Here is a 144,179-nt window from a genome sequence, read left to right as displayed (position 1 = left end):
CTTTGAGACTGGGGAGGCGTTGTACAATGCAACACAGAAATGCTGTGTGTGATGCTCAGCTCTCCTCAGGCTTTGGGTGGGATTTGGGAGGAGCCAGACTGGAAACAGAGCATTTGGGGACAAGCAGTGGAGCTGTGGGGGCTGTGTCCTGAAACACCAGCCACTCAGAGAGGTGTTTCCATCTTCCTCATCCTTGCTGTGGTGCAGTGTCCTTGCAATTTCTGTTTTAAGACATGGCCTAGATGTAATTTGGAAGAATTAAAAATTGGGAAAAAAAAAGCGCCATCCAGGCGCTTCAGAGTAGTAAGCGTAAGTCCTAAACAGGCACTCTTTTTAGTCAGACAGGTTCTGGTTTTGGTTAGATATTCTGAAATAACAGGGTGTGAACTTTGATATTTCCATGTTGTATGGCAAGAAATAACGTGTCTGTAACAGTTTTAATCCTGGGTATTACCTTTCCTCCAAACTTCAGAGATATACTGATATACACACCCTCCCTTCCCGTATGCGGGTGGATAATTAGGAAGAAAAAATCCTGTTGCCTGTATGTTGCTACATGTCCTTCTAAGCAATCCCATTTTCCACAGGGATCACGTGCAGCTGAATTGCAGCCGTTATTTGGTATCCTGCGTGCTTTGCAGTGTGTTGTGCTCATAAAGTGAGACAAATTTCAGTACCTAATAATTTTACACAGGGGAACAAAATGAGAGCTTCAGAGCCCTGTGCCAATACAGGAATGAATAACGTGTCTGACTTTTCTTAGAGGAAAATTCAGGATGGTATAAATTGAATATATTGGATTGAATGATCATGTGGATTATTACCTTTGATTTTTAAAAATATCTTTTCACAATAAAGATAAAACCAACAAATTAAATCCTCTAATTAAAATCCTCTTGGCTGGGGATACGAATAGTATGTAAACGTTTCCATATGTTAGCTACACTTCCAAAATGGGGATACAGAAATGCACAGCCTACACCTCCAAAAGGTAATACTTCTTCCACTACCCTGACGTCAGTCTGGTCCAGCTGTCTGCATCTTCCCACGTCATGCTGCCATGAGTCAGGAAAAAAACCTTAAATCTAAGGCAGTTATAGACAATCTTGTGTAGTCTTTTTTCTTTTTTTTTTTTTTCTCCTCTTTTTAAAAAATTAATTCTTAAATGCCTCTTAAAAGAAAAAAAAAAGAAAAGCCTTGCACCTTCCTCCAGGTGAACAGCAACAACTGATTGAGACAAGACAGTGACAATGCCTCTGTTTCTGCTTTAATATAACTGAGGTTTTGTGACATTAATTGAGTTATTAAGAGTCTTGGACTGAAGGGAGGCTGAAATCTGAGTGTGTAAAAGGAATCCATACAGTGGTTTAAGAGATCAGGAGAAAATTGTATTTGGAGTTACAAAGAAATAATTCCAAAGTATCATCACTGAAATTAATGAGTTTATTTTGGATTCATTCTCTTGGATGTAGGAGGTTGGCAGCAGAAGGGGTAAGAAAGTGTCTTTCTCTGAAATAGAGAGAAAGGAAAGAATACAAGCTAGAAAATTATGCAGAACTTGGTCCTTAAGAAAAACCCTCTCTTTCTATAATGGTTTTTTCCTTACTGGACTTTCTGGGGGAAAAAAAAAAAGTAAAAATTAAGTGGAGTGGTAGAGAGGTGTGTGTGAGGGAGACAGGACTGGTTTGGTTTAAAATTTGAGGTTATTCACGTAGTTTTCTCTGGTAGCATCAAATTAAAAGAAAAGATGAAAAATAAAAAAGATGACAAAGGAGAGGACACCAACCCTGTCTCCAGCAGTCCTCAGCAAGGCGAGTCTTTCTCACAGGGTCAGGCAGCCCCTCGGATCCACTCCCTTTCCTTGTGCCATGTGGCTGTGGATCGTGTACAGGTTAAAGACTAGCCATTCCCAGGTTGGGCTTGGGGTCCCTCTTTTGTTAAAAAGTTCAAACCCTGGTGTGTAGCAAACCCTCTGCCATTACAGGGAATCACAGCAAGTGCAGCCCAATCATTTCATGTGAGTAAATCAGGACAAATTCCCAGAATTACTGTGATTACAGCATGTTCATCTCATGTTACATCCTGGGCTGCAGGGTGGGATGATCCCTGTGCCCTGCTACACATGTAGCTGTGCCTCGCTGAAGTTCCAAAGGTCTGAGGTTCCTGGGGACCATGGTGTCTTTGGGGTGAAGCATCACTTTTTATGCCCCCTGACACCAGGAGATGTTGGATTAAATGTGGATCACGGTGGCTGGAGATGCCAGCTGCAGAGCTGGGTTTGTCCTCTGCCAGGCTCCAGCTTCCATGGTTCCTACAAAATGCTGTTTATCCATCCTCAAATATAATGTACAGCCCAGTTTGACAGTTGGGATACTACTCTTCATGTTGCTGGTGAAGCATTTGTTGATGCAGCCATTCCTGTAACCAATTTGCAATTTCCACACATTTCCACCACAGCACAGGAGATTTACAGAAACAACTGAGTCGTTGGGTCAGTTGGAACATTTCATTGCTGTTTTGGATAACCCCAGGTAGGCTGGGGTGCCTTGTGAGACCATCTGCAACCCATCTTCTGTCTTCAGAAGCTTAAATATAGAAATGCAGTTCCACAAAAAGTCCTTTGTGGGCACAGCACATGCTCCATTGTGATGGGAATTGTAACATTCTTGGGCATGGCTGTGAAGTATTTGCAAGATAACAGTATAGTAGACAGCATTGTTCTATAATTTTTATTCAAGTGTATCCAAATGGCTTTAAAGGAAAAAAGAAAGCACCTGTACAGATATCAACTCTGAATTGGTCAGGCAGTTGGACTAGATGATTGTTGTAGGTCCCTTCCAACTGAAATAGTCTGTTCTCTTCAAAACATCTAGGATTTGATATTGTCATTCAATCCCAGACAGACACAGATGTGTTTGTACTTATTATGGGAATAATATGAAAAAAAATTAGGTCAGTTTTCATTCCTTGCTTTTAAGTGGTGTGTAGTCCCAAATTCTGCCATTATTGTGGCATTATCACAGGTAATGGTGTCATTTGGTGGTCCTGGGTAGGTCACTGAAATGAGGGTAAATAGAACAATCCAACCTTTTCCCTGGCATCAGGCGCTGAATACTGAGTGGAGAAAGTTTCTTTTAAAGGGCTTTGACAAGTATCTGTGTACTCCAGGGGCTTAATTAGAAAGGCATGGTGTGGATGAGCAATAGCTGGTTGTCATTTTGGCAGCAGAATTATTCAGAGGCAACCACTATCAAGAGTAATCAGATGGATGAAGAGCCACTTTGCACCTAGAGCTCATGTGAAGGGGATAAAAAAAATGTTATGCTTCAGCTTAAAGGAAGAGGGAAGCCCCTGGAAGAAATATTCAGCATACAGAGTGCAAGAGGTGGTGACTGGAGCGATGTTGAGTGCATGGGGCTGGATGTTTTGCATGTGGGTTTGCAAACAGATGGGGTCAGGCACCGTTGGTAACTCACCAGCTGAGTAGCTGCACATAGGGAATAACGTTCTTATGTTCAACAGGCAGGAAAAAGGGATGGAAAGCAAGTTAAACTGCTTGCAAAGAATCAACCCATCGTTTATGTAATGGTGAATGGTTATTTTAAAGGTCGGTGAGGGATGTCCTTAGAGCAGGGAGTGGATTATGAGACAGAATTAAATCTTTATATGTATAAAGTCCTGGACAGAAAAAGATAAGCTTTCAAAGCGAGTATGTACAGCTGCTCACACTTGCTCACTAACACTTCCAAAACATGTCCCAGGGGCATTCCCACACAGCATCAAGTGAATTGCTGATTTGGGAGGAAGCCACGTGTCTGAATGGCAGATGTTCAAGTTACCACTCACCCGCTGCCCCCTCGGATGGCAAGGCTGCTGAGGCCTTGCTCTAAATCTGCCCTTCCCTCCCCCTCTTCCAGCCCCCTCACCCACCCCATGCTCGATACAGACGCTTTGATTCATTTTTCATAGATACAACTTCATCACATTAATGTGCATGGTGAGAAAAGACAGAGTTTAGAAATACCTGGTGGATGCTGCCGGGGTAGAAACATCTTCAAGAAGGTGAACCTGGAGCAACTTTGTCCCTGCCATATACCAGGTGATGGGCACAGGGCTGAGCACAGTGCTGGGGGCTGTACATCACTGTTACACCCTCCACATGGTGCAAATTATATTCAAATTAGAGGTGTAAAGTGCTCCTGCTAGTGCCAGTGAAAGGAGGAACAGAGGGTCGCACAGGAGCCCTCTAGGCATGTGCCCACCTGGGAGGGTGGCAAGGGAAGAAGAGCCTGGAGTTGTGTGCCAAAAAAGTCCCTCAGGGCAGGGCAACATGGATAAGCCTTTGCGATGGTACCAGCAGGGTTGTGCTGAATCAGGTGTCCATGAATGTAGCACCTTGGGTAAATTCAAACTGCTTCCTTTCTTCCTCATTGCAATTTTTGTCATGAGATTGAGCTATTAAAATCTTAATACAAAATATGTAATTAGTTTACAGCGTGCTGTATGCTTCTGACCTGTACGATTTTCCTCTCTGTATGCAAACCCCCATACCATGTCCCAGGGTGCCTCTGCATTTATTCAAGGCTCATGAATTCAGGGAAAGACAACTTTTGGTGGAACATCAGTCTGATGGCTCTTGCTCTTCTAAAATGCAGTACAGAAAGAGGCGTTGAAAACACGGGCTTACAAAATTAAACAAAAATTCACAGTATCTCTTTTGCATAATATTTTAATATAAGAGACCACATGAACATCTTGTCCTAGGGAAAGACTGATAAGAGAGTAGAGTCTGGCATTATACTAGGCCTAAGGGAATAGTAGCTGTAAATTAGCGTGACAAAGATAAAGTTGCGTAATGGTTTCCATTCTAATTTGTTTTCAGTTAGCAATTTGTTACAATTTTCAGCTTTTGGGCTGAAATATTCTGGGCTTGTTTTCCACCTGGAAGAAAGCACACATGTGTGTGTATACTTATTTGAGCCAAATATTACTAAGTCATTTCTGCACCTAAGGAGAGATAGGAAACTTTTCTCCCATTATCATTTCTTATAATTCCTTCAATGAATGTTTGATAGAGCAGACACAGCTGGTTTTACACATTGAAATGTGGTGTGGGAATAGCCCTTGCAAAGCAGTGTCTTTCTTTGTTAGAAGGCTGCCATAAATCTGTTATAACATTGTAAGTTTGCAGCGCAGTGAAGTTACTATCAGGGAGCTGAGCTGCAAATGAATTCTGAAGCAAAACTCTTTACTTAAAGGTGTCCACAAAAAGGTCCTGTAGAGAGCAAAAGTAATAAATAATTTGGTTTGCGCTGAGCCTGTGAAGGTTTCAGCTAAGGAAGGCTTGGTATTGATGCCTAATGAAAAGCATAGTAATAAATTTCATTGCTACATATCACTTAGAAACATCTGAGGTGGAGGGAAGAGATTCCTGCAAGAAGCTGAAAAGCTGAGCCCGCATTCCTGAGATTTTATATGGGGTAGCTTGGGGCTGTGACAATATCCTCGCGTGAGCCTTTGCTTTGGTACCTTCCACCGTCTGCAGGATAAGGAGGAGCATTATCTCATCTCCCAAAACTGTCTCGCCGGGGTCGTTCTCTGCTGCATGAGGTAACCTGTGTGCGGGGTGGATGTTGCAATAACGTGGCCAAACATGTCCCACGCATGGGGCCTGATTTCATACAAGCTATTGCTGTTCTTTTTGGTTTCAGAATTTTTTTAAGGTTTTCCTTTATTATTTTTTTTTCAGGTTTGCAAATCCAGCAAGTTCAATCTACCAGAAATCTGGTTTCAGAGTTGCATCAATTGCTCAGGAAACTTTTTTATTATTATTTATATTAGAAAGAGTAACCCCAGGAAATTCTGCCCCAAATCCCCTGTGGCTCTGCTCCTCCTCTGGATGCGTCTCAGGCAGGAGCTGATCTGTAATACCCCAGAGAGGGCAGTCAGATTATGTCCGGCAGACCTATGGCACTGGGCTGGTAATGCCCATTTCTGTCAGTGCCACCCAAAATTTTGCTTTATAACTACCAGTAGCATGTCAGCAAGGATGAAGAGACCTAGAACTGAATTTGATCGCTGGGGTTGGTGATTTTGGATCATGTGGTGCAAGAAGCTGTATGTACACATTTGAACCCCAAAATGCATCTCTCCAGGCCACAGATCCACTGGCACACTTCAGGACAGCTGACTGGAGAGGGTAGGAACATTGACAAAGCCTCCAGTTCTCATGCATGGCAGTTAAAAACCCTTTTGCTGGTAAAAGTGTTCACCAAAAGCCCTGTACAGTATGGATATATAGGCAATGTGCAGAGTGTGTCTGATTTGGGAGGTTTTCCTCCAAAGTCTGGAGCTTCCTTGGTATGCACAACACAGCACATGTTTCTGTCCAGAAAATCTCAGAAAAAAATAAGCTATCCTGGAAGCCAGAGAGGTCATCAGGCAGCTGCTGAATTTCCTTTGGGTGCCTTGCAGTGCTCACGCAGAGCCACAAGCTGGCACAGGGACATACTGCTATTGTGTCTGTCCATGTAAAGAAACATAAAATTGATTTGAATAGCTGCAAACTTCAGTGAGCTTGTCAAAGCGGAAGGACACACAGTGCTGATAACCCCAGCAATGGAGGCTTTCACAAGGATGCTCCAGCCAGCAGGACCCCCCCATCTCCTGGGCTCTGCAGCGCACTGGCTCTGCGTGATGGAAACCTGTGCTGCACCCACAGCCAAGGTTTCCCAACAATGACCTGCTCATTTTATATTTTATTTTAAGCACAGAATTTTTATAAAAAGCACTTGTGTGAGTTAATCTCCCATCTGACTGTTTGGGGACCCACCTCCCCATCCCAGCTGAGCAGTTAGGCTGCGTCTCTTCTTGCCTGTGTCCCTGGCTGCAGCCAAACTGGCATTAACAGTGATCTCCTGCACTGAGGCTCAGCAAGGCACTGAGGGGGTGTGTTGAGCATTAATATAAAGTTAATCTCATTATGCTTCTCTAATAAAATAGATTCATATCTGTACCAGGTATATTTTCTGGTACATCAAAGCCAGTCAGAATTAATTTCATGGGATTATTGTACTCTCAGTGCCATAGTTTTAAACCAAATAGAAGATGTTCAAACGGCGATAGTAAGAATACTGAAAGAGGGTTTGAAAATCAGCCCCTTGTTGCTTGAATTGCATTTAAATGCGGATCTTGACATTTGAGCTGGTGGAATTTTCCAGTGATACGTAAAATTAGATCTTTGTATTTGTTTTTATTTGCTATCTGCCATTCACTGTTTGCCTTGGTTAAGTTTCCAATTTTCCTTTTATACAGTCTCTGCATACTGATTAAACATACTTGGTGGGAACATTCTTGCTTGGTGCCTGGTTTGTAGGAAGATGCCTTGCTAAGCAGGACCTGCACAGATCCCAGACTGTAAATAGCTGCCTTCTCTGGAAACTCGGGATATTTTTTCCCTCTTGAAATCAGGTCCACTGGCAAATATCGCAGTCTAACCAGCACACCAGATACAGCCAGGGTAATGGCTTGAGTGCTTGCTTTAGTGGCTAGAAATGCAGAGCTGGAAGCTGAACTCTTGCCTCTGCTACTGATGGTTTCAGGATTTTCAACATATGACATATCCCCCCTGTGCCCGTTTAGACTAATGGTGATTTGCCTCTGCACACTGTCATGTAAATATCTCATTTAGCTCATTTAGCTTTAACCTTAAAATTCTCAGACAACTCAAAAAGCTGTTTTATCACAGATCATGTCCCTAAACTACTGTTTTGATCTTCAGCACTTCTTTTGCTGTTGCTGAAGGTACTTTTTTTCGTTAGCAGAAACTTTTTATCAGCTCAGAATTTTTGCTGTTTGCTTAAGAAATGAACTCCTAACCCCCACCATAATCTTTTAGTGAAAACGCTGACCAGCAGGGCGAGGAAGGGGATTCTCCCCTTCTGCTCTGCTCTGGTGAGACCCCACCTGCAGTGCTGTGTCCAGCTCTGGGGCCCCCAAAATAAGAAGGACATGGACCTGCTTGAGCAAGTCCAGGGGAGGCCATGAAAGGTCTGCGTCGATGAACAAGGAGCTCCCAGATAAGCTCAAACATAAAAAGGAAGCCTGCAGAGGGTGGAAGCAAGGACGTATAGCCTGGGAGGAATACAGAGAAACTGTTCAAGCATCCAGCAATCAGGTTAGGAAAGCTAAAGCCCTGAGAGAATTAAATCTGACCAGGGATGTCAGGGGCAACAAGAAAAGCTTCTATAGGTACATCAGTGATAAAAGGAAAACAGGGAAGATGTGGGCCCTCTCCAGAAGGAAATGGGAGACCTGGTTACCTGAGATTTGGAGAATGCTGAGGTAGTTAGTTACTTTTCTGCCTCAGCCTGCACCAGCAAGTGCCTCAATCACACTGCTCAAGATGCAGAAGGCAAAGGTGGGGACAGGGACAACGAAGAACTGCTCACTGTAAGAGATCAAGTTCAAGACCATCTAAGGAACCTGAAGTTGCACAAGTCCATGAGACCTGATGAGATACATCTGTGGGTCCTGAGAGAACTGGTGGATGAAGTGGCTAAGTCTCTATCCATCATATTTGAGAAGTTGTGGCAGTCCAGTGAAGTTCCCACTGACTGGAAAAGGGGAAACATAACCCCCATTTTTAAAAAGGGGAAAAGGGAAGAGAAAGATGCAGGGAAGTACAGGTCAGTCAGTGTCACCTCTGTTCCCATCAAGATCATGGAGCAGATCTTCCTGGAAACTATGCTGGGGCACACGGAAAATAAGGAGGTGACTGGTGATAGTCAACATGGCTTCACTAAGGGCAAACTGTGCCTGATAAATTTGGTGGCCTTCTATGATGGGGTTACAGCGTTGGTGGATAAGGGGAGAGCAAACTGGTGTCATCTACCTGGAATTGTGCAAAGCATCTGACACTGTCTCACACGACATCCTTGTCTCTAAATTGGAGAGACATGGGCTTGATGGATGGACCACTCAGTGGATATGGAACTGGCTGGCTGGTTGCGCTCAAAGAGTTGTGGTCAATGGCTCCATGTCCAAGTGGAGACCAGTGATGAGTGGTGTTCATGAGGTCTCAGTGTTGTGACTGACGCTGTTTTAACATCTTTGTTGGCAACATGGACAGTGGGATTGAGTGCACTCTCAGCAAGTTTGCTGACGTCACCAAGCTGTGTGGTGCAGTCGACAGCCTGGAGGGAAGGGATGGTCCAAAGGGACCTGGACAGGCTGGAGAGGTGGGTCCGTGCAAACCTCATGGAGTTCAACAAGGCCAAGTGCAAGGCCCTGCACATGGGTTGGGGCAATCTCAGGCACAAATACAGGCCGGGCAATGAGTGGATTGAGAGCAGCCCTGCAGAGAAGGACTTGGGTGTATTAGTGGATAGAAAACTGACTATGATCCAGCAATGTGTGCTCACAGCCCAGAAAACCAACCATATCCTGGGCTGCATCAAGAGAAGTGTGGCCAGCAGGTTAAGGGACGTGATTCTCCCCCTCTACTCCACTCTCATGAGACCCCACCTGCAGTGCTGTGTCCAGCTCTGGGGCCACCAACATAAGAAAGACAGGGACCTGCTCAAGTGGGTCCAGAGGAGGCCACGAGGATGATCAGGGGCCTGGAGCACCTCCCCTGTGAGGACAGGCTGAGAGAGTTGGGGTTGTTCAGCCTGGAGAAGAGAAGGCTCCAGGGAGACCTTACAGCAGCCTTCCAGTACTTAAAGGGGCTACAGGAAAGGTGGGGAGGAACTCTTGATCAGGGAGTGTAGTGATAGAACAAAGGGTAATGGCTTTGAACTGAAAGAGGGTAGATGTAGATTAGACATAAGGAAGAAATTCTTTACTGTGGGTCTGATGAAGCACTGGAAGAGGTTGCTCAGAGAGGCTGTGGCTGCCCCCTCCCTGGCAGTGCTCAAGGCCAGGTTGGACGGGGCTTTGAACAACCTGGGCTACTGGAAGGTGTCCCTTCCAACCCAAACCACACTATGATTCTATGACACTGCAGGTGCATCCCTGCTCCTGGGTTTAGAAGATCTGTTGGCAGAAGAAAATGAGCTTTGAAGAACAAAAACCCAACTTGATTCAGTTGCAGTTATCTCATGTTCAAAACCCAGAACTATCACAGGAGTTCATCTGATTGATCTCTATAGATTAGATGAAGCTGATTTTGGTTCCAATCCATGTCTACACTGTGGTGACTGGATGTGAAGGCACATCTTGAATATCAAGGATATCCCCAAGTGCTTGTACATTCCAGTGGCTTTCCATTTAATTTGGCTTGTGCTTGCTCATAAACTTGTCCCCTTTCCACTCTGAAAATTAATATTCATGCAGTTTAAGGTTTTATACAGGTTGTGCCATCCATTCCTAAAAATAACACATAAATGTGTTTAATAGAAAGTTAATACGTCATTGTGGAAGGTTACAATTATCCTAATACGTTAGAGGACATGAACCATTTTCATCAACATTTGAAACCAACCCTGAAGACATCACAGTGAGCTATGTTTTCATTCTTAGAGGAGGTCAAATGATGAAATAAGCCACTTGTCTGCCTCAGCAGGTGTCCAGTGTTATGAGGGCTGAGCTGTGGTGGGCAGTAGGGCACTTGCCTGGGTTGGACACAGCACCTGCTCCCAGCTGGGAGACCAATGCTTTCCACAAAACACAGGTTTACGTGAATAAATCAGCAGACTTCGGGCAGGGAGCATGTACCATCTGTAGAAAAGAGCTCCTGGCTCCCACTGAGCAGAGGCAGTGCTAACATGTCTGCACCCAGCTCTCAGTGTGCAATGGGAGATTTGCTTTTCACATCTGTCTCGCCTTTCCACTGCCAGCCATGGAAGTGATTTGGGGAAAATAAATAGCTGGAAGCAAGAATGTAAGGGAGGGGATGAGGTCAGTTGATGAAGAAATGCAACTTTTCATTGCAGAAGACATCAGAAGTAACTTCCTTGCAGGCAGCAGTGCTGAGAAGTGCCTGACATGAGTATTCCCAAGGGCTCTGTGGCTGAGAGTCCTGGTTTCCCAGCTCTGCTTCAGCCAGTCACCCCAGCTGCCACCTTGTGACTGCAACCTGGGATGCAGCATGGAGACATGGCAACAAAGCAGGAAGGGAGCACAAAACAGATGATTTTCTAGTTGTCTTCTTGCAGTTGTTTGTAGAAGAATGGTGCTATTTATACGTTTAGTCAAGAGTGTGCTAAGGAGGTCATCTTGCCATGACAAGGGAGTAACTGTCACATCCACGTGGTAGGACTTTATTCTTGTTCAGCGTAAAGTAGATTTTACTATTTGCTTGATGTTAAAGTACTGCCCTTATAAACCTTAAACATGTACTGAACTTGCTGAAGGGACAGGGGACTGATGGTTTTATGGCTTCAGTCCTTCGAGGCTTTGAATCATGTGTTTTGTAGTGTCCATACAATATAATGAATCTGGGGTCATGAGATTCGTCTAGCACAGGGTATTAGGTCTGTGGAAGGGAGATATACCTGGGACATCTCTCCATGAGCTGGCCTTTCAGGCCACTGTAATGAAACTGATGGTCCAAAAAAGCAGCTGGAAGTTGCGAGGGGAGCTGAAAGTGAGATGCCAACAGCAGTGAGACTGTGTGGATCCTTCACCATGCCACCCCAGAGGAGCAAAGTGTAGCCCAAACTGCACTGCAGTGTAAAAAGACCATAAGGATAGCTAAGGAATGAATGAACCAGTCAGTAATGTCTCCGTACTTGCAAAGTGGTGAAACAACAATTTAAGAAGTGACTAAAGCCACAGGAATGAAAAAGCTGAATATGATGATATGAGAAGGTCCGGTTAGTGCAGGTTGTGAGAAGAGTTTTCAGTGAACTGCTTTAACTGGAAAAGGGTTGTAGGTGAAAAAAAGCTTTGCTCTGTGCATTTCATTAGCTGAGAAAACAAATAGAGGTGAAGGAAAGGAATGAGGTGGAGACTAAACAGGGAGAATATTGTATTGCCTACTAGGATGACTGGCATGGCCTCATAATGCACACAGCCCGAGGTGCTGGCCACCACACCTTGGAGAGGGGGCCCAGATGAGTTACTCTGTAAGGTGAAGGGAGCATCATGGTCATGAGAGAGCTTTTGATTTTCCTTTCAGTGCAGACAAAGAGAAGAAAAAAATTCAGTAAAAATGAAATAGTGAAGAATTTAAAACCAATAGGAAGAATGCCTTCATGCAGCACGAGCCTGGTATGTCACAAATACATACCCCTGCCCCGCAGCCTGGCCCAGCGAGCACGGGATAAAGCAAATCAGGCACTGGACTGAGCACACTTTGTTTGCTCATATTTTGTATTCATTAATTCACTCATTCATTCATGCGCTGCCTTAAGGTGTTGCTAGAGTTAAATCCTGAAAGGGGTACACAAACAAACCCAGCATGCAAAGCACTTCCTCCAAGGGCTGTGCAGCAAGCAAGCCCCCAGGGAATGCTGAGAGGAATGCAGCAATCAGGGCATAACTCACACTGTTAGTGGGTTTTTTTGCCTCTATCTCCTGAAGAGTTTATTTTGGCAACTGTGGAGCGTGAAGAAAAAATCGAATGTTCCAGTTGTAAGTATTGCATATCTTTCCTGATGTGGAGAAAGCTGCCTGGATAGGATAGGACAGGGTCGTTTGCTGAGAGCAATGGATGGAGTCCACAGACGGAAGGACAAGACTTTCCTGCTAAAACCAAGGAAAAACTTTCTTGGATACCCGGCCTAGCTTGACAGCAGACAGAAAATTGCAGACTGATATTTGTAAGTGGAATTAATTCTGGTGGAAGATTTGGGTAGAGCTTGACAGTGAATGTCGATCTATATTCAGTTTCATAAAGGACAGAGTTGTTTTTACAGTGTTCTAACTTACGCATGTCAGAAATATTGCTATAAGATCCTTTGGGAGACAAGGTACAGATGTAGTTTTTTGCAAGGCAGCAAGGTAAGGCTATTGTGGCTTGGGTGATGGTTGACAACAACTATCTACTCACCTACCTATCAGGTGGGAAAAACCTGCAGAACCTGGTACAGCTCCCACCATCCTTAGGTGCTCATAGGGGACAGACTGAAAGCTCAAAAAAAAAGCACAACATCAGAATAATCCTCTTGCCACTGTATTGATTTGCAGAATTGAGCATCTTACAGAGGTCTTTTGAAGAGCTAATCCAAACTAACTTACTTATGGCATTTTGTTGCAAAAGCTTGTGGGAGTGCTGTGTAAGCAGCATTATCTGTTCTTCTGGTTTTGTGTTCCTTTATGTGGCAAAGGAAGTTGAGAAAATGTCTCTGTATCAGCCTCCCTTGCTTGGGCCACAGTAGCAAAGATGACATGGCAGGAAGCATCTGACAGCCACATAGACAGATATCCTCAGTGCCTTTGTGTCCCTTGAGAAGCAGGACGGGCCAGACTATCCTTTGGTGCAGGGACCAAACCATGAGTAAACCCTGGACTGTTTCTTCACCTGGCAATGCACCTCAATACAGCAGCTGCAGGACCTGCATGTCTGCTAAAGTGTGTGCTCCTGCTTTACAGCAGCAGATTAATTTAATGTATTTTCTAGCCATCTAAGTGGCAGGTACCATTGAGATCCTTGAGACCAATTAACCTCAACAAAGGAGTAAAAGGTGGTAGATAGTACAGCACACTGTGGCCAGTCTGTCCATGCTGTAAGTGGTTGCACACTGGAATCTTTGCTCCCCAAAGCTTGTATTGAACCTGAACATGAGCTGAAGTCTGTGCAGTTAAGACAACTAGTGAGCTTCGTCTCGTGTGGGCTTCAGTCTGTGCTGGGTACCACCTGAAACACAGATGTAGGGCCTGACAGAAGGTACAGTGAAGCTAATGAAAATATAGACACCACTGATACCCACTTTTGGTGGGTTTGTTCTGCTTATCTTTCTATGAAACATCTGTTTCTTTTCAACAGTAGTAACAGGGTAGATGTTGTCTTGATCTGTTATTGCAGTTCCTATTTCTGTTATTGTAAGGGCAAACTGTTAATGGCGATCTCTCCTGATCACTGTTGCTATCTGGCACTGACACAAGCAGCAAAACCATTCTCATTTGACTGGCAGATCTACCTGATCTCCATAGTTCACAAAGCAGCTCTGAAAGCTGCTGTGTCCTGGGAATGCCCATGTGCTTGAATTTAGGAGTAAAGGTCTAGAAATGCTGTTGAGAGAAAGTCTTAGTGCTACTTTTTGTGGTCCTAGGCTTTTTTTTTCAACAAGACAAATTCTACAAGCCTCTCCTTATATTTTTTTTCCCCAGTAACTATATTATTTTGGTATGAACTTTACATTTTTCTTTTTCTTGGCAACGATATCATGATACCAATGTCATAAGCAAAGACTTCAGTTGAGAGTCATGAGGAACATGACTCCAGACATTATTCCAGCAGTGGACAGTGAATGGTTAAATATACTTTATTGGCTTATATGTTTTATATCAGAATAACATGTTAACTGCCAAATAACTAATACTCCATGGACTACTACAATTGCACACAAAAGCTATGAGAATGCCTCTGATAAGCTTTATCTTGGTCAGTGTTTATGCAAAGAAAACCACTTCAGATGAATTATTGCAAGTTTCCTCCTTCCCTGATTAAATTATTACATTCATTGTAAATTATATTCCTGCGAATTCTGAACGATTTTTGTTCCTGTGAAAAGGTTTTTCCTCTGTACACTCCATGCACTTCCTATTATTTCATGTCCAGAGAATTTCTTTCCAGTGACTGGGCTCACTCTAAACATATCTGTGGCCTATGCCGAAAACTGATCGTAGTAAATACTCAGATTGTTTCAGCTGTGACTCTGTGTGTGTATTTATCCTGAACTTGGCTGAACATTAATACAGATGAAATGGGGATGGTTTGTTTTTCTGTGACTGCATCCATTCCACGGATATTCCATGTCTCATAGATTTTACTCTAGTTGGGTATTTTATTGAAGTAAGGACTGATGAATGTGCTTTTTTTTAGCAGAATCTGCCAAAATAATAGATCATTGCACACACCCATATATGAAATAAAACCTGTGTTGTAAATAGCACCTGTGATTATCAGAAACAAAAACGTTTTACAAATGTAATTAATTTGTTGCTATTTAATGCTGTCATAATAATGTATGTTTCTATTCCTGATTTTTGCTGATTATAGTGAACACCACAATATTTTGGCTTTGTACAGTACAAGGAAATAGTAAAATGGAAAGCTGTACAATTTCTAAAAGCTGTCATGAAAATACTTCCATTAGTGGGTGGCCAAATAAAAAGATATTTAGTAAACATGAAAACAGGCATATAAGGGCATGCCTGCATGGATGGATGCAAACAGATGTGAGCTTCTCTCTCGCTCTCCAAGTCAACTGGGCACAAGCCAGCTTCATCCAGAAGCCATGAAGCCACGTTCACGAAGCCAAGTGCTGAGCTTAAATATTATACCCTGCCTGTTAGGAGCATGTTTTAGTTCCCCTCAAGTAGCCAGATATCACATGCGAGCATGGAGCAATGCTGAAGCCATCTTGAGTCAAACTGGCTTGGAAGGCAAACAGAGGAGCCCACGTGTGTCTGCACCCATCTGTGTAGACATGCCCCAAGCCAGGCTGGATGAAATGCGGGACCTCGATTAAAACTGATGTTAATTAATTCAATAGGCCAAAATTTTGCCTGCTGTTGGCATGAATCTGTATTGGGCAAGAAGAGTGTTTTTCCACTTCCTTAACAGACAAAATAATAGAGCTTGTGTCTTTGAAGTTGAAGATGACAAAATTGACTTAGATTACTTTGGTTTGAAAACACCTTTCTTTGTGTTTTCATCTCAGGTTGGATGCTTGTCTGGTTCCCATCCCCACAGTGCCTGGACACCCTGTGGCCTTTGATGTACAACTCTAGACACCCCTGAGAGAAGGGAATGTGCTGTTTTTCCCATTGGGTAGACGGGGAACAGAGGTCCAGAGACAAAAGGGCGCTTTCCCAAGTCTACGTGCTTCCTCATGCAGTGGCATCCTGAACCAGAAATCTCCAAGGAGACATTAAGTGTTTCAAGCCTCTTTCAGAAGTTCCCTTTGGGTCTTTGTCATACAGAAAATTTGGTGCCTTTGCCTTTCTAAACTCTGTCTGTAATAAATCATGCTCTGAACTGGCAGCAAGAGGTCAATACAGGCAGGTCCCTCTGCTCCATGGCTACTAGTAAACATGCATGACCAACATGTGGTCTTGTGCCCTGGCCTGTGACAATCCACACAGTTTCAGTGTTAGCAAATGCCTTGGCACATCCAAAGGAACACGTGAGCACAGAGCTGTTCCCAAAACTCATCCTCTTGGGATGAGAAGAACATGCACTCGGACAGCCTATCCTGTGTGCCCAGGGCTGGGGAATGGCCCCTTGCCCTGTTTTATCTGGCCTTTTAAGCATCATATCTCTTTATTTGCAAAATGGTCCCGTGGACTTCCTGGGGAAATGGGGACTCTCCTTGGCCTCACTCTCAGGCGGGGTGGGATGGGATAGGGGCAGGAACGCCACACCGTGGGAAAACATCTAACTTATGAGCCACTTTGGGGGTGAGTGATTTCATACTGATGACCTTCAAGCAGCAAAGCAGGCGGAATTAGTGCAATAAAGTATTAATTAAGAAGGAGGTTGCCATAATGTTACAAAAATATTTCTGTGCTGTTTTTCCACCACTGCTGTCAGGGAAGCTGAACTATCAAGCCATGCGTCCTAGACAGGATTATGCCTTTAGTCATTTGATTATGGGTGTTTGACTTGAGTAAAGCCTTTGACTGGCACAGCTTTTGCAGCAGTATGCAGTGGGAATAGCTGGGATGTGATATAGCAGGGACTCAGATGTTTGAGGACTGTGAAGTTGGCAATCAGGGCATGGGTGTTCATCTCAGGCACCGTGAACGGGTTGTCAGTGCTTTTCAGGTGCAGGGGGGAGGTGTGTTTTCAGGGTGCTTCTTGATTCCCAAGGTAGGCAGATGCACTTTGAAGCAGCTGAGGTGTCTGAGCTGTTCTCATGGTTCCTCCACTTGCCTAAGGACAGGGAATGGGGCTGGGCTTCAAACGATGAGTTGAATCCTGCACTCTTTGAAGTCATTGGCAGAAATTCCCGGTACCAGCTGAGGTCTGTGTGTCTGAAGGAGTCACAGCAGAGCAAAGTGCCTTGTCTCTGCCTGGCCAGTTTAACTGGAGAGCCTGGGACTGCTTGGTCTGGGGGGACCCTATGGGGCACAGAAGCTATGTCGGTCAGACTGAGGTGCAGAGTGCTTCACAGACCTGTGCCCAGAGGCCTCATTAAAACACCCTGTTAGTATTTATTACAACCCATCCTTACTTCTTCCCTTCCTTGAGAGCCTGAGTCCCGGGCTGTATGGACACAGTTTAACAGGCTACAGGCAGGGTTTGTAGAGTTGAAAATTAAAAAAAAATATATATATTTCATAGAAACAGAGTCAGTTGGATCTGGAAACCATGGAAGAGAGAGAAAACATTAACAGCCTCTTGGTATGGGGATGTTTATGTGTGTGTTTGCTCAGCTGTGCTTCTGATAGATAACTCAGGCTTCTACACATGGTACCTGACACAGCCAGAGTGGTGAGATGCAGCTGTCAGAGGAGCTCATGTGTCTGATGGTGGTTGACCTTGACTTCTCATATAGATAAAGTGGCCCTGAATTCTCCACCTGCTCCTTTAGGCTTGTCCTGTGCTCCAGTTTGCATGATCTGGCACAAAGCTATAGGTGTTAATACAAACTCACCAGTGGGCTGCAGCCATGCAGGACTGTGGAGCGTCACAGCTCTGGATATATTGCACTGGCCCAAACATCCAAAATGATTGTAAAAATTCACTTTACTATGTAGTTACTGATGATACCAAGCAAGTACCCCAGATACTGAGCTTGTCCTATGGCTGTCCCCATGCCCTCTAATGTCAACAGTACCAACAAGGTCCAGAAAACCAGAATCAGCTGCTGCCTGCTGCCTTCATTTCTCATGGCTGCAATGACACAAGCTGCCTTGGGTCACTGCTGCCCAGTGTCTGCTCCGACAGCAGCTGTGTGCAGTGCTGCTCCCAAGGAGTGTCTCTGCTTCATCAGCTGAATGGATGGTCCCAGCTGGCTCGAAAGGCAACACCACGGCTCCATAACATGTCCAATTCTTTTTAATTTGTTTCCTATTATGCAAAATATCACGTGTCTCACATTTAGACCAATATAGTAGAGATCTGCAGGACTTCAAAATCTCTGAGGTTGAGCAGCCAGTAATTTGCCCTCTGCTTATTTGACTGCTGTTGCTCTCTGTAGTAGTCTATTCCTCCCCCCCCCCCCCCCCAACAGATTTGCTGCTATCAAAGTCCTGCAGCTGACATATTTCTAATCATCCCCTCATTGCAGTCTATCTTCTGTAAACAATTAATGAACTCTCTTTGGGATTTGGAGTTATTGTGCTAACTTCCTAATTACTTAGCTTTTTTTGGCTCTTTTATTGCTTGGCAAGAAAGATTTAGTGGCCAGAAGACATTAATACGCTTTCTCTCCAAGTTCCCGGGCTTTGGTTAATCACACCAGCTGAAACCTGTTGATATTGGATGATTTCTGGAACTTTATTGTTTGAGTCTTTATAGTATATTTAACAAAGGACCAATAAGCTAGGTGGCAGGCATATTTCTGTGATGGAAATTGCTTTCCCCTTTGGGACAGGATCCAAAGACCACTGAAATGAGTGAGATTCTTTCCACCAACTCAGTGGGTGTTTGCTCTGGTTGCTGACGGAGTGTATCAAGAGGACTGTCACCCAGTCACTTATGGCTGGGAGTTCTTTGCTCTCAGTGTACCCTGAGCTACCTTTGGTCACATGGTGGTCCTGGGAGAGAGCTGATGGTGAAAAACCTGGGTTACTGAGCCTAGATTTCCTCTTGAGGGTTCAGAGGTACCTAATCAATGAGGGCTGTGCTCAGTAATTTTGCTTAAGAAAGCCTTTTCCTTGAGGAACCTCAGTATTTATGTTGTTGTTCTAGACTAACTTGTACAAAACAAAATTATTCTTATTTTTCCTCCTGATGCGATGGTGATTATGAATTACAACTTACACAAAACCAGAACACAGCCATTAGCTAGGTTTGATGCATAAGATTACTCAAGGAATCTCAAAATCGTCTTTGGTTGAGCTCAGATATATCCACCATAACAAACTGACTCAGACTAGCCTGTTTTGACTGTGAACATTGTCCCTCTCCCTTTATCTCCTTGGGTTGTGCCATCATTTTATCTACATGCAGAAAGCTTTCTTTGTTAAACTGGTGAAAATCAGTTACTCATCAGGCTTGGAAGGGGTCTGCTGTCCTGTCCTGGCAGACTGCCACTCCCAGCTAGTCCAGGGCACCATGTTCTTCTGAACTGTGAGGAAAAGGGATTCCTCCCACGATTTTTCAGGCATTTCAATGTCAGCATTACATAACTCATGTACTATTCAAGCCATGTTAGCATTGCTCTTTTTCTTGATTACTTTATATTATAGCGCTAAATCAGCAGATTAGTTTGTTTTCTTTCTCGTTAACTTCCAAGAGCTTGGCTCAATCCTTTATATATGTTAGTGCTCTCATCTGGTCAGAGTTACGGGTCACTGTGTGAATATGTAGGGAAACTGAGCATCCATGCAGTGCACCAGGCACTCTACAGGATGGGATTAATGAATTTTAGGAGGAGAAGGGTGGGGAAAACTCTGAGGTTTGGTGCTCGGATTGCTCACTGGAACTAGATAGTCTTTAAGGTCCTTTCCAACCCATACCATCCTATGATTCATACCACCTTGTTTTAGCACCAGAAAAGGTTCCTTGCCTTAGGACTCTGGTGACTGGGGAACCTTCTTCCTTCAGTGGGAAGAGACAGACCCCTCTAGAGGGAAATTTGTATCTTCAGAGATTGTGTTTGCCTTCTGGAGAAGCCCATCTCTGGCCACTGACCACAGGGGAAACTTAATGAGACCTTTATCACCCTTACCACCTCAGAGAAGTGTCTGCTATTGCCTTTTGATGTTACTTCCTCGTGGATTAGAGGGGTCTGTTATGACTGGAGGCCCAAAACCTGGACTTAAGTCTGGTGCCCACTAGGGATTAATTTGTTCTGTAAATTGGAGAACTGGAGAAAGCAGGAATGCTGTGTTTCCTCCCCCCGCCCCCCACCCTGCCTCCCCGTGCCCAGGCCAATAATTAAATATTCATTTGGGATATGGGAGACTCCCATGATTTTTCTCTGCTTGATGGGACTTGAACTTGCTTTCCCCAAAGAAATGTCCAAATACAGTTCTTAAAGCCTCTCCCAGGCTCTAAAACTTCTAAAGATGTTCCCATTTGTATAAAATAATTACATTGCCACTGGAACAGTCCAGGTCTCTCCCCTACCCAGCTGAAAGCCCTAATAACAGGGTGTAATGATTCAGGAAACCTGCCCACACAATTTGTGGCTTCTGTTTGAAGGTCTGAGATCTCAAAGCTTACCTCCATCAAAAAACCCTCTCAAGCTGGGTTACCAACACCCACCAGGGTCTTTCCATCAAACAATAAGGTGTGTTAAGAGAGGTCCTCTCTTCAAATGCTTGCATCATGGAAAGTTAGGTCCTACTGAGAAGTATTTTATTCAGGGAAGTTGCCTTGCCTGTGGGGACACTGGGAAGCAATCCACAGTGGATGGCACCTGTTTGAGGGAAAGGCTTAAAAAAAAGGGCTGGTGTGGAGGGCAGGCTTTTCCCTAGCTCAGGCTCAGGGAAAAGTGCCTGGGCTCAAGAGTCTCACAAGGGCAAAAAGACCCCACCAGAAAGGTGAACTTCATGTGCTGCAGTTCAGTTTTGATTTTCAAGCTTGCATTCAGTGAGACCACGAGTTTTCCAGACCCTCTGTACCATAGGTTTGCTGCTGAGGACAGCTTGGTGGGCCATGAAGACTTAGGCCCCTTCTGAAGCAAGTATAACATTTCACTCTGAATGAGATTTTCCTATTAGCAGTGATATAAATAAACAGTAAAATTTTTTGTGCAGTCAGTAAGAAGCACTGCATTTCATCGGCATTTGAACAGGGATTCATTAATGTTCGAGTTTTATTTTAACACGTTTTTCTAAGCATTAAAAAAATCCATTCACTTTGCAGTAAAATATTTTATTTTCTGGTTTGGGGGGTTCTATTTTAAACACACACATTGTATGTGAGTTTATATATTTTTATATACATATGTATATGTATATACATAAAATATGTGTAAGTGTGTGTGTGTATTTTATATAATATAGGCCTGTGTGTGTCTATATTATATTTGGCGTGTATCCACTCTGGCCTGACTGCCCTGAGCTTAGAAACTAAACAGTTGCAGGCTTGGCTGGTGCTGGGACAGGGGACCACCTGGGAACCTGGGTGCTGCAGGGACCGGCCAAGGAGTCGTGGTTAAACACATGGTGAATTTTAGACCGCAAAAATTGCATGAGTGGAAAGACTTCATTTGGCATCATTGTTGCTGTTGAGCTGATGGATGGGAGTTTAAAAAAAAAAAAAAATTAAAAAAATCCCTCCTCCTCATGGCTGGGTGTGGTGCCTTAGATGTCTGAACAGCAGAGCCTCCCTACCCTCCGGAGCTTACACTCTGAGGCCTTGAACCTGAAAAAACAAAAACAAATATGTTTAATAGTATGCATGTGAGAACTTGCATAACTGTTTGCAGGTCTGGAGCCCAGGGGGGAGCTCTGCGTAGGGAGCTGGCTAGAGCAAAGCTCACACTGGGCACCCGGGGAGGCTTCAGTGTCACTGTGGGCTGTCCCCCCCACATTTTGTCTTTGTGGCTTGAGCGTGGTGAGAATGCCACTGGTGCTGGCACTGGGGAGGAAAGACATGGCCTTGGAGCTCCTCTTCTTTAAGGACTGAAGCAGGTTTTACTTTTTTATATTTATGTGCATATATGAGTGTGTCTAAAGAGCAGCATGCCCTTGTTTCTTGCCATCTCGTCCCCTCACAGGCACCAGGGGAAGAACATGCAGAAGGGATGAGAGCATCACCCCAGGACGTTCAGCAGAGATTTGAGGGGAGGGTTTACTTTGGTTTACATCACTCCTGGAACCCCTTTTTCTTGGCCTTCCTTACAGATAGGAGTGTGCCTGCACTTAAAGAAGCCCAGGAGACCACAGTACGTGGCTGTGGGACAGCCTGTGAAGGTGCTTGTCCTGACCGGGTTTGGGACGCTGCTCATCACCCCATCACCTCTGCAGTCAGTGGGCTGTGTTCGTGGGGATGCTTTGCAGAGCCGGGATACATCTGCTGTATCTTTGTGAAACCTTTTGCAAAACCTGCCGCCAATACTCCGACAAGGATGATTTCATACCATATAACTCACAACTAGTTATTTATAGCTATAGATATAGCAGGGGCTGGCCCTGGTGCTGTGTCTGGCGGGTTTCACCCCCGGTGCAATGCCTACAAAGGCCCCCGGACAAAAGCAGAGATATGAATAAGGGCCAAGGATCATTACCTTGGGCAACAAAAGCCGTCCCAGAGAACAAAAATAGCACAGAAAGAGCCCACAAAAGGCAGAAAATCCTTCCTTCCTGCCAGCTCCTCTCCAGGCCTTGCCTCCAGCGCAGGGGAGTGCAAGGGCAGGCGATACCCTCGGCGAAGGAGCTGCAACAAAGAGCGCATCAGCACGGCCCCGGCCCCGGGCTACCTTTGCAGCCCCACCATGCCCTTCCCTGAATGCCGCCCCATTGTGCGGGGACACAATGGCGGAGAACCCCACGGTGACACTGAATGAGTTACAATGCCAACATCTGTGTGACAGTTTCTTTGCCGGGTGATGGAGAAGAGGCAATAAATTCCTGATAGGCTGACTTGGGAGAGCAGTCACCCATGGCAGGGCTGGGGCACGCAGGGATGGAGTCGCCTATTTAACGCTGCCGCATGTGTCCCCAGCTCCCTGCCTGTGCCTGGAAACGGGGGGTCAAATGCTGCAGCCCCCCTCTGACAAGGCGCTGGCGAAAGTCAACAGAGAATTAGGGACAGGCAGCAGCCACCGAGTCATTTAGCTCATCTTCTTGTTGCCGTCTGCTCTTTGTTCAGCTTAATGTGAATTGACCCGGCGATTGTTGGACTGTCTAATTCTTCAAGCTGGAGCCTAGATGCCTTCTTCTTGGGTTTTTTTTTGTGGGGTTTTTGTGCTTTTGTTTTAATGGAATGACTTTCTCCAGCTGCCTGTCTCCTCTAAAGGGGTGAAGCAGCCTGCAGGGGCGATAGGAAGGAATGACAAGTTTGAAGTTTGAGGAATGCGGGTTGAAATAAAATTGAATACAACTTATGCCTGGCCAGTGCAGATATTTGAGCTCCCCTCTGCTTGCTCACTTGGATATGGAGCAGCAGGGAATGGATATTTTCTGTTTGAAAAACAGCTACTCGTGACCTTAAAACTGACTGATTCTCCTCTTAATACAGCCTTGCTGCTGCGTGGTATCACCCAGTGACTCCTGCAGCAGGGCCATCCCACCTGGCTGACATACAGCAGCTCTTTGATAAGAATGTAAAATTTTGACTTTGGTATGAGATTGTATTTTCTTTTCCCTCCAAGCGTCCATCTATTCATTATCAAAGATGAGTTGCCTACTAAAATAAGACCTGGCATTTACATTTACCAGTTTCCTGAGGATCTCTTAAGTACATAGAAGTGCTGATTAGCTATCCTGTCACTGATTAATTATCAGAGTTTTAAGAGGCCATGTCTATCTGCACAGCAGCATGATCCCATGTATGTTTAAACATTCTTTCTGCTGCATTATACATCATCCTCTTGGGACTACTCCCTATCTGACTTGGGAAGCGTTACAACTTTCAGCTCTTGTTTTTTGCAAACACCAACCTCTCTTTTAATGGCTGAACCTGTATAAACTTGTGGGTGAGCTAAAGCAAGTTTCCCTTCTGAATTCAAACGTCAGTATTTAGTGATGCGCAAAATTGTTTTTGGCAAAGTTCCTCTCCAGTCAACATGCTATCTCAAGTTAATTATTATAATTTGACCTAAAACTGTTACATGTTCTGGAAACTCTTAGACTGAAGGGAAATCCGTGGAGTTCTTAATCCCTTAGCATGCCACCTAAAACCAGCTAAAAGCTAATGCATTGATCTGTCTTTTGATCTTTTCTCTCTGAGACTATAATAAAACTGCTGATCCATGATACCCTCAATTTGTCAGTAAAAACACTGCATATTTATTTATTTGTTATTATATGGATCTTCAATTCAACTTGGTCTCCCTAAACCTCTTATCTCTTAGTAAAGATGCAAAAAGAATTACATAGGATCCAAAAATAAAAATCACTTCTAAGTCATCATTCATTGATGGAGTTACAGCCAGTAGGACCAGAAGGGCCCATTAGATCATCTAGTCTCATCCCCTATAAAATACAGAGGTCACAGAACTTCACCCGTTTACTTTTGTATTAAGCTCAATACTTTGTGTTTCACTGAATCGTATCTTTCAGAGAAGTATGCAGTCTTAATGTTAACATGTTAAGAGAGACATAATCCCCCTGGGTAAAAGGCTGAGCATGCACAGAAACTAGAAATGGAAAAAAAAAAAAAAATCCCTTCCACTCCTTTCTATTATTGTAAGATTTTATTTTAAATATATTTTCCCTTCTTTCATCTAGTGTCCATAAAATCTTCTGAAATGTGACTTCTTTAATTCCCTTTAATGGCTCCATTATTAAAGGAACTCTGAAAACATCAACTGATATTCAACCTAATTGTATTATATTCTGCTCAGTTTCCTTAAAATGGCCATACCTGTTGTTATTACTCTCATTTTATTCTGCAAGTGCTTATATTTGCTAGTCAGGAGTTGTGATCCCCTGTACTGTACAATGCAAAGGAAAAAGATGATCCTTGCTTTAAACAAGTCATGCTCCATCATTTTTCTCATTCAACTCCCCTAAGTTTCTTTTGTCTTGTTGGTGACTAGATCCTGTCTACCTGTTTTGGATCCATCATGTAGAAACTGGAGAGGACCAAGCCACACACAGCCCATTGTGTCTGAGGGCCTTGTCCAGTTATACCCTAAAAGGTATAACTTGTTCAGTTATGCCTTATGAGGTTTATCCTGTACCTAGGATAGCTGGGTGTAATAGCAGGTTTGCCCCGTCTCGTGTCCCAGAGTGGTGGACAAGCTGCTTTGCCGTCACACATAGCCACGGAGATGACACACTGGCTTTGTCTTGCCTCCTCCCCATACCTAAATCTGTCCCTAGATGTCTCAGAAGAACTGTTTGTTTTAGTGGAGGAAGCTCCTTTTGTCTGCTTGAGTCATTGGACTCTGGAGGACCAGTGTGCTCTCCTGGGCAGGATTTGGTGTTTGGCCTGACTAACATAGCCTCCCACCATGGACCTGCCATGCATTGTGGTGTGAAGTTTACCCTTGGTGTGATGCATTCAGGATAAAAACTCCTTGGAAACAGGGGTTGTCTCCTACTGAGAATATATTTAGGGTGTTTCAGGCTGCCTGGATGTGCTGAACCCATGCAGGAGGTCAGAGTATCAAATCACACACAAAGCACTGCAAAAAGAGCTGAGCTTGGAAAGGTTGGTAAGGATGCAGTCTGGATCATCTGTCATCATGGATGCACTGATGATTTGGTGTCCACACTCAGGCTCAGATCTTTCTCCTGTAAGGTCGTAAGTGTTGGCCTGGGCCCAGGTCTGAGCTTGCATTGCCATATTATATTTCAACTGGCCTCAGGTTGATGGCATGCTTAGACTCTGCTACACCATTTCTCCAAAACTGCTGAGAACTTTTGCTGTGTGGAGAGAAAGCAGTGTTGGCCCAGGGGTAATCATAGGCTTTTTCTCCTCTCCTTCATAGTGTCAGTAATGACCCGTCCAGACCTCTCAGGGGATCCCATTGCCAGCTGTAGGCTGTGGGCAGAGAAGAGTCCGTGTGCCCAGTGTGCCCAGCCTGGCCCTGTTCTGCTGGTCCCCATGGCCAACCTGCCCTGCCCCTGCAGCGACGCTGCCAGCACTGCACAGCTCTTTGTGTGAGCCCTGCATGGTGCCAGGAAGAAGGGTTTTCTTTGGAGGTGGTTTCATTTGTCTCTAAAAACTACTGTTTGCTCCTAAAAGAAGTGGAAATCAGAACTGCTGTAAAAGGCTAAACCCCTGGTACAGTCACTGCCTGCTCTTAGAAACCTGCTTCTCCAGCATCACTTTACAAAGTATTTCAGGAGATTTTCATGTCTGAGGCACTTGAGTCATCTGTTAAAATCACTGGAGGTGAAGAACTGAGGCTGTCTTGTATTTCCCAAAGGGCTGATTTTTAAATTATTTTGATCTGTCCTTTCTTCAGGGCTGAGTGCTGCAACCAGGAGGCTGAAGGCAGCTCTTCCTTTTCTGCTGTGGTTTTTGACTGTCACTTAGCACTTCTTGGCTGCAGAGAGGTCTTGACTCCTGTGCTGGAGGTTTCTCCCTTAGGCTTTTCCTAGGATGGTGGTCAAGGCAGGTTCATGGGAGTAATATCTTTGAGTCCTCTCACCTGAGGAAGGAGCTGATTCAAAGTTTGCTGTTTCTTGGCCCAGTGCCATGGCTGTCATGGTGCTGAGAACTTCCACATCCCCCTCAGGATGATGCATCATGCTGGCACAACCATCTTCAATTGGCCCTGACATGAGATGATGGTGGAAGTCCTTGTTCAGGGGACTTGTCTATTCCAAGTGGATTTGGGCAGGAAATTGCTTTTTCTTGTTTTATCTAAGGAGGAAGTAACTCTGGTCATTCGTAGTAACAAGATTTTGATTAACCACTTAAATATGACGAAAATGTAGTTGATTTTCACCAAATAGGAAATGAAAAACCTGATGTACCTTCAGAGTCGCTGTGTTAATCCAATATTGTGGCAACACAATTACAGTTGCCCCTGCGTGGAGTTGGCACAGCAGGATCCGGATACCCGGGGCACAGAGCTTGGAGAGGAGGGTTAGGAGATCTGGCAGGGCTGTGCAGCAAGGCACGGAAGGCTGTAATGCTTGGGAAACTGTGAGCTAATGTACAGTCTTGGAGGAACAGGCTGGGGTGAAAGCTGAGGTGATGGTAATTAGTGCTGATGTTAATAGTCAGAGAACCATCAGGATTAATATTCTCATAGTTCTGCTCACCCTGTACATGGGTTAAATGTTTCTTCCTGCAACCTGTGGATTGGGATATAGCTCTAGAAATCTGTCCTGGATACCGAGGCATTGGCACTGGCCATTTATTATTTAAAACTCCATTCAGACCTCATTATTATATTTAATAATACTTTAGAGCCATTCAAGGGAACATTCCACTTGATGTGTTGCACTGGATTTGTTGGGATGGGAGGGGAACTATGGTGTGCCTGGGAAACAGGATGGGTATCTGAGCATCCCTATTCACATTGTTCTTGCGGCTGTTAGGTGTCTCTGTGGCTTGGGTTTCAACACATTTGTTTATGCCAAAGACAGAGATGGTTCAAAATACAAAATCTGGTTGCAAGAAGCAAGTTGGGAGCTGGCTTCAAAACTGGCCATTCAGGCACGTCTGCACAGAGGGAGTGTGGATCCAAGGGATGAGAGCTGTTCTTGTCTTAGAATAGGAGCCCTCACAACACTGTCATGAAAATAAATATCTTTATGTTTCTCAGGGATCAGATTAACTGGTCCCTCGTTCCACATTAAATTGAATTTGTACATTCCCCCAGCCTTTTTATTGTGTCTCTTCGGGACTGTATCAGCAGCTGCTTGGGTAAACGCCAAGTGAATGGGACTGTGAAGCCACTTTGCATGGAATAAAAACAAGCCAAGCAAACCCTGAGCTTGAAGCTCTGCTATGGATATTGGTGAGGGACATGAAAAGGTCTAGGCTGGGTGTTCTCTGAGCATGCAGGATCCAAAATGCCAGCTCAGATGCCAAATCAGCTATCGCAGCAGAGACTAATACAAGAAGAGCTTGAGCTCTTGGGAGGTGATTCCTTTCCTCTCTGGCCCTGTCCATCTGGCTCTGGCTCCTTTAGTGGTCTCACTGCTGCTGAACCCAGTTTAGCTCCCACAATAACATCAGCCTCAGGAATCTTAATACAGAAAAGACTCCATGTGGCCACAGCTGCCTCAAACATGATCCTCAGACTTTGTCTGGAGCAGGTGTAAATGCTGGCAGTTGCAAACTCCTTTCCTAAACCCCTTGGCTTTAAAATGTTGCTGTTAGAGGATTGTTTTCTCTTCCCTACCCATAGTATTGCCGCACTGAGCTGCCCCTAGAGCAAGTTCCAACTCCCTCTCCTCACTAGTTCAGCCGTTCTCCTCCTCCAGGGCTTGTCCAGACTTGGCGAGAAGGTGCTAACACACTTGTACTGACACATTTCCAAATGAAAGATGACATATTTTCAACCGAGCAGCTTTATCTTTTCCTGCTAACACCTGCTAAAAAGCAGCTCCTTCTGTCCACACTGGGATTTAAAAACCTGCTCGTTCAAATATTTTAGCTGACATGTTTCAGAAATGCTCTTTTCGCCACTCTTAGGATAGGTAGGACGTAGGGAGCTGTGTTCTCTACCCACCTGTGAACTTGGGGCTAATGACAAAGCCTGGCTGATGTGAATAGTGCAGGATTAGGTTCAAAATGAGTGAAAAGCTCTGTTTGCTTTCACTCAGCATGCGGGTTGGGGTGGGAGAGGAAAGCTTCACAGACCAGGCTGTTAGCTGCAAACACAACCTCCTGCAATTTAACACCTCTTTTCAGCTGAGCTTCCAACGAGAACAATTTGTCTTAACATCTACAGTTCCTCTTCCACTCCTTTCTGATGGTGTCTCCAGCTTTGACTCGTTTCTCCTTGCCCATCTAAGAGTATCTAAACTTAATCAGAAAGATGATTAATTCTTTATTTTCAAAGGAACTGTCATCAAGTACCTCTGGCAAGATGAACTGCCTCCCAAGCCAGTTGGATTGAGCTCCTTCCTCCCGCTTTGTGAGTCAGGTCAGGTCAGGATTACCTGAGGTCTCATCCTGAAAATGCTCCAACCTCATCCACACGTGGAACTACTTGTGTAAGTCAAGGAAGAGCTGTGGGAGTGATGACTGCGGGGCTGGGCTCATGAAGGAATAATCCTTCACTCTTTTCTTCACTAGTTACACAGAAACAAACCAGCAGAACAGCTCTGCTAGCAAAAGGGGCAAGTTAAAGCTCAGTAATGATTCCCTGTCTGGGTTGAATCCTGCCTGCAGTGAGCTCACTTGTAGTGCCTCGATCCTTGGATGTTCATGTTGAATGTGCCAGGTCCCTTCTTGTGTGTAAGGAACAACCTGATGTGGAGATTGGCAGAGTCCTGCCATTAGTTAGTGAATGAATAATGAGATACTCACTGCTTCTCCCGATGTGAAAGGAGTGTAAGATATAAAGCTGGACCCTGGGTCTGAAAATTTAGACAGGACTATGGCAAGATTTACTTCAGGGTAAAATCTAGTAGAACCTATTTGAACCACCCTCCATCTGACAGTACCTCCCAAGCCTTGTGCAGTCCCCCAGATTGAGCAACACCACCTCTTACCTCCTCTCCTTTCACACCGTGTCTCAACCCGCGTCTGCCCAGGACTTGCTTTGCCAAGCCTGGAGCTGTGTAGCACCTCTTTTTGGTGGGAGATCTGCTGAAGATGCTGTGCTGTGCTGGGAGGGGATCCCAGCCAATAGCAAGTCCATGGGGATTGTCACATGTCTCAGGAAAGGTGATGGAAAGATGCTTTGGATAGTGGGGCCAGACAGGGTTATCTGTCATGTTGCTTATCATTGCAAAAAAACCCCAAAATCTGGTGAACACACCTTCTTTAAGGCCACTCCTAGGCTTTTATAGTTGTATGTTCAGTGGTGACAAAAACCCCTTCACTGTGTATAATCTAGAAAGAGGACTTTGCTTCCCAATACATTTACTTGAAGTTACTAGTGTTCAATAACAATAATTTATAATATTAATAGGGACAGGAACAAGGAAAAATACTCCAGTTACAACTACTGTGAGAGCTACCTTGCATTGGCTGGGTTTGTTGGTCTAAGATGTGTTTTCTAAGGTCAAACATTGTCCCCTACAGTTTTTGATGTAAGCAGATAATTCTGTTTGTGACAGCTTTCATAGCTTCAAAGCTAGTTTTCATTCTTCAGAGAAGCAGGACAGAATTTTTTTTAGAATGTTGTCCTAGAATGAAATTTCTGGGTCAAAAAGCTCATTTTTAAAAACATCCACATCATACCACGACACCTATCTTGGTTAGAAATTCCTCAGACTTCCAGAAAATCTTCCCCAAATACACTGCTGAACACAAATGTCTTTGCAGGATGGCTCGGATTTGATGTGATGACACATTTTGACAAAATGGAGATTTTCAGAGTGTTTCCCTTACTTCCTTGAAGTCCCTCTATACACAACGTTTGAAATCTCACTTCACAAACTTCTACTGGGACCACATGGCTCAGTGGTCCCAGTAAAGATCCTTGAGTACATCCCCTCACTAGTTTCACTAATTCCCTCACTGAGAAACTGAACCTCTTCTAAACATAGCTGTGAGGCTGTAAATCCAGTTCAGTCATTAAAAGAGGATCTATTCGCAGAATAGATGCTTTTCCGAGCAGATAAATCTTAGGGGGTTGATTGTGCTCTAGTCAGTGGAGCGAAGCCAGTTTGCCCCAGTTGGCCCCTTTTTTAAAATGAAGTGATGAAAATGGGTCACACAAATGGTAATTGCCTGATGATTTTCATTGCTCTGAGCTCACCGGTTGTTCTGCATGTTTATGATCAAAGTGTGGCCTGGATGGGAATGGTTGGCTGTTTCTCAGGTACATTCCTTTTCCAGTTTTTGCATCTAGCTGGATTGTTAAAGATGCATCTTTGACTATTCACACCACATTTCAGATGAGGATGTAACTAGCAGTTTTTATTTGATGCGAAAAAGAGAAATAATCATGGCGCTTGGATGCAAAAGTCACTGTTTGTTTTGCGATGCACACAGGGATTCCTGTTTTGCAGCAATGATGCGCATATTTCATAGTGTTGTAGACAGCTTCTGTCAATTAATGTGAATTATGGCTCCAGAAGCATTCGTTTACCATAAACCTGCAGTACATTAACTCCTGAGTTTCAACCCCTGCCAGTGGCAAATTCATTGCAATGCAAATAGAAAGAATTTTGAAACTTGTGACTGGAAAGACATTTCTCTTGTGAGACTGCGTTTTTCTGATGCTGTGGGAGAGCCATATTGGTATAGCTCACAACTCTGTTTGGGACACTTTCCATATCAGACTCAGGCTGCAAGCTCCTCCTGGAGCATGAGGCTTCTTCCCCCCCATTCTGTCCCCATCTAGAGAGGGAAATCCCTTACCCTTGGCATGGAAATAGTAGCACAGGATGGTGAACCTGGCCTATCCATTCATATGGAGAACAGCTGAAGGTCAAGGAAAGCCTCTCCTAGCACAACCCAGGATTTCCTCCTAGGACAACCCAAGAGCTCATCTAGGACAACCCCCTAGCTCACTCCTCTCCTTCCTCCCACCTCTGCTCCAGGCTACGTGATCTCATGGCCCCTCCTTGAGCTCTGGGGTTTGCCAGCCCCCTCTCTGAGCTGTTCACTCCTAGCTCCTTTCTTTCAGAGGTAGATTAGTTTTCTGCTGGTCAAGTGTGTTGAATCGGCTCATGGAAGAGTCTGATAGGGAACAGAGCAAGGCTGTGTGGCTAGGAGATGGGAGATGGGGTGCGGGGCTGATGTGATGCCCCAGGGTTTCAAAGATCATGAATTAAATTGGCTTCGTCTTCTGGCATTGCTACCTGGGAAGTCAGGCTTCTTGAGAACTGTGTAAACCTCTTGGTAACATTTGATACCTGTCATGGGGAAAAAGACTTACAGGTGTAAATGAGTTAATTTTAGAGAGCAAAGGGAGATGATTGCCTGCAGGGGCTGTATGCATGCAGATAACCGACAGAGTCTTGTCTTTTAACAGCAAGGAATGCAGGGTTTACTTATTTTTATAGGCAGAAAGAGTTCACAAAGATTTGTAGAGGACTTTCTTTCTTTTTTGGATCTAGAGTTGGGATGCTGGCCTGTAGCAGCATATCCTGTGTCTGTAGGTATTTAGGCAGTGTGCTCAGGCACTGCACTGTGGAGGACAGAGAGATTTTGTGGGGGGGTCCTGAAGCGGTGCTCAGCTGAGCTCCCATCTTCACTCTGCTTCAGGCTCTTTTAGAGTCTTTGGTCCTTTCTCCAGTCCAGCCTGTGTTTCAGTTACCCATCTTTAAAACAAAGGCAAGAGAAATCACTAATCCAGGCATTTCTATGCAGCGTGCAGATGGTCTGCTGAGGGGATCCATAAAAGCACCTAGGCTGGCGGATAAGGCAAAGGTTGAAATGATGGCTAGAAATCTCTCCTGACCACGAGGGAAAGGTAACCTCTGCTGCATGGACTCTTCAGGCTGTTGCTCCAGGATATTTGCAACACCAGTTCTCTGGCTTTTCTCAAGTTAGGACAAATCTTTCTGAAACACTGCTTTTCATGTCTGCTCCATGGCAGAGTTTTTCTGGGAAGCTGGGTAGGAGTCAGTCAGCCAGAGCAGCCATACCAGCTGCTCTGTTCCACTACAGCAGTGCAAAGCAAACCAGAAAAACTGGCTAAGCTGCTAAGGGAAAGCGTTCCCATGGACTAGGGAATCCTCTGGTGGGACAGAGTCAGTGCAGGACCCTTCCCACTGCCAGCACCTGGACTGGATTACAGCTGGGGAAAGTTCCAGTGGTGTCAGTATCCTGACGCATGATAAATGGGCTTATATAGATGTAGATCAGATGACGACAACATCCTTCAGAGACCTGTGATGCTGGCCCTGCGTTGGCAGAGTTGGCTTTGCTTAGTCTGTAGCTTATTGAGTGAAGGTCACACGGTTGTGATGGTCACTGGTTGGGCCTCCAGTGCTGCTCTAATGCTGCTGTGTTGACCGACCTGTGCTGATGTCTTCCACAGCTGAAGAATGGTTTCTTTCCTGCAATAGTGCACTGTTGTGAACTTCTGTTGTGTGAGTTGCAGCGGGTGTGTGTGTATTTTTGACCTAACAGGCACTTTTCACTTGTCCTTGTGTAAGGCGTAAGGAGCAACTCGAGAAAACTTTTTACAGACACATCAAGGTTTGTTAGCTCCTTCAGACTGAGAAACTATTTCTGAGTATGTTGAATATTCAACTAGAGTATTTGCACTTCATCAACTACTTGCTTGCACAGATAGAGTGCCTGTAACCACCAGAGAGGGAGTGTTTGAAAGTAAGAATGCTTTTTAAGTGAGAAAAGTGAGATAGCATTTGCAACTGAAACCTTTACAACATCAGCTTTGAGAAAACATGACCAGAGTGGAAGGAGCAGAGTCTGATGGGAAGCAGGGTGCCTCCAGGTCTGGGGAAGTGCACAGAGAGGAGGGCCATGCTTGTGAAGGCAGTTGTGGCAAGTGCATGGACACAGACTGATCTGGTGTCCAAGAAGGCTTTTGTTGTGGGCATGCCTTGCTAGTTAGCTGGAAACCAATTTCCAAGAGCTCCCCAGACAACCTAGAGCTCCCAGCAATGCCCAGTTCCATACTTTGAACTTTGCTGGGAGTGTGCCGAGCTCCTGCTGATGCCCCTGGCAGGGTGCTCTAGGACTTGTTCCTGTAAGCTGCCATGGCGTAGGACTGCCCCTTCTATGAGGGGTCATATGTACGTCAACACCCACCTACTGGGGTGGGTGTTGACATACATATAACCTCAGAAAGACTTTGATTTGTTTAGTGACCACCGAAACTGTTTCCTTTGCTATGGCTTGTCTGTTGTGGGAGACTGCCTTGTGTTGGAAAGTATATTATCTGACATGCCTTAACTAGCATCATTTTAAATGCTGCTTTGCCCAGCTGTCCTTGCTGCTGCCAAAGGCAAAGTAATATTGAATATTGTGGTGGTGTTGATCTAATCATGCTAACGAATGTATTTTCTAAGATGAACTTTTCCATTGTAGACATAATCTGTAGTTCCAGACAAATAAAAAGTACATAACTGATTAATCTCTAGTTGGTGTCTGTGCTCATTATAGTTGTAATCACCAGCCACTTTTAGAGAACTTTGTTAGAAAGGAGAGCATTCACCCATTTGCCTCAACAACACTGTTAGTGGGAGCAGTAGGGGAATTCAGAGAAAAACTTGCTGCTCCCTCAATTTCTCTTCCAACATCAGGTCAGGTGGGATGCAGGCATTAAGAAGGTGGTGAAGGCCATTGTGGGCATAAAGTGAGGAGCTGAGCAAGGTATGCTCAGCCTCTCATTCCTTGCTTTTGTTGGCCTAACCTTATGCAATGTGTACACTTCTAAGAGACTTCTAGCTTGAGTCAGGAAAGTGGGTTTTGAAGATTGTTTCACCAAACTCTTTCCCTAACCAAGGCCAACATGGGTGCAAAGGCCCCTACATGCATTTGCAGCCTGTACCTGGATGGCAGTTATCAGCTGGTCATCCCAGCTCACAGCTGAAATTCCAGCTTTACCATTCTCGTACCAGGGAAGCCAGAGCGAGCCATGGATAACCAGTCATTGAATTTTACAGAGGAATTACACGATTTATGGAGGTTATTAAACATGGCAGAGATGGAGCTGGAACCAGGTTCAAACAACTCAGTAACAGTTTTTCAGCATTAACTTTGTCCTGCCAGCCAAAACCAGCATATTGGTGATTATGGGAACCACTTCTGAGGGTCACAGGGGAAAAGTGTGCCTGATAAGATGCATGACTTTGCAGGTGGTTTAATAGGGTTTCCCTGCATGTGGAGCTGTTTCAGGGCAGTCGTCGTGATCGCAAAAGGCTTTTCATGGGACAGTCTGGAATTTGAGGGAGAAATGCCCTCGCTCAGCTTCTGGCAGCCACCTGGAGCATTTTAGGAGCTGAAGATGATGAAACAGTTAGTGAGGCAGTCCGGCAAGATCTGAGATACCCACATCACTTATGCATGGATGTACTAATTGGTAGGAGACTGGAGGCAAATTTAAATAAGAACACAGTGCACAATTATGAGAGATTAAATCAGGTTGGATTAATTGAAACTGCAGGAGAGAAGGAAAGAAGAGCACTGCTGCAGCTTGAACAGGTTTTACAGAAACTTTGTCCACCAAACCTCCCTGACACGGAGCATCCAACCAGAGGCAACTCTTGAGTAACCAGCTGGCTTGAAGGTAGCTCCTACAAATGATCCCTTTTGTTTAACACTCAGACCAGTTGGGTAACTCTGCAAAGTGCTAAGTAAAGGGTTTGCTGAAATGTAATTAGAAGGGTCTGGAGGCCAGAGCTGGACCTTTTGGGTGCTGGAGGGTCTGTGCTCTTTGGTGCTGTCTGCAGCCTCGTTTTCTATCTCAGCCTCTGCCAGACCAGCCGTTTGGAGGGCAGGGAGGGGTTGGGTGCCATGCATTTGTGCACTGCACAATGCCATGAGATCTTAGTCTTGTGGTACTTAAAAAAAACAGTGAGACTAAAACCAAGAAGCCCAGAAAAGGCCTTCTGCCCATGTCTGCTCAGACAGACTGTTTTTTGCATCCTGATGACAAAAACACACAGGAACTGCAAACTCAAAATGAAGCTCCAAAGAAGAGAGCTGGGCCATCTGAGAGAAAAAGTTTTAGCAACAAATCCAGCATAACTAGCCACAAAATATTAAAGTATTACTCATTTGCTTTCATATGGCTGAAGATCAAGTGTGAAACACAGGCGTGACTGAAATATGAGCTCTCACAGAGGTTTTAGTGGCCAGTCATCACCACACATCTAAAAGGCTGTTCTACTCCAGGCAATGCCAATGTTAGAGCAAAGGAAAGGGGGTAAGTGCAGTCAAAATGGAACCATTAGCTAGTTTTGCAAAAGTTACAGATATTTTCATGCCTGAAAATTGTCTTTAAAAAAATAATTTTACACTATATTAAATGTGAGTGAAAAGCAGAGTTTGTAACTGTTATATTTGCTTCCTTCCTTTGAAACCTCAGATGCTGGGGTTGTGATATTAAATGTTTAGATTTTATAGCTGTGAAGAAAAGCTGTAAATGGCCCTTGGAAAGTATCCTTCAAATTAAACTATAAGAAGTCAAATAAAAGGAGCTCCAACTGGTGACTTAGACTGAAAAGTAATAAGAATTAAAAGTCCTGCTTCTTTGGACTGGTATTGCAAATATGGGGGGTCTATTAGTATAGAAAACTGCTGTAAACCCCATACCCTGCATTTGTCCAGTACAGCACAGTGTCTTCTTCCATGCTCACCAGAGCAGGACTCTTGCTCTTCCATGCAAATTCAGTCAGATATGGATCACCACCAGGGAGCTAAGGTCAGAGAGTTGTCCTAGTTGGCCAGAATTGAACCCCAAATTCACAGCCCATTTCACAGAAGCCAAGGTGGAGGAAGCATAGGTAGGAATCCATTCCCCGGTCTCTCTCTGAGCACGGATTCACATGAGGGGAGTGTGGTTTCCAGGGTTGCTGTACAGCCACCCAGTCGCTTAGTCCAGTAGTGACCCAAGTAAAAGACCATAAACACTTTTTGAAGCATATTGTGGAGAGTGAATGCCAGGGATTTCACCTTAACTGACTTAGTTAAGCTTCTTTCCTTTTGCACATGGGTTTCCTAAAGTACAGGAGTACTGCTTTGCTCCTCTTCATTCTGCAGTGAGAATAATTTATGAGGCACGCTCTTTCCCTCCCGTTAAATACTTTTTCTTAGCATGTCAAGCGTGTACATTGCTGCTGGCAAAAAACAACCAGACCTGTAGAAAGAGAAATTTCTGAAGAATGTGTGGGGTGTTTGGGTGGAGCATAAATGAGCAGATGTTCCCACAGAACAACAGGGTTTTATGGTGAACGAGCAGAGGTAAAGCCCTGGCTCCAGGGCAGCTGGATGCGTTAGGCGTACTCCAGCGTAAGAGTCACAGATGCAGAAGGACTGCAGGAAAAATAACTGCTGGGATGTGCCCGAACCGTTGAAATGCTGCACATGAGGGTTTCCTGCTGAGGGAGCTGATTGGGGTGGTTGTACATGGGATTTCTGGATAATCTGTGTCCAGTTTGTAGCCTCCCTCAAATGATAGTGTTTGGCTTTCTGAAGCAAACAGTGAGTAATGTGAGGTTTAATGTCAGGCAGAAAAAATGTCTGCAAAAAGAAAAGGCGAGAAGTTTCAAACCTGAGCATTTGAAGATGAGCCAACTAAATCCATGTTAGTTGGCAATAGTAAAATGCCATCTTTTTGGCTTGTAATTCTTATGTTTTTTTAAGGGAGTGGACAGAAAATATGAAATACCTCTGCCACCTTACCCAGGCAAGGTTGAGGAGCCCAGAAGCTAATCACTGCATGCCAGTGTGATCCCCATGCCCCAGCTCCTAGGTCTACTGCTGCAAAGTGTTTCATGTGCAGTCAGATAGTTAACGAAGCTATTGCTTTAGTTTGCACCATTTTGGGATCCTGTGCTCTCAGCCCTTCTGAAAATACTTAGACTTAGCTTCAGTGTCTGTGAACTGTGGTAATTAGCTGGAGAAACTCATCTGTCAAGTTTGACAGCTTTGGCACCATCCTAAAAGATTACACAAGAGATCTGAAAAGCCCCTCTTGTGCCCACACTTGTCACTGGACCCTGTCTACTTCTGTGTACCTGGGAGACATGCCACCAACTCACCCCGTTCCTTGAGCTTGCACTGGTCTTGCTCTACTAAATTTGCAAAAGTCTTTCTTGCCTCAACACCTTTAAGATGTGAAAATAGAGATGTTGATGACTGATTATTTAGCTGTTTAAGTTCCTACTTTCTGCACATTAGATGTCCCACCCAAAATCTGCTTCACTGGTGTCTGAACTTCAAGGTACCTAAGACGAATTGCGTGGGTTATGCTCCTTGAGTGTTACTGAGAGCTTGGTGATATCTGATTTCCTCTGTCTTGGTTGTATCTTGCTCATGCGTGCATTCTACAGAGAAATTTGACAAACGTGCAGCCAGACTAAATTGAGATGTTTTGCCTCATCTGATATTTAATGTGAACCATTGACTCCTTTGAGGCTGGAATTAAGTATTAGATTTCAGTCACTGCAATTAGCGGTCATTTGAAATGATAGTTAAATCCCTTTTTTGAGCCAAACAAATCACTCAGATATTGAGGAAAGAAACACAAACAAAGGTCAGATCAGCATTAGATTTGATCATTTGGAATTATATGCAAAATAAGCTGGAAAGTTTGGAAGGCACAGGGATGTGGAAGATCTGTCCCTTTGAGGCACAGATTCTCATTTCTCAAAGGGAAAAAAAAGCCCCTCTCATCTGAAACCATGGGACTGTGCTTGCCCTGATTGTCTTGCATAGCTGAATCCTGACAGATGATGTGGACTTAGTAAAGGAGTATCTGCAGAACCATTTTCAGGTGCTCCTGCGTTTTCAGGAAGGGGCAGTTGGCTTGATATGTGTCAGCTATGAGGAGCATCCTAGATCAAGAGCCATAAACCAGCTAATTACTGAGTGAATATGAAAAATCAGGTACTGCAGTGCAGACACAGCTTCCCTAGGAGATGCGGAATAGGAAAGGCTGATCCTGTGATGCGCTGTGTGCACTGCTGCACAGGCAGTGAGGGACACTCAGCTCCTCAGTGCCCACCTGCAGAGCAGACAGGAGCTAAAATCAGTGGTGATGGTTTTAGACTCTTATTTGGATGGCAGCATCCATACTGAAACACTTTGCGGTCAGCTAAGTGCCAGTCTTATTTTAGGCATAATTCTCTGCTGCTGAGAGTGTGAAGTGTCCCCTGCAGACCTGGAGGTTGAGGACAAAGCATGGGGCCATAAGGATGGTGAGATGTCAAATTAAATTGTTGTTGTTTTTCCCCTGACAGGATAACCACAGTTTGACTTGTCACCGAACAGCCCCAACTATGGTGTATTTCACAGATCTTGACGACTGCGTGGAGTTATATCAATGTGCAAAACCATCATTGCCAACACTTAAATACTGGGAGGCAACATTACAGCTGAGCATTCAACCCTGACGCTGCATTGCTTGACTGCTTCATTTCTCAACTTTAATGTTGCATAAACAACTGTTTTTCTGCCCTGTTCTACATGCTCACACATGCATGGAGGCTTTACTTCTCCAGTCCCTCCCACACAAGCAAGCCTCCCCTGGCTTTTCTGGAGATTTTGCCTAACAACTGAAATGATGACCTTTTACATGGCTTCTTAAAGTTGACTTCAATGATGAGCATGAGTGTCTCCTTTTTGGAGAGCAGCCCACTTTCCATGGACTCATACTGCTGTTACGTACTTCCCTGTTCATAAAAATCTGTGTGATACACTGATCTGGACAGGGCAAGTATGAGTTAGTACCACCTACATGAGGATTGTGGAGCATTCAGAAAAATTAACTAGCTTTTGGTCAGCCAACCAAAATGATTTCGGATTTTGTAACCTCAGAACCACCCCTTTTGCCAATAATTTCTTGCCCTTTCTCTACCTTGTAAAAATTTCTTAAATTCTATATTTAAGTACAAGGCTGATGGAAAAGTCATGACTTTCTGTGCCAACAGAACGTTGTAATGTTGTAATGAATACAGCACTTACCTTTCTGTTTTCTGAATATCCAATAACAGACTTGCTTTAGAAAACCTAATTCCTGAAAAGGTAATTAAAATCACCCTCAAAGAGTGAAAACTGATAGTGGGGCTTTGTGTGAAATGAACTTGGTATCCAAAGGCTCCCACTGGCTCAGGTTTCTTAACTCCCATTTAGTGTTTAAAAGAAGAAAAAAATATGATCCTCACAAATAAATAACAATTTAGAAGAAAAGTGAAATGTGTTGCACATATCTACTATGGTCTGAGACCTTTTCAATGAAAAATCTCATCACAAACTAATTAGAGGGGGCATAAGAGGAGGTGGAAGAGGTGTATCCAGAATGTTTCATCCCATCTGAGACTTCCACCAGTTCCAGGCAGAATTATGATCTCAGTAGTAAATGTCAATAAAGCTGGTAAGCAATATTTTCTTGCATATTTACCTAATAGTAGGACTCTTCATAGGCTGAAATTGTAGCTAGCAAACATATAGATATAAATATATTTAATAACTATGTATTTGTTAACTAACAGAAAAAAACACTTGCAGAAAAGAGGGGAGTGATGCCCACCTGTCAGCTCCATGTACACCAGGCTGCCCTCTCCACAGACATTGATCTTAGCAGAAACACTGTAATTTTTTTTTGCTATTACTGGGCTGTAGGAGATCCAGAGCTTGGTCAGCTCCACTCACCCAACATAAACATCTTTGCTCAGCCTGTACAAGGAGAGCCGGAAGCTCCTTTGCCTTCCTCACTTGCAGACTGGGAGCCGCACCCCCACCTGGATCTTGGTATTTGTTTAGCATCAGCCTCACAACACGTGTTGCATTTATTATCTGCATTTTTTTCTCTAGAAGTCACTGTGCAGCTCAGGAGCCACGTATGATGGTTCCAGACATTGGTGGCTGCCTTGCCAGAAGAAAGTCCCTGGTCATCAGGGCATATTGCACAGCCTCTCCTTGTCTCTCCTGGGCTATTTAGAAGGTGATAATACCTGCAAAGGCATTACCTAATTTTCAGGCATTTCTGTCATTTCTCCAGTTGGAGTATGAATATTTCCTTGGGTGGCTTGTGAAGGGCTGCTTGGCAGATGGTTTTTATTATTTGGGCGTTTATACACCCCAGGCTGAAGTGATGAGTGTTATTCTAAGGAATGACTTTTTTGAAGAGGGAGACTGCAGGGTTTCATTAAGATGCTCCAATACTGGATTTTCCTCGTGTTCTTCAAGAGTTTGGCCATAAAAGCCTTTGGGAGGTATTTGCATAAGTTTTTCATGTGCAGGCCATAAACCTCCAACAGAAGCATTAGGTAGGAATGTATATACTGATGATGGCGTTTCCACAAACACATTTTACAATGCCCAGATCAATCAGTCCTCCTCCATCTCTTATGTAGGTTAGAGTTGGCTGCATGGTTTCTGTCCAAGGAAAAATAGCCATCAGAAATCTGAATCACCTGTATAACAAGAGCTCTTGAGATGTCATTCAGACTGCCACGATTTTGAAATTCTCATGTGCAGGCTGTAAATGAGTGCCTCTTTCTAACAGCAGCACATTCCCAGTGTGTGACCTCATAAGTACCTAGAAAGGTATTTAATCTTTCTTAAGAAACCAACTGGCAGCTTGGTTCTTTCCCTCATCTTATGAAGATGGCTTAGCTTTTGTCATGTGCCATGTGCCCATCTCTGCTCCTCTCCTTTGGTTTCCATACTACCCTCACCAGCCAAACATCTCAGCACCTTTCTGCTGATGTTTTCAGCAATGTCTATTCAGCTGTTCCCTAAGGGCTCAAGGTCCATGGTCATGTAGTTCTGCTGTAGTTCCCTTGGCTGGACCAGGCAATGTGCAGCAGAGGCCAGACTGGTGTCTGCTAAGGCAAGGCAAACTCCTCACTGACATCAAATGAGAGAAGACATCCCTAGGAGACTGTATTAGGCAAAAACTTAAGACTGGCAGAGAACTAGGAGTCCTCTTAAGCCACAGCCAAACTGAATCAGACACTTTAAAGAGATGCTCAGCCCTTACGGTGGTTCACAGTGAAGAGGTGGTGGGCATCATCCATGTAATGTCAGCACTTGAGTGCATGTTCTTCCCATGTGGAAGATGTGTACGTTTCACTCCAGGACAGGAAGATGATTGTTTTGAGACCCTGCAATGAGCCCCTATGAATGCTCATTGAGTTTATTCATCCAGAATGTCCTCAAGCTCCATCACCGGTGAGTCTGACACCTTCTACAGGACAGAAATGGCTGAGGGAGCTAAGTGCTGCAGAGAAGCACAAGAGAATGAAACCAGATCTCTCTCTCCTGAAATAACAAGAGATTATCTGTCAGTACTACTAAGTAGGTTTAATTCCAGGTTCTCCTTGAAAACAACTTCTGTAAAGTCTAACTAATTTTTACTTTGGGAGAAAATTGTCTGCCTCCTCTATATTACTGGTGTGGAAGTGGAAAAATCGACATTGACTGACTGGAACCAATAAATGGGTTTTCTGCCTTGCTGAGTAGACTAAGTAAGTATCTGATGGAAGGTCAGCACGAAGAGTAATTTCCTGAACATGTTATTTGCTGTATCAGGAAAATAGATACCTGTAGTGCTACCCAGGAAAGACATGAAATAATTTCTCTTGGATTTGGTTCAGGGGTTTTTTGGTAGGACCAGAGCTATCTCACAGAGCAAACATGGTGTCCCCTGGGATTGTGGCAAGATGCTGACTGGGTCCTGGTTGTCTGGGCACCCCTTTCAGGCGTGTGTGAGCATGTCAGGAGCACATGACAGCACTTCACCACAATGCTTCATGCTATGTCTTGTGCAGGCTGTGATCACTTTGTGTTTGCAAAGTTACACTCCAAAGTGGCAGCTTCAGTGACAGCTTGTAGGAATTTGGGTTTTTTGCCCAGCTCTACCATGCTGGCAGAGTCTTCAGGGGTTGTGCTGCATTTTATATTGCCTTTCTCAGCCTTGATTTTCTGCCATCAATACTTCTAGTTTTGCTTCTCTCCTGTCAAGAGGTCTTGAGTCAAAAAGTAACAAGTTTCACCGCCCCTGCTTGCAACCTGCTCTTTAATACAGTCTCTAACATCTGAAGTCTCTGATTACCCTAACATCCAGGTTGACTTTGACTCAGGACAGACCCAAACCTTTGATGTAAGGCAGTAGTACCACCTTCCATCCTTGTCTTAGTCTAGCATGCCTCGAGAGCACGCAGGGGGTGTTAAGGCAGACCCAGAGGCAAGTGTGCATGGCATTTAGCTAAATGCCAGTAATAAAAGCTAGACAGCATGTGTTATCACTGGGGAGGCTGTGTGATGATTATCCACGATGTTATCTTGTTCTACCCAGCATCAGTTTTAGTGTGTGCTGCCTGGTTTTCTGGCCAAATGCATAGGGAGTGCACTACAGTGCATGATGGTGTGGAGGTACCTTTGGCTTCTTGCTTTCATTGCTCAAGTCTGATGCCCAATGACTATTTGAATGTAGCCCTTTGTTGTAAGATGCACCTGACTCTGACCCTTCCCCTTGCTCACCCCTCCCAGCTGGGGTCCTTCTTCCTTGATGGCAAAGCCAGTTTTGTCTGCACTGGCGAGGAACCTGGAGGAAGTCATTGCTGGTGAGTGATGCCTGAAGACTTCGGTCTTTAGCAAAATCATTCCTGGGCCAATCCCACTCACACATTTGGTAAGGTACCTGTCTTTTGCTCGCATACTTTCCTTTCCCATCCCCTGCTTCTGCATGCTGCCAGACCCCCTCAAAAGGGTCTGGGACAGGTGCAATGGTTATGGTCCAGTCTTTGGTGGGCACCAGCCAGGAGACCTGATTACAGAGAGGTGTGTGTGGGCACAAACGTCTCCACAGAGCTCAGAGCTGATTGTATCACCGCCTGCTAGGACACTGACTTCTTTCCTGGTTTTAGGTAATAATCCTGTTGGGGCAGGGCACGATGCTTCTTCTGCTTGACATGTTGCCTACACCTGAGATGCTGTTTGTGAAAAGCACCATGGTGGGAATGAAACAGAGAAATTAATCAGGTGCATGAGAAGGTGAAACCATACTTAGAGCTAGTGTGGCCTAGAAGGTGGAGCATACAGGTAAGAATGACAAATCCCTTCCCTGTCTCTTGGTGAGCCCATGATCCTGGGCCATGAAGCCTTAGAAAGCACTTCATATCCTGGCATCTCCTCTGGCCTTTCCCCCATGTCATCCCATTGCTAGTAGCTCTGAGGGGTTGAGCAGATCCATCATTCACTGTTTATATTCCCTTTTCATGTCAACAGAACCCATGTCTCCACATTCTGTTTCTGGAGGTTATGTAGCCTTTGGGAGGGATGAACTGGCTTGGAGGAGTCCACCAGCAGGAGACGCCTCCTCCAAGAGTTTTAAATGGCACTGGCCACCAGGAAACTTTGCTATTTTAATTCTAGTTGGCATCACTTACTGATACCTGCAGGGCTTCAGCCTTGCCTTCCTTTTGCCAAATCCTCCCTGTCTCACCATGGAGCCATGACCAATGGGAGCACATTAAAAAAAAAAAAATCACAATTTAAGTAATTTGTTTGAATGTTGCTATGAAACAGGTCATGAGGGCGGGTGCAAGGCCCTATTTGTGTAGTCAACCACTGAGGAAAAAAGACATTTTTTTCTGCTTTGAAAAATATCTTTCATGTGGAAAGGGCATATGGTTTGGGTGGAAGGCTGCAGCCACCGAAGGGGAGGATGTGCTGTGGTGGGATGTTCGCTCAGTGACGCAGCCCAGCTGAGCACCTTTGCAAATGTTCCTTAAGATTGTTTTGCACGTTGCTCAAAGCACATCACATGCTGCAGCCAAATATTCATCCTCAGCTAAGAACTGGCTGCATTGTAGGGCAATTAAAGTAAAATATTACCCCTCCTCCCTAACCCACAAGCAAACACTGCTGTGGGTGAAGGTCAGCAGAGGAAGAATGACATCATGAAACCCAAGAGGGAAAGCAAACATCACGCCAGCTCCATGAGTGGGTCAGCAACTGCGCCGGGACAGAGACTTGCCTCTGAGATTTTGACTTCTGTGCTCTCTATGGGCTGGGAGGACTTGTTTTGGGGCAGCTATAAAACACAGGTATGCAACACACCACCTCTAACTGCCGAATGATCCATCCCTCTCCTGCTTTTCAAGTCCTGGTGGCAAATGGTGCACAACATCCTCACCACCCTGCTCCGATGAAGCCATTTGCATGGGAACCAGCTAAAGGTTGTTTAGCTGCACTTCAACTGCAACCCTGGATGGCCAGGGATCATCCAGGGATCATCAAAGTGTGTCCTTAAAGCATGGAAACAACCCATTTCAGGTAGTAAGACATTTCCTCCCACAATGCAGTGCATCTTAATAGTGCTAAAAGAGTGGGGTTTTTTCTTACAATGACAAGGAAATGACCTAAAACCCATGTAATTGGGTTTGGGTTTTTTTTTTTCCAACTCTACTAGGATGGAACAGTGGTGGTGGCAGTCCCAGTGCTGCAGACATAACCTGCTCAGATGCAGGCCCTCCCGTGCCCAGCTACTTAAAACTACAAATGCCTGCTACTGCAGGCAGGCTACAGGTAGGCAGATAAACTTGCATGCAAAAATTGAGGTGTCTGGGATGCAGTTCAACAGGATCACTTGTAGGACTCCGTTAATATTATATGGAAGTTAATATTATATGGAAGTGCTGTTTCCCAAGCAGAAACATCCTCCTGCATTGGCTGCTACCAGCAAAGTAAGGATTTACTGAGCTCCCTTGCTCACCCCCACCAAAGCCAAAGCCAAACTTGGGGTCCCCTTGCTCTCTGGGAGACGGGCAGAATGAAGTCCTTCGTGCTCATCCCACTGGGTGCCCACTCTGGATACACCCATCTTCCCCCCTTCCTAGTGGTGGGCTCCTCTTGTGGCCCTTGCATCTCCACCAGCTTCTGCAGGGCTGAATGCAACTTCATGAGCACCACCATGGCCACACTACTGCAAGACGTCCTGGTCTGGATGAAATCCGTAACAGAGGTTTAATGAACAATTCCTGCCCTTGTGCTCCTGCTACATGCTTAATCTGGTATGAGAGCAGGGGTTAAATACCTCTATACCTGCATGCACACAATGGCTTGTGTGGATATAAATATACCCACTAACAAAGAAATAATGCTGTCTTTAAACCAAAATTGTTATAAATTTATTATGAATATAAAACCTGTGCTAGCCAGGACTCACAAAGCAGCACTGTGAAAAATAAACCCTCCTAGCACTACAAATCCCAGAGCCTAGAAGACTCGATTTTGCAAAGGGCTCTCGCAACTGGGAATAAACCCCCAAATTTAACAACCTTTTTTTCTTTTCTTTTTTTTTTGTAGAAGTAAGTTTGCCATGTTAACAAAAGTAGAATAGTTTTATTTAGTGTTCATCTCACACCTTTGACAGCTGCAGCTGTCAGGCACAGAAATACAGTATTAAAATAAACTGAACAGAGTTGCTCATTGAAAAAATCACGCTATGCAAACCTGTGGATTGTAACATCAACAGTATAAAATGTAACAAAATTGGAATTTTTAATTTTTTTAAGCTTTTCAAGATAATAGTCCAGGCTATAAAACTATATAAGCATTGAATAAGAAATGTTAAAGTCAACAAGTCTACAACAGATACATCTTGTAAAAACTCAATAAATTATATATATATTTATAATATCTAGTAACATTTGAAATCATGCACAGTTTTGTACATTTTCTCTTTTCAGTACAGGAAAACTCAATGCTTCGAGTACTTGGAATGTACACAATTAGCAGACATTTGTAAGAAAATACCAAAAAAATCTTTTTTTATTCCAACAAAACAAAACAAAAATCTATAGAAATCTACCTTCTCAAACTTCCATTGAAATAACCTCAAACTATAAATTATTTATTTTACGATAAGGATTTTGTGGCTCTAAGAAGAAAAAAAAAAAATCTTAAAATGAGATGCTGTCATCCTGTTATTCTGAAACATTGATATGTAATATGCACCAGAGAAAAATGGAAAGGAAGAATTTAGAACACAATTTGCCTTGCCTCTTCGTGGTAGTAAATAAAGTGTTCTGGACAAAAAAAAAACCCCACCCACAAAAAACTCCCAGCCCAAATCTCCCCCCTTGTCAGCTTGTTCCACGCTAAAATTCCTTAGTTCACTCCTGTGCTTTTAGACAGCTATCCGACATCGAGGAACAAAACAGCACAGCACTTTAAACACAGAAAATCAGGCATCACTGGCATTTTCCAACATGTTAGATGCAAAAGAAATGCACAGTCGTTGCACCTCTCCTGCAAAGTGTCACTCCTCTTTTTGCTCACATAGCATTTCTGAAGCCCAAAATACAACAGTACTGGCAAAGGGGGAAAAAAAAATATTACCCCGCATCATCCAAAGTCAACATTTTGCTTTGCTGCATACTTGTTATTAAATCGACCACAACGAATACCTTCATTTGAAAATAGAAAAATAAACACCCACGCCCCCTTAATGCACAGTGGTTAAACTGATGGAAGAATTCTTAGCCCTGTTTTTCTGAAATACGTAAAAATCATCTCTCTGCTGCTATTTGTTTGGTTTTAACCACTGCTGATGTATTGAAAAATAAACTTACCTTTGCTCACTGCAATCCAGGATAAACTAATATTTTTTTTTAAAGAATACATATATATATATATTTATAACATTAAATGTAATTTGTTAAAGGACTGTACATCTATACATTCTTTCAATATTTCCCATAGACACAAAACAAAAACTTGATTAATATATTTTTTCTCCATTTTTAATAAGTTAAAAAAACCCACCCTTAAGCTTGGTGAAATTTAAAAGTTTACAGTAACGCTACGCTATTTAAACCAATGAACAGATATGTTAATGTCTATAAATAACTTTACAAATATACATGTTAAGGTACAATTTTTAAAACAAAACTGTGAAGATATAAAACAAACAAACAAAAAATCTTCTCTTTTGCCCAGATCAGTATATCCTAGATTGCAATGCTCGTATTTTGAGACTCTCTCTCAGTACTGCTTTATGTTGCATTAGTATTATACATTCTTTTTTTTTAATATATTTATTTATATATATATATACAGGATATATTTATAGATATATACACAGATTCTCTGGAATAAACCTTTTTGATATAAGTTAAAGGCTCTTGCCTACAGGTACCCGTAACTTCTTTCTCCGAGTCACTGCACATAGATGGGGCCAAACCGCTGGCGTCGAGGAGGGGATGGAGGAGTTGCTCCCCTCCCACTTACCCTTGGCAAGCAAAACTATGCAAACCCCAAGAAGTGGGATTTTCTTCCCCAAAACAGCTGTTCCCAAAGGTCGGGATGTGGCTTGAGATGCTGCGTGGGCACCCAGGACCCAGGTCCCCCGCTGCTCTTGGATGGGTGATGCTCTCCTCCCCGGGGACCCCCACGGCCACCACCAGGTCTCTGCCCGTCCCTGGGGTCTGATCCCGCCTTGACACGGTCCCATCGCTCCCAGCCCCGTGCAAGGGCCGGCGGCCGCCGAGCCCGGCCAAAGCGCTGCCATTTCAGATGACTTGACTGTCTATTTTTATCAATTTTTTTTTTTTCCTTTCTCCATGACAATTTGCATTTTACTTAATTTTTTTATCTTCTTCCAAAAAGGATTCCTTCTCTGTAGCTGGGTAGTACGATCATGAAGCTATAAAAACGACGACAACAAAAATATAGATATTTTTATAAATATATGAATCCCTGCAGGCAACGTGGCTTTTCAGCTCCACCAAAAAGGTTCATGTACAGATTGCATAAGCAAAGAATTTCTACATTCTTTACACTTTTCTGTTTGTGTTCTTTTTTGTAAAAAAGTAAGATTTTTTTTTTCCTCTTCTTCGTATTGCAGGCACAGAACGGCTACTCTGGCACTCGAAATGCAAGCGCGGAGGCTGGGAGGTCAGCACCCCCCAGGTTCAACATTCTGCTTAGTAAAAAAAAGACCCCCAAAAATGAAAAATAAACAAAAAAAAATTATATATGATAAATCATCTTGGCAAGAGATTAGTTCCTTCAGGCCAAACAGTGCTACTTGACTTTTTATACAGCAAATGGGGAAAAAAAAACAAAACAAAAAAAAAAATTATTTTTTTTTTTTACCCTGAACAGCTTGACAACAACACAAATCTCTGGGCACCACCACGCAGTTCCACTGGAAGATCCTTCACTACGGTTTCGTCCTCGGCGCCCCACATTCACACCTCCGTGGGCATGCTGCCCGCCCATCCATCTGTTTGTCTGTCTGCCCGGGGGGGCCTCACGTCCGGATGACACCGTTGCAGGGGGGGTGCTTGGGCAGGCAGGGCTCATCGGGCAGCAGGTCATGTGCAAAGACCGAGTCGTCCCCTGAGGAGCAGGTGCTGTGGGTGTCCTGGCCAGCCGGTGAGTACTGCTCGAAGGGCACTGAGAGGTCCAGGTACTCCTGCCAGGGCGACAGACCCATCAATGCTGGGTGCCCCCCACCAGGGACCAAGCGACCCTCCCCATGCCCACGCCACCACACTCACATCAGTGGACGTCACGGTGAGGACCCTGTCCAGGTCTTCCACCAGCTGCTTGAAGGTGGGCCGCTGCGAGGGGACGGCGTGCCAGCACTCCCGCATGATCATGTACCTGCATGAGGGGAGAGGGGACTGTCACCCATGGTGGTACTAAGTGGCACCCCTCTGCCTGCCCACTCATCCCCAAATTGCCTAGAGAACAGCTATGGCCAACGCAACTTCAGCCACGGTGGCCTTGGCGCGTGGCCAGCTTGGGGGAGGAGGAGGAGGGCTTTGTGGAGCCACGCTCCTTGTGACTGATCATCTCATTTGTGTCCACACTCTCTAAGCAGGAGGAGGACCTGTCCTAAAGATGACCCACCGGAGCTACACCCCCAACCCCCACCCACCAAACGAGGGCAGGTGTGTTATGTTGTGGGCTGAGCCGACATGTGTTGGGGTGGGTTACCCTACCTGGAGATGGCCAGCACAGTCTCACAGTGGGATGCCCCAACAGCCCAAACCACTGCCTGGAGTGGTATCTGGCTGCAGAGGGAAGGGGCAACAGGGTGAGGTTGTCACCCCACCCCCACATACTCACAAATCATGGGTGCAGTTTGCGGGTTTGTCCATCCGATGGCCTTCCTTCAAGAGTTTGAAGAGTTCCTCAACGGGAATTCCTGGGTACGGAGACCCTCCCAAAGTGAAGATCTCCCATAGTAGCACTCCAAAAGACCAGCTGGAAACCAAAGAAAGATCTTTAAAATTCAATGAGGTTTTTTCCAAGCCCCCCTTATATCCCCTCCCCCCGGCCTGGCTTTATTTCTGTGCAGCCATGCATAGCTAACAAAGTCATCAATAGCATGACTAATTGCCTAGGCCATTTTTACTAGTTACTTGGAGATCTCTGCTGATCCAACTCAATAGCAAAGAAATCCCAGGCACCAAGTCTGAAATTGAAATGAGCATTTAATCAGATAGGTGACAGCCCATCTATCACCCCCAGCTCTTTGTTAGGTCTTCCACCAGCTCCACTGAATGGAACAAATCAAATTATTCATGCACAGCTTCACTGAATTGCAGGCTTGGAACCACAGGCCACTAATTGTGCAAGCTGATACCAAAACTTGCTTGTTACAACACTCATTTCACTGGCCAAGCTCGGAGAAAAATACCCCAACAAAAATCAGCGGAGCACTACTGTTACACACTCCAGTCCTGCAGCTGTGCTCTGGTTAAAAGTCCTCTTTTTCAAAAATATCTTTTGCCTTCTTCATTTTCTTTTGAAAAACAGAGATTATCTGTCTCTGTTTCTCTTTCACGCATGCTCGCTTTCCCGTTCTCTAGCTTTGATTTATCTGTCATGCCTGCTGCAGCATTACCTAAGCATGGAAACTATGATTTAAGATCAATAAAAGCCAAAGTATGTAAAAAATACAGAAACAGAAAGATTTATTTGTCCAACTGCAAGCGATGAGCCTTGAGGAGCAGGCAGGCTGGCTGCTGAATTACTGTAAAAATGCCATTATCACCCAAATACTGAAATAAAAAAGCCGATGATACAGATTTACATGTATCGTGGGCTCTGCTGTTGGCTTACCATGCTGAGGTACCAAAATGGACAAGACAGGATTAGGAAAAATAAAGGCCAAAATGAAGTGGCCAAATTAATTCAAGAATATATTTGTTGAATATTCTCTGATCGATTCTACTAACAGCGGACAGAATATTTCAAGCTCATCCCACACACTCCACTGAAGCGTAACTGTCTGGGGCAAAGCATGGAGGAAGCCAAGGGTAATTTTTTTTGCAGGAACTTTTTTGAATTCAGGATTAATATTATCATCTATAACCTGGACAATAAATACTTGCATGCCTTCCAGTAATTTCTCTGCAGCTCACTAGACATCCTCGGATGAAAGCAGTTAAATAACGGTTAAAATAAAGCCACATGTGCAAAGCTGCAGCTTGGAATTGATTCATTTGCTTTTGCATCCCCAGGCGCCCCAGCAGTGAATGAGCCCTGCTTGTGCTCAGCAATACGCTTTGCTTTTAAGATACTATAGGTGTTGATTTCCCTGTCATTTTACTTTTTTAAAAAAAGTGTGGGTATGCTTACACATCGCTCTGGTGAGTATAGACCCGGTCAAACAAGGCTTCTGGAGCCATCCATTTCACAGGCAGCCGACCCTGTAATTAGGAAGACAATGGGAACATCCCATCAGCATATTCCCCCAGCCACTACGGCACCATCTGAATCTTCTTTTCTAATCCAGTTTGAAACATTTTCATTAACAACCACATCTGCCTTCCCAGTCACTGGGCAAAGCAGTAGTGGCCACATATAAACAGATTAGAGCATTTGATCCCTGGATCTTCACTGACAATCTTTGCAGTAAATGCTCTCTGTAGCGGACTGTATTTCACTGCCAAGGCAGGTTTAACGTATCAGCGCATCTAAATCTTTGCATGGGAACAGCATCCGTTGCTCACAAACGCAGCGAGCTCTGCAGCAGAGCACGGGACAACACTTTCTGTATCTGGTTGGAAGAAGCAGTTTGACTCCAAGTCCAAATCTGGTTTAGGCTGAACTTGAAGGGAAACTTTCAAGAGTGAAGGCAATGGCCAGATCCTCTAAAAAACAAATCCTGATCCTGCTGGAGGCTAAAGGAGGAGGCCTGATTGCAGGTTTCCAGAGGAACATCCTACATTAGGGTCACAAACATGGGCTGTCACATATGAGAAATGTAAGATTAGAAATACTAGATTAATCATAATTCTTTTGGGCTTTGCTTGGCCCTTGGAGGGAGGAAGAAAGGACTGATTTGTGTTTGAGGCATAGTTTGGCTATGGGAGAACTTTGTCCTCTTCTGACCCACTGTCTCACTGGAGGAGACAACCAGAGATGGACACAGGCAGGATGCACAAATGGGATTACGCTCTCAGCTGTCCAACACAGCCCAAACAAGGCAAGTCTATGGGATTTACAATTAAAAGTCCCAGTAATTTTTCTTAATATATGATTAAGAGAGATTTCTCATATGAAATTGGAGAGGATCACTATGATCGTGGTAGGCTTTGTAGGACTGCCTGGACATTCAGACCCCTTGCAATTGCAAGAGCCTCAGGTTCTCCAATAACCTCAACCTCTTCCACTGCCACCTTCACACCATGTTGTATAGTTGTGGCTTTTGCTCTTTTGCTGAAAAGCGCTGTGACGTGCTTTGTTCTCTGCAGCGTCACAGTGATGGGCAGGATGTCTCATGGACTGATCAGAGCTCAACATCTGCTGCAGGGCTTTGAACCATGACACGGGTTGTCTCTCTAGCCATTCGTTCCTAAATTAATCTGTAAAGAAAATATAAAGGGCTCCAAGACTCAGCCCTTGGCTGGGACCATCTTCTCACCCTTGGCAGAGGAGTCAAGGAGCTCAGCTGTAGAAAAGGTAGCTCCAGGAATACAAAAAGTGACATTCCTCTGTCAAGGGCTCTGGTGGGACCAGAGGTTGGCTCCTTGGGAACTTTATGAATGGTAGTGCAGCAGATGGGAAAGGGCTCTATTCCCCTCTGGTAAAACCTTTGGTTTCTTTTAGTCTAAAGCCTCCTGGCCAGAGCTGAGACCTCACAACCAGCTGCTAGCAGCAGCAGCATCTGTCAGGAAGAAAACAGATGGTGGGTAGACTCCTAAGACCACACTATCTACAGTCCCTCACTAGGTGAGGCCACTGGCAGATTTGTTCTTCCTAAGCCACTCTAGAAAGGGAGATGCGGGACAAGGGTCACTTGTGCAGGGGTGGCTGAATTCCCTGCCAGAAGGAGAACTGCATGTGCTTGGCAGCTCTGTACTTACATTGGTGGTTTTCTTGTAATAGTCGATGTTGTGAACGTCTCTGGCGAGGCCAAAATCAGCTATTTTCATCACATTGTCTTCAGTGACTAACACGTTCCTGGCTGCCAAGTCGCGATGAATGCACTGTGAAAGGTGAGCAAGTCAATAAATAAGGGCTTGTTAGCTGCTCGCGCCTGGAACCAACAGCACCGTGTGGTTTATGAGCTGCTGTTTCATTGACTCCCAAGCTAATAAAGCTGTGGGCGCTGCTTAACTCCTCACTTTCTGTGTCACTGCCCCATCATGCATGCTTGGTGGGAGCCACCTCTTAGCAACACCTAATCATCAGCCTCAGTGCTGACACAGACACGGGTCTTTTCTCTCCAAAAGGGATGCACAGATGAGAAAGCCAACACTCCTCTTCTGTGGGTGCCTGCTGGGATGCGAAGCTGTCTTTCTGCCCTGCTTCCTCCAGGAAGAGTAGGGCAGGCTGAAGTTTGAAGGAGAAAAATCCTCAAATTAAGACAGCCCCAATACATCCAAAGTATATCACAGCTGTTAGCTGAGAAAGAAGCTAAATTAGCGTGCGCTATGCAGAGGGGGAGTTTAAAGCCACCATGAACTGTCTGCCCTAAACTGCAGTCACAGGATGAACACATCTGACACCTGAAGCTGAACTTCCTCTTGCCATAGTGCTCCCTGCCTGCAAAAAGAGGTCACACCAGCTAGGGCACAGCTTCGTGAACCCAAAGCCTGATTCTCCACTTGCTGATGTTACGGTAAATCAGGACTTAACCCCGAGTATGATGTAAGCAAATGCAGCAGCCGTCTCAGTGCCAGCAAAGTGCTCCCCAGGGAGCACCCTGGGCACGGTCATTCACTGAGCCAAACCCACACCAGTGCTGCTCCCATGTGTGCTGGTGACAGCCACAAACACGTGTGCTACACCCAGGATCTCAGCCTCCTTGTGGGAACTCTCCATCTTTCCCAGTCTCAGAAGGGAGATGGTGGAGACAAAGGTGCACTCAGCTTCTGACTGTTGTCTAACATAACATCTCCCAGAGTGGAAGCTCACAACCTGGTGTGACGCTCCCACAGTCACTGCTGCCCAAGCCTCAGGATCACACAACTGAAAGCCAGTTACCTCTGTGAGTGGTAGAGGTTGAATCAGTGAGGATGGGCACCAAGGTCTGGGTTGCTTGTGCTTTTATACACATTGTGAGGATGCTAACGGGCTTGCAGGTGACAGCTGCACAGCTCATGGACGCAACCAGCACACAGAAACTTTGGCATATGAATGAAGCCTCGAGCAAAAAACTCAAAACACTTCATATGGAAAAATCTGGTCTCTAAAGGGAGAAGCTTGCAATCCTTTGCCTGAGGTTGTCCTACACACACACAGAGCACTGCATGCCTTTGAACACGTGGGTCTGACTGATGCTTCTACCAAATGAGGTTTCTCAACTCACTTTCTGAGATGCCAAGTACTCCATGCCCCGGGCCACCTGGTAGGCACAGGAAACCAGGTCTTTAAATGTCAACTGCTCCTCGGGCAGCTTGCAGGTGTCGAAGGAATAGTCCATGCCAGGTGGGCGACGTGCCCTGAGGTATTCCCGCAAGTTCCCTTTTGACGCATATTCCACCAACACGTAGAGCGGTCCTGCAAGCAAGAGCACATCGGCATCCAGTGGAGGAACAGATGACCCCCGAAATTTCATCTGGGAAATTTTGGGCAGCCAGTGAGTAATTACACAGAAGGCAGTCACACTTGAGCCTCCCACAGCCCTGCGATCACCGGGCTACTTTGCCACTTACCATCCTGCGTGCAGGCACCGAGGAGGTTAATAATGTTTTTATGCTTCCCAATCATTTTCATCATTTCCATCTCAGAGACCAGGTCAGAAAGGTCCTTGTCTGTGGCATCATCTGGAGAAAGCAAGAGAGGAAAGCAAAAAAATGTCAGGAAAAAATTAAGTGCTTTGTGAACTAGTTAATACAACTGATGTGTAGCCATGTGGGGTCTTGACAGGGAACAGTACCCAAAATATGGCGGTGTTTGTTTTTATTCTACTTCTGGAAGAAGAATCAAAATAAAACAAAAAAAATATTATCATGTTAAAGAAAGAGAGTATTTGTTCAAGAAGAAAAAACCAAATAGATGGAGAGAAATGTTCATATGGAAATCAATAAAACCATTCCTCTTCTGTTTCATTCTGTAAGTGTTAAAAAAAAAAAGTCAGTTTTGGTACCAAGCACCATTTTCCATTTCTGATTGTTTTCCTCCCTCATCTCCAGGGCCAAAGAGTTAAGGATGGGGGAAAGTCAGAGCTGGGAGAGAAATATAGAGGAAGGAATGTACTTTTTGCATGGAAAGCTTTCTAAAAAAGTAGAAAAATGGGGGAAAATCTCCCCAGATGAATGCTTTGGTTTGGAAAGATGTAAACGTGCCTGCTTCCAAAAACAACTTCAGAAGGGACTGAAGGAAACGTACATTAAACGAATCCTTTTCTGATAAGAAATATTACTTTTTTAAAGATGTCACTCCAAGTAACCTCAGCCCTGGGCTGCTCACTGCTGGAGCATCCGCCCTGCTTGCTCCAGCTGAACTCTTCAGAGTGATTTTTACTGTGTTGTCTGTGGTTACTGTGCACAGGGGAAGGATGGAAAACAGAGACTCATCTGGAGGTGCCCAGTGACGCCCCCTTATTTGGCCTCCCTTTAACCTCTCGGGAGTTTGGGATCAAGTTTCTTCAACAAATAAAACTCCTCAAGGAGTTTGTCAGCTGAATTTCTGTGAACTCCACCTGAGCTTGCTGCATAAGCTTTTAGTAGAACAGGCAGCGCTGACTGTGGGAGGAGTGAAGGCTGATTCATGGAGCTAGCTAGAAGTGAAGGGGGTTTCCCTTCTTCTCAGGGATGCTACCCCTTGCCAGACAACTGGGTTAATTCCCAGTCCCTCTTCCTGATGGGATTTGCACTTTTACATACTCTCCAAGGAGACAGCCCTCAGCCCCAGGCTATGTGGGTGAAGGGGAAGAAAGGCTGGTTTTGGTTTCTTCTATTGTATGTGTTTATATAGAAGACTTAAAAGAGGGGGGAACAAGAGGAAACCCAGTGCAATATGCTGTTCTGCCCTCTGTGGACTCCCCATACCTTTTAACATCTTGACAGCAACTGTGATAGCCTTGTTTGGTTTGTCCTTATCAATCCCAATTGCTTCTGCCATCACCACTTGGCCAAAACACCCCTCGCCGAGCGGCTTCCCCAAGGTCAGGCTGGAAGGAGGAACAAGCAGGCAAGTTAGTGGGTACCAGGGTGGTGTCACTCCCGGCAGGCACAGGGACCCCCCCACCTTGTGGGTTGACTGACCGAGAGCGTGCCAGTTCCCACTTGGGATCAGGAGGTAGTTCCAGCTCGGAGACATTGGCCAGCATTGGCCCATCGCTAGAGGAGAGTCGTGTGATCCGTACCAGGGGCGTGTTGGAATTCATGGAAGAGTTGGACTCCAATGACACCTGCTTGGGTAGAGCAAATGAAGTGTTATTGCCAACTGTATTCCTAGGGAAGGCAGCGCCCGAGATGGATCACTGAGAGGGCTTGAGCGATCTTTGTCCACTAACACCTTTCTGGTAATTTCTAAATGGGAAATCCCCCCCCCCTCCACCTCTCCCCTCATCCTTGCACAAATGCACTGATCTAGGTACCCGTTGTCAGGATTTTAGCTGGTGGAAAGGAGGGACAGGTCAGCCAGTGCTCTCCAGCAAGCAGGAGGTATTTGTTCTATCTCCATAGCAAGTACAGGCTATGACTTCTGAGTGACTTCCCCTGTTCTGGAACTCTAAATGCCCACCATGAGCTTGCAGCCAAAGCTGTGAAATCCATATCCCTCACTACATGGTTTTTACATGGTGCCTTTTGCTCCTGCCCCTCTTCAATTACATGTGGCAGAGCATCTCTAACTGCACGGAGAAAAAGGCCTATCCCAACTACGTGAGAATTGGTTCAGGTTCTCAGAACCTCTGTGAAAGCAGGAACAAGCACAACTAAATGTGCTCTTACTCCCCAAATCTCTGCTTCACCAGGGAGCCTGGACTAAACTGTTCCCCTGCAAGGTGTCCTTTCTATGGCATCTACTATGCCAGCCCCTCTTGGACAAGGGCAACAGAAACACAGCTGCCTGCGAGCTGCTCATGAAACAGAGTCAGCTGCTACCAGCTACTGCTCCACTGGAACAGAAACAAATAAATAAAAGGGGTTAAACTCCTAGACTGCAGCCAACTTATGTCCCTCTTGGGCAATGTTTTTCTGGTAGAGCTTCTCACCTAGAGAGAAAATTTCAAGGAGGGAAAAAAAAAGGGGATGACCATAGGAGGGAATAGGAATCTTGTATCTACTTTCTGTTACCTGTCTCTTGAGTGGAAATTTGGAGACTTTCTGTACAGTGGGGGTGTTCATGGCTTTTTTGTTTGGCATTTTCATCCTGCAGACAATCACAACGATCACCACCAGGACGAAGAGAACAAACCCAGTGCTGTAACTGAGAATGCCAGCATACACTGAGCCTGAATCATCCACTTCCATAAGCTCCTCTGCTGCGGGGTAACAAGAGATGGCAGTCAGGACAGGGCGGGCAGCTGCCCGCATGCAACTACACACACGCAGCACAAAGAATTTGGGGAGGACTAGCTCATCTGTGCCAATCTCCTGAGTGACTTCAGTGAGGGCACTCTCCTAGGCCAGTGGTTTTCCACCTGCTGCTGTAGCTAAAACATTAGTTCAGTTTGCCTTTTTTGGGGTAATTACTGCAATCCTGGAGTTTCTATGAGCCTTCAGCACACAGGTTGAAAACCACTGCTCTAGGCTGAAGGCATCTTCACGTGTCTGTGCTGTCCCTCTGACCCAGATCTTGCTTTCTCTGCACATCCACATCACGTATCTGGATGCCTCAGATATGCAAAGGCTGCAGGACTGGGTTTGCTGCACTTCACTGATTCAACTTTCCCAGCAAATATTTCCACCAGACCAGTGCCTGCCCTGAGGGACCAAGGGGCTCGAAGGGCATCCAGGGATGATGCATCACACAGGGAAAAAGTCTCATGAGAGCAATCTGCATAATTATTTCATGAAAACTTACTTCTGCTGGAAAGAGGATGGAAGGTCTGGCCCAGAGAAGTGGCTGAGCTGGGAGGGTGATGGCATGAGCCCATGAGCAGTGGCTACCTGCTAAAAAGACTTTTTGGGGATCAGCAAAGCTCAGCTCTGTTTCTTCCCTTGTTCCTTTCAGGACAGGCACGTAGATCAGAGGAAGGGGCCATGGTGCTACTAATTTTCTGTACCCCAAAGGTGTGCTGGCATCAGAGGAACAGTCAGCAGTGGGAAACTTTATAATGAAGTCATGCTGGCTTGGTTAGCCCACTAACAGCTCATGTACATCACTGCTGCCCCAAAGAAGTGTTTCTGGCAAGCAGCGGGCACTTTCCCCTGGCAGCAGCAGGCTCTGTGTCAGCTTTTCAGTGGCTGTGTCCAGGGGAACATGGGGAAACAGCCGTCGGTGACATGTGGGGCTGCACCAGCCTGTGTGCCAGATGTGCAGGGCCTGATCCTGCCAAGTGGTCATCTCCTCCTGCGAGGAAGGGTTACCAGATCTCCTGGGATCAGGCACTAGGGTTGGTGCCACAGCTCTGTGCCTTGGTTCACACCGTCTTGCCCTCTGTTCCATGTCTCTCCTGCTGTAGTGTGGACAGGGGTTTACAAGCAGAGGTTCCCCAGACAGGCTGTATCCTGCTCCCTCTCTGTGGGTAGCGCTTTGGGGCCCGCTGCTGCACAGATGGCTGTCCTTCACCATGTCTGACTTCAATATAAAGTTCCACTTCACGTTTTTTGGTGGGTTTTCTCCTGCTTATTCTTTGCTTAAATAAGAGGTATGAGTTCATATACTGTAAATACAGCGTAACAGTCAGATGAGACAGTTAGGAGATTCTCAAAATAACAGAGACATTAGTCTTCTAACCAAAGGAAACAATTTCTCATCCAGTGGATGGCAGAAGCAGAAACAGCTATTATAGAGCTGGCAAATAAACAGAGAAAAGACCAGCAGATCCCACCAGCAGCAGGACTGGCCATGGAGGAGACCTTCTTGAGCCCCAGTAAAAGCAATTACATCCAAATCACCTGCACAGATAAAGTCAAGATTAGAAATGCCACAATTTCCAGTTCCTAAACACATCCTGAGACAGATGTGTTGCGAAATGGACCCAAATGTTGTCTATGACTGGTTAAGCCAAAGTAGGGTGTATAAGATTTTGAGTGCCCTTTCAGTAAGGATCTACTAAATATATTCAGGTCTGTTCCTGCACTCTGCAAGGCACAGCACCCATGAGATTCAGTATGAATACTGCTGGTGCTTTCCTGGATTGTGCTTAAGCCTGTCCAGTAGCTGGAGGCAGAGTCTGCAGGTGAAGGAACAGCACAGCCTCATTCCCCTCTTTTGCAAAGCAGACCCCTCTGTTGCACATTCTGCGCTGGCTTCATTGTCTGTGAGAGCTTTGCACATGAAAGGACCACAAAATTGAGGTCACTCTGGCCTCAGGTTTCAAGCCCACTTCAGCTTTCATCGATCCCAGCTGGAGCAGGCAGCATGCAAAGCCCCTGGGAGCCAGGACTCCTGGGCTCTGTCTACAGATGACTCTCCTTGACCTTCTATTTGAGATTTCTATCTTGGCCTCCTCATCGGTGAAGTGGAAATGATGCTACAGGCAGGGAAGTGTATACTCACACCAACCACTTTTGCATCTAATTTAGGTTAAGGTATGAGGCTAGACAGAAAGGTTCCTCCATAAGATGATCCATGTCCACGTCCAGTTCAGGTGCCCTGGATCATCTGATGAGGAGGTTTCTTTCTCCCACTGGCAGTGTAAGAAGACAAAGTTCCTCATTTTGGCACTTAACAGTCTCCTAACAAAGAGGCTGTGAACACCTCCCTGTTACCAAAGAAGATACTGGGCATTTTGTAGCATTACTGAAATAATAATTTAAATCTTGAGATGCAATGCCTGTGTCAGCTGTGAATATGCAACAGGGGTCTGGAGCAAATCCCAGAGGAGAGCCCTCCCTTCCAAGCAAGGGGCGAGCTGCAGGAACTTGGCATTTCTAAAGCAAAACATCAAGGCACCCTGGAGAGGGAAGGAGAGGCCAGCACAGAAGGAAATACCTGGTAGCACCGTCAGCCAAGCAGAGTGATGTGAGAACCCAATAGAATTCCCTGCGAGACAAGTATATTCCCCAGCATCCTCAAAAGTAACATTTCGCAAGTACAGAATCTCTAGCTCCTTATCCGTTGTGTTAACACCTGCCGTCTACAGGGAAAAAAAACACACACATATAGAAAGAGGGAAAACAGAGAATAAGCCACATTCCCAGCAAGTGTGAGGACACCACAGCCAAATTTTCAAAAGCAGATTAAGGTGGGTTGTTTTTTTTTCCAGTGGCCCATATTCCACATTTATTTATTCATTCCCCTCTGCAACCTGTAGTCAAAAGCAAAAAAAGTTCCCTTCACCAGGTTCTTACTCTGTCCCACTAAAGAAGCATGCAAGCAAAAGCATCCAAATGAAAAATTGTCCCCACAATATGACTGACTTGGTTAGTAGGTGAGTACAGGGGGTGAGGAAAGAAAGATGGTAAAAGAGGAGAGAGAAGAGTGAAAGAAAGGAGAAAGGAAGGGAGATGTAGTAGGGAAAGATTCAAGTGCTGATCGGAGGAACATCCAAACATTTTGATTTGTTATTTCATCAAAGAATATAGAATTTTGCATTTTTTTTCAGAGTGGGCATCTCAAAGCCATATATTGATCACACAGCCCTCAATACCGTAGTGCCTGTAAGGAACTTTCCTGCAGTGGCACTGAGCAACACAGCAGCCAAATCCTCCAAGCTGAAGTCAACCCCCAGAGCCCACGAGATTGTTGCTGCTCTCTATTTAACATGTTTGCTTGCATGAGCCAATGTTGATATTTCTGTCTCCATTACTTTTCCAAAGGACAGAACTGATTATATCAGTTTTACGAGTGAAAATCTTGAAACAGCTTGGTTTTCCAGAGCTTTGAACGTCACAGGTCATTAACATGCAATTCTGTTATCAGCACTCAATTGTAAGGAAGGGAAAGGAATAAAAGCGTGAAGAGTTGATAGCAAAATTTGACAGTCATTTTATTGTGGGAATTTTTCCATGGCAATTGCTGTATAGGCGTTACATTCTTGTGAAAAAAAAAAATTAGCAAGAAAATAAGATAAAGCCATTCAGCGTCAGTTGACAGGGTATAATACAAAATGAATAGTAATTTTAATCACTAGCTTCTTAAAAATGTTATAGCTCATTCTTGCAGTTGCCAGGGCCTTGGGACAGAGTCTGTGGTTTACCTGGTTTTGGTTTGCGAATGTGGAGCCAAAATGGTTTTTCGGCTATGCCTACGAAATTGTTGGCTCTACACAGATATTCTCCTTCATCTTGTTCTGTCACATTGAACAGATTTAGGTTAGCATCGGCTTCAGCGTTTTTACTGATCCAAGACTGCAGGAATAGACAGAAACCTGAACTTCAGTAAACCAAACAATACCTCCATTGCACCTATATTAGCTAGGATTGACCGTTCACAGCTATTTTCTTTTTGGCTGTGGCAACATCCCCAGCTCACCCTGTGGTGAGAGACCTAACCCAGGACTTGGGTGAAGAAGAGAAGTTGCATTTGGCCCCCAAACCACATGCAAGTGAACTCCCTTCCCTTCACATGTGAGATTTTTTTTTTTTTTAAACAGACCAATTTCCCACTTCTTCATCTGACAGCAGTCAAAGACCCTACAGTTTCGTAGTAACTCTGCAGACAGGAGCACCAGAGAAACGGCTTAAGCAGAGATTTGTGTTTGCAACCCGGCTCAGCAAATACTGTTTCAATTATCAGATTCCAAAATAGAATTTGGAAACAAAATATAAGCAGTGGCGGTCTGAAACTCGCTGCTGACTTTGCCTTTCAGAAATTAGCTGTAATTTTTTCCACTGCTTATAGGAGCCTCTTCTTTACTAAATAAAGTGGTGCATATAAATCAAACTTCTCTTAAGCAAGGGTTTTATTTCTCTTCTTCCACGCTGCCACAACAGCATATCAGTTTTTTCCCTAAACAGTTGTTTTTATTTTGGTTGAAAATGCAAAACTGTTTTTGGTGGCCTCAGAAGTAGCCTAGGGAAAGTCTAGAAAAAAAATCAGCTTTAGTCCTGGAAATGAAAATAAAACAACTCTCTTCTCATTTCTGGTCTTAAGCTATCCAGCCCAGCCTCAGTGCCTTCGATTTCAAGGCCTGGTCCTGCCAATATGACTTGCAACCCATTAAAATCAACAGGGCTGCCAGATCTGACAGGTTATTAGGAATTGAACCCAGGGTGGCATCAGAAAGAAGCCCCAGTGTCCATATCTGATGACAAACACCACTGGTTTTGACCTGATCTCATCTCTAGGGCTTATGTGCTGGCAAGTTTGTCTGTCCTGACTCGTGGGTAAACGTGCCTGCCTGCTGTTGCTGACTTGTTTATAATTAAACCGGGCATGTTTCAATGCAGAACACACCATTTAGCCTTTGACAAAGCTTGGGCACAGTGTTGCCAGCCCCCCCTCTGTAACTGGAATGCATTTAGTGCTCTTCTGCAAAGAAAAAGGGGTTTCCTTTGATCATAAATTGGCCCAGGCTTTCAGGAACTGATGCAGGTGATGGCTTGGTTTTGTCAGGCTGTTTAAAAAATGGGTTGAAAGTACAGCACATTCAATTTATCCATCTGGACTGTGCTGGGTTTTGCCCCGCCATTTAGATGTGAGGGGGAATTTCATGCTCTGGGCACCTCTGTCCCCCTCACTCCTATGGGTACCAGGATACTGCCCATATATAAACTGCCCCCATATATAGCAGCTTCTACAGTCCATAAAATCTCCTGAAAGCAGGAGGGAAGGGCAGGCTGATAAAAAAAACGTTATCTCCCTGCAGGCACCACAGCACTGAGCAGGAGAGAGCCTTTTCTAAAGCAACTGTGGGCAGGGAAGGGCTGTTAATAGCACCCTGCTCCAGCAGCACAGCCAGGACACCGGGACAAAGCAACAGCACTGCGTGACAGGAGGGGAATGAGTCCATAATGCCAATGGACTGGCCCCAAGATGACAGTGAGATCATTTTATCAGATCTTTATTTTTAAAAAACAAGCACACACACATTAACAAAAAAAAAAAAAAAAAAAAAAATCCCTGCAAAGTTGGGCCTGACACAGCTCCACAGAGGCCCAGTACTGGCACACAAAAGATGCATCCCAAAATGGAAATGCTCCGTGCCCCAGCGCTGATGCCGGCATTAATACAATTCAAAGCATTCCTGATTAACCAGAAGTAGTAAATAGACGTGTGCTGGTCCTATTCAGCAAAAAAATAAAACCAAACAAAACTTGTGCTTTCAAACGCCTGCCTGCGCTCCCCTTCGAGGAATGCGGAGCCTTTGCTGTCCACAGAAGAGAAGGTATTTGGCAATTCTAATTACCTAGCCACCCCAGTGCTGCTCCAACTTAATTTTAAAACACTATTTATACAGACTATTTATATGTTCTTTGCCACAGCAAAATGGGAGCTTGTGCTTGTGACACAAGGCACTGTTCGCAGCGGCTCTACAAACTTCCAAAAGGTAGCACTTTATCCCACGGGGACCACACACGGAGCTCGGAGACTATACTAGATGGCATGTGACACAGCCAGCTATTCAGAGCTTGGTACTGGGCTGTGAAACCAGGGGAAATTCAAATATGCATAATTCAAACACATTTGGAGAGACAGCGAGAAAATAAAAAGTTTTATCAACTCGCGAGAAGCGCGTGTTGCCAATCCTGAAGAACTGTCTCCAACCATTTCTTCCAACCAATCTGTTATTTCAATCTGTGTAATTATTTCCAGGGTCTCTGGCTTTTATTATCATGTATCTGGCTGAGTTACAGTTTTGTAGATGCTGTCTGGTAAGTGGGTTTTTTTAAAAACTTCATACAAAGAGAAGAAGGGTGTGTGCAGCAGGATGTGCACAGGGAATGTCCATGCACAGGGCAACCTCAGCTTGAAACTGCAGGGGCAAAATCTGCTTTCAGCTCTAACCGCAGAGCCAGAAAAACTCCATTTGGCCCTAGATATTTTAATAAACACCAATGCAGGATATCTTTAATTATTACAAGAAAAAAAGGGGAGGAATTTTAAAAGTCCAATGTGCTTTTCACTCTCTGTTCTCTACTTTTTATATTTACAGAGGTTGAGGAGAAACCAGACCAACTGGCTTTGTTCTGGCTGTAATCTTGAAGTTCCCTTTTGAGAAAGCATTTGAGGAAAGTGAAGTCTTACTAAGTGAGCTTTTGCTGAATAAAAAAAGGCTTTCCTGAGCATGGATAATAGCAATGTTCACAAATGTCAGTGGCTCTCAGGTGCTGGTAGTTTAGCATTATTTAGTATCTGCACACTGCAGTGTGTTTACTTGGAAAAGAAAAGAATGTGTTTTAGTTGGGAGCCTTTTATTTTAATAAGCCCCAAAAATACCTCTATTGAAGCTGTAAGAAATGGTTATTTTTACAGTTTTAGGTCAAATGCAATCTGACAGCTTCTCTTTTATTATGCTGCATTTCTCACAGTTGCCTCAGCTCTTACAATTACTTGGCTTATCTTGCCACTGCAGTAGTTGTGTTATATCTGGCAAAGAGAAGAGTCTGGAATATCAACATTAGGACGTACCCCCTCCAAAAAGCAGAGTATTCCACTGTGCAGACTTAAAGAAAAGAACACTTTCAACAGCTGTCCTTAGCTTATTCTATGACTTTTTTCTTATAGACACAGAACAATCACAGAAAATGAGACCTCGAGCTCCCTAAAATCTGATTTAAATAATGATTACCCTTCTAGGAACTTGTGGAACTGAACACATTCTGTTGGGAGTTCCTGGTTCGCATTGCACTGCTAGTCTCATGCTTATTTATAAACATGTAAATAAAGTTTATGGCTTCCATTGATGGTGAGCACCTTTACTCAGGGCTGATCTCTTTTGCCATTAGTCTGGCAGTGAGTTTCTCTGAGGAGCATCCCCACAATGTAGCTGCTGTCTCTGTAACACTGAGACCAAGGCAGAGGAAGGACTGCCCTGAGGGTGAGAAGGAGCATGTACCAACCTTCAGCACTGTGACATAGGGCGTCCCATCCGGTCCGTATTTGCTGCCGTTGACTTCCACGTGTTTCAGCCACTGGATGTGAGGCTGGGCATCGCTGTAGACCTTGCAGTGAAACTCCACATTACTCCCTACCACCACAGTCTGGTTGGCAGGAAGTCCTGCTTGCAGAATCGGCCGGTGGGGTGACCTTTCTGAAAAACAGAAAAGAGAGGATGTCCTAATTTACTTGTACTCTTCCAGCAAGGATTCTCCTCTGAACCCTTCATCTCCTAGCTTTTCAGCAGGAAGGCTGCAAACTGTGATTGTCCCCCAGGTGTCCTGGCCATTGCTCTACTCAGTGCTTCTCAAGCCAAACAGGGAAGAGTCACCTAGGAATGGTGGAGGCATCTCAACCCTGCCATTCCTTCACTGGATCCTCTGAAGACTAGCTAAGTCATTTACTAGTCACAGATCTGAAGCTGAATTCTTGGCCAAAAGGCAGCTTCTTGGTGGTTTTAGAAGACACATGATCCAGCACTTTGGGAAAGAAACCAAGCTCCTGATTCCCATATCCTATCACGTGCCTGTTCAACATCACCACAGATCAGCTGTTGAGGGAAAACAGTGAAATCTCACCTAATACATCAAGCTGGTACGTGTGCCTAATATTGCCATATTTGTTCTCCACAACACAGGTGTAATTTCCTCGATCTGACGGCACAACGCTCTCCATCACCAAGCTCCACTGCTGGTGTCGCAACTAGAAGAAATCAAACCATCAAGCTCGTGGTCAAGTACCATCATCACCAGACCATTCAAATCAATGAACAGTGAGCTTCTACACACTTGGCCAGCATGAATGGACCCCAGAGTAGGCCTGAACATCACATGGACCTGTTTCAAGGGTCATTAATGGTTCAATGTGAACAGGAATTAAGACCAATGCAGGAACAGTGCAACACAATGTAACGCACTGAGATTGCAAGGGGGACTTGTAGATTCTTCCACAATAATAACAATAATGAAACCAGCTGACAGCTGAATGTGGCACCTCTCATTAGAGTAATGACTTCAGAAGGCATCAGCTAAGATAACCCTTTATCCACTGGTCCCTTCTGCCAGAGCACTCTCATCCCAAGACTGTCAGCTCAAAATACTGTACTCTCATCTGCAGATTTTACCAACTGCTACATATAACCCATAAGATGACTATAAACAATAAAAATCATACTTTTCAATAAAACATATTTTAAAGATGTGTGCTATGGATGGAACAGTTTCTGACATCTGTCTGAACAGGAATGGGCATCAACAAGTGAGTTAGTCCCCTAAATTCCCTGTAAAAAACAGGAGAAAACATGCCCAGCCTTAAGTCTGGCCCCTAAGATGCCTGGTCAGCCCTTCTCTTTTGGCACCAAGTTTTGTACTAGTTGTTTTTCTGGATGTGGCTCATGTCCAGAGCTGTTGGTTGTTCAGTAGCAGAAGGGAAAGCACAACCCCTGTCTCCACCCTGACCTGCTGCCCCTAGAATGTTTGTTTCTAAAGAGTATAGAGGAAATAACAGATATGGAAAGCAAATCTTGAATTAATACAGAAAGCAACCAACAGTAACAAAGATGACTTCAGGATGCATAGCATGTAAAAGCTCTCCAAATCTCTGGATATTAATTTGATGCCTTCTGCCGCCCAGAACAGAACATTTAACTTTATTAAACAGTTTGAAGGTGACTCCAAGGACACAGAAGCAGGAGATTACAATAACGCTGTGCTACAGAATGTCAAGGACTGATGGAAAACAAGGGCGTAATTGCTCCTGGAGGTTTGTTGCTGCAGCAGGTGAACTCAAATATGAAGTCATTTAACCTCTTTTGCTACACATAAATTGCATCCACATGCTCTCCTTTAAAAGGCTGGGTTGCAATTACAGCCAGAATTTTGCAAACAGAACGTTTAAAGTCATAGGACTAGACAGCTTAGTTGCAAGATAAGCAAGCAAAAGTAATTTTAACAAAGCTTTGTAGATCTTTGCATCCCCAAGAACAGCACTGGTGAACACCCCACTTTTCAGAGACTGCTGAATATAACATTTCTTTTCATTTCAGGTTCTAAAGGTAATAGGAGGCTGTGGTTAAACAACCGTCTGCACAGAAATCTCGGTTGTTGCAGATGTCTGGCCAGGTCTGACTGCACCCTCTGCTCACCCAGGACAGCACAGATGGGGCTCAATGCAGAACCAGAATTACACCTTTTGTAAAGCAACATCCCACTTGGTGCATCTCTGCAACAGTGCGGCAATTACAGGGTAAGAGGAGCTCTGAGAACAGCCTGGACCCTGAGCTCACAGCTGAACATACAAGACTGTCAAGGAAGTTTCAATGCAAATTTGTGGCTGCTCTGTGGCTCATTTCCATACTGGCTTGTCTCACAGTTGTGCCTGAAGACTTATTTTAATCCACTTTTCAGCATTGCAAAGCATTTGCATCTGGAACCCCTAGGAGCTACCCCAAGGAAATGGAGATCCAGATACATGGACAACTCCTTAGTCTGACCTGTATTATAAAATCAGGTCCAAATTAGGTGTTTTACTTAGGATGCACTTTCAAAGAACTTCTCTTTGTCAGGTTTGTGACAGGGACTTTGGACCCTGAACAAAGAGGAGAACCTGGGGGCACAGACTCATGGAAACTTGTCTGGAAACTCTTCTAGAAGCAACAAGACTTTTCTTTTAGGTTCAACGGCGTCTAGATTTAAAGGATAATAAAAAGGGACATTCCCAAGTTAGAATTGTCTCCGCACTCAATAAAACACTAGAAACATTAAGTGACTTAGTGCAGGCATTAATCAGGTGGGTGAGATACTGGAAATCCCTCTGGTGTTGTCATTCTTGGCTCCTTGTGAAACAAACATTTGCAGACACGCTTGGAACCTCAGTCCGTGTTTGTCAGACTGGTATGCAAGTCAGTGCAACGGTCTGGGGAAGGGATAATCCTCTATCTCCCCTCCCCCTCAGTCTTCCCTTCTAGGGTCATTTAACACACACAGGCTTACAATATTAAAGATTCCAACAAGGATTTAACCATTAATGCTCTTTGGGAAATTTCATATGATAAGTCATATGAATTTCTTTTCTTTACCACTTAAGGATGAACTGTAACAAAACTAGGTTAGCCTGCACTTCATGTTTTCAGCACTCGCCCTTCTCTCTTGCAGGCTTTACACCGGGCAATCACATGGGATCTAAATGTCATTTGCAAGAGGCAGAAGTGGAAGAGTGGTCAGCTTTCATCTGCTGACCACAGACCTTTCACAATCAACATTTAAACACTTCCACACACTGAAAAGAAACGAGAACATTCCCAGCTCAAGGATTTCTGGGTTAAGACCAGATCTCGAGATGAAGTAAGCCAACCAAACTCTGCCAGATCTGGATCGTGCCCATTCTTTTCAAGCTGCCTAATCCTGTTATGAAGTTAAGTTGTAACAGGGAATTTAAATCTTAAATACATGAGATACTGAGCAGGTTTTCAATCTCTTTTTCTGGTTCAAATCTCAGCTGATATCTATCAGTATATTTATACTGGATGAGATTTATATTAGACTACTTACATCTAATCACAGCTCAAGAACAAAAGCAAGCAAATAAGGGAAGGAAAATTACAGAGAAAGATGTCTTTATATCAAGAAAGGGACAAAGAACTACACCTAGACAGATAGAGAGCTTAAACCAATCTTGCTGTAATTGGCCTGACATTGCCTTCAATAGCTCTTTTAAGCATTGGCTTGTTGCTGGAAGGTGCCCCTAGAGAAACAAAGCACAGCGATGCCAAAGACTCACTACCGTGTTGCAGAGGATGAAACATGTCAATTTAAACTCACGGATAGATTAAAACCACTGGGAAGTGGGTAGGGGAATTGCTTTCAGCTTTAGATTTTATTCTGCAAGCATAATTTAGTGCAGCTGATGTCACATAGTTTTGTAAAAAGCCATTCGAACGGCGCACGCAAGCCTGAAAACACTTCATGATGATCCTTGCAGCCTGCAATTAGTAAAAGATGCTTGTGCTTTGTGAATGTTATCTGCTGAAAAGCTGTTTACCCACAGGAGCTGCTTCCTCACTTCTTTTCCCTCCTTAACTTTTCAGGAGATCCCAAACCTGAGCATGTCCTCAGCCTTGTCCAGGCTGGAGCAGGGACAGGACTGAGTAGGGAGCTTCAAAGGCTTCACTGAAGCAATCACAAAAGGCTCTTTCAGGAACAGGTCTGAGCTAACAGGAAAGAAACAGCCCAAAACTGCAGGGAGGGAAGACTTTTTTGAATCCTTTTCTGGTTTCTGGAGCCCAGCACGCTTTGCATACCGAGCCCCCTTTCAAAATACTACAGATGTGGTAGGCATTAGCACAGAGCTATTCAGAGTACTGATGAAAGTGCCTTCCTAAAAATCGCCTTCTCTCCTTAGCAGTGGCTCAGGGATACGCCACAGCTGGTGGAGTGCAGGCAGGAATTGCCACTCAAGGGTCCTTCCTGCTATGCTGGTTTTGTTATAATCAGCTGTTGCCAGTTTTATTCTCCCCAAATAAAACCAGAAAGGAGTCTGATTGTGACCTTAAGGTGACAAAGGAACAACAACAAAATCGGAACAGCTGATTTTCCTGTTAAAATCCTGCCATAATTCGTCATATACAGAAGCACAGAAACTTCTGGCTAATTAAATATTTTGAGTGCAGTGGGGTTTTGTGTCCCCTAGCTCTTATCTCTGACACAAGGCAGAGCATTTTCCAGAACACCTCATGGTAGAAAGGAAGAAGGGAGAAGAAAGAAGCCAAGAAGCAGATTCTATTACTCTGGCTACAAGGGAATCCAAAACTTGACCAAGAGTCAGTAATTTATACCACAAGAATGTTAATGACCACCAGAACGATGGTCCAGCTCTTTGGTGAGGTCCTCCCCACACCTTCAAAGGATGCAGAGTTGGTTTTCCTTGAAAGCTGGGAGCAGCTACAGCTTGTTCTAACATGTCTCGACACCCTGAGCTGATCTCCAGAAATTAGGACAGAAGTTTCTGCTCCTGCTTTCTCATCACTGTCCACCATGCAACCATAAACCCAGTCTCATTTTTACCTAGTCCCTGAATGACTGTTATAGACAAACTCAGAGGGAATTAGCTCTCAATCCCAAGGGACAGCAGCCCTTTTTAACACTTCGTGTCAAGCAATTGCTAAGGCTACCAGAGACACCCCCATTGCCACACAGTTGGGACTGTGCTCTTACATGTACAAATGTTAATCTCTGTGAAATACAGTTTTCTACAGTCAGTAGAAAACTCCTGATAAAAACAGAGATTCAAACCAAGGCCTTACCTTGATGCCCCCAATCCTATGCTCTCCCTTGAACTCCTTGCCGTTTTTCAGCCAGTAGATGGAAGGAGTTGGGTTTCCACCTGCCGGACATCGGAACCGAACGGTGTTGGCAGCGGGAACTGCCAGCAGCTTCTTTTCCATTTTATCTGGCCTGGTCCAGAAGGGGACACCTGAGAAAGGAAAGCCCAAGTTGAACAGGCCCATTTCTGACACAGAGGATATCAGCTGGTGAGCAGATGCTTTTGATGAGGCTTTGGCATGTGCAGAGTGACAGTTAAATTGCTACCTGCTGCAGTTAAGATAGATGACACAGAAATGCTTTCCAGTTATATGACTCTCATAGAAGTAGACAGGGTGTTTGCATTTTAGGTTTGTGATGAAAGGTTCATGACCAGGTTCTTGTCTCCGTAATGCCAGTATAAATCTAGAGTAGCTGCTTTTAAATCAACAAGGAGAGTTATCCCAGATCAAGATGAGAACCTGGCCTCAGCATGTAAAAAGATACAGATGTACCTATGGGACAATAGTAGCCAAGAAGCACGAAGAGCAGAAAGATGTTGGAATTGTAAAAAAATGTTAATGGGCCAGCAAGGGAGCAGAGAAAAAGTGTTAGCTGAGCGCACTGGAAAATTTTGCTCCTCAGTGAGCACAAATGCAGTGTAGCCTCCTTAAAGGAAAGAAAGACAAAAAAAGCCAGTGCCAAACTGGTTTATCATGTTTATGTTCTTTAAGTACAAGTGATTTTAGTTTTAAAGATTCATGTTACCTTTGAACAGGGATAAGTTTTAAAACACCAGTGCTAGCATGAGATACTTTTTAAAATCTGCCTCAAGTACAGCGATGTTTCTTGGCTGTGTTACAAACATTACATATTAACTCCAAATTAAGGCAGCAGCAGCAAACTCATTATACTGGGAAGGAAGAAAGAAAGATTTTTAAAAAGCCTCCCAAGCTTTCCCTTCAGCTTAAGGAAACTCTGCAGAGCTGCACGTGGAGTGTTTGCCCTGCCATGCCGGGGGCCACATCCAGCCCCCCCAGCCCCGTGTGCTTCACAGTGAGGCCAAAGGGAAATGGGGGCAGACAGCATTTGGGCTGCAAAATAGCCAAGAGGAGGCCAAGGAGTTTAACCAGCACCTCCTCCAGATGGGAAGGAAGCACCCACAGACAGAGAGTATACAAACCTACCGGTTGCAGAAACCTATGTGCTTCTGGCCAAGACAAACTGAAGGTGCTGGTCCTTCAAGAACTGCCTTGGAGAACATGATGGCCACCACAGCTGTTGGGAAAGCACTGCCACTGGCCCCTCCCACAGCGGTGCTCAGAAACACAACCCAGCACCACAGCCCCACCTCAGTGCTACTCCGAAGCCTCTGCAATACTATTCCCCTTAACGGGAAGGGTGTACAAAGCTTTCTCTCTTGTTGGGTATCTGAGGTGCATGTGAGCTGCTCCCTGATGTACTTAGCCCTGACATGTTTGGCTCCACAAGACCCATCCCATTGCAATTCCAGGTAAGTCAGTGATGATCCCACCTTTGTCTAAGTCCCCAGCATCTCACATGCAGGCTGCCTGCTGCATCTCATCTCTAAGGATTTTGCAGGCAATGTCATATAGCTCAGCCAAAGCAATTCATTCACCCACCCATTTTTAGCACCTGCTAACATTCTCCACATGGTCCCTCGTCTCCCCATTGCTCCTTGCAAAGCCCACCTGGCCACGAAGAACTGGATGTTCAGGAGCTACATCCAGGAGGCCCTCCATTTGCCGGAGACAGCCCCACTGGGGGCATTTCTCTCATGTCTCATCTGCTTTCACGGCTGGATGTAGATACCTCAGTAATGCCATCCCAGGGAGGGAAAGCCAGTACTGAGGGCTTGCATCTGCCCTCAGACTGCCTTGCACAACGCACTGTGATGCCTATCAGAGTCAGCTTCACCTATCAGAGGGATCTGGTGCTCACCCATGCTGTGTACGCCTCATTTTTTAAACAATGAAACTGCTTAAGGCCCTTTTCTTGCCCAGATGGCACCAGAACAGGAGTATAGCTGGCGCAAACAAAAGCAAAAGGAGGAATTCCTGCAATTCCTGTGCTCCTGCAAAATCCCAGCTATAAACTTTGCTGTAAACACACAGAACATCCAGGTGAGGCCTCAAATGCTATGCAAAGTGGGACATCATGTAGCCATCTACCTTTCAACATCCAAGCTTAGAAAAAATGGCAGAACTACACAAAAAAAGGGGAAAATATTCAAAAAAATGTTTTAAGAGTGGGTGTGACCCCTAAAGGAAGAGCAGGCCTTGATGTTAAAGGAAGATGCTGCTATCACATACATTGGAAAGGGCAGAAACCAAGCAAAGGGTGGGCAAAAGCCAAGGCAGCAGTAGCAGGGGGCTGAATTTGGAGAAGGACAGTTGGAGTGGTGTTGGGAAGGCTGAAGAGGAGGGAGCTGCAGAAACCATCTTGGGAGAGATCTGGTCCTCAGTTTCCAAAGCATAGGATACTTTCTGGCTGAACACTTCCTTTTGGCAATGCACCCTGATTTCCCTGGGACTTTACAGGAGGTTAAAAGGGCTATGGGGGAGAGTTCAGGGAAAGGCCAGGCATGGATGGAAAAGTCCTCCTTCACTGCCACTGAGAAGAGCGGTCGAATAACCTGCTGTTTGTTGTTTGATTAACATATCTGCCTACAATAAATTCCATTTTATGGCGCCAGTGACACTCACCCAGGTATGGGGTGTGTAACTAGATCACATGGCCGCCCTGCCAGGACCGGGCTCCTCCATGCACTCTGCTTCTTGGGGATTTTCTCCTTTCCACACCGGCTGCGTGAGCTTCAGAGTGACGTTTCAGCACGTTTTCTCACTCAAAAGATGAGATTGAATCTCACAGGAGACCCATCAACCCACTGGCTGCAAATTTTGCCACTGAAGCCAAGGGGGATTTTGCCATCGGACATCAGAGGGGAGCAAGATGGGGTCCAGGAAAGTTTCCAGCTGGGGATATTCTCCATATGGAGCAAAGGCAGGATCTGCTCCTCCCTCTTGCATTTAGACACAGCTTCTTCCCTGAGTGCCTTCCCTCTATTTAGGTGCTCTTCCATGCAATTTGGGGCTCACCCAGGCTGGGCACTCCTGGATTAATGTGCCAAGATTCAAACAAGCAGGGCATCGCTCTCAAGTCAAACTGGAACTGGAAGAAAGTGTCTACGCATTGAAAATGGTGCCTTTGTTCTCACTCACAGGAGGCAGTGAACAAAACATCACTGCTTTTGGTTTGCTGTGCCCCCAGAGTCCTTTCATTACTGCTTTTTAAGGGGGTGAAAATGTTGCTAACTCTTCTTTTCAAGCAAAGCTTGCAAAACTCCAGAGAGTTTTGGGAGCAAGAAAGGAGGAAGGATGAAAGACAGGAAAAAATTCTAGACCCGCTCTCTCTGAATTAATTACAAGCAATGATTTTGCATGTGCAGGTGTGAAAAAAAAAGGACCCGCAAACATTATCACTGGTCCTTTCCCATCATCAAACACTAAGCCCGACGGTCCATTTTGTTCGTCAAAGACACTGGCCACCCATCTGACTGGAATGACCAATTAAAAAAAACTGAGAGCAATACTTGGAATAATTAATACAGCCGAGCACTCATTTAGCAATTAGGAGCTGCCACAAAATTCTGCGGCAGACAGAATCAACCCTAATTGTGTAATTTCCCCAGCTGACGCCTCTGAGTACACAGCCAGATTTAATTGGAGATTATAGGGGCTCTTTGAAGGTGCTGGGGCTACGCAGCGGGGGCTCCAAACAAACAGATACAGAGGGGTAGGGAGCACTGGGGCAGAAGAGCAGTGTGTGAAAAGGGAGTTTTGTTTTTGTTTCAGGGCCAGGAAAAACAGCTGTAGAGAACAGAGGTATTGGAAAGCCTCTTTTTGCAAAGGCGGATCGTGGTTTCTGACAAGGCTGCAACAAACAGGCCGATGATTTGAAGCTGCTGAAGTTTCTCTTTCTTCTTTTCTGCTGCCCAACCCTAAGGGATGCCGCCCCGTTTCTGTACTGCCCTTTGGAGAGGATGCTTAAAAGAGGGTGAGCAAAGCAGGGCACTCCCTGTGGAGGGCCCGACTCAGTGCTCTCCAGGAGTTTTTGCACCAAACACTCCTTTCTTTTAGGACAGATTTCCTCTTGTTCTCTTGCTTTGGTATTGCCAGCTCCCATTGTTCAATAATTTTGGGTCAAAACCCCAAATTTAACAAGATCGGCTTCAAACTCATGATGCTATTGGAATCAGCTCTCCAAGCTCTTCTCTATGAGGACAAGAAACTTTCTTAACAACACATTTAAGCCAGAAAATTAACTTATCATTGCAAAGGGCCAGGAGACAAGGCTTTTATTCAGTGATGCACAATACGGCAACAGTCAATAAGCCAGTCCTGGATGGATTATCTCCCCCTAAAGATGAATAACTAATAGTTATATTTTTCTTTTGCATTAAAGCGTGTTTATTGCCTTCACTCCTCTAACTACTGACCATAGCTACGTCTGATGGCCAAGCAGGGGCTCATACACCTCATTAGTAGGGTATCTTTTTGCCAGAAGAGATGGAGGACACAGGTCTTTGGGCTGTCCACAGGACATGGCACTGGCTACACCCACATATCCGCCTGCCCAGGATGGTCCTGCAGCCCCTGTCCCTGGTGGGATGTCCCAGTGGTGGTGGTGCCAGGGTTAACAATATGGCTCCCCAGACTGAAGAGAAGATCTGTGAAGCTCAAGCGGAGGGTCTGATGTCAAAACAACATAAAGCACATTCACGTCATGATGTTTCACTGTGATGGCACGTTAAGCTAATCAACTGTTTTTAAAGCAGAAGATAATCCAACTTTGTGTAACGAGAACTTTAAGCAAAGCCAGTCGTTACCTTCGTGTCTAAAAAATGAGACAGCCTTGAAGTCAAGAAGACCCAGACTACAGGCTATAAATACATGTGGCAAAATGTGTGCTTTCTTTTTCAGTGAAGAAAAACGTGTCTTTCAGTACCATAAACCAGCTGATGTTTTGTGATACCTTTTGCTAAGAGATGGAGTTTACTACAAACCACATAAAAAAAAAGTAAAGAAGGGTTAACTGTGCTCATCAGAAGCTGCACTGCAGCAGGAACAAATACTGACCAAGCCTGACCCACCCTATGCCTCTACCAGGCTTCAACTGGTATCAGGAGCCCTGAGCACCTCTGCAGAGCTGCCTGTCACCTCACAGGATCCGGCCTTTAATTAGGAGCTATCAGAAAACCACTAACTGCTGCTGATGGATCACCTGGCACCATAACTCACCATTACTGTCCACATACTGCACGACACAGCGGTATGAATTTATTACAGTGGGAGACCTGTTTTAAACAGTCCTGCATGTCCAACGCTATGGGCAGGAGAAATTTTCCAGTCATGCTGAACTTCTGCCAATGTACATAGCTGATTGGGAGTTCAAATGCAAGACATTTATTTATTAAAAACACATACACACAGGCAGCTTGCTTTGCAGAAATATAAAGAGCATAATAAAACACAACACTAACGCCTCTGAAGCATGTAATGATCCTGATTAATGCTATTGCACTTAAAGAAACAAGCACTGGGATTGAAAGAAATCCAGAGTAAAAGCACTGAGAGGCTCCGTCCTGGGGCTCCCTTCCCCATGTGAGTGAAAGAAAAAGCCAGTAAAGCCAAAGGGGTTCCTCCCGCTTACAGCATCAGTCAATTTGGCCCTTGGCTAGCATAAATTTTATGCTCTGACTCAAGCCAAGATGCTGGTAAGGACCAGGATCAAAACAGCTGAAAATAAAGCAGGACAAGGTTTGCACTGGTGTAAAACTGGTGTAATGTCTATGTAGTAAAAACAAAAATTGTGAGTTTGTCTGGATTTACATGCATCATGAATTCAAGTCTAAAGAAAAAAAATACACTACTACAGCTGTACGATATTATAGCAGCGATACTACTCTGGCAGCTATTTCTAAATTTTTAGATAAACAGGATCATGGTCACTGATTTCAACATGGAGAAAGAGCTGCTGTCCGACAAGGCTAACATCCAGATGAGCTGCTCCACTTGGGAGCCACATCTCTTTGAAAGAAAAGGCCTCTGTATCCCAGAAAAACAAATTACCTGTATCTTCTGACTCATCATCATCATCTTCATCATCACCTGATGAAGGGGAATCTAGGAGGAAAAGGAGAAAGAAGTGAAAAAGAAAGAGGATGGCAGGTGGGGACATCACACTGAACAAAGGCTGTTGGTGCCACAGTGGGCTCCAGTGAGGGAGGACATCCAAGTGATGGGTCACCCTTCCCTGCAGCTTCACCACCCCATCCCTCCCATGCTGCTGGGCCAGGGACAACTGGCCAGGAGCTTTCTGAACTGGGAGAGAGGTGTCATGAGTTTGCCAGTGCTCTGCCACCAGAGACCAGGGTTCAATGCCAAATACTGTGTAAAGAGCTCTTCTCCTCATAAATACAAAAGCAATTCCAAAAAGGGAAGTTTGTTTTTGCAGAACAAGCTCTCCCCCGCTTCTTTTTCTCTTCTAGCATTCACTCTGAAGACTTTATTTCACCAAGTCTCAAAACAACAGGTCAGCATCTCTAGTTCACTTTCCCTGCATTTTACTTTTAACTCAATACACCCCTGCTACGTCTCCCCTCGTTAACTCCCTGCTCAACCACTCAGACCAAAGCTTTTAAAACTTCCCCTTGCAATCAAACCTCTTTCTCGATCGACATTTTGATGGTTACTCCATAAACCAGTTCCTTTCAGCTATATTCCTCCTGCAGAGGCACCTCGAGGCTGTAACTCGATACAGGTTATCAGGTGGGAATTTTCCATCTGTGTCTCTCCAAAACATCCTGAGGTGTTTCTCTTCATGTGGTCTAACACTTCACTTTCTCCAGGCTGTCCACAATGAAGTCCCTCTTCCCCCCCAAACGACTACTGCAAATGTAAATCCCATGATAAAATAGCAGCTTAGTGTTTGACTTAGTATACACGATTTAGTACAATTCAGTGTCTGGAAGATTTAGCATCACTGACTTCATATAATCTCCAGGAATTTTCTTTTTTAAGTAACAGCAAAACGCTAACAACGCAGCAGCCTTTATACTCTGAGACAGCGGTAAATGAACTTGGCCTTAAATGCTAGAAAACAGGAAACTTTGAGTGTTCAGCATGTGGCCAGAAATGTAAAGCATGACTTCAGACCAAGCCAGGCAGCACCTCCTTCATTTCAAGACGCACTTGAGTTTTCTGCTGTTCTCTGACCAGCTCAGTGGAGGTAAAAAAAAAAAAAAATAAAAAAAAATAAAAAAAAATAATAATAAAAAAATAAACCAACACAAAAACCAAAACAACCCCACCCCCCCCCCAAAAAAAAACAGGTAGGGGAAAAGTAACAACAAATACTACTTCTCTGCTGAATCTGGCAGGACTTTCCAAACACATTCACCATCTATAGGAGCAAGCAACACAGGAATCATCTCCCTGCTTTAGACTGCAGTGGCACATCGTGCTTTGCACCTTCTCTTTGGCAAAGTCTCAAGGAAGACTTCAAGCACGTATCTAATTGAAAATCCACGGTTGAGGTCCCGCTGGCAGCAGAACTAGGGAAATGCCACGGGGGTTGCTGAAAGTGAAGGGGATGTTTAGGTGTTTTGGCTGAACCAGCAGGTTTATTCAAGTCCCGGCGAAGGCAGAAACTGAGCCAAATCCCCACCAGCATCGACAGAGAAACCAGCACCTTCTCACCCCTGCACTCTCAGATTTGGTTATCCACATATTAACATGTGATTATAGATTACTCCTGGTTTCCAATGAAACAACTGTGACCAGAGGAGCAGAATCAATTTTTATACCAATTCAAAAACATTTCCACAAGACTGAGGGTCTTTGACCTTGCTTGTGTTTCAGATGAGAGATGCCGTTTTTCAGACCAAATATCCAGTTCAGAGATACTGTCCTATTCAGGTTACTAGAACATCACTTATTTCAAAAGGTGACCAAAACTTTGTAAGCTACTTGTTAATCATTTACTAAAACAGTAATCCTTTTCAGAAGTTGATGACTATTGGCATCAGCAAGAACTACTAGACGCCACTCCCAGAAGGGCTTTAATTATGAATGGAAAGAGGTTTAGTTTTTTTAGTCACCTGTGTTGAAGAGCTTAGTCTTGGTCATTTTGAAAGCTCTTTTCACAGGTACCAGCCTCCAGTCCATGCTCATCATAGTGGTGCTGCTTGGCCACTAAATCCAAAGGCCTGTGTGTGAAATGGTTGCAGAAATGGATCTTCTGCCAACAGGGCTGGAGATCAGTTTGGGCATGCAGCCTCTACTTGTGATCCTCTTCAAGTGCTCAGGTTTTATGAGGACAGTGCGTTTCTTTTTGGAACTAGCAAAACACTCAAGCCTGTGTCTGTCAAGAGAGGCATTTTTAAAGAGATCAAACCCTGCTATTAATCAACCTGGTTTTCAACCCTGAAATGCCAGCTCCAGCATCTCCTTGCTCTACCTTCAGCACTAAGCATTTCACTGTGCACACTGAGAGTCGCTGCAGAAGAGCCAATTTGTTGCAGACTCAAAACTCACGGACCTGCTAGGAAAATCATAATACCTTCCTAGAATTTGGAAACATCTCTCAAAATGGGACTTAAGTGTGTATCAGCTATTCTGAATACACCTAGCCTAGTTCTTCTCACTTAAGAATACAGATCAGAGCAATTCCAGTTCATTACTACAGATTTAAACCAGTTTAATGCAGAGAACAACTCCAGACCCAAACATTAGATACCACCTGACCAGATACCCGAGCTGATCGCTGGCAGGACCTTTAAAAAGTAGGAACACAAACCACAAATCTCTGATAACAATCTCTTCTCCACAGTGCCACACTGAGTGATCGATACTAATTATGAAGAAATTTCTGAACATACGAGAGGCACCACTATTGCCACAAAAAGCAAGGCTTCAAAGTTTAAAACAAGTGCTGCTGACAGCTAAAATGGAGACTCCCACATTACCAGCACTTTGGTGGTAATGACAGTGGGCTAATAGAATCAAAGACTCATAATGCTGTCAGAAAGCAGGTTCAGGTTACTCGCTTGTTCTTAAGCTGTTATTAGCTATTATTAGCAAAGAGGAAAAACACAGGGGCTTAAACTTTTTAAAAGCTGAGGATTATCAGCCCTTCCACTATTAAAAACAATTTCTCACTTTACGAACTTTCGGGGCTGGCAGCTGTTTCATTTGAGCGTGTAACCAGCTGCCCTCTTCTGCCTTCTTGCTGCCCCTTGAACTCAAAAGCATTTTAATGTCACTTAAAAAAAAAAAGAGAGTAATGTTTCTAACAACCTGCAGTTCCTTGGATAGGTCCAATAATCGTACCTAGTTAAAGAAAGCCTTTCAAGGGCCAAATACTTCTTTAACCATTTAATTGATATGACCTTGAAGCATTCACAGCAATCTCCAGTAACGTTCAATGAAAAGCAGATGTTGGTGAAGGCTTGTTGAAATGAGCTTTTATTCTCATGATGGTTTGATTCTCTCACACAAAATCCTATTCCTGGCAAGAGAAAGCCCTTTATGGAGTGGATGTGACTTACAATCACAAACATCTCTGTGCTTGGTTTTCAGGCAGAGCCTCTTACTTTTTGAGGGAACTCAACTTTTGGAGGCAAGGGCCTACTGTTCAGGGATGCTTGAAAAAGTTTGAAAAGTGCAAGGGCAAAGGAAAATTTTCAAAACCTTAGATCCACGAGGGGTTAATGCTTCTGAAAACCCAGGCTTTTAATCTGTGTGATCGGCAGGCTTTCTATCTGCTCACAGTGGTGAGTATCTATCTACCAATGCAGCAGCCTGAAATCATGGAGGTGATCTTACAGTTAGCAGTTAGCTATCTGGGAACAACAGATACTTCTGCTACTCTCTGTTTAGTGATCCAGGCTTGGACTGCTTGTAGCTGTTCTCTCCTACTGTCCCAATCATGGAAAATATGGCTAAGCAAATGACAGTGTGTGCTTTCCTAACAAAGCACTTGTTTGCAATATATGAATCCCAATAAGTAGCTTTGATGAAGCACATATTTGAGATACATACAATTCACAGGTAAGTTATATCTAAAACAAACTAGTAATATGTAATAACTGGGATGGAGGGAAGAGATTTATCAGCTACAATAGGAAAATAGTCTTCAGGAACCTCCAGCCTTTACATACAATTTTCTACTGATATGTCACATAAAGTGGAAAAAGTCACTTAACCTCCCTGAGCCACAGTTCACTCACAGAAGACTTCAAAGGCACATGTAGCGCTGCATCTATTTGATTGTTAAGGGGGATTTGGGACTAAGTCTGTCTCAGTATTTAACATTTTTTACATTTAACATCTCAGCTTTAACATTTGGTATAGACACAGAAGCATTCCTCAATTGGCTTGTTTTGCCAGTCTAATCACTGCCAGGAGTTACCAGGGAGGTAGAGACCTACCAAGTACAACAGATGAACACTGCAAAGCACCAGCTGTGCTGAACATGTGAAGGGGCAGAAAGTTAAAAAAAAAAAAAAGAAGTCACTGAGACAGCTGTATTTCTGCACGTACCTGTAACTCTGACTGTGAAGTTTCCCAGGACCTCATTGGAATGCCTTGGCTTGCAACTGTACAGCCCCGAGTCATCATATGACACATTGATTATCTTCAACAGTTTTTGTCCAATATGAGTTCTGTTGGTAGGTGCAATCCCGATACCATCTTTAAACCAGAAAACAGACACAGAAGAGCCTTGTGTGTTACAGGAAAGTTCAATAGTATCTCCACTTCCAAACACCAACTCTTCCAGAAAGGCGGTCTCGCTCCTCAAGTATTCTGCAAAGGGAATAAGAAATGGAAATGAGTAAATAAGAGCAGGTGTCAAAAAATAAAAGAGCATTTTAAAAAAAATGTATCTTATATTTCCCCTATTGATGCTTCCATGTGTCCAGAGCTCCTCCTAGCCAGGGGTAAGCCTTGCCTGCCCCAGGCAGGTAGTAGTGCAGAAAGACAGCTGTGCACACTACAGTCAGGTCTCTGGCTGATTTACAAGGATGGCTTCAACCCTCTAGTGACCAAAACACGGCCACACCACCAGGTGGGTCACAATAAACAGCACAGACCTCTGGGTAGGGTCATTGCAACACCCAGTGTTGCACAGGAGGGTGATGTGGCATAAGGAAGTAAGCATGTGCTGAAAAGTTCAGTTTAGTCTCTGGGCCTCAGTTTCTTTATTCCTGTGAGTCTGTCCACAATCCCTGCAAGACCCAGAAAGGAGGGGGTACAAGGAATGGGAATGTGGATAAACCCAATTTCTCAAGTGGCTCTGGGTGGCCCAAAGGCAACCTCTGTGTGCTGAAGGAAACAAGGGGGAAGGCTGGACAGAAGATGCAAGCTGGAATAGCTGAAATGAACCCACCACTAGCTCCCTGCTGGAGTTACTCTGCAATAATGTGCAAAACCAAAGACCAAGCATGAAAGCTGAAATCCCTGTTTCTTCATTCTATCTACCAGCTGCAGCAGCTTGTTCCATGAGTGATGACAGTGAACTCTGCTGCAGGCTGGAGAATTTTGTTTTACCATAGGATAACGACACAAGGAAAGGTTCAAACTCAGAAGTCTCCGCTTGGAGGAACATGGGGCAACGTTGGGTCTGATGATCCTCAGGCTCATTTTAGTTACATATGAACTCACTCTTGACACTGAATGATTTATTCATCCTTTAACACAGTTTACTAAAAAGAATTAGCCCTCTACAGCTGCCCTCAACACAGCTGATCAACAGCAAGGCTGCCATTCTCCCCACCCTGTGCTAACCAACATTTGCACTTGGCATTGCCTATCTCTGTCTTCTGGCTTGCACTGGCTCTGAAGCTGTACACTCCACCAGGCACAAGTCTTCTTGGTTTCGTACAGTATGTATCACGGGGGATCCTATTCCATGACGAAGACACTTTGGTGCTATGACTACATAATTAGCAAGTAAAAAGTAATTCAAAACAGATCTGAACCTAATCCTATGATCCAAATGCAGTAGCCTGAGTTGATCTCTGATAGTAATCAGATATGGATAGAAATCCTAATTTTGCAGTTTAAGCATATTCATAGATTCCAATTTGACTGCAAAACCAATGCAATTACAGCAGCTCAGAATACCTGAGGATGTGGCATTGGCTTCAAGCTGCTCTTTTGCCATTAAGTGAAAGAGCTGGAGCAGGTAATAAGAGAAAAATGTAATGCTTTTCTTTTCCTGTCATGCAATTTTTTATTCTTGTGGAAATGTAAAAATTAAAAATATAAGAATGTTTCAGTCAATAGCCTTGCAGGGTAGAAATAAAGAATCCTGCAGGCCTGGAAATGTGGTATTTCATGGGAGGTATCGTCTCACAGGAGGCAAAGCCCACACTCATTGGGGTTACAAAGAACCTTTCCTCTGATACCCTGGCAGCAATTCCAACTCAAATATTTTAGGTTTTGGCCAGAATTTTGTGGTATTCGTACAGTCAAAGGTTTAGGGTGTTGGGTTTTTTTCTCCTTATAATGAAAAGATTTTCCCTGAAAGCATATACTTTTAGTAAAAAGGAAAAGAAGACAGAGCTCCAGCACCTCCTTCCTATCAGACCAGCACCTGTTGCAAAACTGAGTGTTCACCCAAGGTGTCTTCCCAACCGGGATATACCCTTGGGGAAAATATGGTTGAGAAATATTCTGGTTTAACTGTTCCTTTCAGGTTTTCTCCTTCCTTTTTCTAGCCTATAAGGATTTTTTTCAATGGTACCAACTTTGGCTTCCAATTAAAAAGCCCTGTATACAGCTTTGCACTTGCAAGACTGGGTACTGATCTTTGTTTGTTGACTCTGATGGAAGCTCTTGCTAATTTAATCTACTGGAAAACAAACCCCACGCAGCTGCACAATCCCTCCATACAAAATACACAGTTTTACCCAAGCTGTTTGCCAAATGATCAAGACTTGTATATTTTGGCTTTTGTATCGTAAACGTACCAAACAGGAACAAGCCCAGACTAAGCACAAGCCAAACTGTACTGTTTAGCCATTTAAAAGGAAATCACTCTTTTCTGAAAACTGTGATGAACCTGGGTTAATGACAAAGTAACAAACTATATTTATAAAATATATTTAGAGAATGCTGAAATTAAGAGAAAATTAACTTTAGACTTGGAGCAGAACAACTGGGATCTGAAGCTTTTTCTGGGGAAAGAAGCATCATCTCTTGTTTCTGACAACTTAATTTTGTCATCTCTGCCCTCAGTCTCCCCAGCTGGTCTCCAGCAGATATCATGATGCCTGTTAAATGCAAAATTCAGTCCTAGTGACTTTATTCCTACTGACTGGGAGTAATATCTAGAAAGATGGAGTGGTGAATTAACAGGAGAATGCTACTAATAGTTTTAATCTCACTTCTTTAAGCAGTTTTCAAATTTCAGTTTATATGCTTATGGCATATAAACAGGACCCAAATTGGAGACCTCCACAAAGTACCTAAATGTGCATTTAAGTGCTTAAGCACTTTGCCCAACTGTGACCTTGGGGAACAAAATTTTACTCTTCTTATTCCTCACATAATTTACAAATACAATGATAAATCCAAAAGCAGAGAGAGTCTCATTTCCATGCTGAGAATGGCTGGAGTTTAAAGCAGTGAACCAGAGCTCATGTCTCCCACTGGGTGCCCAGAGCCCGGCACCATCTTCCTGCTTTCCAGCTACAAGTGCCTGGTGTTTCCAACACATCAAAAAGAGACACCAAAACATGGAGACATGAAGTTGCTGCCTCTGAGGCCAAGGATCCAACCATCAGACTGTCCACCTCTCCAACCACCTGGTGTGAACAAAATGGCAGGAGTTGTGTGTGCAGCCTGTGCTGGGGAAGGGTTTAACACAGATGGGCTGAGCCCTCCTGGAGACCTAGGCAAGGGTTTGAGGCCCTCTTATTCTGCCATCTCCCATTGCTAAATCATAAGGAAACCAGTATAGGGGAGCAGGCTCTGAGCTCTCCCGACACAGTTGCTTCTTCCATCAGGTCACACATCTTTGAGGCAGCCAGAAAACTTCCTGCTGCAAAGCAGCACTGTGGGAAGGCTGGTTTTTGGATTTACTGGGGCTGAACACACATCTTCTGGACCTCAGCCGCAGGTCCCAAGAAAACAATTCTTGCTGCTGGCAAACAGCTATCCCCACACATCCTTCAAAACCCTCCTAAAGCATTTCTATTGCAAGTCAGGTTGCAAAGCGCCCCCCCCCCCCCCCCCCCCCCCCCCAGCAAAGGTCCCCCCCCGGGATCTAACTGACATTAACAGAATCTTTTAAAAACCACAGTAAACATAGGTATAAATTACTGGGGAGTTAACAGGAGCCCACTCTGTCACTTGCCAGCAGAGCAAGGATTAATGCATTGGCAGCTTTAATGGGTTCTTAAAGAGGGGGCAATCTAGGTTGTGGGCTCCCAAGATGTGACTGAAGTTCAACCATTTATTCGTTTAGCCAAAGCAGTAGTGAGTTGAGAATCACCAAGAGACACTTGTGATGGAGATCAGCACTTGCAGTATCATCACTGCTGCTCATAGCAAACATGCTACAGAGAAAGAGGCAATTTTTAATCTGTTCAAAGGAGCAAAATGGCAGCAACTAGCCGGGAAGCACCTTCCACAAGGAGCAGCTGGACCAGCAATGTTAAAGTGTTTTTTGTATGTATTCACTTATAAGGATAAGATACTTAATCTCCGTAGCTGCTTGGCTCATCCCAGCGATAATTCACTTTCTGTGTGGTTCTCAGCTCCAAGTGCTTAAGTGTGTCAGTATTTCCATCAGATGTCTGCTCCTCTTAGACATCAATACTCGTTTTTGGCTGAGCCTGGAAATGTTTCATTTTGGTTTTAACACAGGCAGCTCTCAAGAACTGCAGGAGGATATGCAGTTATTTATTTTTCCAGGCATTAAAGGACAAGGACATGGAGGGTGGTGGGGTATTCCTGGGCTGCTTATAGCCCCCCAAAAACCTAGAGGCTGGCTGGTGCCCCCCTCGGTGTCAGGGACTATTTTCAGGAGCTGTGGCAGAGAGCATGGGGGCTGCTCCCCGGTGGCAAAGGCCCAAGTGCCCACAGGAGACGTGGGGTGGGAGAGCCTCAGGGCCCCGTGCCACCTCACAGGCTGCTGGTTATTTCTCTTCACGTCTGTTTTTCCTCCTGGAATAGCTTCCCACGATTCTATTTTTCCAAACATCCAAGTGTTTGGGAGCCTCCCGAGGGACTGCTCAGGTAGGGTGCATGCCTCCCCCACCATCATCACCCTTCTTCATTGATCCACCACGCAACCAAAACCCAACCAGGACTCTCACCACAGAGGGCTCGAGGCCCACGACCTTCAGTACCACCAACAAGATATTCCTCACCCCACCCTGAACCCTGGCAATCCTGGAGAGGGCTTTCACGATTGCTTCACAGCCGGGTGGTGGAATGGACTAAGACTCATTTCTAAGTGGATCATATTTTCCCATTTTTAGACTGGACAAACTATTTGGCATGTTAACAAGCAGAAAGATAGCAGCACTCCACACACTTCTCTCTTCAGGTTAATTTGAGAATGTTTCCTGTTCTATGTATTTTATTGCACCAAATCCACTGTGACAGGATATATTATAGGATCACAGAGCAACAAACATGTCAGAGCTTTTTCCTGTTGAGTTTGGTATCCCGTTCCCAGGGGTGTCATGGTCACAGTCACCAAGTTGGTGTCTAACTGCTGGAAGGATATAGAAACCTCCAGCATCGCTGGGATGAACAAGGCCATGATGGCAAAGACCACACAGACCATCTCCAGGCTCAGACCAGCAGCTGTCTCCTCTATGCATGCCAACCCCCAGTTTATGCTAAATACATATCCCACCTGTGTTAAAAGGGGCTCATAGTATTATCAGCCCCCCATAACAATGTTTTTCCCAATACCTGTGTGGCTGCTTGTGGGACAGGGCCGCTTCACCACCTCACCTCAGGACTTCTGCACCAGGAAAAGCAAACCCTGTTGCCCAGAAGGGAAATAAAACACTTTTCTTGCTGAACACTCTTCATTTGGGACCTGCCTTAATTTTAAAAGCAGCCAGGAGGGGTGACAAGCAGCCCGGCCCGGTGCTACCTCCCTTGGAGCATCCTGCCATGTATGTCCCTGTTCTCTCCATCTCCCCAGAGAGGCAGACGGGCCCCGGGGGGATTTTGCAAACCACCCAGGCCCGGCGAGCAACCCCAGGCCCTACACCAAGCAGCAGCCCCCATGAGAGGTGGGCACAAGAGATAAAACCGTGGGATTGCCTGTTTACCGAGTACCTGCCTTCTCAGGGCAGATAAGATCAAGGGAGAGGCTGAAGCAGATCAGCTCACCTAAAATCACCGCATACCCTCACTGCGCGGCAGGGAGCTGATGGGATATTTTTTATACATGTATTTTCGGTGGTGTTTTCTGCAAGGCAAAGCTTCCTCTCCGTTCTGCAGCAGCCATGAAGGTGCCAGTGGCAGTGCACCCCTGCCCGGCTATGGCCCTGCCACCTCAAAGGGCACATCACCAGCCTAGCACAGCAAAATCTAATATATAAAATACATACATAATACTATATATCTAGTATTTTATGTATATGATACTGTATTATATATATTAAATAAAAAGTACTATATAAAATATATATCCTGTCTTCTCTCTTCCTCCCATTTCCTCCCCCTCCAAGGTCAAGACCCCCCTCAGAGCACATTTCCCAGTGTCAGGCTGCAGCCATCCTGGGAAGAAGGGGCTCGTCCTGGCAAACACATGCTTTGTAGAATCAAAATCATTTCCCAAAGTGGCGTTCAGTTGGGTTACCTCCCCTGCTCAATAGGGCTCACACCTCAGCAAAAATGTAAAAATCTGGTTGCTTATGTAAAAGCCTAAACCATGATCAAGTAATGTGCCTTTAGGAAACCACGTCTGAAAAGCGTTTGCCTTCATCATTTGAAGGTGCTGCTTTATCTTTCACCTAGCGCATGTTTGCTTGGGGAGGGGGGGGGGGGTTTCTGGAAAAACTTAGAATAGCTTTCCTAATAATAATACAAGGTAAACTGTTTATACTGTATTACCACCGCAGTGGCCTATACAACTGTTACCAGACAATGTTTCTTCCAAAGATGTTAACAAGTGTGCTGCACTGTATTACCACCCAGTGGGTTTTTTTCTGTGTTAGAAGGAAAGCAAACTTTTTTCCTAGAGAATTAGCAGAACAATAATCAGGTTTAGTTCTGTCATATGCAGCTTTTTTTCATAAACAAGAGATTACAGAAAGAAAAAAAAATCTCTAGTGTTTAGCTTGGCTATCCCCGACAGCGACTTTGGAAGAGCTTCTAGAATGGAAAAGCAGATGTTGCAAATCTGCCTTATCTACAGAGCAACTGTTGACTCTGTTGTGCAAATCCTAATTTACATCTGCATGAAAGGTTTCAGAGATTAAATGGCATTCAAGGAGGAATATTAGCTTTTCTCCCTCCCTCCAGCCCTCCTTTGAATGGATTTACTACTGGCAATTAGCTTTCTGTTCCACCGGCCAAGTAGAAAACAGGATTCATCAGGACTCTACAGTATCCTCCTTCTAATGGACTGTTTTCTCAGATCACCCAATTCAGATACTGAGATTTAGAAGAAGAAATAAATAGTCACAAAGCTAAAATAGTTACAAAAACACTTTGGCCATGAGGATTTCCCTGTGGCACTTGGAAAGACCCAAGGAGGAAAAAACCAAAACCAGATAACAAATCAAAGGGGTCTCCTGGCTACACCTAACAAAAATGAGAATGTAAACCCCAAGAGACACAAAGCTTTGATTGCTGCTGAGAGCCCAGCGCCTGTCCCAAGGACAGCCTTCAGCTGGAGCTTTGCTGGCTTAAAGAAACAGGCAGTGATGGTGGGGTTTCCTTAATATCTGGACAGACTGTGCAAACACTTTCCTTGTTTCCCCACTCAACACACACACAAAAGAGAGAAGCAACCACTCCCCATATCTATCTATCTAATCCATCCATCCATCCATCCATCCATCCATCCATCTCACAGTTCTGCACTCATTTTTTAGCAGAAATAAAAGAACTGATAGGAAATGTCCTCATCTTCACGAATGATCCCTAAAGACGGGGAGCAGTGGAGCAGGGACCTGGCAGCATGGGGATGCTGAGGTCCCCAGGCTATGCTGCTCCATGTGTCCTATGAGAGCTCCTGGCTCGTGCTGAAGCACCTCAAGGATGCCCACGCTGAGGGTTCCTGCTCTCCCAGGTGCCAAAGACTTTGTGCTTCACTCAAGAGAAGGGCAGCAATCAGCTGCATCAGATCTCAGCAGCCCACGCTCATGGTGGGGATGACACCAGTCCCAGCCTGGCATGTGGGCGAGTGCCTGCTTGCAGCTGGTTTGCCCACATGTCACACAGCCCACCTCACCCAACCGCAGAGACCAAACATGGTCAACCCAGACCACTCCCTACTGCAGGCAGAGTGACAGGAGACCCACTGAGCTGATCCTAGATGGAGCACAAGAGGCTGTGTCAATAGGCTGTCATCCTTTTGGTGTCTGCCTCTTGTTGCCTCTGAAGAACGGTGGCCAACCTGGGCCCAGCTTCTGCACAGCACAGCAGGGGCATCCTGGCTTGATCTCGACAGACACATCCCATCACAAAACGGCTGCTGTTTCACATTTTTACTCTTCATGCCTGAGGAAGTCTAAAAAAACCTCATTGCTGCAGCAAGTAAGCAACCTCCACCACGTCTTTGTAAAGCCAGTCCACTGGAGGCAGCTATGGAAACTGAGGCACAGACTGAGTCTTCCAAGCATCACAATGGATTAGGCAAAGCTTGTCCGCAGCCTCCTGGTAAACTGTGGAGGCCCTGAGCAAACCTGTGCTCTTCAGCATCAGTGCACCATGCCATCCCTCCTGCTTCGCTGGACCACATTACCTGGTGAGGCTCTGTAGGTGACACACACCAAGCAAAGTTGCAACAAGAATGACAGATTACACGAACGAGTGCTCCACAAAGCATACAGAAAGGAGAGAAACTGAATCTTTGGAAATATTCTTAAACTTTGTTATAAATCCTTAAAAGAATAAGCACACATTGCTGCAGACTTCTTTTGAGTTATTTTTCTGGGCTCCTCCTCCACACCCTCATTCCCTTCCCAAAATCCTTAAAAAATTCATTACTTTTGCAGTTTTGACCTCCAGGGTGCTAGTGAATTCTAACAGAATGTTCACCATCTCTTAAGTGCTCTTGTAGATGAATTTTAAGCAATATGTAAGTTCACCAGACCCAGAAGTTTAGGTTTATCTCAGAGCAACTTTTTAAAGATGCAAAGACCCATGGTGCCTTTACAATTCCCAGGCAGGCTTGGCCCTGGCAGTTACTTGCAATGCTTTTTTTTGGTACTTGTGATGCTTTTCTGAAGTGGGCTTTGAGATCACATGGCATCAGCAAAAATTTGCCATAAAGCCCCAACCTTTCCCCTTCGGTTCACAGCTATGCAGCTCCCAAATCCCAGCTCCTCTGCATTTCCCTTGCACTTTTAATGCGTGCTCTTCTAATCTTCATTTAATGCAGGCAGCTGGCTGCAAATACCCCCGAACAATGACTTTAATCCTAAGTATCCTGAAGCCCCCCCCTTCCTCCCTGCACCAAAACTGAAGAAAAAAAATAAAAAGAACAGCCTCATGACAGCAAGATGGAGAAATCCAAGCTATCCACTGGGCCAAAGGAGCAGAAAGACACAATGAGCTAAATTTTGCCTGGTTCGCTAATTAAAAACGGAAGCTACCCCACTCCGGAGCCAAGGCAGGGAGGTGGGGGAGTTTTCATGCTATTCAAAAAATCGGCTTCCAACTGGGACCATATTCACTCCACATTAATTGTCATTCCAACTACGAGTGTCCTAGTTTCAAAATGAAAACTACTCTCTAGTGTAGCTAGTGAAAACCAACACCAGTTTCAAGGCATTAAACAAAATTTATTGATTGCATTTTCCCACCCACTAAAACTTTAATAAGCATTAAACCTCAAACTCCTGGCCCCGTTTCCTCCCTCTACCCTCTCTCTCCATAAAAAGGGTCAGGGTCCTCTATATGGAGATTAGGACTTAATGTTTGGTATTTGTTTATGAGCCTATCAATTGCCTCTATTTCAAGGGGGGGAAGCACATCTGAAAAAAAAACCCCTCTTGTACACAGATTAAGAGAGGGCAAAGGTTTAGGGTAGTTTAGGTGGGTTTTTTTCCAACTGATTGTGGGTTTTAGATATATGACGGATCATGTTCACGTGAATAACAATAAGTATATATTCCCCTTTTTGCAAGTTTCCCTTGAGTTACATAAAATGGTATTTTTCAGAGAACACTATTTCTCAGTAATAAGACACAGAACTTCCAAGTCTTCTCTGCTAGCTGTTTTCAGCTGTGTAAAAGGAAAAAATAATAATTTGGGGGCCGCTCTGTCTGCATACTTAGTAAAGAAAACAAAGGTCAAACATTTGAAATGCAAAGGTCGGTAATTAAGCCCAGAAATCCATATCTAGGCATCAAAATGAATAGCCAGATTTTGAGAGTGCTTAAGCGATTTAAATGCAGAGCCTGATCTGGCTCAGCATCTTTCAAAACCAAGCCTGTTATTTCAGTGCCTCAAGCAAGATGTAGGTGCCAGGTACCCAAGTTGGAGAAGTTTAACAGTAATCTCCTTTGGGGAAGGCTGATCCACTTTAATCTAAAATCGTGAATGACAAACGAAAATTTTGTTATTTAGAAAGCACATCTTACTAAAGCTGCAACACTCTGTCCTTGTTTTAAACTCACGTCTTATCCTTTAGCATTCTTAGAAAGAGTTGGGAGAGATGGCAAAGAAAAGTAGATATCAAAAATTCTTTTATTTCTCCTCTTTAAAGAAGGCTGCTAAAGGGATTAGACAGCTTTGAGTTCACTGCTCTGTTAAATCAACCTTACAATATTTTTTCAGCTTGTTTGACTTGCTGTTTCTGTATACATTTGTGTTTTCACCTTTCTGCATTCAAATCCCACGCTTCACGTTTGTTCTGTGCTTCTCACAGGAAACTTTGTCAGTTCTTTATTTGTATTAAGTCTTCGGAGTTATAGAAAACAGACTTGGAAAACAATCCCTAAATTAGCAAGACTTACCGGCTTCCATGCATACACGCACACACACAGGGCATCGCATACCATCTGACCCAAACGCAGCGGTTTATCATTTCCAGCAGCAACAGCAGGGCATCGGGTTCACCAGAACGGACCTTTTAACAGTCTCCTGCAACCGTATCTATTACGGCACATTTTGGACTGCACGTAATAAATTTAGAGAGAGTTCAAGGAAGTCATGCGTGTCTCAGTTTTCACTCCCTTCAAGCAGTTTTAATGCCCCCAAATAATTATCTTCTACAAACTATACTACATTAGGCTCTGGTAGTGCCAGAAGCAGGTTAGACACCTCTACACACAGCTATTTTAATGCTGCCATAAAGAAATGCACACCCCCTGCAGAGGGATGCTTCCAGTGTCCTGCAGCAGGGCATGGCTGGTCCTACCTGCATCAGCCAGTTCAGTTACCTTCCACTCTTCTGGATACCCACCCCATCCTCCACAGCTGGATTTTCCTAGCTTTTCCTTTCCCTTCCCCACCAGAAACACTCCTAAAAACTCTTCCTCTCTGCAAACAAGCACCCAAGTGTCCAAGTGAGATGGATGATGTTGCAACAGCAGGGATGGCCATCGCAGCAGACGAGCCAAGGCAGAAAGAAAACAGAGATGATGACAAAAACTGAGCCCAGCAGCCACCCAAGGGTTGGATTTGTCTGAAAATCAGGCACTGAAGCTAGCTCACACCATACTCCCTTGGGTGGGATTGGTGGATGAACTACCACCTTGTACCACCAGGGAAGACGTGAAGTTGGACAACCTCCCCACGTATTTATAACTATTTATCCACGTCGATTTATATACCCATAAATGAAGCAAGAGCTGCCACAGCATTCTGGCCCCTCCACCTTCTGAGGGTGGGTGGCTAATTCAGGGTTGTCTCCTCTTCCTTCCTGCCCCAAGACCCCACACATTGCTCCTCCAACTGCTTCTTCTCATCCCCAAAACAGCCAGGCTCTAGCACTGGGTAGTTACTCCTGCAAAGACTACACTGTCTGCACCTCATCTGCTATGCACTGGGAAGAGGGGGGCAGAGGGGCAGAAAGTGTCCACTTCTAATGTCTTCACATATTTTGAAAGCACCTGAAGAGGTTTCAGGCCCTTTTTTTCCTAGGACTAACACACTCCACCCATAAGATGACCTTGTTCAGAGTGCAGATGGCTCTTCACAGGAAGGATTTACATTGCATGGGGTCACCAGATCCAGGACCAGGTTCCAGCCCAGCTTCTCAGGCAGTGGCCCATCACCAAAACCAGAGTGGCGGGTGCAAACCTGTCCCTTTCTGCCCTTGTACCAAGGGAGACGGGGCATAGGAGAACCCCTGCTGTTCCCCTCCCTGACCACCTCTGTGGTTCCCATCCCTCCACAAAAGACTCTACCTGATGGAAAAGCCCACTGTCTTCTCAAATCCCAAAATGCCAGCATGCCTACACACAAAAATGAGGCAGAAATTTCATTCCTTCGCTAAAAAATACACAAGTTGGAGTCTCAGTACAACAATAAACACTTTCTAGGAGTTATTTTCCCTTTTGTCTGGGGAGATTGCAAAGCATTTGTGGCAGGAGGCTTCAGGTTTGGGTTTCCTTTGCCTCCTTGTCCAAATAATGGCAATGCCAATTAAACCACTGGCAAAAAAAATTGTAAGCCTTTCGTCCATACTCTCTGAGTGTTCCGATTTGCTCCTGAAGTTGTCTTTGCTCTACCTGAAACGATGTCAAGAGAAGGTACTGCTGTCAAGGTGGCCCCCTCCAAGACACCCAAGGCTGAAAGAAAGGTGGAATGACTGTAAGATAATATCTACACTGTATTTATTTAAACTCCATAGTATTTACTGTATTTATATTGTATCCCAGCTAGGATGGGAGTTGGGGGTGGAGGAGGGTGCCTTTACCCAATATCTTCAAGAGTAATACCCACAGACCCCAATAGCGGCTTATACTCGTGTTCCTAAATCAGGATGTCAGGAGCCTGGGAAGCCTGAAACTTATTTTTATGCTTAATTATGGATTTGAAGTGCCTGACACCAGGCCCTCACTCATTACACTTTTGACACTGATGCCTTTGGGCTGAGCTGGAATAAATGCTTTACATTTGCTCATCACTCACTATGTTCACGAGTGTTTAACTCAGAAGAAGGTGGGTGATGGATTTGTAGCAACTTTTGGCAGGGATGCAGAGCGGACAACATCTGCTATTTCTTACTTTTTTTTTTTTTTTTTACTTTCCTTTCTGTAATTAATCAGTTCACAAATTGGGAGGCAGAGCTTCTTTGCAGCCTCCTCTTCCGATCACCCCTGCGAAGCAAAGGCTAAGGACACATCAGGGCAGCTGCAAGGTCTAAGTGCTGCCCGTGGAGCGTGAAGCAGCATTAGGGCCGGTCAGTGGGAGTGCTGGGCTCCCAGCCCTGGGCTCGTCCCACCCCGGGGGCCCCTCGGGGCCCAACCCACTGCGCGCTGCAAGAGAGGCTTTCTGCATTTTCCCTGGAAAAAAAAAAAGCTTCCACAGAAAGCAGCAAAATCATGCGTAACACACCGGCTGTAAAAATGAATGTACTTTTTAAAATTTTATTTTTTTTTCCAACTGCATTCTCTTGCAATTCACCTCTTACGCAGTAAATAACAGCTAATTTATGCGCCTCCATTTACCAGTCCCCCCACTTCTGCGTGAAACCCCAGCCTATTAACATAACTATTTAAACTGGACATGTTTTCTTAAACATTCTTCTTCTTTCATAAAGTGCCAAGTGACAGTTGTTTACTGTCAACAAGCCTGGGTACTCTAAGACAGGGAGAAATATGCCTTTTCAAAAGGCAGACATATCGGCTACCAAAGGAAGATTAAAATCTGGTGGTTTTCTCTTCTCCCTCCCCAAAAATGCTTTATTCGTACAGATACACATGATACAGACCAGGAAAGATGGTACTATGCCTAATTCCAATCATTCTTTTAATTAAAGAGAGGCTCATGAAGGATTTATCTGTGGTTGCACATGCTAGTTGTCAAGGCACACTCTTAACTCCCTAATCTTCCCATTGCAACTGGTTTTTCCTCTTCACTTTTAGCTCCGATAGCCCCATCTCCCAAAGCACATCTCAGGGAATCAGCACGCTCATCTTGCACAGATCCTGCTACCGGCTAGAAGCAAAAGGCTTGCCTAGGGGAATATATATAGAGAAGTTAAAAAATTTTAAACAAAAATCAAATCACTTGTTAATTCAAGACCTACAGTCTCCAAACAAGCTTCTGAAATATTTCACTGGGAGGAAATTTCTTCCATCTTTCCGTTCACTTGCATGTGAAAGAGAATATGAAAAAAACCCCAAACCCTCTGAGAAAACTTTTTTTCCCCCCATTCTGCTTGCCCGTGAAAGGCAGGGAAAGCTCCTCCACGGGCTCAGGCCCTGCTGCCTGCGGACCCCCGCAGGGGATTATTAACACTTTCCCCAGTGCATTGTGCGGTTGGAAGATCACGGCACCGGGGGCTAATGCTGGCCGACACTGATATGATGGCAACATGGCAACGAGGATGGGCCATGGGGAGATGGGCCATGTGGCTGGTGCGGCGGCTGGGCTCCACACGGGACTTGGGCCACAGTCACGGGGGGCCTGGGCAGTGGCCATCACCGCCTCCAGCGCTCGCGTTTGGGCTGCGATGCTGCCGCTGGCTTGCATCAAAGCTAGAGTTACAAAAACCGAGATGGAAAACGAAGGTCTGCATTACAGCAGGTTGAGAGGAACGGGAGGTCACGGAGAGCTGGCTCCAGGGATTGCCCCCATGAAGCAGCATCGGGCGTCTCCCCACCCCCAAACCAGGAAGCCCTTTTACTCGCTGAGTTTCCTCTGCTTGTTAAAATGTTTGGGTCATTAGAAAACTTTCCAAACAATCCCCGCTTATGCTAAATAGCTGCTCCCACCACGATCTGTGAAGGGCTTCAGCCTGCTCCCTTGGAAATCAATGGGGGCTTTTTTGCTTAAGATTCAATAGGCGCAAGATCAGGACCTCATTATTTTTACAAGACTACAAGCAGCAGAGAATGGTGAAACCCCCAAACAAAGCAACAACCCTCCGAACTGGGAGCCAAACTTGCCGTGAAGGATCTTTACAAGCTCTGCCAAGCATCAAAGTAAAATTAAAAATACAATTCTTGGGAGCTTTTCAGTTTTTTGACAGGGCAAGTGTAAGGTTGATAAAGGCTGGTCTCATCATTTTGATCCAGGAACATCTCCCATAGGTCCCTTTTCCTCAAAAGAAAAGCCTTCATAGATGTGTATTTTGGCTTCCCCAGGGGGAGCAAGGAAGAGTGGATCAGTTTCAGTCACACGTTACCGTACCATACCCTGTGAAGCAGAAACACCTTTGGGGCTTCACATGATCTCCTCTGCCCCACACCACCATGAAACCTCCCAGTAAGTCCCCCTGCAGAGCCACCACCAGCGAGAGGACCAGATGGCTCCAGGGACGTGGGTCCTGCTACAGGGAGCAATCTGCACCCCATCTCTGCAGAGGCCAGGTGCTGCCTGCATTTTGTGAGAGGATCCTTAGAGATGCTCTCATCCTTAGCACACTCCTTGGAGAAATAAGACAGTCAAGTTCTCCACTTCTTGCCTGTTACTTTGCATTGCTCCTCTCTTGGCATCAGCTCCTCTCTTGGCATCAGCGAGAACTCACCTACGCACACATAACCACCACAAGGTTTGGCCCCTAAGCAATACCCAGCTGTTTTGCTGACTCCCCTACACCCAACTTGCCTCAGGTCAACCCCAAAATGCTTCAACTCCATTACTTCTGGATACTAGCTCAATCCATATAACCTAGAAGTGATCTGGTCTCCAAAGCTTTGCTGATTTAACTACATCACCTGAAACACTGTATTGAGATTCCTTAGGAACAGCATAAGGCAGTTTAATGCCATAAAGGCACAACTACAAAACACTCCACTTTCCAGGGCAAAAGCATTAAATAAAGATAAGGTGACAAATACTTTAATTGGTTATCAAACTGCAGGAGCCACCCTGCGGGTTTCTGGTATGCCACAGTGCCCCATGGTCGCCTGCTATTTCCTTTCCCTAAAAACCTTATATTCAAACTAAGGGAGACAGGGACAGCTTGGCTCCTTAGGTGGAAAGGAAAAGAGGGAAAAAAGCCCCAAACCAACATGCTGCCATGCGGCAGCCTGACATTTGTAGGTAGTTACACAGCTCATAGTCCAAGCCCTGGGTGCAAACACCGACACCGCGGTCCTTGTGCTGCGGCATTCCCGGGGAAGCGTTGCCTCCAGCCCACACGGCAGCCTGCGGAGCTTCGCTCGCTTGCAGAGAGCGATCCCAGACCTCGTCCTTTCCTCACCCGAAAACTTGGAACCCTTCTCTCTTCTGAGTCATTAATACTTTTAACCCCTCGCAACCTGCAGAAATGGCACAGGCCCAAAATCTCACAGATGCTAAACGTGTAAGCACATGGTAATTGTTTTGCATACAGTTTTGTGTGATAAAGAAAACTCCTTCCAAGTTTTAATATAACCTTTTTATTTAACCAACTCTTTATCTTCCCCTGCTTTCTGAATTTGAGAAGCAAGGCCAGCACACAAGACCTACCTCCCCCTCTACAACAAATACCACACCTTTTTTAGATGAATACATCTGAAACTGAAGCAGTTACCAGAGAAATGTTCTCTCACTTGACTGTACTGCTATTCTTCAAAAAAAAGCTTTGCTACATTGTGTAACCTGAGTGTCACAGGAAAAAAAAAAAAAAAAAAAAAATTTAACTACCTGGCTAGCCCCTCTCCACCTGAATGCAACAACCCCTAAGATAGCCTATCAGAATAATAGGGCAGGCTTACGTCTGATTACCTTTCACATTTTAACTACTAAGTTTACCAAAGGTTTTAGTCAGCTCATATCTCACAGTTCTTGTTTGCTTTTGATATTACAGAAACTTCCTGGTCATTCAAGCCAAGGAACAGATACTTTAGGGGTAAGCACACCAGGAATACCGCATTCACCGCAGGAATAAAAGCCCTTCTTCACACATCCAGGGCTTTAAATCATATCTACGGTACCTGGCAACCTGAGCTGTGAGCATATCAGAAAGGGGGCACCAGGACAGTCAGCTCTACTTCAGAGAAAAAGTTGGGTTTGTTTTTTTTTTTTTTTACAAGATCACCAGATAAACAGCCAAAAGAGGGGCAAACAGTAAACCGATAAGCTATGTAGAAGGCCAAAGAAATAACCTCAGGGTGTAAAAAGGAATTTTAAGGTGCTTTCAGCACTGTATGTGTCTTCAGATAGGTTTTAGCCCAGAGTTTGCATAGGGGGTGCTATCAGATTTACTCCTCCTAACAGCCTGGGCTGCCCGCTTCCACATACCAGGAATGGCTTTGCTGAACCACAGTCCCATTTGCTGAAAAAAATAAGAAACGAGGTAAGGCAAATTTTTACCAAGCCACTATCCTCGCCGGTATCTAGCCTGGTATGTGGAGGAGAATAAAGTTTATTAACTAACTGGTATTAAAAGAGATGAAATGGCAAACACTACTGCAGCTACATAAAACCACACTATCGAATGCCTTGGAGGGCACTGAGTCAGCAGGCAATATCAAGCTGGTGGGTTTTGGTTGGGTTTTTTTTTTTGAAGGGTCAGAAGAAAAGATGAAACAAGTATGCAGAGCCAGACAAACCCCCAGGACACATGAAAAGTTACAAGCATGTAGCACACTAGGAAAAGGAGAAAAGTCTATTCAAATGGGCAAGCAGAATAAAAATAAAAGTCAGTTTAATTGATCGTCTGTGTATCAAGTTCAGCTAGCTGGGAAAAGGTCACCAAACTGTGGGGAGAATTTCACCTCTATTTTTAGTAGAAATATCTGAATCTGTAGTATTTCTGCTGGGTCTATGCCACATATATTAAAAATTGACAAAAGTGAAACTATGAGGACAACGCAGCCACTTCTCCACCTATTCTGAAGCCTGAGGGCTCATGCCCAGGCTCATGCATTGGATCCTACACACTTCAATGACCAGCCAGAAAAACCTACCAGTGGGCCATGCCCTAAACTTCACTGAAATTAAGGCTCAGCTAATGCCTTCAGTCACAACTCAGTGTGCCAACTGACCGATCACTGTCAGAAACGTCTTGGTCAAATGCTTTTGTAAACTTGAAACTTTATTAACTGCTCAGTAACTGGGTCAATTTCCTATCTTTTAGGGTCTCTAAGTGAAATAGCAGATGTACACAGTTGAGTTTTCAGGGAGGACAGCTTTCTAAGCATATAGTTGGATATCAAAGTTCACTTTTATTGACATACTTTAAGAGGAAACACTTTGTTTCCCAGACTTATAGAGGGAAAAAAGTCCTCCTCTAGCTTCACACAAAACTTCAGCTTTGTCCAGGTAGCAGACTGGGTCCCAGTGGATGGAAACAATCCAGATGCAGAAAGGATGCAGCAACCAAGACTTCTTCAGTGTTCACCTAACTAAAAACCATGCTCAGGCAGGCTTCGGGACAGGTACACTTTCCCGAACAACACTGAAGACTTGTTGGAGGGAGTCATAAAAGTTAACATGCTGGTCAGAGTGGCTTACCTTAATTACGTGATTTAATTAGCAGATCAACACTTCGCTACACAATTTTCAGATTTACTTTCATCACGCTCCCTACTCAGTGGTTGTTAATAAAGTCTTAATTAAAAGAAAAAACACTCAGATTTAATTGGAGTGATCCCTGTCAATACGCTTAGAAGATGTGATGTTACCCAGCTAGTATCAAATACATTAATGAGTCTATCTCTGCACTGGAACAGACTTTCGAGTTTGCTATTTGCTAGGTAAAAAAATAATTTTAAAATGTAAAAAAACCCCATATTTCATCATTCATTACTCGTGTCCTCTCATTGCTCAGTAATATATACTAGTCTCAACATTAAAGACAATTATCTTTTTAAAATGCTGTTGTTAATGAAAAAAATACTTTTAATCTCAAAACTGTATCACTCATAGCTGTCCACTGAAGTAAAGCGTTTCTGGTCTTAGGCACAAAGTAGGAAGCACCTTCCATATATAAGAGACTCTTTTTAGAGGGTTTTAATGCATACATTCCAAGGCCAGCTCCAAGAATGATCAGTGCCATTTGGCACTCACTTCAATGCCCTTATAATTTCAGGGTGAACTTTGAAACGTTCAGATACACAAAGCAAAGCGACGCGGATCACTGTACCCTACACCTCGAACCCCTCACTGAGCGCATGCTGAAAGGCTACAGGAGCCTGGTTGCCATCAGCTGCATGAAGAAAACCGTCATAACCAGCGCATCACCAGTTCTTTCTAAGTAGAAAAGTCACAGGAATTGGTACATGCCCTCCCATTGAACTTAAGCAAAATCCTAAAACAGCCTCTTTTCCGTTCTTTTGGCTGGAAAACTGCCTGTGCAGTAACTCTGGGTGAAAATTTGACTCCAGGGCTGCATAAGGCAGTTCGGTTCTTGCTCCTGACAGACTGGGAGAGCTCTTCCCTTCCCACATAAACCTGCTCAAATGTTAGCAGTTTGCTGTACAAATTCTTTCAATGCACGTAGACAGCTTTAGCAGCAAACTAGTGGAATACAAATCCTAAGAAGCTCAGAAATTCCCTTTTTCACGTATACTGTACACAGACAGACACATCCACACCAGCTACAGGAGACGAGCTGGTTATCAGAAATTTTTAAAACTGAAACACTGCCGTTTCAGTTGGTCTGCTCTCTAAGAAAACAGCCAGCGTTACTTGACATTCACAAATCGTACGAAGTAATATCTTTATCTGAATACTAATGCAAATTGGACGGGCTTTTTTATATTGATGTCTATTCTGTGGCTGCTGAATAGAGTGACCGCATGCTCAAGGCTGCAAAGGAGTTCACTGACCTCCCTAATCATCTCTGTCATAGCCCCTGAATGACATACACATTCAATCCTGCCTCGCCTCTCTACTTTCATTCATAAAAAAAAAAAAAAAAAAAAAAAGGAGGGGGGGGGAGAAATTTGACATTGTTCTTCCTGCAGCAGTCCCGAGAATGGGAGAGAAGAGAAACTCAGCCCAGATGAGGCCCCTGGTGTTTTTAGTTTAGCTTCTATTCAGCAACAGCCCCGCCATCTGCCTCCTTCCTGCCAACAGCCGAACACCTCCCTGCGGAGATGTTAAAACCTGCACCCCCCCCACCTCCGCTAATAGCGAGTATTCATATTAGCAAACATACACATACCTCGAGAATGCCTCCCTTCAATGTGTGTTTTATGTAGCTGAGTATAGGCACAAAGCAGTAGCTGTTATAGCCTTCACAGCCCCGTGTGGAGAATTAGATCACTGGGGAAAAATCCTTCCAAGCCCCTTTATGGAAAATAAGGCCTTAGACTGTAAATGCAAAGCCCGGCGAACAACAACCCTCAGTAATGAGCCAATACCCCATGGCCCATTTGACTAGGAGAAAGAATTTGCTTTTTACCATTCAATTCAAAAAGACTGAAAAAGTAAAATGTGTTTTTACTTGGCTCTGAAGGTTTATATTCTTTACAGTTTCTTTTGCACAACCTTTTCCCCCCCAGGTCGGACGGGCAGCGGGTGCCCCCTTCGGCGCGGAGCTGGGCGAGCAGCGCCCGCTTCACGCTTCCCCGCGCACGTGGTCGGCGGGGGGAGAGCCACGGGCACCGCAAAGCTCCCCCCGCCCGCAGCCCCCGCAGCTCTCCGGGACGGGGCAGCCCCTGCAGACATCGCCGGGTGCTGGGGTAAACGGGAGCCCTCTGCTCAGGGCTGAACCCTGCTCCCAGGGAGAACAGGGGGGGCCGACAGTGACACTTTGGAGAAAACTGACAGAGCCGTGAGAGCCCGTCCCGAGGATTTCCACCGGAGCCCCTGGAAATCCCAACCCATGGCTCACAGACATCGCTGGAGGGATGCTTCCCTCAGCGTGACCTCTGAGTACGCCACTTGCTACAATTCAAACAGCATCCTAAAGCCTTAGCTTGCAATGGTGTCTTAAAGCACGGGAAGGTTTTTAACATCACTCGAACCCATCATCAACCCCAAGCTACGGGCTGAAGGTGCGAGTAGAAACGCAGGGGATCACCGAGGCAGCCACCAAGGTTGCTCCCCACCCCCGTGGGTTCCACTGTGCCTGCAGTGACAGTGCCAATGCGGACTTCAGGCTCTGCCAGGGAGAACCGGGGACACTTCGCTTCTAACGCTTCCCACCCCAGTGACCAACACAGGCTGCTCGCTTCCCCCGCACACCAACCTCATCTGCTCTGACCAAGTCGCTGAGATGTTGCCCCATAAATCAACTCTTTTGGCTGTGAAAAATGAGCCAAACGAGTTACACTAAGAATCTGGTGTTTTATTAGGACTTTCTTGAAAACAAAACCAACCCCCGGTGTGATTTATAGCTTTAACCAAAAGGGGTATGAAAGTAATGCCCCCACCCCCCAGCCTCCACGAAGCCCATTTATTCCCCTGTCACTTTTTTGGCAAACAGGCTTCAAACCCTTTCGCGAACAATGGAAACTTTCTGCCGGGTACATGCAATCCCGAAGACGGGGGGCTGCGAGGGGGCTCCCTTCCATTAAAGAGCTTTGAAAAATAAACAGGGACTCAGGTAGCAGCTGAGGCGTATCAGAGAGACACGACGTTTCAAACCCGCCGTATATTATTTAAACAAAAAACGAGAAAAAAAACAAACAAACCAACAGCTTTTGTCCGACGTGTTAACTTTTTTTCACTTGCAACTGCAGCGGTGCCAGGGAGATCTGGCAGGGGGGGTCTTTCCTGCCTGCCCCGAGATGCTGGTCCCTTCCCAGCACAGCCGCGGTTACGAAGCTGCGATGCAGCGTGTGCCTACCCGGAGCTGTCGCCACTGCACTTTTGCTCCCAAGATGTGGATATAAATGGCCCTTCCTTACTTTTCCCACCCCGGACAGACACAGTGGGAGGGTTTCGGTTCTGCGCTCAAGATGCGCGCTCCACTGCGCGGAGGCATCTTTCCTTCCCCAACCGCTGTTACAAACGCAGCCGCGGGTCAAACCCGGGGTGCTGCCACCGCTGGGAGAGGACTCCAGGGAGTCAGGGATCATCTTAAAAACAGTTTTTCCCCGCCTGGCCGCCTCTGCGGCTTCCCCGAGCCGCGGTGAGAGGCGGGTCACGCCGGCCCGGCTGCCACCTCCCGGCCCGCGACTTTCGGGGACTCCCGCTCCAAAGCCGGCTCCGGCGGTCTCCAGCCGCCCTCCTCCCACTCCACGAGAGCGGGGGGCTCGCAGCGTTAAACCGGCCCCCCGCCGACCGACCACCGCGCTCCCCCCCCCCCCCCCCCCCGGTCCGGGCCGCAGAGCGGAACACGTGTGCGCGGCCGCGCAGCCTTACCTGCCGGCTGCCCGCCGCTCCTCTCCGCCGCCGCCCCGCCGCCCCGCCGCCCCGCCGGCATCCCGCCGACGGCCGCCGCCAGGCACAGGCACCAGACGGAGCCCCAGGCCGCCCGCATGCCTCCGGCGCGGCGCCGGGGGAGGGCGGCCGCCGCCGCACCGCCCGCCTCAGACATCCCCCGGCCGCATGCTGCCGCCGCTCACCGCTCCGCTCCGCCGCCGCGCTGCCGGGAGAGGGAGAGAGGCGCTCAGGGGGAGGAGGGACCCCCCCGCCCCCGGTGCCGACACGGAGGAGAAAAAGGGAAAATGAAAAAAATAGTAATAATTTAAAAAAGGGAGAATAGTAGTAAAAAGGGGAAAAAAAGTGGTGGGAGTGGTAAAAAAGCACAGGGGGACGCGCGCAGCCCGGGCGCTGAGCGGCGGCGGGGCGCCTACCTGCGCAAGCCCCGCGGCTGGCCGCGCACCGCGCATGGAGGGAGGCAGCGAGCGCGCCCGCGGGAGCCGCCGCCGCCGCCCGCCCGCCCGCCGCCGCGGCGCTCCTGCGTCTGCTCGGCGCAGCGCGGGCGCGGAGCGGGGCGGCCGCGATGTCCCCGCCCGCCGGGCCGGGCCGCCCGCCCCGCCGCCCCGCCCCGCCCCGCCGCCGCCGCCGCCGCCGCGGGGGGCCGCGCCCGCCGCCCGCCCCGCTCCGCTCCGCTCCGCGCCCGGCCCCCGGGGCTGCGCGGGGGGGGGAGGTTCGGCCGGGAGGGGGAAGGGGGCGGCTCTGCCGCGGCGCTCTGCCGCGCAGCCCCGGGGGCGAAGCGGGCACCCTCCGCCCGCGGAGGGCAGATTGAAGTTGGCGCAGAACCCCACGGCAGCGCGCCCGTCGCGGCTCCGGAGAGGCACCGTGTGCCGCGACACGCTCCCGTGTTTTCCCTTTTTCTGGCCCCGTGACAGGGCGGGTTCTGAGAAGAGGCGGTGGGAGCGGGCCGAAGGGGGCTCCGGGGGTCGGGGGCAGCGCGGGAGCTGCGTGCGGCACTTGGGCTCGCACAGCAAATGGGCAACGCACCCGCTCCCTTCCCCGGCGGGTTGCCACGCTGTCCCCCGGAGCGGAGCCACCAGCGTGCGGCCGGCTTCGAGCACCCTGACTTCACCCCCCAAACACCCAGAACCGCTGTGTTTTATCGATGGGGGTAATCACAGCCTCCAAGCACTCTGCATGTTTGCTGCCGCTAGCTGGACTAGCAACTTCAATAAAATATGATTAAATGTCACTCGTATCTAGTTACGATTACGATGATCTAGTCACTATCATAGTTATGGTCTGGGATATTGTGGTCATCTCAGAGCCCCTCGATGAGGCCGAGTTGCCCAAGTGACATGTGTCAGTTACTGCTGACAAGCGATCCAAGCCGCTCTGTACAGAGAAGTCACAGCTCTGTTTTAATCCTCCTTGACGCAGCAGCTCATTCACTGAAAATAGATGCAAGTATTATCGGAGCTGACAATGCTCTGCATAGGGGGCCCAAAAAAACCTAAGCTGCGGAACAGGCAGGCTGAGGTTGTTCAGGTCGGAGAAATGTGCAAAAAGCCGGGGCAGTGCGGAGGTTTGGCTTTCAGCGAGGGTGTATGGCGGGGATTGCTTGTGGCTGCCGTGGCAGGCTCAGAGTTTGTGCTGTTGTCTCTGCGACCGGGATCTGTCTTGACACCTTTATCAGGCACGGAGACTCTGACATCTCAATACTGTCGCATTGTGTGGGGAAACATTGAGACGGGGCTGCGGCGAGGAAATCCTACATGTCAGCAGAGACCCTCGCCAGTGACACCATTGGTTTAAATGAAAACAATGGGGGGAAAAGCAGACATATAAATAAAATGTGGTTATTTCACCGTCACAGAGATGGCTTGGCAGCGTGTCAAACTGCATGATGTTTGCTCTCACAACTGCTGTGCTGGAGGTGCCAGAAAATCGATAAAAATAAAAACAACAACAGCAGCATAATTATAACACTGCACGGGGAGTTGTTGCCATCATTATTCTGAAGATGACTTTTTGCAAAAGCAGGGCCAAATTCTGATCTCATGTAAAGTCAGCAGGGTAAGAGCAACACCCGTTATTGTTACTGTTATGATCCCCATTTACCATGATAGAGCAGCAAAGGAGGATCAGGACCTTTCCTAAGCCCACAGCTAAAATAGAAACGTAAGTGAGAATTCAGGGTGGTTTCTCACACTGTGAATGTGTTTCAGAAGCACCACAGTGGCTGTTCCTCCGTGTCAGGTGAAGGCAAATGCTTCCGTGGTGCTCTTGGAGTGGGCTAATAGGATGGAAACGGCTGATCTGAACCCAGGGAGTTTCAAGGTTCTGTGAGATGTAATGGTCTGCATCTCAGATCAAGTTAGCTCAGCCCTTTAATGGTTTTGAACTGGTTTTCATTTGGAGGAAAACTAAAAGCTTATAACATTTGGAAGCCCTTTACAACAGGAAATCAAAGGGGTATTGAGATAGTCCTGTACGGAGGACTTCAAGGTTCACAGTTTTCCCTAGAGTGGGATATTTTTAGGTTTCCCGTTTATTAACCTCTGGTGCAGCACACTCACGTAGGGCTGGGGAGCTCAGACCGATTAAGCACAGATTTTCTGATACTGCGTCGTCACTGCAGCGGCCACCGCAACAGAGCTCGGGCTGTAGTGCTGTGCAGCAAAAACTACGGCTCTGGACTGTGTCTCAGCCACTTTCTTACTATAAAAAAAATCCATGTACGTAAACTAGTAAACCCTGCACAACACAATTGCATTTATTTTAGGACTATTATGCCATAAGCCACATATTAGCCCCAAAGTTTTCCTTCCCCCTCAAGCTAGGAGTGTGCACTCCCCTTCATGCAGGGATAGTTTCGCTGCCAATGTGTTTGTTCTCCTTTCACCCTTTATAAACATTCCCTTCCCATAACTTTATATTTGTTTATCCCCTTAATATCGAGAGCTGTCAGTGATGAAAATCAATCCCCTTTCGGCATCTCAGAGACTGTGAGTGGCTGCCTTTTTCTGAGCGAGCAGCTGAAATACAACATGGTCAGCGGAGTGTTCTTGGTGTCCAAGCCTGTCACCGTCATGCTTCCATGGCACCTCCATCTGCACGGACCCCGCTGGGGGCTCAGCCACTGGGAGAGGCTATCCTGGGAAGGTTTGGGGGGGGGCCTTGCATGCTTTGGGGCACTGGCATGGCTAAAACCCCTCTCTCCCTTCATTCCTCTCCAAAGCCCTGCCTGGAACGCTGGCTGCTAATCTCTCTCTATGAAAGTGCAACCTGTTGATAGTCTCAAAATAATTTAAATGCAGGCTGCTGTCAGAAAAATCGGCTCCAGGCATGAATGCTTTGAATCCCTTCTGCCTCTCCAACCAGAAAATGGGGACGGGAGAGGCCCGAAAGCCCTTGGAGCCGAGGCTTCTCATGAGTCACCTTTGGTGACATTGCTGGAGGAGAGCATGTGATGAGATGGGGTGCAGTGGCATGAGCATCTTCCCTCCCCCTTGCAATCTCTCTGGTGCACTCACCTGCACGTCTGAGCTGTTGTATTTAGCAAAGAAGACAGCACGGGGACCACCCTGAGCTGACACAGTGCTGGGCTTGATAAGGATCGTGCAAAATGTACCCCCATACATCCCCATCCTCACAGAACTTGCTTCCTTAGCGGGCAGAAAGCAATTCCTGAATCAACACTGAGTTGGAGCAAAGCGATGAAGTAGCTGAAACATTAATTCAAGTTTTATTATGCTGGCAAGTCTGATCAGAGACGCGGTCACATGAGTCTCTATCATATCAGGTTAGGTACACACAATAAATATTGACAGATATTCCTTATCAAAACTGGGGCTCGTTAGCTGACGTGCGAGCCAGAGTGAGCGTTGCAGCTCTCAGTGCTGTAACAAGCTGTTCCCTCAGCCTGACGGACCGTTACGAGCTCACATGAGACTGAATTGAAATATTAGTTCAGAGATCAGTGTCAGTGTGCGTTGAGTAGAAGCCCGAGCTGTCCATCCTTAGCATCCAAGGGTTAAATGGCATCTGGATGGAGATGCTGGGGTACATTTTCCAGAGCTCACGTCACTATCCATTTATATCAATAAGGTGCATTGGAATGGGTAAACCGTTTTTTATTAGCTAGCCAGCCCAAAGGACCACAATTTCAGGCAGGTTTATTGAATTTCAAGCCGATAGTCGTTGTTGCTAAGATTAAGGATCCAAATGATTGTCAGGGTAAACACTGCGAGAGGTTAAGCCACCCTGCGAAGGCTCTCTCTATGCCTGCACCCTATGTGAGCTGATTGCAACACAACCTCATCCTGTGGGATTTGTTTCCCACTGAACAGCGCAGACAGACGAGGAATAGAAGGCTCTGCAAGGGGCGAGTTGTTTGATTTGAAGTGAAATAAGAAGGAATGAGTGAGCTGGAGAGATGCAAGTCTCTTCTGCTAGAGCTACATACAGGGAGGTGCTGGCAAAGGTAAAATAATTTGGCAGCCTGGAGAGCAAAGTAGATGACTGGAGAAAGCAGAGAGGAAAAAAAATGGAAAGAGCCTGTGGAGGGTGTGAGAAGCAAAGATATAAAATCAGACCTTGAAATAATGCTGACTCAGCACAGCAGCTGTGTGCGCAGCCAGGGGACTGCACTGGGGTCACGAGCAGCTCTTGGAGGAGCCATTGACCACCAGCGCAGGCTGGGTGTTCCCTGTCCTTGGAGTAAACCAAGACAATACTCTGGAGCCCAGAGAGGAGAAGACAGAGGTCACTTCTGCCTGCCAGACCTATTTGTGCCATCACCACGTAGGATGTTTCAAGCAAAAGGGCTGGAGTGTTGCTCTTGTGGGTGTAGCAGGACGCCTTACTCAGTGGAAGCAGTGTTTGAAATGAAACCACAACCTGTTTAATCCCCCACCAGCCTGTGCAGACTGATACCTGTGAGGAGAAATCACACACTACCAAGATGAGTTTCTGGGTGTCCGGTGGCTGTACTTAAAGTCTTCTCTCCTGGATGCGACCAGAGACCACCAAAGGGCACTGGCTGCCTGCTGCTGCCCATCCGCCCCAGCTGAGGGGTACAGAAATACCCCTCATCTTTAGTCCTTCAGAGATGTCATATGTTGGGCTCTTCCCCAGGTCCTGGCCACATCCCTTTCTCCAGGGGCTATTTCCCTGCTCTGCGGGGCAGAGGGATGCATCGCGAGCGGCATGGGAGCTTTCAGAATAAACAGACACATCCTACAATAAATATGAGCTGAGGGCTTTCATCAATTAGGGATGACAGAATTTGAGTCAATTTTAGGGCATTATTGCTAACGACTTTTAGGCAAGCTTTTTCTCAGTGGCACATCATCTTGCATCAGGGAAAGGCTCAAATAAGGGGACAAACAGCCATTCTTAATTCTGCTGTAATAGAGCCTGTGTGCTCCCGCAAGCCAGTACTGACACAGTGCTGCATCTGACACCAGCCCAGCTACATCTAGAGCCTGATTTGTGTGTGTATCTCCTTGCAATTCCAGTGGTAGTTTTATTTTTCCAAAGAGCATGGCGTGAGCTCCGCTCTGGGTATGTTCTGCTGCAGAGATAGGGTGGATGGATATAATATTGGTGTATTAAATGTATAGGACATGTTACAGAATTGGGTGGCTCTATAGCTTTTAGTGGCCTTTGAAATAAGAACCAATATACATGTGTATTCCAGATCCTAGGTGCTCGTCCAGCAGCTTTGTAGCCGAAAAGAAATTGAGGGTCTCAGGATACTCTGTAAACAGAGGTAACTCTATAGGGGATAGTTAAGTGTTATTATACCTGTAGTACAATTGGTCACTCCAAAGCCCAGGAAGGTGAGCTGCCTTCCCAAATACCAAATCCTGTTCTGCCGCTTGGCTTGTGGGACCACATCCAGCTCTGTCCTAATAAAGTGATAACTACCTCGGGGATCTTGTGCTTTTGCAGAAATGTGATTCTCCTCACGCAGCATGCTGGATGTCCAGATCAAACATCATGAAGAATGCAACGTGTGGTCAGGGAGGTTTGGCCTCCGTCAGCCCTGAAAGGCCTCTGCGTAGTAATTGTGGCATAAATAATTTCATTTATCATTAAGAGAAAAACATTTGTGGTGTAGAAAGCAGCAGTTACATAAGAAACTGGATAGGAGGCAGGTAGGTATTGACTTTAAGACGTCGTATGGAGCCAATGCCTTTAATCAACAAGGGAAATGTTTGAATGTTAATAGAACTAACAAAGAAACCGGAGTCATGTTTTGACAAGTATTTCCAAACATTCCAGGAACACTGCGATGCTCTCGCAGCCTCTTTCCTAGGGAGGGAATTGATTATTCAAGTTATAGTGCAGTTTGCAATGCGCAAACAGCCTTGCCAGTGCCTGCTGAGCTGGGACGCTGTGGTGGGCAGGGGCGGGCGGTGGCCCTGGTGGCACTGGGGGAGATCAGCAAATGATTATTTTGAATAAATGAAAGCGCTTTCTTCCTAAACCGGACAAACATCCTGCAGCCTTCTTAGAAGAGAAATGAACTCGATGCTGGGAGCTCTTCCTGGGATAGAAATTATCTTCTTCATTATCCTTTTATATGAAGAAATTGCTCACGATTCATCTTCCAGATCTTGGTGATACTCCCCACCCTCTGTTGCATTTTGCCCCTTTTTTTTTTTTTTTTTTTTTTGTTCATACTTTTAACACAGGTCAGCTCTATCTGTTCGAAACGAAAACTTGAAGTCATTTAAAACATGACAAGAAAAGTGCTGGGGAACAGATGAATTGTTGAGAATCAGCCCTGCAAGGCCTGCATGGCTTTGCCACTCTTTTCACAGCTAATTTTGCTTTAGGTCAGTAGATCAGATGAATCATTAATAAGCATTTGGAAACACTGGATGCCAGGTACCACTGATTTGAGCGCCTTGTAAAAGATTCACCGACTGGTCAAAGGTTTTTATTTATGGAGAAGACCCAACATTTACCCCCAGATTTGCCATTAACTGCATGACTCTAGAAACTCCTCACCCTCTTTGAGCATCTCCTGCCTCTGCAACACTTTGTCACCTGTGTCTACTTAGGTTGAAAAACCCACGTAACTTCCCTATGGTCAATAGAGAGATCTAGATGCCTCCAAAATACAACTTTTTGTACTTAAATTGTTCCTGATGGTGCCTGTCTCTCTCTGCTGGTAATGGAGGGATCCTGGATGCTCAGCTGCTGAAGTGGGGGAGTTTTCACCCCATTTTAGCAGCCTCTGGTGTTGCTTTCTGTGGGCGGAGGGGGGTCTTCAAGGCTTCTCTGTGGGGATGTAAAGAGGATCCCCCTTGGATCCCCCTGTGGCCCACAAGCTCTGGCTGGAAGTGCTGGAGGTGGTCCAAGATGGGAGATCCACTGTGGCTGAAGGCTTTGTTTGTCTAAACCACCAACTTGCCTGAGGTCAGGGTCTGCGCCCTCCGTTTCACACACAGTGCTATTTCACATTTGTGCATCACCTTTACATCTGAAAGATCACAGAATCAGAGAATATCTCAAGTTGGAAGGATCATTGAGTCCAACTCCCATGATCGCAATTTCTTTACAAATCACAAATATATTTTCAGTACTAGTGAAAGGTAAATAGATACTTCTGAAGGCGTTTTTACAGTGTAGCTCCAGTCTTCCTTAAGAAAATGCAGCCAGAATAGCCAGTGGTTTTCAGTCAGTGGTTTTCAATCTTTTTCATTTGCAGACATCCACATTTTTTCCAGAAGAGCTTCAGCCCCTTGTATAGTTAAATTGAAGCTTACTGACAATAGGCTTATTTTTCTTGTTAAGTTTTGTAGACCATTCAGAAGTCAGTGTACCCAGAGACCCACAGACGACAGTGAAACTGATTGAAAACTACTATATACTTATTCTTCTGAAACTAAATATGATTTTTTTTGGTCATATATTTATACAAAATGTCTACTTTGGTCTCTGTAGTGTCTGGAATCTGTGGACCTACTAGTTAGTGGGGACAAAGGTTTGCCCCAAGGCTGAATCTAAATATTATTTATGTATCTTATTTAGTGATATGCCTATGTGGAGTGTAACTATGACAGCAACTGGGAACTGATGCTAATAGACAAAATCAAGTTTTGTCCAAAACCAAACTCCTCTTAATCATTAGTTTCTGAACTTGATGCAGTGAGGGGAGAAAAGAGATTAAATGAAATCAGGAAACTAACAATAATTGCCAAAAGTCTTAGTGTAGTTTACCCAGAAATGGCTTCTTAATTGGTTTTTAATTGTTCATGGTGGGTTTATGGGAGACAGCATGCAAACAGTGCAGATCTTACAAATCTCTTTAGCCTAGCGCTGGACCGCAAACCTCATTTTCTAGGAGGAAAACTGTGCAAAGCTGGGTACTTCAGAAACAACAACAAGCAGGCAGCTGCTGTATCCACTCTGGTTCATACAAGTCACTTGATTGTGACAGCAAATTTGTGTCCTTCCCCAAAATTCAGGCATCTTATTAATCATATGCCATGGTAAGACAAAAGGGTTGCATATTGCCAGGAATATATTAGTTCCCCTTTCAATTGAGAACACAAGTAGGAACTTGGTTGAAAAGGTCATATTTTCTCTGTGGCTGTTGATGCCTCAAACCATAGAAATATTAAAATATTTGTAATAGTTTGTATTTCACTGCACAGTGGAAGGGGGATAATCCACTGTCAGGCTGATTTCTCTGCAGGCAACAGTACAGCTAGATAGCAAGGAATATCTGTACGTTTAAAGAGTATACAAAAATTAAATGATCTGTACTCTGAAAATATATTCCTTTCTGCAGCTCACACTGCTAAAGTTAATCTGGGAGACAGACAGCACTGTGTCTGCAAACCAACAGAAAATTAAAACCACTATTTGCTTCCAATTTACTGACTGGCTCATAGGGTAATAAGAAAGACAAGGACACTACAGAAAAGCTATCTTTTTTTTTTTTTTTTTTTTTTGTCTGTGTGACACATTTACAATCTTTTCTTTGCCAAAATAGTTTCATAAATACTGAAGACACTTGATTTTATCCACCCTGAATTCATAGAAATGTTGAAGCATGTTCTCACAGGTAGCCACAGTTAATCTGTGTAATCTTGAAATGGCTTCCAGCTTTTAGAAGTTTACATTAAGTAAAGATTATCCAATTATAGTTTTCTTTAAAGATAAGAAAGATAAGGTTGATGGAGAGACATGCTAGATGACTAAAGTATGCTACTTATGTTTCATACATTTTTTTCATGGTACGCTGTGAGATGATTCTAAAATTAAAACATTGGTTTTGACTACGCAGGACTGTATGACACAAAACAGCAATTGAGGCATAAACACAACAAATTATGACAATTTTTGGTCATAAATATTACTGCTATCTAAAACACATTATGGCACTATGGATTTTATCCAGAGTTATACATTAGCTTTCAAAATGCCTCACTTCATATTTTGATTTCAGCCAATAAATTACCTGTGGCCTGACTCAGCCACTTGAAAATAAATGTTGACTTTTCAGGAGATTGTAAGCATTACTGGAAGGTCTGAAGTCTGACAAATGGCTGGTTATGGATCATTTTGCAGGAGGAGTAGTTTGTTCAGAGAAATGAGAAGAGCATTTGTGAGTTTGGTGTTAGGAAATGGACTCTTGGTAAGTTTAAATTTGAGTTCTCTCGGTCTCTTACAGTGTGTGAAATATATTATTGTATTGCTTCTACCTCACTGCAGCTTTGAAAAAATATTCATTTTGTAAGCAGGCTTGGATGGATTTAAGGAACCAGGTGAATATTGGTCCTGATAAGGCCAAACATTTAGTTAATATCCATTACAATTGTATCAGCAAAGCCTTTCATGGAATGGTTTGAAAAATAAATATTAGTGCAATGTGTTAAACTGGTAATAAACACAATTTAAAATAAGGTGGTGTGGCTTATCATAGTGAAGCGCCCAGCTGAAAGTGAAAGAAAAGCCTACCTGCAGGTGAAAATACAGGATATACCTAAAGGAAATGATGTTTCACCTGGGGATGCTTAAACTCTGGAGCATCATTTTCATCTATGGAGGGCTGTTGATGCAGTTGGGTGTACCTGCTCTGCCGTGTCCGGGAGGAAATCTGCCCGGATGCTGCCCTGAGCCTGCCCTGCTCTGGGAATCTGTGTGGGCAACTGCTGTAAATACATGAACTAAGCATGGCCACGTTGCCAGTGGCTCATCTAGTTGGAAATTACTGCTTAGGGCCATGTTTTCAGTCCAACATTGCTCTAAAAGGCAACAAATAATAATTTGTCATCTGGATTCCTTGCTGTTTCCCCTTCTTTTCTTCTAGTTCTCTGGCTTCCCTTTCCAATCAGTGTTGAATTGAGGAGGCCGTTTCCTTTAGTGATCTCCTGCTGGTGTCATGCTGTGTGTTTTGCAGGTGGTTGAAGGGTTTTCTCGTTCTTTGAGAAATGGCTGCTTCATTGTTTGTGTCCAGGGAGCCTCGGCGATGTTCGGTGATCGTTGAGCGGAGCTGGGACAATCCCACCTCCAGCCAGTCCCCAGCAGCTAGCAAACACCGAAATGCTAAACATATGCTCGGGCCCGAGAGTGAATAAGGAAAATTCCCCAAATCAAACAGTCTCTTGCAGTGCTTTTAACATCGCATGTGTTTATTTTTTTGCTTGATGATGTTAGAAAACTTTAAAAGATCTGTGAATTTAACTGAATGGGGTCAGTGAAATTTTCAGGGCAAAACTCATTCTGCCAAGAGACTGTGACACTTATTCAGGGAAAAAAAAAAAAAAAAAAAAGGAGAGAAAAAGTAGAGTTTGGACTTTAACTGTTTCGTTGTCAAAGGTACTTGATGGACAAAGACTGAAAAATGTTATTTTTCTTTTGGTTATTGTCTGCAGTAACACTTGCCCTTATTCTGGCTCCTTTTATTCTGTTGCACTCAGTCTTCTTCCCAGCCTGTATTTGAAATGCCTCAACCTCAGCTGTGTGTTTGCAATGACCTACATGAAAAGGAATAAAAAGGTTGTGCCGCTGTCACACCTGCAGACATCTTTATTTATATAAAGCCTCTGTATTTGGGGAGCTGGCTGTGCTCCGACACCGCAGGTCACCACTGGCAAATTCAAGTTAGAAGCCATGATGTTGTTTGGGGAAGAACCGATGCTGGTGGGCATTGCCTGCCCCATGGCAGCAGGGAGGACAGGGGCATCTTGATGACTGTTATGAGAGGGTCTGGGGTAAGAGGTGTGAAAGATCCATCCTGAGGTCTGCAGAAGAAGCAAGTGGCCTCTAAAAAGAGAGGTCTTGCCTTGCCAAAATCACCTGGTGTTACTTCTGGGGTACTTGCTTCGGTACTTGCTGTTTTCTGTATTTCCCACCTTGTTCTGTATTATAATTTTTACATCCTGAGGATGCTAAAACCTTAAAGAGAATGCCCGAGGACTGCAGCTCTGTGAAAAGGCAATGAAAGCTAACCCTTCTTTTCCCTCAAGCTGTGTATATGGCCTTTTCACTTGGGCAGAAAATACAAGTGGGATCCAGGCAATTTGGGCCAGAATTGGTGGAAAGTTAGTTTTCACCTCTCACCTCTTCATATTCACAATAAGTTTAGAAATTGCCTGCACCAACTCTATTTTTAATTCCAGATGAAAGTCATTGCAGGCGGGCGAACTGAGCTGAGGGCGAGTTTCTCAGAAATGAGAGAAGGTGCAAGAAAACAGGGAGAAGCTGAGTGGGCAGATGGAGTGAGGGTCTCTGCTTACATATTCCTTAGAGGGGATTATTTCCACCCACCAATGCAACGCTATACCTCAGCAGTGCGACGTGCCAAGGGAGTACCAGAGCTTAGCAGAAAGGCAGGGATTGTGTCCAGAGTCTCTGCAAATGTGAGGAGAAAACAGCACAGGCACCAAACCACTACGGTTCAACAACTCCATCCTGGGCTGGTGTCGGCACGAGTGTTTGATGCTTCAAGGAAAGCAACCAGCAATTGCCTCTGCAGCATCAGTGCCCTTTGCCCACGGATCTTCATGGAGCGGAGAGGAGGGTTCAAACACTGTCAGTCTCTGCCTCCCTGCTATGACTTCCTTGGGAGGCTGTGAATCTTCTACGGGAAGAGTTTGATCTTGTTTGTTTGCAGTTATTTTCTCTGCAGCCCTTCTTCAAGATTTTGTTAGCATTGCAAATTCCCATTTCACAATCAGCATTCTTCCAGCAAGACGGACAAAGGCATTCGAAACTAGCTGTATTTATCACTAATGCTTGAGCTGGATGAAAGACAGGGCTGGATCCTCCGCAGGGGGGTTACGCCATAACTCCATCCACTCTGGGGAAGCTGTGCTGATTTACCACAGCTGAGGATCTACTCGGTGGAATTTAATCTGGCGAGGCTTTGGTGATGCTTTGATCAAAGGCAGCCCCTGCAGAGGCCAGATTCAAAAGGCTGAAGGACAGAAGCACCACACACTTGCGGTATGCTCTGCTCTTCCTTAGGAGGTGGCCAGAGAGTCCTGGCTCAGCCTGTTGCACAGCAATGCTGTTGCAGATAACAACCATCTGCATACTTGGCAGTCTCTCTCCAGTTGCATGTCCACCCCTGAGGCAATCACTGTCCCTTGGATGGCCTGTTAGACCAGGTTTAGGCAGTACTGATAAGATTAAAGAGGTGAAAGAAAAGATACTGCATTTGCCCTTGAAAGCAAAGTGGTTTACTCAAGGTCCACGGGGCAGAGCAGTACTGGGAAGCCCTTTGCTCTCAGCTCTGGCCTTGTCCATGTCCAGTGGCATGGTGAGGAGGACCAGGCAGGTTGCTCCAGCAGCTGGAACTGTGGCTGCATCCATGCAGACATGCCCTTGGGGATCTATCAGGTTTTAAACTCTCACAGCGTAGGCTCCAGTGTCAAACTGGTTACAAATGAGCAGCTAGTGGCAGTATTTTCAAAAAGCAGGCTGGTTTTGGGTTTGGTTTGTGTTTACCCAGCTGAGTTTCAGTAACTTAGTTTTAGCTCTGAAGGCACTGAAGGATAGTAGTGGAAACAAGCTGAAAAATGAATTATTTCCTTTTGTCTTCAGCACTTCTGCTTACCCACTTACCAGACTTTGAAGAATCTGAATTTGGATGCTTCCCTCACCATCAGGCACTTAAGGCAACTTCTTGGTCATCCCTGTCTAGCTTGAACTGCTCTTTGCATGTCCTTGGAGTTGCTTAGACCCCATAAATGTTCCCTCCCAGATTGCTTTGATGAGTGGCTTGTAGCCATCCCCATCTGTGTTTTCTTCCAGCTGATTGGTGCAGGATGGCCTCTGCAAATGCTCTGCTTTCATTTTTAGCACATATCTGCTGTGTGCCTCTCCCTTACTGGGTGATACTGGAAGACTCAGATCTGATGAACTCTGAGAGTCCACTCCGTCATCACTGTTGTGACCAAAATGCAGAGCAGATTGATACAAACATATATCTTTAGCAGCAGGTGCAGTTTCAAAATAGTGGCAAAACCCACCCAAAAAAAGGGTAAGTATGTGGATAGTTACTCCACTGTGCTTCTGGTTTAGACTGCTGTTGGTGCAATGTTTAAAGCTGCTTCAAGGTATGTCTACAGATATATCTCCACTATAGAGGAGCCTTTGATCAAGTTCTGCTCTGTCTGCAATAAATTAATTTAATCAGATACATCATTCTTCCCAAGAGGTTTGTATCCAAAGTCATTTGGCTGGCTCTCTGGACCTTCAGAGGGTTTTTCTGTTTCTTCACCCATTTGTTAACATGGGAATAATATATGAACTGGAGCCTGAGTGATAGGACTTTAAGCTGTAGATTTTTGAGGCTCAGATCTTGGTTAACACTGCTGTGCTGACTGTGGATGTGATTTCCTTCCAGACATTCCTACTGAGCTGCACGTTGCTGCCAAGATATGTAAATTGCCTCACTTAGATTCCTTTGCTTTCTAATATCGCATTGAGTTAGGCATTACCTGGCTTCTTGTTAAGTTTGCTTTTTTATAGCTAATTATTTAACCTCCTTTTTTTTTGCTGATCTGGACAACATTTTGAGCTCTGCTTGTATGTCAGTACAGCTTTCAACTAGAAAAACTGCATTACTTGTAAAATCTAAGTGATGTAGGGTACTGGTTCTGAGCCACATAAGGCCTGTGTTGCATCTGTGTATGCTTTTTCTCTCGCTGAAGTCCTGGGCAATGCCAAAGAGGAGAGGTGAAGGAAAACATCCTTGTATGACGTCAGTGCCTGTGTGAAGGCATTTGACTACGCACTCTGCACCTTGATATAAAACATTAATGATGATCAGTCATTTTGCTGGCATAGAGAAACAGGGTGAATCACCACAATGACATTAGCTGAGACAAATAAAGAGTATTTAACAAGGTCTTCAAAGCCAGTGACCTCTGTAGATGTGTCACAGTCAGTGCTGCTGGTCATATCTTACCAACATCAGTCATACAGAGAACTATCTCTTTCCTTAAATAGACCAGCTGACTCTAGAGAAAGAAGCTGGAAGAGTAAAGCTGAGGTAATGTTTGGAGGTGAGTCTCTCTCCCATGGAAACAACTGAGTTAAGCACCTCGAAGCCTCAAATGGGAATAGGTTCAAGCAATCTAAATCTGACCTTGAGAGATTGTTCTTCTCCAAACACTGTGTTGCAAATATGTTAGCTTTTCTCAACAAAAGGGAGGTGGTTACTTGATTACAAAGCTTTTTCTCAGTTTTTTAATTAAAACAATTAGTGATTAATTTCAGCAGAAGTTTATATTTTCTTTGACAGTGGCCTATGGCTGAAGGACAGCAAGCTCCTGCTGGCTCAAAGCATCTCAGTGCTGGGAACCACTGTAGTTTATTGTGCACTTAGCTTTTGTCAGCATTTCCAATAACGACCAATTCCTGATAAGAATTACCTTCCCTCTTCCCCCAGCAATCTATATTTGCAGCAGCCTGTTTCCTTTGGGTATGCTGCTACTTTCCAGTTCATTTGGGCACCCATGGACTACATCTAGTCACTATAGTTTGCTTCCTCAGAAGAAAATAAAAGCGTAAGTCCCAGGATGCACGGATCCTCTAAAGGCTTTTGGGACTCTCCAGTCTTCAGAGGCCATGGATCTGCTTGGAAGATTTGTCCATCTGCCGTTTGTTCTTGCTTATGGAAGTTTTGTGCTTAACTTCTATGCTTCCAGAAAGATATTAGCATAAGAAATGGTGCTGAAATATCTGCTTTACTTCAAGTTCACTATCATGTGCAGCTCTGAGCACTTTGGAAACTCCTCACCTAATAAAAACTGAAGGTAAAACATTTCTGTAGGAAAAAGTACTCAGAAACACAGCATCCCTCTGCCCATGGCTCTGTCAAACCCCCCATCAAAGCTGTCTATAGCAATGTCTAAAGCTGTAGCCCATCACTGCTGCAGATCGTCAGGGAGTATGGGTGAGTATGTCTCCAAGTATATAAGCTACAGTCTTGTATCAAAAAACACTTTTGAAGAGTGGGATGTATCTCACTCAAGTTTGAGTGGCTACAAGGTTGTTTTTAAATAGTCACTTTATAGGGGTAGGCATCCCCTCCAAAGGGAGCAGGAGGGGTGTGCCTGACAGGGTGAGTTGCAGAGCTCCTGGGACCTGGTGAAGAGGATTTTCAGACTCCTTGGATACATCCAGGAGATGTCCTTGACTGAAACATTGCTGGCTTTAGGTCAAAAAGTTGATTCAGTAGAAGTCTAAACTTGTATCCTTATGGTGTTTGGGAAACATCGTGATTTACTTAATTTAAACAAAGGCAGATATCCGGTTAAAATCCCTGGAGCTGTAGCCAGTAAGTGCCTTATTTCAGCACTGTGCTTGCAACAACGGCTACCCACCCTAAAAGCACGGTTCAGGGAATAAAAGTATTAAGAAAATAAATGGATATAATACTTGAATTAGATGCAGGTTTGAAATATGTGAGGAAAGATAGAGCAAATAGAAAGAGCTGACAAAGAATAAGTAGACAGAACCTGGTGACAGCATGCTTAAACCAGGCTGCTGCATAGGGTGTGCTTTTATCTTGTGTGTTTGGTTTCTTCCCTCCCACTGAGGAGGTGAGAAAGGGACTTGCACTGCCAGCAGCCTCAGAAAGAATCTGTGAAAGGGTGATGCCAGCACAGTGCGGAGAGAGCATGAGGAGCTGCAAAGGAGCTGCAGGAGAAGACGTTGCTGTTGTCAGTGGATGCACTGATGAAGGTGGGATATGGGCAGGTTAGGGGCAGTCATGAGGTGTATTTGAGACACGTTAATACCTTCTCGGGTTAGACCTGCAAACTGTCCATACCTGTTGGCCAGCCAGATACTTCAGTGTCTTCAGCACCATTATCTAAGTATCTCACTAACATGAATGGCTCTGTCAATACACATCATCATGGTTCTGGAAAGGCGGGGAGAGGTTAGGTGTCCTGCCTTGGCTCGTACAGGAGAACTGGCATAAAACCCCAATTTCCCCAAACCCATGTCTTAATGAAACAGGTAAATGAAACTGTAAAAAGTTTCAGTTGTAAAAGACCTTAAGAGGTCCATGAGTCCTTTCCCCACCCCCTCCATTGCTTAATGAAAATAGTCAGTTTTGCCCCTCTGCTTTGTATGACTCTGGGTCAGGGAGGTGATCGATGGGTGTTGATTCCTGCAGTCTTTCTGCATGTCAAGTGTGCTCTGAAAGCTGTGGCTGGGCATCTACCTGCCTGTGGACAAATTATTTCTCTTCTTTAGTTGAGTTAAAGCAGAGCAGCAAAGAAGACGCAACTTCTCTGGTGGAGCTGGTGTTTTGTCACAGACTTACTGAGAGATGTCGGTGCTTCAAAAGCTCTTGTGTCTTTAGGCCTGCTCTTTGGATGAAAATCACTTCAGATCATGCCTTGCTTTAGCCTGGTGCTAACAGAGAGGGGAGCATGCCACGGGACAAGGCCTTCCTGCTTTCAGAAGTGAAACTGGTTTGATAATGGGGTTGGTGGAGGAGGGTGGTTTCTTAATTTATTTTCTGTCTCTTTCTAGTGACTTGTGTTTTCCAAGGCACTTCTCCAGTTAGGAAATCACATGTGAGAAAACAGTCTGACTGCAGCCCAGAATCACACCCTTTGTCATGGCTGTTGCTGGGACTGAAGAGATCATCAGAGTCGATGGGTCTGGACAGATGGCAAGTTCAGACTTGGTGTCCCCTGCTTGGGCACTTTGTAGCAACTCTAGCACTGCTAGACTTGAGTCATGTTCTTTGCTTTAGGGTAATGATACTTGCTGGAGTCATCCTGGCTCTGAGGTTAGACTCATATGGTATAAAAAAAGGCAAGTTCAGAACAGGCCACCCTCAGACTCTAAACAAGAATGCTGTCGCTGGGTTTATGAATTCAAGATGTCAGGTTTTACATCCCGAGATCTATTTTCTGCTATGGTTTCTATTCAAGAAGGGCTGTGCCTGTGTAATGAGTAGCAGCTGATGAGGTCTTACAGCTTAGCATTACGCAACCAAAATCAATAGCGTGTATGCAGGAGCCCCTGGCACGGCACAGCAAGGAGTACAACCTGGGACCAGTCCCATTTCTGAGGCCTCCACGTGATCCCTGTGCCTGTCTGACATCTCTCATGTTTATGGATAGGGATGGTTTTTGCTGCCTTTTCTCTCAAACAGAGGGCAAGCCATGAAACCTGGCCCTCCTCATTTTCTTTCCAAAAAACCTAAAATCTATTAATCAGGATGCTACGGTGCCCTTTGGCACAGAGCTGTGGTTTAGCAGGGACTGTGCCCCATTCTCCAGGTAAGGTAAGTCTCGTGGGTGCAGGTAACATCTTTTATTAGATTTTTTATTTTGGCCTAGTAGAACATCTTACCTCTCCCCCCACATCTTACAGTGGGTACCACAGTACCTAAACACCCTGACTGGGATCAAAAAGCCCAGACCCCACAGCAACCCTCCTCGAAGCCAACTCAATGTCGTCTCTCTTAATCCCCTTGATCTTCCTAATTCCCCCCACAAAAGGGTGCCAGGGAGCTGATGCGTTGATCTAGGTAAACAATGGCATTTCACGTTCCCAGAATGATAAATAAATTACTTCAGGTCAAAGCAAAACAAATTATTTGCATTTTCTTGGCAAACTGGGGAAAAAAAAAAAAAAAAGATTCCTGTAGGGTCACCCCCAAATAGTTTCTTCAGTCCAAACCCAAAATATTTTTTTGTATTTATTAACCTTTTCATTTCACTTTGTTTTCTTTTAATTTATATTCATTTGTAAAACAAAAAGGCTGTTTTGAGACATGAATGTGAAAATGTTGAAATGAAACATTTTGGTATTGCAAAAAAAAAACCCAACCCATTTTGTTTAGAAGATGTTGAAACAATGTGTTTCGAAATTTTTTTAGAATTCCTCTCCCACTCTTTTTTCTTTCATTTTTCCCTCCCTCTGGCTGAAACTATTAGCTCAGATTGCCCTGAATTTGCAAGGAATTTAATCTTCCAAAATCTTTGATTTCTGGTGTACTTGCTGTTAGTCAAAAACCCCAATAAAAACAAATTTAAAATGCCCTGTGGTACCTGTGGGAACCAGTTCTGGATGCTGCTGGGATACTGATGAGGGAGTGAAGAGTAGCTGGGAACCTCTGAGGTAGACTTTCTGTCAGCCCAGGACATGGGCAGTAGATAGCTCTGCCTTTAAAACCTTTTTTGCAACCATTGCATCAAGATAGTTTTTCCCTTGCTCTGGGAGGTGAGGGCCCCTACCTGGTGGGGAAGGCAACTTGCTCACTAGTTCAAAGTGGGGAGCTCCCCAGGGATGTAGGATGGGTGATGCAGTTGGTGAGATCTTTGCTTGGTATCACTGAGAAATTCTTGAGGAGTAACAACTCCATCAGGTTTGTTGGTGCAACGCATTTACATGTTGAGGTTTGTTGGCTGTTTGCAGAAGATGGGGTCACACCAGCAGAGCCAGCTGTTGCTTGGCAGAAGGTGCCACATGGTTTGCAACCTGGCACAACATGCGCTTCATTAATACCAGCCATGGCCCCAGACACAGGTGAGAGGTATTGTGGTCCAGTATAAATTGCAAGGAGCATGCTGATCTGCTGATGGCAGATGTAGGACAAGTGAGGTTGTGTGCAACTTTCTTTAACCCATTTCCACAAGCCTTATGGTCCTCAGCCCCTGCAGTGAAATCTTATTGGAGCTGATTTGGCCTTACTGTGTGGCCAAATGCATCATTCAGGTAAAAGGTCCTGGAATGTTGCCACCTTAGAAGGTGCAGTTCAGGATGCTCATGAGCATCACAGCAACTTTCACCATGTGTCATGTCCTGAGGGTGCAACCCTGGGTTCTATGTCTCTAAACAGGGCAGTCTCTCCTGGTAACACCCAAAATGGAGATGAGGAGGAGGAGGAGGAGAAGGCGAAGGAGAGGGAGCATGACCCTCGGTGAGATTACTGTTTCATATCATACAGGCTATGAGAGATGAAAGCCAGCTTTGACGATTACTGCTTTCAGTCATACCCAGCTGCTGGTCAGACCTTTCTTCTTCTGTGTGCTAGTATTGCCCTGCTCTGTTCTTGTCTGCAAGAAGAATGAAATGAAATATGAGAGTGAGAATAAAAAAATTTTTTAAAAGTATTTTTTTCTTTGAATAAAACAACAAAGTAGCCAACAAATTGGTTCTTTGAAACTGATGGGGTGGAAGGAGTCAACGGGAAATAATTTTTGCTATATAGCCTTAAGACCTTTTCCCTGGGAAAAAAAAAAAAAAAAAAAAAAAGAAAACAAACCCAAACATTTTCTTTTGCATTTATAAAACCAAGTTGCCTTTTTATTTCAGTAAGTTTGGCTGAGTAAGAACAGAATAGTCTGTGAGGCAAAGAGTGGTGGCGGTGGTTGGAGAGTATAAGTGTAGATAGGCTTTTTTTACTCTGGTGTGAGAGAGGGCTCAGTGAATGCAGGGGTATGTGTGATGGGGAGGTATGAGGTTGTATTGTGTGTGATGGTGCTGTGTGCCCCTCACACGTGTGGAAAAAATTAGATTACTGTAGTCCTTGCTGGTGTGCAGGGACACCTCAACCATTTGCAGCTCCCCTGGGGAAATTTTGAGTCTGTGTCCTTGTTGCTGCCAGATTTTTACTTTTCATCTTATATTCATAGGCAACAGCATCTTTTGCCACAATAACATCAAAGTTTGGTTACAAACTCTGGTGCCCCTCTGTTGCAGGCTTATTTGACTGCTGTGATGGCTGTAGGTACCCATGACTGTGAGGACAAGGAATGATATTTCATCCCCGCGAGCAGAGTTACAGTTCCACAGAGGCATTTAAGGGGCAGCAGGTGGGATGATGCATGGCTCAGCCATGGCACAGGTTCTTGATGGTCTGCCAGCCCTGTGCATCCCACCTTCACTGGTGATCTGGACCTCTGTTAGAGCCTTGCCATCCCACCTTCTGCCAAAATTAAGTGACTCAACCAGGATCACACAGGAAGTTCATGGAAAGTCAGTGGCAGAACACCCCTTCCCTTCCCTTCCCTTCCCTTCCCTTCCCTTCCCTTCCCTTCCCTTCCCTTCCCTTCCCTTCCCTTCCCTTCCCTTCCCTTCCCTTCCCTTCCCTTCCCTTCCCTTCCCTTCCCTTCCCTTCCCTTCCCTTCCCTTCCCTTCCCTTCCCTTCCCTTCCCTTCCCCTTTCCCCTCCCCTCCTTTCCTAGCCACAGTACTAGTCCTTTTTCTTTAATCTGCTGATTTTCACACATGTATTCAAAGGGCGTAGGATATGACTGAAGGAGGATACAAGGAAGAAATTCGGTTTCGGTAGCATTTTACACCCACTTCGCACCACTTGGAATAACTGCATGCAGTGCAGAGCAGTAGAGAAATAGGCTCCCTTACCGTGGGACTATTATATTACATATCCCATAAAACAAGCCCTTCATTTTGCTCATTAAAATCAGGCATGCTTGTTTGTTGGAGTTCAGCTGTACAATATTTCTTCTATTTGTGGGTTTAGCTATAAAACCGAAAGAAAACTTTTCTTACAGTTAATTTTCCTTTTAATTGCTCGTAGTGGAGTCCTTCTGACTCCAGACCATTTCTGTAATTACTGCACCACATTCTTCCCCCCTGTACCTCTTTTATAGGGTAGGAGCACTATTTGCTCCCCTGCATCCAGAATACTTGTTGAGATGAAGCTGTAGAAATGTAACCACAAATTAAGGCTGTCAGCTCTCGTACTCATGTGTTTGTTATTCCTGTTGCCAAGTTGAAAATGGCCTTTTCTATTTTTTCTCCAGAAATAAAATAAAATTTTAAAAAATCCAATCAAGCCAACTTTCTTGCGGTCTGGGTCTGCAGTCGGTTGGAGAGGCTGTGCTCAGGTTGCAGTGAGATGGGGACTCTGGAGTAGTGGGGTGAGAGTCCCTACCTTGGCTACCAGGTCACTGCATGGCCCATGGCTGGTCACAGCAGGCAGGGCTGTGGCAGAGCAAAGTGATGCTCAGCACACCAGCCTTCCCAGGGTCCCCCTTCCAGCAGACCACCTTCTCCATCCTGCTCCAGGCTGTATACACTGCCTGCATTGTCAAACCATCTGGGCAGTGTTTCACTGTTCTTTGTATTTCAGTAACACCTAGCTGGTTTTCAGGGGTAGGTGGAGGAGATGTCTGCTCTTCAGGGCAGGTGAAGGATGTCATAGGAAGGTAGTACTTGGGGTGTTTTTAGTCTGCACCCCCATTGCAAGAGAAAAGCAGCACTTTATCTCCAACCCCACTTAGCTGTGCCTCCATCTCTCATCAACCTCCTTCCCCCCCTATTTGGGCTGTTGGTGCCTCAAGTCACTTCTCCTGTGCCCCATGTGCCAGAGACTGATCTTTACTGAGAGCTCTGATCGCTACAGCTATGCCCAGTATAAGGAAAAACTGAATTTCACTCTCCACCCAGTGCCTCCGTGTTTCCAAATGTGATCTCAAGGCATGACTTCAAGAGTGGATTAAGCCAACCCACAGGACCTGCACCCTAATTTTGATCAGTCCAAACTGCACTGAATCAAATTCCCCTTGGTTTGGCTGAAGTTCAGTTACTGCTGCCAGCAAGGTGGCAGAGGACTCCCCAGGACTGATGAATTCCTCCCATGGCTTAGATCAGCCATGAGCAAGCATGACTGGCAGTAACTTGGGTGAAGTGAGTTGATAAGCCCAGATCAGCTCCTACCTCTGTATCAATCTGCCCCTCTAATTACTGGAAAACAGCAGGTTTGCCACAATGGTACAGCAGGTGGGCCAATAATGAAATGTCATGAGGACAGACTCTCAGAGCATGCAGGGGGACCTCAGCATCTGTTCATGCTATGACAGCATCTAGTGAGGTCAGTCTGGACCCCTGTGGGAAAAAATCCTGGAGGAACTGTGGACAATGTCTGTTCAGGAAAGCACAACGAGCCACTATGGGCATTTTCCTGCAGAGAGGCAATGGATGGGGCAGGCATGTTACAGCTGAGCACTTCACATGGGTTTGCCCCAACCAGAAGCAGCCTAGATGTGGCTGGTCCTGGCGAAAAAGATGTGCTGGCCACGCTCACTGGGCTGGAGGTAAGTGTGTCTCTGGTTGCCCTGCGGTGGAGACCCGGCAGGGACACTGTGCGGGCTGTACATTGTACACATGATCGGAGTCCTTGGGCAGCAGCGGCTACAAAACCCATCTCGAGCCCAGCCAGGGAGGGGATGTGACTCTGCTAGGGTGTGACATGGGGAAAGGTCTCCAATGCTTCCCAGTTTTTGCCTTGATGGGCTGCATGTCTGGTCTCAACTGTGGATCTTGAGCCTCTCTGCTTGCGCTTTTGCCATATGTCTCTGAGCTTGCGACAGCTTGGTTCGTGCTCCAACGTAATGCTTATTTACTGGCAGTAGGTTCAGTAGTTGCTGTGGTAGGCAAGTTATTTACAGAGTTCCTATTTCCTAATAGTCTTATAATGCAGCCCACTGTTGACAGTTTGTTTGAAAAGTCACTTTTCGTATATAAACATGTTCCAGTCAGTTATTATTTGCTTTTCTAACTCCCTTTATCAATAGAATTTATTATTAACACCCCTACTCACTTCATTAGAAAATGTTGTTCTGGAATATTTGTGTGTCTGCAAATGATAAATATTGAGATTTCTGCTTTTTATATTTGTGAAAGGGCAATTCATTTATTCAAGTACTCAACTTTTGACCCGATCTTTGGAGTAGTCACTTCTGCTGGTTGAATTATTCATTGTGAATAAATTATCCCATGAATTTATCCTCCATGCCTTTTTTTTTCCCCTGTTTGTGAAGCGTATGTTGAGTGATCCTGATTTCTGAGAACAGAACCGTCATTTGCGAGAATTTGCTGAATAGTTGCATACGCGATGCTTTCCGCAGCAGCCGCAGTCTGGTCGCCTCCTTCCCCGGCTGCTTTCCTGGAGACAGCCACGCATCTCTGTAGACCTGCAGCAGAAGAAGATTAAATCCAAGACCCTTTTCTTGGCGAGAATTAGACCACCCTACCTGCACATGTCTGGTTGAAGGGGCTGGGATTGCAACCCGCAGCGGTGAAGCAGACCCTGCTTCCAACCACCACCTTCTTTGCCTGCAGCTGGTCTACCATTTGGCCCAGCGTGTATAATTTATGTCCTAGGGATGGGGAAAAAAAAAAAAAGAAAAAGAGCACAAACCCCAAATATAATTCTGTTCTGCAGACAGCCACTCTTTCAAGCAAGGTCCTAAGGAATGTTTTTTGTCACTCCCAGTGAAACTCTAGGACTTTCATCTCTAAACGCTTGCAGAGCTGCAGATGAAAGGCTCCTGACTGGAAGCACTTGAAGCTCACTTTTGATCTCTGCTTTGCCTGCACGCTCGGCTGAGGAGTGCTGCTGTAGCCCTGCGTCCCTCTTCCGAAAGACAACAAGTGTTTTCTTTCCCTCTCCTTATTTAATATTATCCCAGTTTACCCAAGGGATGGACATTCCTATTTTCTGAGGGTCAAATATTATGACAGCTTTGGATATCAATGTTCTCACAGTACCTCCAGCAGTTGTCTTCCAAAATAACCTCACTGGTCCTTTTTAAGGAATAATCTCTCCTGCATAGTTCAGCTTTGATTCTCACTGGGTTTTGGGGAGGGTTTTTCTCCAAGGGATGTGAAGAGAAGCTTTATTTATTTTTTCAGAGCAAAACTCTGGCTGTTGAGAGGCGACTCTTAAATGAAACACGGAGAATTGCCAATCCCTGTGGGAGACAAATGACCTGGGAGATGCAGAGCTATCACTTACTGTTGGAAATGTGAAGGCTGAGGATTAAAAAAGTGAAGTAGCAAGGATTTGCAAGGAAAATCGTGTGTGGGTATATAAGGATCACTGCTGGAAATGCTCTGGCAAGCGGGGGCTGCTCCCCATTTTAGAGGTCTTGCAGTCAAAATTAGGGATGGAGGAGACGATTTTCCACTGTTGTATATGGTATCCTTTACCACTACAAAAATTCAATGTAAAATACTGCCACGCCAGAAATCTCTGCTCAGGGGTTGGTATTGATTTACACCCATTTAGCACTCAATTTATGCTGGTATAAACATCTATGTGAGGCAGTGGCAAATCAGAATAATTTTGTGGTAGTCCTGAATCAAGTAATAGTGTAATTAAGAGTAACGACCATGGAGGACTGGATTTTTTTGTACATGAACTTATGCTTCCTCCTGTTAATAATAAATTCTATTGATAAAGGGAGTTAGAAAAGCAAATAATAACTGTGGTGGAAAGGGAGTTATTGTGAGGAAGGACCAGCGGATGCTCGGCGCTTGCTGGCACAGCTCACCTCCTCAACACAGCGGTGCTCTCCCACCTCCCATGACTGCACAGATTTGTCATCCCATGCTCTGCTATGAATTAAATCCCTTTGTAAAACAGCATCTTGGACCCTCTGCCTGTAAAAACTATGACTCCAAAGCAACCTCATGCAGCAAGCTGGTTTAAATTAGAAGGAAAAGTGTATTTTAAAAACGTTTCAGCTAATTCATCCTAAAACCTCCTGTAGAGGGGACAAGTTATATTTTTACACCTGTTGTGTTAGTGAGGGGAACTCCCAGGGATTACTCCGATTGGCTGATGTTGATGCACAGCTTTTACCTGTCTTAATTAGGACTTCTGGCAATCTTTGCTGATACATTAGATGTATTTCTAAACCCTGTTTAGTCAGACCCTATGTCTCCAGTAGTGGAAGGGAGTAAAACTGGTTGTAGCTTGGCTAGGACACGAGAAAAAGCACTGCAGTGCTGTGACATGAATGTCTGGATACATTTTTTCGAAGTGGTTAAAGAAAAAAGGGGTAGCTCTGGTCTTGCATTAGTCGTGCCATTTCTGGGACCATGCTGGGAGTACATCTGCTCGCTCCTACGTGGATCCTACCTTTTCCTTGCTGATAGACCACAGTCACAAGTTGTCTCTGCCCTCCTGAGCCTCACTAGCTTTTCTCTTTATTCTCACACTGGGACTTCTCCCAGGCTTCCAAAAGCCCCTGCAAAGGCATGGGATATTCACTAATGTCCAGAAGAGCCAGTGAGTGAAATACCATAGAGTCAGCACGGATGCACTGCTCCAGCCATAAGCACCTGGTGTAGGGTGCATGGAAAGGTTTGTGCTCATCTCATGTCTCCCATGTCACCTGAAACCAAATTCTGGCCCCTGTTCAGTTCCCCTCTTTGCTGTGGGATCCTCAGCACAGGCTTGAGCAGCCCAGTTCTTCTCCCTCTGTTTTGTGAGGACAGCAGTGCCATGCCTCCCTCGGGGCCTGTGAGAACACCCCAGAAGCATTTAGATGCTGTCATTATGGCACCCATGTAACTCCTGGCACCCTCTGTGCACTGAAGGCCTGAGATAATAATTTTGCAGAGACAAAATATGATTCCAGAAATTAATTTCATCAAGTGCTGTGGAGTTTTGCTTAAACTCCCCTCTCAGATTTATAAGCCTGACAAATATAATTTTTTTTCACAGCTTGCTGGCCATCTGCTGATCTTCCATAAATATAGCTTATTTAGTGTTTTATCTTAAAAAGGAAGATGACACACATTTACACACACAACCCATAAGAGTGTGATGCCAATGAAAGGTATTAGGAAATATCATAGTTGGCCAGGTCCCATGAATCACGCAGAGGAGTGACTAGATATGTGTGTGTTTTCTCTGCCAGGGGCTGAACATACTTCCAAGACAGCCTGTGTCACCCATCAAAGGCCATACTGGTGACATTTCTTAGGTGTCCTTTGTGGTGGGATTCAGCATTTCTGAGAGGGTTTTCACCCAATCCAGTTTTCACCTTTCCAGTGGGACAGAGAGGCAACATATGCCTGGACATCTGCACCTCTGCACCCCAGGTCAAAAAAAAGGAGAAGGAAGGAAGGAAGGAAGGAAGGAAGGAAGGAAGGAAGGAAGGAAGGAAGGAAGGAAGGAAGGAAGGAAGGAAGGAAGGAAGGAAGGAAGGAAGGAAGGAAGGAAGGGAGGAAGGAAGGGAGGAAGGAAGGAAGGAAGGAAGGAAGGAAGGAAGGAAGGAAGGAAGGAAGGAAGGAAGGAAAGGAAACCCTCAGCAGGTAAAGAGTGTAAGCCCTATGAAACAGGACAAGAAGGTATTACATATGTTTACCTGGAGGTTGCTACAATTTGTGTGCACACAGGAGACGTCTCATTTCTGCAGAGATGAGCATTCAAAGATGCTGGGTATTAAAATGGCCCATCATCTGGAAGCAGCCCTATCACCATGCAGATACCCCCATTTTCCCTGGGCAGGATGCAAGCCCCTAGCATAGAAATGTATCTTCCTTTTACATGGCTCAGAACTAGGAGCTGCGATTTTTGGATATAAACATCTCCTCCTCTGCTTCTGGCCATTGGAACTTTGAATGCATTTTCTCTTGCTTCTTTTTTTTTTTTTTTTTTTTTTTTTTAATAAAGGGAGTTCATTTTGTTTTTCCTCCCTGCCTTGTGAATCAACTTGTTGGCTTCTGGGGAGTCCCTGCAGGCAGACAATGGGTGAAATATCTCCCCAAGGCATGAAGACATGGCCCTTGGATGGTTTTGTAGCCTGAGGAGGCATGGCCAGATACTGCCAGAGATGGAAAGGACACTATGGGTTTTTCTGGGGGAGCTGGGGCTGTGAATGCAGCCTGATGGCACTGGGCTGGGACATTTTGAGGCAGCTCCTCTCCCCAGGACTTGCCTGAGCCAAGTGGGCTGAGTGACAGGTTTCTCCTCCGAGGCCAGTAAGGAAAAAAATCTTCCATTGCTGCAAAGCAGCCTCAGGAGACTGTCCTCGGCTGCTCCTCCAGCCTGGGACCAGGAGAAGGAGCCTCGGGAGACTCTCTCCCTGGCTGCTCCTCCAGCCTGGGACTGAGAGGCTCTGCAGCTCTTTCATGCCTCTGTGTGAAGGTCAACGCCAGTGTCCCCAGTCAGGGAGGATCCCTAACCCCCGACCTGCCCTCTTCCCTCTCCTGCCCTCTCTGCACAAGACCCTAAAGTATGCGAGTGGCTGGGCAGATGTTTGTGTCTCCTACAGTGCTCTGCATCATCCTGAAACCCCACAGGCAGGGCCCCGTGTGCCCGTGGAGGGGGAGACGTGGCCTATTGTGCATTGACAAGGACTGGAAGACAGTAAACAAATAAATCAAAAATAATTGAAATGACACCATGGGAAATAACTCCCTGGGGCTTGCAAGCAGACAACTTCTTCCCAAGGAAAGTTACTGGGGATGCTGCCTTGGAGATGTCAATGTAATGAAAACAAAAACAAAACCCACCCCAAACCAGGGAGTGTTTTACTTTAACTAACGGGTCCCTTTTAAGTGTAGGATATTGACATTGTGTTTGAATGGGGGCACCGTAGGAGCCCAAACTTGCCATACATGTATTTCCAAACCTACCACCTTCTGTGGAAACATCAAGGGAATACATTTGAATAGAAATAAATTCAGCTAACGCCTATTGATGCAAATGGGTAATTTCAAGTGCATTAAAGAATGCGGCCAGAGACGCTTCAGCAAACAATCCAGATCATGTTTTAATTAAGGTATTTTCTTTCTTCTTCCTTCTTTTTTCTTTCTTCCTTTTTTCCTCCCCTCCATTTGTGGGCACAATAGCAAAGAATCCTCTAGGTCCCTGAGAAGACAAAATTACACCTAAAAACCAAGGCGGTCTAAAAACATGTGCTTTGATAAACATATATGGACATGAATTTAATTGTGCCCGTGTGCTTTCACTCTGCAAAGGTGACAGCTGAGCCAATCAGCTAACTAATTAACATACACTGCAAACGAGATTCCTCTTTTCTCAGGACCGGGACAGATGGCCTATGCCACTCAGCCAGTTTCCTGCGCCTAATCCCCTGCTCCTATTTGCTCCAGTGGCTGCAGATATTTGCATTCACTCAACAATAACCCATTGAAACAAATCACTCCCTTTTTTCTTGCCACCTCCAAGAAAGCACTACATGCCACTGCCAATGTGGAAATGGTGCCACAAAGGAACCAATTATTACTTACAGAAAAATATCAGAAAAAGGAAAAAACAGGATTGCTGCTAAAAATAAAACAAAGCCCTTAAAAACAAAAATGGGAAAGAAATAAAATGACATCTCTGAAAAGGGTCTAGTTCATAAGGACTGCATTCAGAGTGCCTGGAACAGGTTTTCATATTTTTTTGCTTGCTTCTGTTGTCATTGAATCTGATAGTGTGCTTTGCTTGTTAACAAGTTTTATGCTTTATTTTGGAGAATAATTTTATGCCTTGGCCAACAATACGGATTCAGATTTGTTTTCTAACAGTCCCTTTTCCAATGGTTCATCTGTTGCCAAGAATAAAAACAGTTGTAAAGCAAGATTTATTTTCAGCAATAACTTTTATTTAAACACATCCCTAGATGCTCCATGGAGAAATCCAGGGTGTGACTGGGCAACCTGAGGCTGCCTCCTGTATCTTGGAAGATATTGATGCTGCAACATCCCCAGCTGCTTCCCAACAACTGTTGCTGTCCCCAAGTGGTCCGATGTGGGTTCTCGGGGTGGTTTGTGAAGGATGTACAGTCCTCAGAGCAGGGTAGCACAGATGCCTTTGTTCATGCTGATGGTTTTGGGCACCCCACTCTGATCCATCCTGCAGCCCAACATTGCAGAGGTCTTCCTTGGTTTCTCAGAAAACAGGCTACAGGTTGGGGTTTTTTTGATTCCACAGAAAGGGAGATTTTAAAAGTACTGTTGCGTGTACTGTCATGCTCTGCAGTGTGTTTGCCAAGATGCAGAGGCTTGCTGTGACTGCGAGCAGAGTCCTTATCCAAGCACTGGAAGGAGGCAGCTCCCAGAGTCCTGTGGCACTGTGGAGCAAGAAGGGGGCAGCGATGGGAAGAAAAAAAGTAAAACCAACCAGGGATTTGGGAGATGAAAGAGAAAATCTTTTGGAAAAACCCTCCAAATCAATCCTTCATTGATATAGTCTAAGGAAAAGATGTGTCTAGAAGGGCTTTTTTACTCAATTGTTAAGTTTGGGTCCAAACCAAGACTGCAGCATATTCATGTAGGGCTGGTAGGTCCCAACAACACACCTGTAACATGTCTTGGTGTTGGTAAAAATCATTATTAGCTGCTTGAAAGGATTGCTTTGCTTTTTTGCAAATACAAAGAAGATTCAAAGTATCTGACATCTAAAATCCTCTATGTGCATCATTTTTTGCTATAACTTTAATCAGTTCCATTACATTTATGCTGTACTTTATTTCAGCTGACTGAGATGATCCCAGCCATTGATTCGAATGTTGACTGATGTGACCACATAACTGAGTCTTCTTTCCTGGACTGTGACAAATGACTAGGTAGGAAAATGTCTGCTCTTGTGGGGTGGCACAGTTGGTTACATTGCTTCATGTTTGACTGTTGGTGCCTTGGGTCAGCCTTTCTGGGAAAAGAGCTAGCTTTGCAGTGTCCACCTGCCCTGGTCCAGTGGTTCACACAGTGGGATCTCAGTCCATGATGAGTTAATACTGTTTTCTAAACATGCATAAACTGCATTAAAATAGCAAGTAATAATCATACTCAAGAAGCAATGTGCAGTGACAGACTGATAGCCTCCTCTCCCTCTTACTCTCCCAGATCAGTAGAAACACTTGCACTGGTTCTGGGGGATTACAAAACTCAGAACCTACTAAATCCACAGGAAAATAGTATTTCAGATGCAATTCCAGACCAAAGACTGTCAGAGAAACTCCCCAGCAAGTAATTTCAGTTCCATCAAAAGAACAGAATACTCAAAAGTTTCCTTCTAGTTTGAGAAAATCCTTGCTTATGCCTTGTGTCCAGACACTCAAGTACTTTGCTGGCAAAACGTGGATTAGCACAAATGTCCTTGTGGGCAGGAAGGCCCAGAGACCAGGGCAACCTTGCCCACTTGAAGGTGTACCAGGAGTACATTTGTCATACAAAGCAGAGCTTCCCAGAGATTGAAAGCCCCAGCTACTTTTACTTGTTTTCTCAAGATTTCTATTTTCTCTCTGTCTGTTGCCAGATTCACATGGAGAGGCCAAAGTAGAATAGGAGAGACTCTTCTCCATATATCTCCAGTTCAGCCAGAGCGATGACAAGCAGCCAGCTAACATCTAAGTAGGCTGTGAAGAAACTTCCTGCTTGGCTGTGCAGGCTTTCTCCTTTCACATCAACAGCCATGCTACAGGGTCCTCATTTGACCTGCAACTCTACAACCTCAGTCCTCTAAGGTCAGGTGGCCTAATTAAAACCAACAGGAAACAAGAATGCAATTCTGCACTCTGCATCTCAGCCAGCAAGTTGGTCTGACCACTCCTAAATACCTTATCCACATCCATCCGGCACATGAATGGCTACAGGAACATTGCTAAGAAGCCCGTTTCAGGGGCAGTGGGCCCACTTGCTATTCCCTCTTATCCTTCCACCAGATCCAGCCCCTTCACAGAGTCAGGAATCCATTCCTGCTTTTTTCCCCTGGAGCAGTCTCCTCCTCTAGGCATCGAAATGAATATGCAAGGTGGAAAGATTGCAGCCTGGTAAAAAGCTGAGCTCTCCTTTGCATCTTAAATGACCACTGATCTCTCTGTAAAAATAACTTCTCAGAGGAGTGCACACATTCACTAGCTGGTTTGCATGCAATTAAAAGGAACCCAACAACAACAAAATCCCCTGTATTTTCGAGACAAAGTTATTTTTCATAGCAGAGCCTTAAAAGTCCTTGTAAATGTAAGATGCCAGTGGTTTCTCATGCAAACAAAAGATCCCGGGGCTTAGCTCTCTGCTGAGAGCGGAGGAAGCGCCAGGCTAGGAATGAGGGAACGTTTCAAACGGGCTCCTCTCTGACAGCTTTATAGCCCAGATACAATGGGCAGAGCCTCTATACTGATGAGTCTAATTTAGGCAGCTCTGGCACCCGCCCCCCATGGCTCCCCTGCACATCCATGCTGTCTTCAATTCTGCTCCGCGGCCGCGCAAATCAGCGTATCAGCCCCAGCGGCCCCACGCTCCAGGGCCCCGCACACCTTTGTGATACTCTCAGCAGAAAAAGCTGCTGTTTAGCAAAACAAAAGGAGTCTCATAATCTACTTATTGTGCCTCATTAGGATTGCGGGCACCCTCTTCTAATGGAAAAGTTATAGGATCAAGCAGCCAGTGCACTTCAAGGTTACCATTCTGGGTAATAAAGACATTTTTTTCCCGTTCATGTCCAAGCATGACAAGACACAGCGGCTCGCTCCCAAGAAGCCGCCTGACATCTTCATTGTTCTACCTTCGCTGCTAGGCATTTTTTGCAGCGTTTCTTTCATGGGGTGGGCATCACAAAACCAAGCGCGACTTTTCCAGGGACGGAGGTGTTTTGATTCAGTTTTTAATCTGCTCCCAGTTGCAGAAGCGAGCTGGCCTGGGTAGGATCTCTGCACATTTTCAGAGGAGGATCCTGGGCAGATGTTATCAGGGAAAGTTTATATGAATCTGAGCCTAGGTTAATTCAGAAAATATGTCGTTTCTGCAGCAGCTGTGAAGCACACAATGTTATCATGCTCCTGATATGCGGGCACTTAGATAACATGACAGTCCCTAGCTGATAGGGTCATATCAACCTTTGATGCTGAATTCCCTTTAGAGTTGGAAATGCAGTACTTCTGGGGGCTGTTTAAAGAAGACATTGTTCAGATAGTGTTTCTCACTGAAGCTGCATTTTCTTCTTTCCAAAGAAGAGCCAGCTCTGTTGGATATTACAGAAGTCCCTTAGAAAAGTTTCAGAGATAGCTTAAAAATAACCATTATAGCTCAGTTTAAATGGATTTATGGAACATAAACAAACAAAAAACTTGTCTTGTTTAAGAAACTGTAGAGTCAAAGATCTGATGTATTCAGTAAATACAGCAGCCAGAGTCATGCTGCAGAAAACATTTGTGAAATACTGAGCATTTGACTTTACTTCATATGTAATTTAACTCTAATGGACCACATTGTGTCATCAGTTTTGAAGTGAGAGTCCTTGATGAAGTCTTTAGGGAAAGGGCTAAAAAAACAGTGGCACAGTAAGGACACAAGGATTTCAAAGCCCTTCAGCAACGTAAAAAAGCCTCACTCCCGAGCACTTTATTTAGGCAAAACACAGACGTTTTCAGCATCAGAACTCAAAGTAATCACACAGGTTGTTTCAACCGACATTAAAAAGCAGATCTTCCTCCTAGGAAGCACATCTATTATTAACGGTTCATAAAAATGATGCATTTCAATTTAATATCAGAACTGGGAACTATCACCAGGGGAAACTGGAGAGGGAATTTTGGGAGGTGCAAGGTCATTCCCTGCTTTGCCAGAGATAAACCTTCCCCCTTCCAAACTGCCCCAATCTCTCCCTGATATCTCAGTGCTTACAGAAAAATCACTATGGCCTCTTTAAGACAATGAATGGTCAACATTTGGTCTACTCGAAAATAAATTCAAGTTTATAACCTCACCTGAAGAGCGGCTATCTCCATGGTGGTAAAATAAAATAAGTATTAGAGCATGATACTACTGATATTGACAGTGTGGTAATATTGGGGTGAATTTGTTTTCTTCATAGCTCTCTAAAGCACCCCTTGCACACACGATCACTGGAATTGGGTGTGATAGGGTTTTGCTGAGGAGTTACAGTACTGAAAAGATTTGCTGTGGGTGACAAAGAGCCCAGGTCTCTGAGCCCTGGCAGTCCTGCTGCCAGGTGATGCATAACCCAGCTCTTCTAACCCGTGCAAACGTTTGCTCTCTAATAAGTCTAATTTCAAACAGATATAGTGCTTACACACATGAAATGCATCAAGCCTTAGAGCGAAAAACTGTAACCAGCAGATAGGGCCTTCCCAGCCATGCAAGGAGGAACGAAATGTAGTTGCTGGTTTTTGGAAGCGTTTACTGAAACTGCCCACCTGGGAGAGCAATAGCTGGTGAGGAACTCCCGGGGAGCATAACCTGGGAAGATGCTGCCTTTTCGGGCAAAGCAGATGTGTTTTGCAGGGCTCTAGGCAATGACAAGTCTTGGAAAGTTGTAGCTAATGTTTCACCCAGTAGCCTGCAAGGAGACCAAATTTCTTGGAAATAAAACATTTCTTATGGGTGTCTCATAAACAGATTATTCTGGCCACATTCACTGAGCTGTCCCTTTCTAGGAAAGCAAATACACGATGCATCCCAACCAAAAATGAAGCCAAGCTACCCTGGCACTGAAAGAGCAATGCATGGGCTGAACCTGGAGTTATGCCATTTTCCTTAATCTGTTTGTAGGGAGGTAACAAATATCCAGTTTCTCTCGTGTATCAGCAGCTTTGAGGCCTCTTTGTAAGGAGAGCTAAAGTCAAGTGCATCTGTAATGCCTGTTACTGTGGCAGACACCACAGAGAGAGCATTAGGAGCTCCCTCCTCACCCAGGGAACACAAACCAGGGTGTGTTTATAGCCCAATAATTGCTTGTTTGTGTAAAGTAATGATGTCCCTGTTTGGCTTTTAGGCCAATTAGTAGAATAAAGGTGGTAAAAACACCAACATAATTAGTCTAATGACTATAAAACACTGACACTAAGTGTAAAATCTCTAGCCTTTTTGACACCCCGGTTTTATAGTGCAATATAAGGAGGGCAGTAACATTTGGATGTGGAGGAGTTCCTCTGCTTTTGTAGCTGACTTTGAATGCCCCTGCACAGATCAGATGTGTTTGGATCGCCTGGGGTGGCTGACTGTGGTCTCATATTATAAGAAAGTTGCCTCTGCTAATTATTTCTTGCACTGCTTTTCCCCCTTGCTAATTAAGAGTGGCAGAGAGATTTGACTATATATTTTTTTTTTCCTAGTACTTAAAAAAAGACAAAACTAAACCCTAGCCCACCACAGATCCCCAGGCTGAAGAAGATACTGTGCTTGCATCTGGGGTTTTACTACTTTATCGATACGTAACCAGCTGAGATTGCTGGGGACTTGCTATGAGCGGTTGAAGGCACCAAAAATCAGTCTTTTAGTGTCAGCCACAATGCCAGGGCTGTGCTTGGTGGGTGAACAGAAGGGGGTTTATCTGGATGTGCAGCTCCCCCTGAAAACATGAACATGTTCATTGCGGCACTGCTGTGCTCCCTTCTCGGTGCAGTTAAAAAGGGACCGTCAAGATTGGGAAGGCCAAGATTCAACCTAGGATAATTATTCACCCGGAGACTCTCTTCAAAAAAGCAATGCCATTCCTTTTCAAGGAATTCTCCTGCTGGTGTGAAAGCTCCTTTGGTTAACTGATGGTTGTTCTTTCAGTGCAGGAGCCAAGCCTGTGTGGGGAGGGCTCTGCTACACCATCAGTGTGAGTCACACTTATTGTAGCAAAACCACCATTGCTAAATCGATCCTTCTTTAGTGAGCTGAACTCTGCTGGCAAAATCCACTTTCCAGTGCACAAGAAGAGCAAAACCAGGAGACCTTGCAGCGCTGCCCAGTGGCACTCTGTGCTCAGAGCAATGAGTCCCATGTACCTGCCACAAGAATTTGGTCCAGTGGCTCAAACTGGACAGACTTCATCACAGTGCACATTTCACAGCATAGCAGGGATTTTTTTCTGTGTTATTCAGTGTGCTGGCTGGGACAGTCTGTAGTTACCTCAATTTTTCCTCATGAGTGTGGAGAATGAAGGGGCACTGCATCCCCAGCCTCTCTCTTAAAGTCCCTAAATCTGCCCCTCATGTCCTGGATGTATTTACTCCTATGACCCCTGAGCAGCTTCTCTTCACTTTTGCCCAGTTCCACACCAGAACACCTGCCCTGGGATTCCTGACACAGGTCCCTGAAGAAGGAGGCTCTTGCATATATTTAAGGCCATGGGTGGAAATTAGTTGTCCCATTCCAGCTTTATGTGAGTAAAGCAATGGCTCATCTCAACCCAGTTTTTAAGTCTGCCCACAGAGGACTCTAAGGGCATGGGAACATCTACAACAGCAGAGAGCTTAAAAGCCAGCCTTAATTCCCAGATGTTGGTTACTGCATCTGCTGCTAGTTCTGCCACCCGAAAAACCTGCCAGCAAGGTTCAGTTCCTCTTCCTCCTGATCAGGAGCAGACTAATGAATGAGTGTTCACACTGTCCCTTCAGTTCAGCTCACCGGAGTCAGGACTGTGCTGCAGGGACAGAGAGCTGAGGGCAAGAGCGTCCTAAACGGCTCCAGTGAGATGGGCAGGAGAGTCCTCCATCGTGCCCTCACTTTGAGAATCCTTAGAAACTGCACAGACAGATCAGCAGGGACCTTTCATGTGGCAAATGATGTAGTGATACTTAAAGTTGTTGGTTTGTGGGGTTTTTTTGGTTTGGTTTGGTTTGGTTTGGTTTTGTTTTTTTTTTTTTTCCTAAGGACACAGCTAATAAAAAGGAATTCGAAGCAGTAGAACTTTGACCTTAGGTTTGAACTTCTACCCCATGTTTGGGACTCCCGGCAGAGCTATAAAATTCCCTAAATTCAGGCTAGTTTTGCTGGGGTTTTTTAGCATTTTTTAAAATGATTTCAACAGGTGTAAAAACTGTATCTTACTGAACTAAAGATGACAGTACAGAAGCTATCTCCTGCCCAGGAAGCTCAGCTTTGGGGTTCCTAAGCATTTATCTTTTACAAGAGGTACATCTTCCAGCCTCTGCTGAAGCTCCGTCTTCATGCTCTGGACTGCTCCCTTCTAGGGGTTATCTGAAAAAGGTTCTGCCTTCCTTCACTCTTCTCAGATCAAAGGGAACATTATTGATTTGCAAGGCATCCCCCATTTCTTCCTGTCTCCCAGTGCCTCTGTCTCACTAACCTTTTCTCCAGGGGCAAGGGATTGGGACTCACATTGCTGGACAGCACTTCGTCCCCTGGGACAAAGGTGGCTGTGGAGGTCTTCTGCACTGTGAATTAGAAAACCGTGCCTAGAAAAAGTGCCCAGAAAAAGTGGTTTAGTCTGATGATTTGGGCCACTAAACATTTCTGGTGGAACATCACTGAATGCAGGGAGTTTCTGAAGGGATCACTTTGACCCCCTGTCCTTGATTTGCACTGTGGAGAAGAAAGGAATAAAAGGCATAAAAATGTAAGTTAAAGACAAAGTGTCACCCTTTGCTTTGAATTTCCTGCCTTTTGTCAGGCTAAGTTCTTAATGCTATTTAAATGCAAGTTTTCTATAGTAGAGTCCTCCCCCAGCCAGGCTTTCACGGAAAGTTTTGCAGTACCCATTGCTTTCATGGCTCCAGGTTTGGGGACAGTTCATCCAAAATCTTCTGTCATCAGAGTTCACTCCATCTCCAGGTTGCATTACGGTTGGGTGATGCTTCCTTCAGCATCAGAGCAAAGAGAGAAGCACTTCTGCCTCTAACACTGACTGATTTTCTTCTACAGTAGGGCCACCTAACCACTTTCTACCTCAGTTTACATGTTAATTCAACGGTTAAACAGTGCTGGTGTTGTGGGGACATTACAAATCCATAACATTTCCAAGTGCCTGAACATGCCTTGTGGGTTGCACTTAGGTTGGAACAACTTCTTCAGAAAGACTCTTTTGCTAATGGTGCATCTTTTCTTCTTGCCAAGATGGCCAGATGGCTCTTAGTTTAAAAAATAAAATTCATACTTATTTTTTTTCCTAGACTCTCATTACAGTATGTTGCTGATAGAGCACTTGCTTCTTAAATATTTTCTCCTTCTATATATCCCACCCCTGTCTTGCCCCTAAACAGATTCTCAATTAACCATGGAAACAGATTCTCAATTAGGAATGGGCAAACCTTGCAAGATCATTTTCACATATTTATATGGTTGGTCAATGTTTTTCTGTCTCAGATATTTCTGATTGGTTTTCAATTAAATAAAAGCATCTGCTCACTGGAAAAATGTTTCAGCATGAGTGAAGCTACAAACCAGTCTCGTTCGTTGGTAAAATATGTGTTAACTCTTTTTACTGTTGGTGATAATAATACATTTCTGACTTTAATTTGTCCAGAGGTTATTGAGTCCCGAAATTTCCTGATGATTTAGTAAGGTATCAGATAAGAAGCCTCTCTAAAATCCAAACAAGTGAAATTAAGTGAGGATGCAGTTACTCAAGTGTAGGCACAACTGCTTCTGGATCCTGCGTTGATCAGCTAAATCACAGTGTTACACCCGGTGACTACATGGGTTCTCCTTTGTTTTTTATGTTTTGGTGGAAATCCATAATAACACCACCAGACCAACGGGGCTGTTCACAGAGAGGCCAGACGACTGTATGGTTAAAATTCTTGCCTGAGCAAACCGCTGTGAATCATGGTGTGATTTGGAAATGTAGTGGAAACATCAGATGTGTCGAAGACCAGATTATCCCTAAAATACTCTCAAATGGCCTCTAGATCGGTCACTTGTTCTTTCTAGTTGTGGCCCTGAACACAGCACAGTCAGGATAGAGAGGGATTAATTGACCTTCAGTGTTGCTGAGCTCATGTAAACCCCAGAACAAACTTGGTTCCTTTGGAAGCTCAGGCAAAAAATTTTGCCTGCTTAGGGAGGCCATCCTTCCAGTCATATTTTCATATTTGAAAACATGGCTCTGGCCTAAAGACTTGTTTCAGAGCTTTGGACAGCAAAACCCAAGTCACTCCTGAAGCACCATGAAGGTGGGACAGCCTGTCCCTTGGTGCGGGGATCTGTGGCTGGGTTTAAGCACCTGATTAGCTGCAGAATAGCTAAGCTCCTATAAGGCTTGGGAAAACATGCTGCCCTTCCATGCTTAGTGGGTTTGCTAGGCTCTCCTGTCACTTAGAATGAATGGGGAGAGAAATCATTGTTTAATTATCTGGGAAGCCCTTTAGAAGACTAATCAGCAAAGAATTTCACTCCAGTAGTAACAGCTGGCTCTCACACTATGAGTCACAAAGAGCGATATTAAAAGGCTGTGTTTTTCTCAGTTAGTGAACTTATTAACTGTGCTCTACTCTTTTATAAAAATGCTGCATTGTTCTCTAACAATGGTCCCCCAGCCCTTGAGAAACACAACAGTACACTGAAGGGGATGGGGGTGTGCGTTACTGTAAGTTGGGGTTTACCTAGTGCAGGATCTCATGCTTCAAACCTCAGTTTTGCTTTTTTTGGGTTCAGGTGAGGCTCTTCCCTGCAGCCAGGTGTCTGAAGCAAGAGGTGTCAAACGGAGGAAGCACCTGGAAGGGGCACAGCAATTCATACTGTGACAGCCAGCGATTTGCTTCCCCGCTGTCCTTGCAGCCAGAGAAAAGCGCATCCGAGCCAGCTTCCCCTTGGAGAGGCAGCGGTTGGCCTCGGCACTGTGGGAACGGCAGAGCGGAGCTGGACTCGAAGCGCTGGGTTGGGCAGGACGAGCTGAAACAGATCTTTCCAAAAGAGGTCAAGAGGTCAAGGATGGAAATGGAAGAGGTGTCCTCTCCAGGATAATAGTTCTCCACCGATGCTGCTGCTCAGGGCTGTGGATTGTCACTGAGTCATGAAGACCTGAGCCAGCTCTGCTGTAAGATCCCACCCAGGAGCTTCTCTGCACCAGTTCCCCTTGTTCCAGTGTCTGACAGTGGATTCAGGAATAACAGCCATAGGGCACTTAATAAACTTCCGTGCAAGGAAACGGCTTTAAGTTCAAGTGGCAGCTTAAGTGAAATTAAATGAGGAGAACAATGTCTCAGCAGGTGTAATTCCAGGCTACCTGTCGCCATCTCTGGGTTTACACTGCTTGGGCACCAGTTTTGCTCTCTTCAGCAATCTGTAGCTATGTAACAAGCACTTCAAAACTCAGCAGACCCCATCAGCCCCTCCAGGTCTATTAACCAGACTCTTGGCCTTATCAGAGCTCTGCAGAGGGAATAGCCGCCTTCCTCCTCTGGGCTTGTCATCTCTCTGACAGTTTAAACATGTAGGTCTCCAAACACAACTGGTTGAACAGCCCAATCTAATGGGGGTGGGGAGAAGATCCCTCTGTCAAACGGGGGCACAATTGACCGTAGAGCTGCTGATTGTGGGGAGATCAGCCAGGTAGGGGCCAGGCATCTGTTTGGCTCTAGTGGGGGCCAGAGGTTTTGGGGTGTGTGTGTGTGTGTGTGTGTGTGTGGAGGGTGTGAGTGTGTATCTCTGTGGGTGGGAAGGAGGGAAGGAAGGCCAGAAGGGGTATGAGATTACAGTTTACTGAAAACCCATTTCCCATATGCACAGTGATTTTCTGCTTTCTTAATTTTTCTTAAAAAGTCTTTTTCTCTGTGTGTGTATATAAATTTCAGTCCTCTGAAAGAGCCTTCCCTCCTGCCCAAAATCAAATGTTTAACTGCGAAAGATATTTACAGGGTCAAATTAAATTCCTAGTATTTGAGCCAGTGTCTCAGCACAAGAGAATGAAGGCATGTCTGTCCAAGTGGTGCTGGGCTCTCTGCCGCAGGTGAGAATACGCAATAATATTTACTTTGCACAGACAAAACCGGTACGAACGCAACCGTCCTCTCCTCTTCTGGGGCCCTTGCTGAAGACAGACGGCTCAGCAGTCTGGCAGTAATGGATAAATCTCAAAGGGCAATATTTCAGCTTATATAAGGGGATGGGGCTCCCTGCCAAGAGAGCTTCTACAATTTACATCAGGGAGGATTTGGCTGGAGATAAATCAGGTAGTCATTCCCCCGGAGGAGCTGCGGTACCAGCAGCGCTCACCTGTCTGCCCGGCATCAGAGCCAAGCCTGTCCCCCCTCGGGCAGCTCCAGGTATCAATTGCACATGTGGGGTACCCTGGGAGAGGTAGGCACTGACAGTGATGGGAGGCAATGACAAAATCAGGTGTGCACAAACACTGGAAAGATAGCTTCTCAACTGGAGTGCTTTCCCTTATAGAGGAGAAGGGAGGTCTCCTGCCAGAGGGGTGAATTGCGCCGAAGGATCTATGTTCAGCTCCCTGTTTTGTCTCTGCCTTTTTGTGCTGTCAGTCTCTTGGTCTTGGTTTGCTGCCACCTAGCACCCCATTAATTATCCTGGGCTCTAGGTCCAGAAGTGAGCAAGACTTTCTGTGCTCATCCTCTCTATAAAAGAGGTGGGATGGAAAGCACATCGAGCAGCCAGTAGTAGTTCCAGCTTGCTCACATCCCTGCACAGCTGCTGTGGGGGAACACAGACCATTTTTTTGTGGCTGGTGAGGGCTTGCTCTTCACTCTTGCTCCAGGACGAAGCTGGGAGGACCAGTGAGTCAGAGATGTCTGCACCAGAGCTTGTCCTGGGACTGCTCTGATGAAGCTGCTCGCACACAGCCCTCCCTTACGGCCCTGCTTCTAGCAACAGCCAAGCCCCACTGGTTTGGTAGCAAACACACATTTCCAGCTCCTGGCTGTCTGCATCTGTTCAGGGAAGGTATTTGATCCTGACTTTTTGCTCATGAAACCACTTGTTGTAACGCGCAAGCTAGTAGGGTGCAAGCCACAGCACTCTGGTGCAAACACAACCCATGTTTCCCCCTCTTTCC

General features: G+C 45.2%; 1 protein-coding gene across 4 annotated transcripts; it reads right to left on the bottom strand.

Moving 5' to 3' along the window:
• Positions 1–45,887: 45,887 nt before the first annotated feature.
• Positions 45,888–103,713, bottom strand: FGFR3 (fibroblast growth factor receptor 3). Of its 4 annotated transcripts, none has more exons than XM_074904377.1 (18): positions 103,634–103,713; positions 103,200–103,422; positions 81,177–81,440; positions 76,704–76,757; positions 70,554–70,723; positions 65,833–65,956; positions 65,218–65,408; positions 61,413–61,563; positions 57,400–57,587; positions 56,365–56,513; positions 56,149–56,270; positions 54,811–54,921; positions 54,465–54,655; positions 53,017–53,139; positions 51,287–51,357; positions 49,769–49,906; positions 49,195–49,300; positions 45,888–49,109 (listed from the first exon to the last, which is right to left on the bottom strand). In XM_074904377.1, exons 2-18 carry the CDS (start codon positions 103,372–103,374, stop codon positions 48,945–48,947), a joined length of 2,493 nt encoding a protein of 830 aa, XP_074760478.1. In that variant the 5' UTR covers positions 103,375–103,422; positions 103,634–103,713; the 3' UTR covers positions 45,888–48,944. The 4 variants fall into 4 exon arrangements, with proteins under 4 accessions (XP_074760478.1, XP_074760480.1, XP_074760481.1 ...); XM_074904379.1 differs by having other exon boundaries at positions 56,365–56,510; XM_074904380.1 differs by lacking the exon at positions 61,413–61,563 and adding an exon at positions 60,206–60,350.
• Positions 103,714–144,179: the final 40,466 nt, after the last annotated feature.

This window comes from Athene noctua, chromosome 4, assembly GCF_965140245.1.
Source record: "Athene noctua chromosome 4, bAthNoc1.hap1.1, whole genome shotgun sequence".
NCBI lineage: Eukaryota > Metazoa > Chordata > Aves > Strigiformes > Strigidae > Athene > Athene noctua.
The sequence above is the reverse complement of the archived record's forward strand: the minus strand, read 5'-3'. Positions and strand labels throughout refer to the sequence as shown.

Bases quoted from the DNA above. Each gene is read 5' to 3' on its own strand.
- FGFR3 (XM_074904377.1), bottom strand. From the start codon at position 103,374: ATGTCTGAGGCGGGCGGTGCGGCGGCGGCCGCCCTCCCCCGGCGCCGC. The intron at 76,758-81,176 runs GTACGTGCAGAA...TTTTCCTCCTAG, and splicing joins CTTCACAGTCAGAGTTACAG to ATTCCCCTTCATCAGGTGAT. The intron at 53,140-54,464 runs GTGAGTTGAGAA...CACCTTTCACAG, and splicing joins AGTACTTGGCATCTCAGAAA to TGCATTCATCGCGACTTGGC.